The sequence below is a fragment of the Phyllostomus discolor genome, chromosome 3 (assembly GCF_004126475.2).
Source record: "Phyllostomus discolor isolate MPI-MPIP mPhyDis1 chromosome 3, mPhyDis1.pri.v3, whole genome shotgun sequence".
In the NCBI taxonomy this organism is placed as follows: Eukaryota; Metazoa; Chordata; class Mammalia; order Chiroptera; family Phyllostomidae; genus Phyllostomus; species Phyllostomus discolor.
The window spans coordinates 176,781,199-176,925,377 of record NC_040905.2 but is presented as its reverse complement, the minus strand read 5'-3'; the positions used below and the strand labels follow the sequence as shown (position 1 = coordinate 176,925,377).

The 144,179-nt window shown below is 42.2% G+C and overlaps 1 protein-coding gene across 3 annotated transcripts; it reads left to right on the top strand.

Moving 5' to 3' along the window:
- Nucleotides 1–29,551: 29,551 nt before the first annotated feature.
- Nucleotides 29,552–112,773, top strand: TLE1 (TLE family member 1, transcriptional corepressor). Of its 3 annotated transcripts, none has more exons than XM_028507105.2 (20): nucleotides 29,552–29,689; nucleotides 30,443–30,543; nucleotides 31,983–32,046; nucleotides 32,136–32,180; nucleotides 55,863–55,925; nucleotides 57,519–57,593; nucleotides 70,459–70,663; nucleotides 71,398–71,414; nucleotides 83,344–83,460; nucleotides 86,517–86,570; nucleotides 87,069–87,221; nucleotides 88,640–88,784; nucleotides 89,773–89,963; nucleotides 91,474–91,550; nucleotides 104,105–104,354; nucleotides 106,303–106,550; nucleotides 109,418–109,565; nucleotides 110,977–111,127; nucleotides 111,966–112,042; nucleotides 112,185–112,773. In XM_028507105.2, the coding sequence occupies exons 1-20, from the start codon at nucleotides 29,666–29,668 to the stop codon at nucleotides 112,290–112,292; spliced, it is 2,313 nt and encodes a 770-aa protein (XP_028362906.1). In that variant the 5' UTR covers nucleotides 29,552–29,665; the 3' UTR covers nucleotides 112,293–112,773. The 3 variants fall into 3 exon arrangements, with proteins under 3 accessions (XP_028362906.1, XP_028362891.1, XP_035877666.1); XM_028507090.2 differs by having other exon boundaries at nucleotides 57,519–57,623; XM_036021773.1 differs by lacking the exon at nucleotides 83,344–83,460 and having other exon boundaries at nucleotides 57,519–57,623.
- The last annotated feature ends 31,406 nt before the right edge of the window (nucleotides 112,774–144,179 follow it).

Genomic DNA, 144,179 nt, shown 5'->3' with positions numbered 1-144,179 from the left:
AGCTGGAAGCAACATTTCAGACGGTGTATCAACAGAATGCAAGTGGACCCCTAAGTCACACATGGAAGGCAGCAGTCCTGGAGAGCCATCAAACCACTCAGAGGAGTGGTTAAGCCCCTAATTTTTTGAGGTTTGTTTTTGCAGCACAATCTACCTTATCTTCACTAACACAGGACCAGTTTCTGGATTAGTTAGATTATGCTAGGTTTTGCCAAGGGAACAAATTAACCTGAAAGCTAAGTGGTTTAACATAACAAAGGTTTGTTTCTTATCTGTGGTATGTGATAGCTAATCTCTAAAGAAAGCTGCCAATGACTCTTACCTCCTGGTAGTCTCACCCTTGTATAGTCACCTCCCACTGTGTCTCTGCACTGATCCCATGATTCATGTACCCAGGAAAATGTCCCAGAGGTGACACTCTGATGGTTCTCAGCCTGAGCCTTAGGAAATCCTGAAAGCCTCTGCATTTGAAGTCACTCATGACATAAGTCTGACCATCCTATTGCAAAGCGAGGCCATGCATTGGTGCCTAGGGAATGAGACTCCATGTGGAAGAGTACTGGTTTGCCAGACCTGAGCAGAGACATCTTTAATTCAGTCAAGCTTTCCAGCACCACCTACCATCTAACTACAACCTCATGAAAGCCTAGGTGAGAAGACCAAGAGAATTGCCCCGTGGAGCCCAGCTAATTCACAGAATTGTGAGGTGCAGCAATAAATTGCTTTAAGCCATTCTGTATGGGATGGTTTGTTAGGCAACATCCAATCAACATTGGTGTATGGGGGCTGGGCTCCACACAGACATTCATGGAATCACATTGATTGATTCTGGGTCCACCGTCTTTTATCTGCACCACTGGGAGCTTGTGACTTCCTTTATTATAGTGGCAAGGGCAGTGAGGCCTAAGGGCTACATACCAACTTCTGAATGCATCTGCTTCTTCTCCCAGTCCACTGGCCAAGGAGAAATGTCCGAGAGTGAGTGAAGATCCAGTGAGCATTAAATGTCTCTGCCACAGAACCTGCAACCTAAAATCTGTCCTTTCCTCCCACTAGTATCATAACAAGCTTTATTCAAGAATCATCTGACTAGTTTTCCAACAGCTGTAAATAGTGGTGTGCAGGACTGGCATAGCTAGCTCACAAGAGCACACTGAGCATATCTCCTCCCAGTTCTGTATTCTGTGACACCATGTTGGTAGTGTGGAAGCAACTATGGTAGAGGTATTTACATCACATAATTTGGTAAGTTACAAGCTAGGGCTCTCCTTGCCCCTGCACCCCTCCTTGGAGATGGTTGTTAAATATTTACCAGGACCCAATAACAATTATTGAGGCTGCCCCTAGATTCATGCATAATCATTCATTATTATAGGTAGAATTTTTAAAACTCCATCAATGGTCTTATCTTTCTCTCCCATATTTCAAATAACAGGGTGAATTTTTGAATTGAAGATGTTTACACAAACTCGGGAACCTTTAATTTTAAAAAATGACAATTTGATGGATATTCTACATGGAATCAGAATGTGCATATTTTCAGTTAACTTCAGTTTAGTACAGTATTGGAAAAGTTGCTCTAATCTATAGAACACACCTATTTGCAGCCAGCATCAAAAAGGACTTCATCCTTCCAGTACTTAACTGCATCTAATAACACTACCTTAGCTACTGACTTATTTTGAAAGCTTCAGTATCTTTTAGGCTTGAGAGTTTACATGAGTAAACCTTTTTTTTAAGCCTTGTTGAAAGAGTTAATTCAGCTTCCTGTTCCAGTTCACAACTCTTCCCCTCCTAGCCTTTCCCCTCCACATACACACACTCAAGAGATAGGCCATCAATAAGGTCCACGCTTCTATTATGGGATATGAAGCAATAACATTTTAAATAGCACCTTGGAGGTCTGAAGGAGTTAATATGTCTTTCAGTAGTGCCTACTTTACAGCTATGGAGTATTTTGGACCCTGAAAATCTGGATCATTATTTATTAAAAGCATGAGAAGGATCCAGTTAGAGGGAAAACCTCATTCACCAAGCAAGAACGGATATGCTTACAAATGCCATTTGAAAATAAGATGGCCAGAACCCTTTCACTAGAAACAACATGGGATTTAAATTCATCTATTCCTAATTATATGGTAAAATAGAAATATAAGATGGTTCTGGAATCAAGGAGAAAAGTCATCTTTAAAATGCTGTTTCCTCGGTAGAACCCAGTGAGAGCACCTATGAGTAAATTTGATATTCATTAATTCAGAGCAGGAAGGGAAAGAAAGACTTCTCATTGTACCCACCAACCAGGACGTATTTCATCACAATGTTAATAATATTCTGGGAACTCTAATACCTTTTTGAGTTTTAGAGATTATTCCATGTGTTAATCAAAGTCTTGTTTATAAGTATGATCAATTCCATTTTCTGAAAGTGTCCAACACTAATACACATTCCAGCCACGTGTTCTCGTCACAATGTGGTGGCATTCCTTTGTTGATAGGCAGGGTCCCCTTGAACGTGGGTGGATCTCTGCAACTGCCTCCACGAATAGGATGAGGAGCAAATAAAACCACATGACATTGGAGGCTAGGCCACAAAAGGTGCATACAGCTTCCACCTGGCCCTCTTTCCTTGGGACCTGTGCTTTTGGAGCCCTGAGCCATCAGGTGAAAGTCCATCTAAACACGAAGCCATGGTGACAAAGAGACCACAAAGTGAGAGATTTCCACATAGCTCCATCTCTGCCAGGCCCCAGATGGGGTGCTTGAACCTTCTGCACCTAGATACCAGGTATATGTGAGTCAGAATTCAGGCAATCTCAGCCCCTGGCCTGCAAACTGCCCCAGCTGGAGCCGAGCTGGAGCAGAAACAAACCATCATGTTAAGCCCTGCTCAGTATGCAGATTTATAAGCAAAATAAGTGTTCTTACTTTAAGCCACTAAATTTTGGGGTGATAGGTTATACAGCCATTATAGCTAGAATAGCGAGTATCAGAAGCCCTTCAAGCTAGCATTATCAAAAGAGTGAAGGTGAGAGTACAGAAGTTGAAGAATATCTGATGGCACCCCAGGAGAAGAGGCAAAGCTGGGTCTCATGATGGCTTGAACAAGAACAAAATTAGAAACCCAGCAGAAGCCAATTAGCTCCTTTGCTCCCAGGTCATCTCTTTTTCTCTAATCTCACTCCACAGCCCTCACCTCTGTCTCTCAGCACATCTAATTCCTGTCTCTGCAGTCAGAGAATTTATGCGCCCTTGGTTTAAAAGACCACACTAGTAGCACCCTTTCATTCCAGTGATAAATTCCTGGGAGAGAGGATCTTATTGGTTAGCCTTGAGTCAGATGTCTGCTTGTGGTCCAGTCAGTCAACATGGGGAAGGGCCACACTGCCATGGCTGTTACTCCCACCCCCAGCTTCCTGTGGGAATTCTTACAACATGGGCTCAGAGGCTTCCAAATATGACAGTATGCCAATAATTCTCTTTTTAAATTTTTATTTATTGATTTGAGAGAGAGAGAGAGACACATCAGTCTGTTGTTCCACTTATTTATACATTCATTGGTTGATTTTTGCATGTGCCCTGATGGGGCTCAAACCCACAACCTTAGAAAATTGGGATGACACTCCATCCACCTGAGCTAACTGGCCACCTGACCAGGACCTATGCCTAATATAATTCTTCAACATTAGAATGCACTCTGGATGTTTTTATCTATACAGTACTATAGACCATAGACACCCCCCTTAATTTGCTTGTCATTTTGTTTACAAATACATTTAGAGAAGAGTATACTAACCTCATCCCCATTCCCATCCCATCCTTACAATTATTTGAAAGGGTGATTCTGGATTCTCTACAACAACAAAGGGATTGCAGCAGATTGATGTGCCCTCAAGTCACTGAACTAGATGATGAATCTTTTATACTTCATTTTTATTTTTTGAGGTCTAACTTCTAATGTGAACTTGACTTTATTTTAATTACCTTTTAGCTTTCAGAGCCTCTGAGTACCTGGGCTGACTAGGAATCACAGAGGCACTCAGAGAAACAGGATTCTTGATGAACTTTGAATTTCCTCACTATTAAAAATTCCCCTTTGGCCCTGGCTGGCGTAGCTCAGTGGATTGAGCGCGGGCTGGGAACCAAAGTGTCCCAGGTTCGATTCCCAGCCAGGGTACATTCCTGGGTTGCAGGCCATAACCCCCAGCAACCGCACATTTATGTTTCTCTCTCTATCTCCCTCCCTTCCCTCTCTAAAAATAAATAAATAAAATATTTAAAAAAAAAGAAAAAGAAAAAGAAAAAATAATTTTAAAAAAATTCCCCTTTGCTAACGAATCTATTTTGTTAGAAGTCAGGATAAGAGTTAATGTGTAATGTGTTTCTTGTTCTGGGAGGTGCATGCCTGAGTTTCTAGTTCATGAAAGTTCATGAGGCTGTACTCATGCTATGATGGTATGTACAGTTTTCCACGTGATGTTGTCCTTAAAAATGTTTCAAAATATTTCACTGATTATAAGACATTGTTCATTTGCCCTGGCTGGTGTGGCTCAATGGCTTGAGTGGTGGCCTGCGAACTAAGGTGTCTCTGGTTCAATTCCCAGTCGGGGCACATGCCTGTGTTGTGGGCTAGGTCCTCAGTAAGGGGCGTGTGAGAGGCAACCATACGTTTAACACAAAAAAAGGAAAAAACATTGTTCAAGCTAGCTTCACTGTATGTTGATCAATCTGAGGAAATATATATACAGAGTAGGACAAAAAGTAGGTTTACAGTTGTAAGTATGAGAAAGTATCTTCTATTTTTATGATTGTATTATTTTCCATACAAACAACTGCAGACCTACTTTTACCCCACTCTACAAATATATATATAATTTAGTGTTACAAATGCTATCATCTATAAATATACATGTGTATGTTAGAGCAGGAAATCCACTGTAACATTTCTTTAGGATGCTACATAGGTATACTTCTCATAGAATGTTAGGTTCCCAAATCACTCAATTTGTGGTGCAGTGCAGTGGTAAAGGGCTCAATCAGACGGTCCAGGTTCCCATCCTGCCACATGTACCTTTGTGACCTTGGAGACATTGTTGAACTTCAGCTTCTTTATCTGTAAAATAGAAATATCAAAAACGCCTATGGGGGGTGAAGACAGATGAACAGGCAGAGCACAGGATTTTTAGGGCAATGAAACCACTCTGTATGATACTGTAACTGTGGACACATGCCACTCTGCATTTGTCCAAACCCACAGAATTACACCACCAAGAAGGAACCGTAATGTAAACTGTGGATTGTGGGTGATTATGACATGTCAGCGCAGGTTCACCAGCTGTAATCTATGCGCCCCTTTGTGGGGGTGTGTTCATAATGCAGGAGGCTGTGCATACGTGGGGGGTAGGGTACAGAGAATCTCTATGCCTTCACCTCAATTTTGCTGTGAACCCGAAAGTGCTCTAAAAAAATCAAGTCCTAAAAAAAGAAAACAAAACAAAATAAAAACACCTACCTCAAAGGAATGTTGCAAGAATTTGAAAGGATTAACAAATGTAAAGTACATGAAACAGGGCCTGGCCTATAATAAACTCTTCCTATTAACTTTTCTTATGTTATCATGTTATTGTTATGATAAAGTGAAAGGAGAAAGCATCTCTATCCTACCTTTTACTATTCCATCCACTTTAACGCAGCAGAACCCATGGCAACTCAGCACACAATGATTAAATGTCTCTCTGTGCCAGGAACAGGAAGAACAGACACTTAAAGCATATTTCTGGCTGTTCTGAGTCCCCCACAGCAAGGACGCTGGGAGAATTTCTATGCAGGCAGCTTCTCCGAAAGGCTCTGTGGTTCATTGCTCCCCCAGTTCATTTCTAGTGCTGCTCAAAGTTTTACACATGTCAATCCTGAGCCAGTGCGGACTGGAGCAAACCCTCTGGTTGGGTTTTCCTAGAGGAACGTGGCAAGGCAGGAAGGAGAAGCAGGATGGATTTGCTGCTGCCTTGGATTTTGCTGCAGTGGTTGTGTTGTGTTTTGTTTCACCGCAGCACCAGTGGACTTTAGGACACAGCAGCACCCTGTGTAGGCTTTTGTAACACCAGTATTGTGTTAAGTAAGCCTAAGGAGGTGGAACTAAAGAAAATGACCTCATCAGAACTTTAGTCCCGAGCAGCACCCTTCACAATGAGGTGCCTTTAGAACCACCCAAGCTGAGCAGCTGTTTGGAGGTCACTGTGACCAAGAGATCTACAGTGGACATGAGCAAAAGTGATTAGTTGCCTCCTTCAGAGTTCAGTCACCGTCATCTCCAGTACCTCCTGCTTTACAGCTCACTGCAGCAACTGATGAGCTGAAGACCCACTGAAATGGAATTGGTGATAAATGCAAGGGAAATACTGCTTCTCATTAGGCAAGCCTGACTCACTAACAATTGTCAAAAACAAAAATGAAAACAAAACAAAAATGAAAACAGAACAGAAACCCAAATCCCTGAAGCAGCTTTTCCACTTATTTCCTAGCTCCCTTCCTAATGGGCAGCTTCCTGAGACCACCATGATCTATGTTTCTCTTCCCTTTCAGACACAGAACTGGGTGCTCACTGCAGGGTTTCTCTCCTGCTCTCGGCCAGGCAGGCACATGGCGAGTGAAGGCGGGAAGAGCTGGGGGAAAGAAGGGCCACACCTCAGCAGTAAGCAGTGGTTACTAGCCCATGCCCAGCTTAGGGAGCCCCACGCACTGCAGCCTTGGCGTGTGGAGGAATCTTACCCACTTGATTATTTTCAGGTGAGATCATCTTGTGCTTACGGGCTTGGGCTTATTGCCAAAATGCTTGGGTTTGAATTCTGATTCATCCACTTACCTTGTTGTTTAACCCTTCTGTGCTTCAGCTTTCCCATCTGTAAAATAGGTATGATAATAATATCTACCTTCTGGAGCTGCGGCGAGATTAAATGAGTTAATATCTATACAACTCTTAAAAAAGGGCTAGCGAATATTAACAATCTAATAAATGTGAGCTATTATTACTTTTAATCCTCACCCAAGGATATGTTTATTGATTTTAGACAGAGGGGAAGGGACAGAGACAGACAGACAGATGGACAGACATTGATTTGTTGCCTCCTGCACCCACCCTGAATGTGGATTGAACCGACAATTTAGGTATTTGTTCTGATAGGGAATTGAACCCACAACATTTTGGTGCATGGGACAATGCTCCAACAAACTGAACCACCCGGCCAGGGCAGCTACTGTTATTATCATCAACTTGGAATATTACCAAATCATAATTATGATGTGACACCATTATTTTATATCGTCCTCCAGTTGCTAACCATGAAACACTGTATAGGCAAAATTCAGTCAGTCCTTTTGCTATTTTGTCATGATGTCCAACATGAAACACCTTGGGCTGATGCAAGTCAGTGGTGACAAAAGTGAGGTTCCAGGTTTCTATTTTGCCTGTAATCCTATTTCTGCAGGAATTTTCAGATATGAAGGACGAGGTACTAAGATGCTCACTGCAGTTTTATTTACATGGTGAAAAACTGAAGATTATTGTAGCCTATGGGTGCAATAATCTTCAAGTGATTAAATAAATTAGGGCAATACCGCAAGTAGGATCCAGCCATTAAGGGAGTGTGATCTGAAACCTTTTTAATGACTCGGAAATGCTGGTGAAAGGAATGTAGGCTGAGAAGCAGGTTCGCAACTCTGTGTACACCAAGATCACATTTGGCAACTATGTACACACATTTGCAGAGAAAACAAAACTAGGGAAATATACCAAGATATTAACAGTGGGGTTGAAGGACTTCACCCCTGGATTGTGTTTACATTTCTTAATATTTTTTTGGTGTCTTCATGTTTTTACACGAGCACAACTTAACTTCATAATCAGGAGAAACATTAAGTCGTGAAACCAAAACATTTCATAAAGAATCTTTCGGAAGACACACAGTGGGCAGACAGGAACTGAAACCATGTGTCTCTACAAGCCTAGTTTCCTTTTTGGCCCCGAACAATGCCACGTAACAGACACATGTGTTACTGCTCTTCCTCTTGTCTTTGCTTTGGAAGAAACAGCTACAAGAAATCTCTGGTCTGAAAAAGAGAGAGGAAGAGAGATAGAGATGGGATAGGGGCATTGACTAACACAACCATTTGTTTTCACAACATTGGGCAGAAACATCCTCAGCCCACAGCAAAATGGAAGAGAGGTTTTTTTGGAAGGAGTTTAAAAACATTCTGTGGTTAGAAGAGAAGAAGACTAATGCAAACAGGACGTTATACAAGTCCAAATAGAGAAGTAACAGAGTTCCCAAATTCCCAGACCTCTGCCACAGAACCTTGTTAATAAACCTCCTGTCTGTGTCCTACAGCTAAGGAAAGATTACTGCTAAGAAGAGCCCAGATCGAAAGGGCCTGGAAAACATCAGAGATTGCCAGTGTAAATTGCAGGCCACCTAATGCCACTCAGGCGGAGTACCTTCCCCATTCAGCTGTGTGCTCACGAGGACAGGGGGCCTTGTGTTGGCCTAGAGGCAAGATTAATCAAATTAGGATTATTTATGATGCAGGAGTGATTTAATAATATTTTTCAAGAACCTGAAGGATTTATGTAGAGGAACTGCTGTTTTAGTAACTAAATCCTTTTGGATGGACTCCAAGATAAACCAGACTTGTCTGGCTTCTGCCCTGGCCCCTCTACCTCTTGCAGTTTCTCTTGGCAAATATCTTTTCTACTTACTGGAGGGTGATGGCCAAGGAGATGACCTTCCTGGCTGCCTTATCTACCCTCATGACCATCTCAAAATATTTCCTAGCTTCTCTCTTTGCTCAAATCTCGAAGAATCAAGAGGGGAGGGAAGTAACCTTTATGGAATGCCTTCTACAAGCCCTGAGTGGGCAGGTACATTACCTCATTTAATTCCCACAAACACCTTGTGAGGTAGGCATAATTATTCCTATTTTCCTTGTTTAAGGGATAGAGAAAATGTATTCTTTGAGCAGTTGGTAGGAGAATTCCTCCTGGGGACAGAACCGTCTTTGTGGGAAAATGCCCTGATCAGCCCTTTGGGCCATATGGGTGGGGGGACCGTGGGGAAACGTGTGGAGAATTCCTGAGTGTCCTCCTCACTCAGAAAGAAGAGACACAGAGGCAAGAAGAGAATAGGAGGTTTAGAAAAAGACAGTGTGGGGCACTATATGCCCCCAGTCTCAAAAGCGTAACTCTTCAAATGGCCAATAAATTTACTAAACTCATGAAATGCTTGCTGAAAGAATTTTCTGAATGGGCTTGTGGGCATAGGGTGAAACAAAAGCCCTGCGTGTTTCACCTGAGATGAACAGGTGGTTTCCCACACTTGTCCGGGTTACATAAAGGATGGGGGAGGGAGGGCTGAGGCTCTGAGAAGTTAATCAGCTTTACTAGGACCAAGCTGCAGGGATGCATACATGCATCACCAGCAGAGACAGACTGAACCCGGGGCTGTTTACCCCCGATGTCCATTGTTTTTACTGTTCCACATGCTGCACAGCAAGAATGCTTTCTCCCCTCTCTAAGGCCAGCTTTCCCAGTGGTGTGCTCCATATGACTGTACAATAAATAGTAGTTAAATGGTAGTCACTATTGATTGAGCGCCTACTATATGCCAAGCATTGTTGCATCCATCAGCTCAGCAGTCCTCCCAACATCACTACATTTGAGAGTGTAATTATGTAGATTTCAGAATATGGGAACTGTGGCTTAGAGAAGTTAAGACACTAGCTCAAGATCTTACTGCTGTAAGCAGTGAAATCAGCATTTGAACCAGACCATTGTATTTTCTCATCTCATCCCCTCCCACCCCCTTCAAGAATGATTCTCCTAATTAATCCATTTAATTAACCCTTCTCTCCCTGCAGCACTCTGGACCACATCCTGAGATGGGACCTGATGGGGTTTGTGGAGGTCATGCAACACTGAACACAGAAGATGCTCTGGGGGGCTCAGGTCAAAGTCACTGTCACAGCTGAGACTAACAGTATAACTGGGAGGGTTGGCCAACCTTTTCTCTAAGGGACCAGACAGTAAACGTTTTTGGCTTTATGGTCCGTATGCTCTCCGATACCAACTCTTAACTCTGCTGTTGTAACATGAAAGCAAACAGGCAAACATGAATGAGCACAGCTGTGTTCCAATAAGACTTTATTTATGGACATTGAAATTTCAATTTCTTATCATTTTTACATGTCACAAAATATTATTATTCTTTTGATTTCCCCCCAACTACTTAAAAGGTAAAAGCCATTCTTAGTGTGAGAGGGACATAAAACCAGAAGCAGGCTGGATCCGGCCCCTGGCGTTATTGAACCCTCCCTCCTTTCGGGGTCTACATCCGGCAGGGGCTGTGTCAGGCTGAACAGACTCTGGGCTGGGCTTTGAGCCCTCCTTCCTCTTGCCTGTGAAACCACACAGGCTCGGTTCCTGAGCCTCTGTTCTGTTCGCTGCTCTGCTCTCTCAGTAGGAGCTCTACTCCATTCCTACAGCTGCTCCTACTGAACCAGAGGAAAAGCAGTCATCTGCCATCCCTGAAAGGAGCAACTATAAGACAAAACTGCTGTCATTTAGATGACCTGGTGAACTAGTTTGCTGAACTAGTAGCAGAGACAAACATTAAGTAAATAATTACACAAAAAATCATGAAGTACTATCAAATAAAGTTCCTGATACTACAAAAGCCTCTAATAGGAGGGAGTTCACCTATTCAGGGAGATCAGAGATTTCCTAGAGGGAGCAGCCACAGATCTAAATTCCTAGAGACTATTTCATACAGAGGAATGGGTATGTGCAAAGGCCCTGGAGTCGAAGGGAGCATGACAAACACAAGTTTGAAAGCTTTATGTAGTTGGAGCAGAGTAAGAATTGGAGGATAAAAGATGAGGCTGAAAAAGGCTGGTAGGGGCTACTCTATCCAGAGGGTTGAGCCCCGCTGGAGAAAGTCACATGACCCTGAAAACTGATGAAACCTAACTGTGAGTCTCTGGCTTCATGGAACCATCAGAGGTTCCTACTTGCACATTTATCAGCTAACAAGGATGGACACACTCCTTAGGGACCCAGCCTAGTAATTCATGGAGATGACCTGCTCCATATGAGCAGGTGATGGTAACTCTGTGCCCAGCAAAACAGGGCAGTGGGGACTTCTGCTAAGTATCAGGTCGGTACCATATTGGCAAAACATAAGAACAATGGGGAAAAGCCCACATAAAGAAAACTAGCTGTCAGCCACCCCACCGGTCAACATACTCCATCCCTTTTTCATAATCAAAAGAGGAAGAGACCTGTAAAAACATACTATGTCCACAGAGGGCTGACAGGGAAACACAAATAAAAATGAGCATATGGGAACTCACAACACATTTCAGGAAAAAACAAAACATAAAGTAGTAGGAGTAATAAAGAAAACTAAAGGAAACTTTAGAAAACTTATAAATGGAGGCCCTGGCCAGGTAGCTCAGTTGGTGTACACCAAGGTAGCTGGTTCGATCCTCAGTCAGGGCACATACTAGAACGAAACAATGAATGCATAAATAGAACAACTTGATGTCTCTCTCCCTCTCTCCGGCACCCTGGTCTCTTCCTAAAAAAATCAATTCATAAATGTTTTTTAAAAAGAAAATGTATAAGTGGAGACAGTGAGGTCTCTCCACAGAGAGGTTCAAGATTTTGTATCCATCAAAAACTCAAAAGAAGCTGTACAACATTTAAATATTAATCATTAATTGAAAAATACTCCAGAGCTTGGGTAGAGTAAAACGAACAAAGCTGAAAGACAAATTAGTGAGTTAAAAGATCAAACTAAGGAATTTCTTCCCAAATGAATTCCAAAACATAAAACACAAAAGAAGGATAAGAACAGAAAACACTAAACACAAAAGAAGGATAAGGATAAGGATAAGGATAAGGGGTGTAGCATGGCCATCCAGAGGTTCCACAGGGAGTTGCAGAGGAAGACAGCACAGATAACAGATGGAGAGGATGGTATATCAAATAAATAAAAGAAAATAAAAGAGGAAAATACCCTAGAACTGAAAAAGCCTTGGTGTAACATTGCAAGAGCCTGCTTAAGTGCTAAGCAGAGAAGATTTAAAAGAAGTCACATACAAAGCTCCAACTTCAGTGCATGCAAAAGTAAAATATCAAAGCATCAAAGCATCAATGAAATCTTCTAAAATATTGGAGAAAGTAGAAAATGTTCCTTATAAAATAATAAGTATTATTTTTTCCATATGTGCTAAGATGAGTGTAGCTAACAAGAGATTCTGCTTATTTTTTAAAGAAGTATGCTGAAATATTAGGGGTAAAGAAAATAAAAAGAAGGCAGGTAGGGGCCAGCCCATGTAAGATCATGTGGCTATTGTTAGAGAATTACTGTATTCTGCTGTATATAATGCATACTTTCTGCCCAAATTTTTTAGGGAAAAATAAGGATGCGCTTTATATGTGCGTAGTACCTGAAACACCTTGTATCTGTTCTCGTGTTTTGTAATTATTTGTTACACAAATTTCTTGTGCCATATGTTAAAAAATGCTAAAATTCCTTCATAATACAAAAAACAAGTATCTAACTATAAATAAATAATTAAATTTAAAAGTTAAAATGAAAGATTTTATTCCTGAAAGTTCAGTCCAAAAACGTGGATGCGCATTATATGCAGCAAAATAGGGTAGGCCTCTGTTTAAATATAGAAGCTGTAGCACAGGCAAATAAGTAGCATGTTCCAGGCTGTATAGCTAGTAAAAGATGGAGCTAAAACCTGGCCTGTTTACTTCCAGACGCCACTTCTGCATTCTTTGTTTACTTTGGTTTTATGTTTGCCTAGTGTCTTTATAAATTTCCATTTAGGGAAATCCAAAATCTCTCAACTAAATTAAGAGGAAATTTTGTCTACACCTAGGCCCTGAGGCTAGCAAGGCCCGGACCTCAGCTGAAAACCAGAGGAAACGCATTAGAGGAGCTGTGGTTACCGAGAAGGAAGGGCAAGCACAGCTGTACTCTATTCTCTCTTCATCTCCAATGTCCCCTTTCATGAGACCGTATTAAATTGTTCTTTATAAAATAGAAAAGCAGAGAAATAAATTGTCCTCCCCTTCGGATACAAAAAAAATTGTTCTTTACACTCTGTCATGTAATGACCTTCAGAGTATTGCCCAACTCCTTACACCCACTCTGAGGTTCCTTGAAGATCCAGCCCCTCCTTGCAGACCCCTCAGCTCCATCGCCACCACTTTATTTGCCTGTCTCCCCTTTGGGAAAACTGGGTGATTTGCTGTTCCAAGAAAACTCCACATCCCCTCTTTAATTCCAAACTGTCCTTTCTGCTGGAAGAGCCCAGGCCTAACCCTGCCCCCTCGTCTGGATACCTTCCCTTCTTGCAGAAGCAACTCAGGAATCACTCCTCAGGCTTCCAGTTCTACGGGAAGCTTCCCAGGCCTCATCCCAGCCTAGCCTGAACACTGCCTTCCTCATGTGTACTCTCACAGTTCCCAGTGTTAACAGGCTAATATCCTAACCTACTGTTCACGCGGGTCAGCCTGCCCCAGTGGTCTCTGACCTGGTGAGCTCAGGGACAGTTTAACTCCATTTTCCAATAGAGGTTAACTTGTTTAGTTTATTGTTAATCTTCTCATTTCTGCCTCTTAATTATCCTCATAGTTCTCCTTTAGAGTTCCTAGATCGTCAGTTCTCAAAGTGAGGTCCCTGGTTCAACAGCATCTGCATCATATGGAAATTTGCTAGAAATGCAAATTCTCAAGCCTTCCTCCACCTCTGAAATCAGAAACCCTGGGCGTTGGGGTCCAGCAGTGTGATTCCCGTGTGTCCTGAAGTTGCAGGACCACAGCCACACAGGAGGTTCCCACTCATGAAATTGGTGATTCCCTGAGGATGGTACTTGTTTATTTTCCATCTGGAGAAGAAAAAGAGTAATTAAGGAAATAACAAAGATTTTATTAGGCTAAATCTTTAGAAAACAAATGTTCTGACATGACATTTCAAATACGTGACTCACTCAGAGAGGTTTGAAAACAGGACTGATTTTCCTCTCTCCGGCTTGGGTGTGGTCTTGCTGAAGGGCAGAGATTTGGACAAGATAACCTCACCAGGTGACTTCCAGTGCTCAGGTTACCTGCTTCTAGGATATTCTATACATTCTGAAGAAATACAAGTTAGGGAGTGGGTACTGTTGCTAGGGGACTTTGGGCGTTGAATGCACAAGGAAGTATATATAGGCTCCCCCCACCCCATAAAGTGAGTCTTTGCCAGACTACTCATAAAAAAAATGACCAGGACCTTTTGAGAATGGTAATTGTGCGTTTTTAGGTCATAAACATGAATCCTTGCTTTGTTTTCAAAGGAACTTGTTCTTCACGCAATCTATACAAACTGAATGACAAGTAGGTGAGGTCCAAGATTGGAAAGATAAAAACTTCATTTGTTGATTCTTGGCCTAGAGATGAAACAATGGAACAAAGGAGTAGCTTGTTGTTATAAGCTCTATAAAACACAATAATATTAGTCATGTAAACAGAAGAAAATAGGAGAGGCTTAATGAGATAAATTACACCAAGTCACCACATTAGGGATTAAAATACTCTGATAAAGCAAACACTAAAAGGTCCAACAGAAAAGATAAAGGGAAGAATGACAACCTCAGATTTAGAAAACAATGGGTCCTTCTATCTAGGGTGCTGTCTGACAAGAAGAGCTTTCAGAGGCTGCCTAAGCCAACTGTGGGCACCCATTAAAATCCTGCTTTTCATCCAAAAAAAAAAATCACCCTATACTCAAAGCATTATTCTTTTCTTCCCCTTTACATTTGTAAAGCAATTCACTTTGCAATATAAGTCTGGGGAAGGGAATAAAAGCTTCCACAGGTTTCTAACTCTATTTGCATTCTCTCTAGATTTGTTGGCCTGACTTCCCAAGTGGGAATCCGCAGCTGTTCCCAAGCTCAGGGGAAAACAGCCAACTAACTATTGCTTAAGATTGCCCCTGTACCTGTGAGAACAGCTACTTCTTCATGACTGTTTTCGTAAGAACACCGAACAACTGAAATATGTATAGTCCACGGATTTGTGCTATTTAAAACAATAAAGCTATCAGGTCTTGAGCCAATACTATATATTTATATAGTTCTCTTCATTCAAGTGTACATCTATAACTATGAGGAAACAAAACTTTTTTCAAAACTTAGAATGGCTAAACTTTTACTGGTTCACACTTCCCAAAACTTCTTGGTAATGCTGAGGAGTGCAAGGTTGTCAAAAGCAAGGAAACATTTAAAAAGCAATAGAATAATAAATAAATAAATAAATAAATAACCAACCAGACTACTAGGCCCAGCTCCAGGTCAAGAACTGATGGTACTATGGCTAGAAAGGCCTCTCCCTCTGTGTTTTTCAGGAACACCCTGGGTATCAAAACTGAGCCCAGGTGTTTTCAAAGTGTGAATAATAGTGTTCACAGAAGGAAGATTTTAGGCTCTTTCTGCACTGTTAAAAAAATTCCCAGCATTAACATCTTCCACACACAACCAACACCCCCTCCCTACCACCACCATCTCTCTCCTAAACCATCTTGGCTTCTATATTCAACCCCCAAATATGATGGTAAGGAGAATACTTCATTCCTAAAAAAGAATCTCCTAGCTCTAGCCCAGCCCAATGGTGAACTTTCCAGTCCACACTGGTTCTAATGCAGGGGTGTCAGACTCATTTTCGCTGGGGGCCACATCAGCCCTGTGGTTGCCTTCAAAGGGGCACCACCTGTGTAATGTCTGCTAATGTAGTACTATGTGAACACACTTACTGAAAAAGTGAGGTGTGTTTCTGAGGATTTGTTTGAAGACATTCCATAACAGCTGACAGACGCAAATTCTAGAGATGCTTTCCCATTGGACATGGAAGGAATTCTCATTGAGTGAAATTTAAGAACAAGAAGTACCATGTTCTCCTCTTCTCTCCTCCTCCAACCCTGGGAGCTCACTGTACTGTTCACAGCACAAACACAGGCTTTGTTCTAGCCTCCCAAATAGAACTTTTCTTTAAATGGTTGCAGTGGGGGAGGGAAATAATCTTGATATAAAAGCTGGTAGAATTGGTCTATGTATATGGAAGCTAAGCATACTATGCTTTATAATGGTGAGTTTTTGTTTTAAGCCTGATCTGAGCATCCAAGACTGTTTACCTGATAGTCTCATTTTTCCTTACTAGAAAAAGCCAGATCTAGAGAGACAAATCTTTTTTTCTCACTCCCACATGAAAATTTCAAATGAAGAAAGACACATGGAAGAGGTCCTAAAGAGTCTCTCAGCAGACAGAGAATTGTTGAATTTAAAGATAATTGAGTTTGACTTATACCACATAATAGCAACCCACAGCCATTAGGATTCTTATTTAGCCAGGCCTCATCAATTCTCACTAAACCTTATTCACAGATTTGAGACCTTGGCCATCGCTAATAAAACAGATGATGTGAAAGAAAAGTCTCTGAGAGGAGTGGAAGTTCCAGTTCAAAAATAATCCTAGACCAGATCACATTCCTCAAGAGTGCAGCTAATATCTAATTGACTTCCTAATTTCTATATGCGTTTCTCAAGGTCTTTCCAATGTACAACTTCATATTGAATGGGTGAGATGGCATGACATTCAAGAAGAGCATATTTGAGACCTAATTCCATTAACCTTTTGCTGTTTAGCCACACTTTTTTTTTCTTATTATATTATCTAAATGGGCAACTCAGGGCAGTTAGCCACCAAAAATAACTGATGTCCATGATTTTTTTTCATAGCCTTCCGCCCCAAATTGCATCTTTACTTCCAAAGACATATGTGTACTTGTGTTTTTTCATTAGTATCAAACAGCCTATGAATGGGCATGGGGTGGTAGGGCGTATATTCAAGGTCTCAAGGTCAGTGGCTCAGCTTTTCTCCGAGATCCATTTATCCTGCCACAGAGAAACACTATCGTGATGTAGTTCCTGGGCCTGCGTATTGGGCCATGACAGAACACACTTTTGGAATCTCACTGTAGTCGAGTCTGATTTTCCAGGATGCACAGTAGCTGGGGTGGCACTTTTCCAGCTCCTGGTAACCTAAGGCAAGGCCTTCCTCAAGCCCCAAGCAAAACACATAAAGAAAACAAGGTTGTCAGGGCCAACCATTGTGTTAAACACTATACTATGTAATCTCAGCTAATCTCTTTCAGTTCAGGCAGCCACCTTGAGAGGCTTGTACTATTACCAGGATTTTATAGGCGAAGAAACTGAGGCCCAGAGAGAAATGATTTGCACAAGGTAACATAGTAAGACAGAAATTCCACTCCAGGAACCCTGAGTGGGCCCTGGAGAGAGATGAATGAGGCATGCCATGGGGTGTGGGGGATGGGATGGGGATCTTGAGAGGGGAGGGGGGAAGGCAGAAAAGGGACCTCGGAGAAAGAAGTGACAAAATAATTATTCAGGAAACTCTCTGAAGAGCTCTGAATCCTACTGATCTGGAATTTAGACTAAAACTTTAAGGCAGGGGTTATGATTTATCATTGTAAAAATTAAATGTAAAGGAAAAAAAGAACAATCTCTCCCTAACATTATTGAGTAGACTGGTGTTGCCATTTTTCATGAACATGGTTTTGGGGTTAATGACTTCGCATAAGCTGGAGGTGTTAATACTCAAATTGAAAATCCCTATAGTTGCAATGGTTCATTTTATGTGTCAACCTGACAGGGCCAAGGGATGCTGGTAAAACCTTTACCAGAGAGCTGGTAAAACGTTTCTGAGTGTGTCTGTGAGGGTGTTTCTGGAGATCAGCATTTGATTCAGTACACTGAGGAAAATCACCCTCACCAGTGTGGGTGGGAGTCATCCAATCCATTAGGTGCACCCCCCAAATAGGGGAGAAGGGTAAACTCCTTTTGGGTGAACTCTTTTCTTTTCTTGAGCTGGGGCATCTAGCTCCTGATTTTCCTGGCTTCACACCACTCTGGGACTTATACAAGTGGCCCCTTGGACTTGGACTAAATCACACCACTGGCTTTCCTGGTTCTTCAGCTTGTAGATGACAGATTGTGAGACTCTGTGGCCTCCATAACCACGTGAGCCAACTCTTGTAATAAATGATAATAAATCTCTCTATATATATCTCCTGTTTGTTCTATTTCTCTGGAGAATCCTAACTAATACAACAGCATAATTTAAAGCAGTGCTTTTAAATTATGTGTTGCAACCTGTGGATGTGACCTGTGCATGTATAGGTAAAAGAGGGAGAGAACTGGACTGAGATTTTAAAAACGGGTTTCTTAGTAGCTTCACAAAGATATTTGAAAGCCATTGATTCTGAGAGGGTTTTGGGGGGCTAGAAACAAATCCATTTACATTCAGCAACTTGAATGTTTCCAAACATATTATCAGGACCCAAAGTATATGTCTACTATTCCCAAGACATCCCAAACCATTATTAATCACAGAACTATATATGGTCCCCTGGCTTTTTATTATATTTTTATATTTTTAATGTTATCACTGGTGAACTACTAGATAAGGACAGTTGCTTTGCTGTCCTAGATGAAATGAAGACTTGTAGTCAGTCTCCCTCAATCTTCTACTTTAGTGGACTACTGAGCCCGTCATTTTTTTTTTTGCTGCACCGCAATTTGGGGTATGGATTGGGTACTGCCAGAAAGTATACAAGTGAAGGTGGCAGCATTTCTCTGAGGGCAGACACAATTCTAGAACCCTGAGAGAGTTGTTAGCTCTGTTTACAGGTATCAGCCTCACCTCAAAAGTACCAAGAGAAATCCTACCAAGCTTGAGGGCAAAACACATATAGGAAAACACGTTTTCCTATCAGAAGATCAGGGAGGGACGTGATCTAGTGAGAGCAGAGTGACAAATGGCACTGTAACGTAGTATTCAGCTCTGGTTAGTGGCTGGTAGGGGGCTCTCTGGAGTGCCAGTACCAGCCACTCTGGGAAAGTGCTAGGCCTCAGGTTTCTTGTTGGTAAAACAGGGATGATAATAGTACTTGCCTAACAGAAGTGATGTGAGGATCAAATGAGGTAATACCAACAAGTAAAGCACTGAGAACCCTGTCTGACACAGTAAGTGCTCAACAAGCAAAGAGGAATAATGTTTTGCTTATTTGCTCAATGAGCTAATTCAGGAAATGAAAAGGAGGAGAATCCTCAGTAAAACTGGTGCAAGACAGAAAAAAATAAAAGACCCCTAGTTAACTTTAAAAATTTGTTAACATATGCATATACAATTTGTCATTTTAACCATTTTTAACTGTACAGTTCAGTTCAGTGTCATTAAGCACATTCACACTGTTGTGGTACCGCCATCACCACCCATGCACAGAACTCTTTCCATCTTGCAAAACTCACACTTGGCACCTGCTGAGCAATAATCACCATTCCTCCTCCTCCCCACCCCCTGGCGACCTCTATGCTTTCCCCTTCCATCTCTGAATTCGACCATTCTAGCTACCTCAATATAAATGGAATCACCAAGTATCTGCCCTTTTTTCTGGCCTATTTCACTTAGCACAATGTCCCTGAGGTTTGTCTATGTTGTAACAGGTCAGGATTTCCTTTCTTTTTAGGGCCCGTTGGCTTTTCAACGTATCACCTTTTTTTAATGTGTTTTTTTTTAATTTTCAGAAATCAAACATGCAGATATGATCACATACCCTCTCTCTGGCAAAGGCAAATAACTTCTGTGGAATTACCTGAAGATCCCTGTCTGTAAAAATGCGAACCTGGCCATGGCTGGTGTGGTACCATGGACTGAGTACCAGCCTTCGAACTGAAAGGTCACCAAAAGGTCACCGGTTTGATTCCCCAGTCAGGGCACTCAGGGCACAGGCCTGGGTTGCAGACTAGGCCCCCAGCTGGGGCTGTGTGAGAGGCAACCTATCTATGTTCCTCTCCTTGCCTTTCTCCCTCCCTTTCCCTTTCTCTAAAAGTAAATTAAGTACAATGTTTTTTTTTTTAAAAAGAAATGTTAATTAGAGAACTAGTTTTCTTAAGAAAGGTATTATTCCTTGAGGTGGGCTGTTTAAATTAATCAACATTTCTCTAATACTTGTCATGTTTTGTGTAACACTTTTTCAAGTGTCAATTGTAGCTTGCCAGTTCTGCTGAAGTGTGGAGGCTGCCAATAGGAGAAACCAGAACGGTTGCTGTCCCCGTGGGGCTTTTTCTGTCATGGTGAAACATTTATTTTTAACATTTTCATTTTATATAAGCATTGCTTATGTGGATGGTGGCTACAAATATTGGGCCCACTGATTAGTCACTGTTTGAAAAGTCCTGGTTTCCCTGTATTTTCAAATTTGTCTCTTTAAGGCAAGTTTTTCATTGGAAGTTGTGGATTTAAGCTGTTCACATGAAAACTAGAATCTGTTTACCACTGTCACAAGAAATTTTTCCTTTCAGTAAACATGATGGTGATAAGAAAAGCCAAAAAAAAAAGCTAAATAGGTACCATTAAAGAAAAAAATCATGGATGCCACATTCCAACTGTCACTTCTCAGATTATGCCTTGTCACTTTTCAGGACTTTTCTAGAAAACTATTAGCATATCATAAACATGTGTCTCCGTGATTACAGGTGAGCATAACATCATCTTCTACGACTCAGTGCTATTTTCATTTCTTTGCAAAATTAATTATTTAAAGCTTAGTACATGGAAATAATCTGTTTCAGCATTATGTTTCACAATATTAAGGAAATTTCCAAATCACACTTATAAATTTCCCTCTAGGCTCAAATGATGAAAAGGCTAGGAGAACAACTATTTAAAATGGGAATCAAGAAATTAAAATAAAATTTATTTGCTATTACCTTATTCTTAACATATAAATAGTCAATTTTATAGGATTTCTGGTGATTCTGAGCTTGATGGCCCACAAAATGATGCATTAAAGGACTGCTGATGTAATATTTTTCAAGATTTCCATATTATATTAATTGATAACTAATAGATATTTGAAATTGCAGAAAAAAGAAACAAAAATAAAATAGTATAAATAATAAAATAAAATAAAATAATTTAAAGATCCAGAGCAAAAACAGTAGGTAATACTTTGGTTATTAACACGACAGCTTTTCCATGATAAAAAAAAATAATGATCACTTTTTTTGGTATTTTTTAAAACTAGTAACATTGTAAATCAATCTTTTAACTCCAAAAGGAATTTCCATTTACTATATGAAGAAAAAGATGTAGAAAATGAAGCTGAAATTATTTTCCCAAACTTTTTATCATGAAACAATTCAAGTATACAGAAAAGTTGAAAGAACAGTAAAATGAATAGCTGCAGACTTTATCCCTAAATTCTATGACTGTAGTTTTTTTTGCTAAACTTGCTTTCTTTTACTCTATACACACTTAATTGTAGTTGCTGGTATGATGTGAAGTTGCATGTCTCACCATGCATCTTCTTAGAACAACATTACAGAACCACAGTATTCTCGTGTCAAAAATGTTAACAATAATTCTATATTACCTGAGACCCAATCTACATTAAAATTGTACAAGAGAGTCTTTCATAATTTCTGGGGGGTTTTGGGGACCAAGAGGCAATAAAAATTCAATTATTGCATTTTCATTATGTCTGTTTTTATGGAATTGTCCTCCCACTTTTTGCCCCCTCTTCTGACAGTGACTTTTTAAAGAGCCCAGGACAGTTGTCTTGTGGAATGTCCCAACATTCAGAATTTATGTCATTTGACTTGTTTGTCTAGGCCTCAACTTGCCATTCTAGAATCCATAGAGGTATCTGGAATATTTACTTGCCTTCTAGCCCTAACATTCTGTATTTATGTCATTGGACTTGTTTGTCCAGGCCTAGACTTGCTGCCATTCTAGAATCCATGGTGGTATCTGGAATATTTCCCTGACCTCTAGCCTCTTTTCCAACCCTAGAGCTCACCTGCCTTCAACCAAGAACACAGAGAGATCACAGATTAGCTGAACTCAAACTTTAACCCTTCAAAGATATTGCTGCTTTAAACGTTCCAACATCTGAATTATACGGGTACCAGGAAGGGAAGAGGAAGAGCAACAAGTGGAAAAGTTATTTGAACCAATAATAAAGGAGAACTTCCCCATTCTGGCAAAGGAAATAGACTTCCAGGAAGTCCAGGTAGCTCAGACAGTCTCAAAGAAGTTGGACCCAAGGAAGACACACCAAGACACATCATAATTACATTAGCCAAGGTGAAAATGAAGGAGAGAATCCTAGAAGCAGCAAGAGAGAAGACAGTAACCTACAACGGAGTTCCCATCAGACTGTCAGCTGATTTCTCAAAACAGACCTTGCAGGCAAGAAGGGCTTTGAAAGAAGTATTCCAAGTCATGAAAGGCAAGGACCTACATCCCAGATTGCTCTATCTAGCAAAGCTTTCATTTAGCATGGAAGGGCAGATAAAGTGCTTCTCAGATAAGGTCAAGTTGAAGGAGTTCATCATCACCAAGCCCTTGTTATATGAAATGTTTAAGGGACTTATCTAAGAAAAAGAAGATAAAAAACATGTATAGTAAAATGACAGCAAACTCACAATTATTAACAACCACACCTAAAACAAAAACAAAAAGAAACTAAGCAAACAACTAGAACAGGAATAGAACCACAGAAATGGAGATCACATGGAGGGTTAGCAACAGGGGAGTGGGAGGAGGAGAGAGGGGGAAAAGGTATAGAGAATAAGTAGCATAGATGGTAGGTAGAAAATAGACAGGGGGAGGGCAAGAATAGTATGGGAAATGTAGAAGCTAAAGAACTTATGACACATGGACATGAACTAAAGGGGGGGAATGTGGGTGGGAGAGGGTATGCAGGGTGGAGGGGAATGAAGGGGGGGTAATGGGACAACTGTAATAGCATAATCAATGAAATATATTAAAAAAAGATATTGCTGCTTCAAGAAGAGAGGCATTTAAATGGTACTGCCAAATAAAAAAATTTTAACATAAAAGGAAAGGTGTCTCAGTTTAATGTTGATTTCCTAGAGAGTGCAGGGCCAGTGACGGGTGGGTCAAGGCCAAGCGCAGAAAGAGGCTAACGTCTGCTCTTGTTATTCGAATGTGTAGGAAGGAGCATCAAAGGTGCTTCCTTTAACTACTTTTGTCCTTTGTCTACCAAATGCCTTTTAGCCTCTTTTGAGGTAAATGCTAAACCGAAAGAATTTTTATTCATAACTTTTATCAGACTTAGAATGGGTTAAGGGGGACAGGGGCAGTGGATAGTTAAGTTCACTGAGACCTATTATCATGGCCTGAGCTCCAGGCAGTATCCGATTTTGCTCCTCAAGTACTGTCCTTGCTTTTCAAGGGCATCTCCCAAAGTGACTTGGAAAACTCTGACAGAAAGGCCCCCTGCTTGACATATTTCAAGAAAAATTAATGAATCTATTCTACTGGTGTGAAAATCCCAAATTAATTAATCTACATTTAACAACACAGGAGTGTGTCATACATGTGCACCAGCTGCAAACAGGCTTGGAAAGGGCACCTAAGCGCAGAAGAACATGATACGATGGCATTTGTCTCTGCACTTCTATGATAGCTTATAAACACTGGCTATTTTGGCCTGATACCGCTCTAGAAATACAGACTTAAATAAACAGAAGTTTGACCCCAGTAGAGGTGGTGTTCTTGTGCAGGCCAAGTGTTTTTAAAAAATGTGATTGGCCAGCCAAGATGTTTATCTGCCTGGTGCCTCAAATTCTCAAACAGTTTATTTGAATGCTGTGTGAATGGTTAATCTCCTACAAGTTTGGGGGCTTTAACAAGGTAAACAAATGGATGGGCTGTGAAAGTAAACACTGCATTTCCTTCCAGGCTCATCCTCCACTCCAAATTCTGCTCCCTCACTCCTTTCACTAGCCCCAGCCCCTTCCTTCTCAAGCTTAGTCTCTTATACCCTGTTAAAGCACTGAAATTGCAAAGGAGACATTTTTAATTATAAGTACTACAGTAATGAATTCAAGTACACTCATTTATCATAAAGGGCTTTCCCATCTGTCTCTAAAGTATACTTAAAAAGGCTGTGTATTTGATAACATTAGCACCAAGCATCTTCCACATGTTAATGTTCAGTGTTTTAGATGTTCGCTCCCCCCATCCCCAAAGACAGCATGGTGGCTGTTCCAGAAAGAGTACATTTATCTCTGTGTTTGGGAGTGCCTGTGTGGTCCCTTCCTAATTTATTTGCACTCCAGTCCTCATGGATAGCAACGCAATCCCCGTAGGCAAAGGGGAGATTAGGGAATAGGATCGTCCGCTTCTCCCCACCCTGACAGAAAAGGGAAAACAACTTCCCAGAGTCCCACAAGTTCTTCTGGCCACTGTACAAATTGTTCTTGAGCATGGAGGGTTTCCAAAAGCCCTAATTAGCAACTCACAGCAAACATTTCTTTGCATTAGCTAATGATCCGGCTACACTTGTAAGCAAACAGAACCAACATATCTAATCAATGCTGAAAAACCAACTGAATGCCTATTAAACATCTGGATGTAATTTTCTAGTTAGAACAAAATGAAAACATATGCAGGTTCCTTTGATCTGCGTCTTAACAAAAAAATTGTTGATAAAAAAGCATACTGGTCAGTCAATGTGTCATTTTCATAAAGTCTGCTCATTTCTCTTCAAATGCTCCCAGTTTAATTTAGTTGGTTTCCTGCAATCTCTAATTTTACCATATTGTGTGAAACCACAAGAGATTCTTTGGATGTGATTTTATTTGAGGTTTTACTGCTGCATGGATCTGCTACTGATTTTTTTCGTCTCTGCTTTCTCCCCGCCACCCCCCTGCCCATCCTGTTCTTTTCTTTGGTAAAGGGTTGGGAAGAAAGGTTATAAAGCAATTGTAGGAAAACTTTTTCTGGACCCTACATTCTTAGGTTTAAGAAATTCCCAGTTTAAAAAATGTCAAATAAAATGTATACACAGTAACTCACAGTCAAAAGGAAGAGAAAATGATAAAACTGATGTTTTAAAAATTGACATAATTATTCTTTACTTAAAATTTAAAAAAATAGATTTAAAAGACACATAATTTCTATGACTAGCAGCCATAATTTTTCTTATTGCTACTATATATAGCATCTAGTTTTTATAATTACTTATGTCATTAGTGAGTTAACATATGATAATCAGCAACAAATGAATGTAAATATACCCATATATACATTAGTGATAAAATAAACTATATCTTTTTTATTTGCAGAGGATAAAAAAGGAAGCTTTTTCAGAGGCAATTTTTTCCTATGGAAGCTGAATACTTAGTATTATTTCATGTAAAAACATCGTCAACATATGAATATGTTAAAGGTAAAGAAGATTATGCTTAACAGACTTTAAATAGAAGATCAAAATTATAGATTTCATGAGGACTCAAACAGGCTGTAGGCAATCTGCACATATATTATTTATTTAAAACATAAGATTAAAGCTACTTGATTGTTTAAACACCATCATTTGTAATGCAGTTTGATGAGAGTTTTGTAGTATAATTATTACAGCATGACAATCATAGAGAAAGTATGACCTTGAAAAGGGGCCCAGCCTTCTCCCTCTCAAGAAGGATGCACTGCCTAAGAAACCATAGAAAAGCCACCATCTTTATGCACACAAGGCCTTCCAATTTTAAAATCATTTCTCTCCCCCCCCCGCCCCCCCCCCCCCCCCCAGTTACTACATTATAAGGAAATCAGAAGGTCTGGTTTCAAACTCTACCAGTAAGAAAGCACTGGTTAAAAGAGAACTTCCAATTTTTACCCATGGTGAACTGGGAAATACAGTGAGTAGACATGTTTGGTTTGAATAGCTGCACTAGAAAACATTTAAAGACACTGTGTTAGAAATGATTGTGAAGGGAATGGAAAGGGGGGAGTAGAAGTAGCCACACTTTTGCTTCTGTCTCAAAATACAGAGTTTTAATTTCTCCCTTTAAACTTAATTAACCAGACTATGCCAGTAAAGTCAAAGTCAAACTTAGGTAAGCCAGGGAGAAGTCTCAGCGGCCCCAGTTGTTCCAGCATACACGGGCATATGTATGACATCCAAGCACTTTCTACAATGTCCTGGAGCTGATCATGGGATGCACTGACCACAGCCTGGCACATGTGGCCCAATAACTAGATGGAGATGACAACGCACACAGGTTGCCAAAGGACAAACTTAGTTGCCCACGGATCATACGATTTTAAGAAGTCCTGTAAGTGGAGCAAGCCTGTTCTGGTCATCACCAAATTTAACCAAATAAAGAGGGGCAGAGCTTCCTTCCTTTGCGTTCTCCATTTTATCAAAATGAGTAATAAGACCCTGTCCTAATCCCACTTAATAAATTAATAAGAACACTGCAAAGCCACAATGCCAAACTTGTTTAAGAATTTACCATGGTCTTGTGAAGACGTGCTTAAATTGCTCCTTTAATTTTTTATTTATAATTGATATTTGGGATTGGTTCAATTATAGATTAATCAATATCATACATATTTAAAAACAACTCCAACAGTTAAAATGTATTATCTACAATAATGCTTTTAATATTTCAAGAAAAAAAGATCTCTGTAAAAGCAAATCTTGGAATAAAATGCATTTCTGTTTAAATAAATGTCTTTGCATAAGTTTCTTGAAAGTATAATAATTGGACCGCAGGGTTATTAGTACTAAAAACTTGGTAAGTACATTCCAATGTAAGATAAATGCTTGTCAAAGATGTCTCTTTCTCATGGAAGAATTCACCACCATTTGGCTAAAACAGCATTATTCACTTACTAATCATGTGGAAATAGCTCCACTGAACTGTTCTTTAAACAAAAGTACAAATGCAGCAGTATTGAAGGTTTTCTGCTTTGTGGTATATTCAGGGAAACAGGGGGAAAAAAACCCTGGAGATTTATACAGTATGTCCGTTTACTGAAAATCTCAAAACCCCTTTTAAGTTAAGTTCCACTTCTTAGTAATTTTTGCCACGTTATTTACCCAGCACTTCCCACTTAGCTCCTTACTAGGCTCAGCCCTGGGGTACCACCCAAATTGTGAGCAGGACTGGTTATTCAGGTCTCAATGCTGGTTTATCCCATTGTCTCCTTTTGTTTCCAGGAATTGGAAACAGACTCGCGGTCGTGTTGCTGAGGCCCTCAAAACTCTCAGTAGCCCCTTATCCCCCAACGGCGAAGTTGGGACTTTTAAGACAAGGACCCTAGATTTCGAGCCGCGGGGCAAAGCATCGTATTTGCGACTGGGATGCGCGTGCCTTACCCTGGTAGCACTTTGGGTACATTTGTCGCCAAACGAAGGCAGACCGACTGTTTTGCAAAGAGGCTGGAAACCCTCCGACAAAAACCAAATCCTATCAGCTGGGGTACAAAGCAGGCGTGGGCATTAAAAGCCCAGTCTTACGCGGCTGGCGTACGTGTGACAGCCAATGCTTTGCCCATTTATGCATTTTCCACCAAGTGCACAGTCCACTTCTTCTCGTTGCACCCGCGAAAAGGCAGCTTAAGGAAAAACAAACCTCAGAAAAATTTGTGAATGCGACCTCACTTTCAAAAGAGTAGCTTCAAACAAGGGGTCAGCACCCCAAAGATGCATTTGGTTCCGACTTACAAAAAGCCTACACCCCTCCCCTCCCTGCCCCCACCCCAGCGAAGAAACTACGCTGTTAGTCTCTGAGGTATTTTCACTGAGATGTCAGGATTTTAATTAAAAGGAAAAGTGAACAAGTGGCAGGATTTTTGCAAACTCGAGCCCCCAGCTTCCGCGGCTACACGCTTAAGGATTTGTCCCACTCGCGCGCACCCGCGCGCTCCCTCGCAGGCCCCACGTTACTTTGATTGACAGCCAGGCTCCGCCGCTCTCCTTCCCACCGACCTTCCCATCCACAGTGCCAATCTCCGCGTCTCGCCGCTTCCCATTGGCTGGCTTCGGCGTCCCGCGGTTCCTCCAGGAACTGTTCCTCTGCGAGCCGGGAGGACGCGGCTGGCTGAGAAGGGTTGGGAGGGATGGGAGGGGAGACAAGGGAGACGGCGGAGATGGAAGCGAGTGGGCTTGAAGAGGAGGGGGAACGAAGTGGGGGCGGCCCGTCCAGTGGTGCACCGCCATAGGCTCCCGAGAGGCGTCGCGTCTGCGCCCCACGTTGGGCGCGACGCACACTATTGGCTGACGCTGGACTTCTGCTCCCCCTCCCAACCATCCCGGCCGCGTAGCTGGCCGGCTCAGTGCTCGCGCCCCCCGCCAGCTAGGGGCTGGGCGGGGCTCGCGCGGGGCTGGGCGGAGCTCGCGCTGGTTAGCTCCGGAGTGTGAAACCGCGTGTTAATGTAACCGGCGCGAGAGACGCGGGCGGCGGCGGTAGGGTTAGGAGCGGCGGCTGCTGGAGCAGCAGCAGCAGCAGCAGCAGCGTCGGCGGGTTCCCTGTGCCCGGCGTCCCACAGGCAGCATACTATACCACCCCCACCCTTTCAAGGCCGGGCGGGACCCGTGCCACCAGCCCGGACCTCCGCCGGCCGGCGGCGACTTAACCCCCGCCGGCTGCGGCTTGTCGCGACTACTCCGCGCTCGCCCGCGGAGTTTGCCGGCCGGGAGGGAGGCAGGGAGGCGGGGCGGCGGAGCTCACTCCTGCTCTCCTCGCCACTGTCTCGTGGATGTCTTACCCCGGGTAGTGAGAGAACTTTGCAGCGGGCTGGAGGTCCTTTTACAGAAGGACAGACGAAGGGAAGGACAGAGGACCGAGGAAGGGGCTCGGAGGAAGGGTCCGAAGCAGCCGGGCCGGTTGTGCGGAGCGAGTGTTCACCGGGCACCGCTCCCGGATGCGCCTCAGCCTCGAGGAACAGTGGGTGGCCCCGGGACTGCTCTCCGCAGAGTAGCCTCGTCGGGTCTGGGAGGTTTGTGCAATCGCGGAGAACATCGAGTGCCGGCCGCACGGACCGATCGGAGCAGCCTCCGGACGCCCTCTCAGCACATTCCCCGCCTCGCTGTCATTCAGCGCTCCTCGGCCGGGATTGAGGCTGCAGAGCGCTGGGCGCGGAGCCTTCCACCGGGTTCCCTATCACTCACTTAAGTCTCTCGGGGTCCTGCGACCGTCCGGCCGAAGGCGCGACCCGGACCCGCGGGGTTCGGCCCTGAACGTCACCAGGTTTGTGTGGGGTTAGTCGGAGGCGCGGTACCACCTGCACCTCGCCCGCCGCCAGCGCCGCGGGGAAAACCCGGGGAGGAGGCAGACCGTCTGGATTTGTTTGCCCGGGACGGTTGCGGCGGACGCGAATCGCCTACGGGAGCGGGCTGAAATCACCGCGCTCTCACTTCTCCGCCGGAGCGGCCGAGGCCTGCGAGTTGCAGAACGGCGCATCGCCGCGGAGGTTTTTGGTGCAGCCGGGCCTGGAGTGCCTTGCGATGTGGCCCTGAACGGAGGATCCCGCACCGAAAGGAGCATCCCGGCGCCAAGTGGCCAGCCTGTCCCTCCGAGCGCGTCTGCGTGCGTGGCCAACGAGCCCTCAACGCGTCCCGCCTTTGCTTGGCTTCACAGCTTAATTTTACTCGGCGGGATTAAAGTTGGAAATTGAGCGAAGAATTGAGTTACCCGGGAACAGAGCCGCGGCCGCCGCCAGAGCGATGTTCCCGCAGAGCCGGCACCCGGTGAGGCGCGGCTGGCTGGGGGGCAGGGTTGTGGTGGGAGAGAAGACTCGCTTCCTCGCCGTAGGGGGGCGGGTGGCTGCTACATTTTGGCGGACCCCGCTTCCCTCTGGGAGTGTAAGGCTGGGAGGTCCGAGGCCCATGCCTCCTGGAGTGGATTGTGGGCTTAAACTCCCAATTTCCCCCCTTTTTCTCTGGGCCCCCTCCTACTTGACGTCTAGACTCGAGTAGGAGTAGGGCGGGGGAGCCCGCAGAGGCTGGGGTTTCGCTCCCGCAGCCACATCCTCCCTCTTCCCCGGGGCGGGTAGGGCGCCCCCCCTTTTGTTTCTTGTCTCGCCTATTTGCATGTCAATGAGGCCCCGTTCCGGCGTGCCTGGAGGTGGCCCCGACGACTCTGGGAACGGAGAGCGTTTGGGAGTTGTTTTTCTCCTCTGGTCCCCTGGGTCATTATCGCCCCCCGTGGGGGAGGGGGTGGCGTTATAGTCAGTCTGGCCAGGTTCTCAGCGGCTGCCGGGGAGCCCCTTTTCCTGGAGGCTGGAGGAGACTCTGGGCCTCTCTAGTTGCCGGGGGTTGGAGGAGGGTCCAGTTTCTCCCTCCCCAAGGGAAAGCTCAAACTCGAGTTCAGGACCCCGTTTTTTTTGCCGTTTCTAACTTTGTTTTGTTTATGTCCAACCCACTTCTATGTCTTCTGACTTACCGTTTTATCCATCCACCCGCATCCCCCCGACCCTCGGTCCCCCTCACGATCGCCCTCAGACGCCGCACCAGGCTGCAGGCCAGCCCTTCAAGTTCACTATTCCGGAGTCCCTGGACCGCATTAAAGAGGAATTCCAGTTTCTGCAGGCTCAGTATCACAGGTGCGTGTCCAGCCGTGCCAGGCGAATGGTCGCCCGGGCAGCCCGCTGCCCCTCGTTGTCTAGCCCGGTGGAAGCGGCGACGTCTGTACTTAGTACACGCGTCCAGGCGGTGGCGTGTGGAGTCACAGTAAAGACCTGTCATTCTTGTTACCCCCTTTCCTGGCTCTTCCAGGGCAGCCCCTTCTCTTGTCTTCTTCTCCCATTGTTTCCCTTTTACCCGTTTGCTGCTGTTCCAGGGAGTCTATTTAGGAGTTGCATGAGAACCATCAATATTTGCACTTCATTTATTTATTTTGCAACAGGCTGAGCTAAAACCTTGGTTCAGTCGGTGACCCAGCCCTGGAGTGCGAGTTCAGGGAGGCAAAGCCAGTGTTGAAATCACTGTTTGCCATGCTAGAGAATTGGGTGGTCTGAGGCAAAGTCCATTATTGAAAGCTAGATGCTTTTTAGCTGTGCCCAGCGTTGGTAGTGAGGGTGGGGGGAGGTGGATGTGTGTAAGGGAAAGCTCCCTTGCTTTGGTGTCATTCTGGGTTGGTTTGGATAGGAGAGGGATTGGAGTCACATTTATACCCATCTCAGCTTTAGTTTTTTATCTAGTGAGACCAACTTCATAAAGTTCATAAGTGAAAACTGTTAAAACAATCCATTCATAGTGGATTTCCAGAGATGTTAGTCTCTTCTCTTGTTTCTCTTAAGTCTTAACTGATTAGAGCTAAGAAGTAACTGTATAATGACAGTTTCTATTTTTGTCATGCTTGAGAAAAAGCACACAGATGCTTCAGTGTGAATTTTCTTATTTTGTCAGAGGCTCTCTGATTATTGACCTTTTGTGTACTTGAAGATAATAATCTCGAGCTTGAGGCATTCCTGCCCACAGTGCGTTTAACCAAGCAGGAGGGGACTGCAGCCCACTTTATTGCAGTACCTGCTTGAAATATTTTGGCATGGATTTAAAAAACAAAGGTTTTAAAAAGGGCCAACAATCGTAGAAGTAACTTTACAGTTATTTTCAAACCTAGAGACTGTTTGAGTTGGCAAAGAGTACAGCTTTTGCCTGAGACTGAAGATTGTGCAAAGGCCAGGTTTGGGTGGAGTCCAGAGAAGCAAACTTTGATGGAGGGCAGTGGGAGTGAACCGGTGACCATCAGGAGGAATCAGTCTTCTGGGTAGATCAGAGGTTTTGACAGATTTTTCCTTCTTGTCCTCTGACCAGGTATGCACCAAGAAGAAAAAGGATAGTAGCCGAATGGATGTTCTGTATACAAATACTGAATTTCTTTTCTCTGTAAATGCAAGGACAAAGTTTTTGGGTGTTTATCTAGATAGTTTATGGCTGTTCCAAATTGGTCTGTGTTTTTACTTGAAGTGCAAATATGTGAGGCAGATGTTAAAACAAGTGACATAATGTTTACATTAAGTTGCCTGTTTTGTTTTCGTAGCCTTAAATTGGAATGTGAGAAACTGGCGAGTGAGAAGACAGAAATGCAGAGGCACTATGTGATGGTAGGTATCCTTTTCATGTAATATGAGCAAATATGTGTTCTTAGAACTGTAAAACAGGAGTTAATGAAATGCTTGATTTTTTTTTACAGTATTATGAAATGTCATATGGATTAAACATAGAAATGCATAAACAGGTAAGCTTTGGTTAAATCTCAAGTTGAAATGACAAATGAGTCATGATTTTTTAACACTGGCTTTGTCCTCCAGTGGGGGGGAGGAGGGGGGTTGTGTGCCACTTTTCTGCCTTGGTTTCCCTTCCTGCAAATTGGTGGTAGTATTCTGCAGCAAGACAGTTACAAAACGTTTAAATGAATGGGTGAGAGGTGCTTTGGAAATGTAAACTAGCTTGTTTATAGGCAGTTAGGAATGGAGGCTCTTGAGTTGCCTTTCCACCTGGATAGATTATATTCTCCTTGAAAGATACGGGTATTCTGTAGAGTTGATGAAGTTGAGAAGAGCTAATGTCTTTGTTCAGGTTTGGAAAGAAGTGTGGACCTGTGAGACACTCCCATCTTCAAATCAGGTTAAACAAGGTGTATGACTAACTGTGGAATTTTCTTTATGCTTTGGGGCTGCATAAAGTGATACTCAGGATTAGTAGCTAATAGCATACATGTTCTTGAAAAATTTCTCAGTTGGTGCAGGTTTGGAGGTGAAGAAAAGCCTTCCTTTATGGCCACAGCATATGTTGGGAGTTGCTTCAGTTGTGGTGGTTTTAAAAGCATGAAAAGATTAGTGACTGGAAAGCTCTAGCTATGACTATGAGTTTGCAAGTTCCCATAAAATTCACACTTATGGCTACTATAATGGTGTATAAAAAGAGTATTGAGCTGGAACAAGGCACTAAGGACCTCATAAGAGAAGAAAAGCTAAATGATTGCTCAGCCCAAAGGACCCTCGATTGAGTAGTCATTGTCTGCCAAAGAAAGCATTAATGGCAGGGTGTAAGTATTCTGGAGATATGCTGACATTCACTTTTTCATCAAGACGCTGGTACAATAAGTCTTTTAGAAATCGATTGCCTCTTAAAAAATTATCATCAGATGAAGTTGCACAGTTGGACACATTTCAAAGTGCAACAATACAATTCTTACTTGATGTATATGTGCTATTTCATCTCAAACCCTTGTTTCATTAAATTAAAGAGCATGGCTGACCGGCTGGGGCACAGTGGAGAAATTGATTAGTTCAGCCTTCAGATCTTCCTTATATTCAAAGACTTTCATTAAGCAAGTGTGTTTCAGAGTTGAATTCTGCTTTTGTAACTCTGCACTCTTTGATTTTTAATTCATCATAGGTTTCATAATGTTAAGTTATCATCTTGTACATTAGATTCGTTCTCAAATATGTGTTTGGAAAGTGAAGTTCAGGGCCTTTCATCGATAATATAATTGGGCCTTTAAAAATGCTGATTTTATTCTGATTTGCAGAGTTGATAGCTTAGTTTATGTTGGGGTTGTGCCTTTGTTTTTGTGTGTTTAAATGGCTAGTGCCTGATGAGGCACCTTGTAACTTGTTGATCTTAATTGGCCTGGAAGATATATGGTCATTTAAGTACATTATGCAAATAAGCTTGGTCAAGAAGTTCTAACCTGCCCAACCCTAAGGCCTCCCCCACCCTTTTGGTTAACCAATATTCTGCAAGAGTAAGAGGTGACTAAGCTTTTTCTTAAATTCATAAACTCTCAAAGGATTTAATAACCTCAGCAACTCTTTTACAAGGGAATGCCAGTTGTGTGTAATATGTGCTGGTGCTAGACTGACTGGGGGAGCTAAGGAGGCGTGTCATTCTTTTGGGTTCCTGTAAGTTTCATGGTGGAGTTTTCTCTTTATCATTCAGGAAGAAAGAAAAAGGGGAGAAAAGAGCCAGGAATCCCCATGGTGCAAAAATAGTTTTCTAGTAAGTTTCTATACTCCATCAGGCAATTGATGGTCACAATTGGCTCAGTAGTTAGAAGAATGTGAAAAGCTGAGAGATGCTGTAGTCTTCATAGTAGGGTATTCAGCCCCCTGAAATTTAGTTTATATTGTAAATGCTGACAGACCCTAAACTAGAGTGGTATGCAAAGCAGTACTATAATTCAGTTTAAAGTGGCCTTACATTTAAAAAACATCCTTCTGAATGTCACACATTAATAATAAGTTCTGAGGAGACATTTGGTACAGCTAGTAATCATAATTCTTATTAAAACTGGTGACGTTTGGCCCCCAGGGTGTAGCCAGGCTCAAATTGATGCTTTTTGCCGCCTGATCACCAGCATGGCCTAAGTGCTCATTATATTGTAGAGAGGGCCTTTGGAGCTCTCATTAGATTTGACAGGAATTCTCTCTAGGGGGAAACTGGGCATTAGCGGGACTCCTGACAGGCTGAAATTAGTCCTGCTTTATGGCTTATAACCAAATGCTAGCAAGGCATCATCAGGGGACACAAAAAAATTGTCATTTCTGACAACATCTTTGTTACTGAAAAAAATGCAGTAATGGGGAAACTTCCTTGGTTAGAGCTTTAATGTTATTAAGATTTATCTCCAGTGTGACTACTGCTCCCCCTTCCCACCTTTCAGCAAGTTTGTTGAAGAAATGAGTTTTAGAGATTGCAGTGTCAAGTCTCACCAGACTTTTCTGTGTGGGAAAAAAAAGTGGAAGTGCGTCCAAGTCAAGAATGGTATAATTGTGGTTTCCTTACTTGGTTTGGTGCCCACGGTCTCTGTTTATGTTGTGTCAACACTTCCTGATAAGTCTTCCCCTTACTTGTTCTGCTCCCACTTGTGGCTGGTTCCTGAGAAGTCAATGGCATAGAGATGGTAATGGATACTTAAGTCTTTTGTTATAGCATTAAGACGATTTTTTTCCCCTTGAAACTTTTATTAATCTCTGCCTGTCCATCTCTCTCTGGGTAGATCTTAAAATTTTGGCTATCTATATAAGAGAGGTGGAGACTTCTCATGGAAAATTGAAGCAATTCTGATGCCACTGAAGTGTTAGGGTACAATTAAAACCAGCAGGTTAATGTGAGTCTGGTTGTTTTGAGGTTTGTGCCTGTTGTGTTTAGCAATGTGAATTTTAAAGGCTTTTTTCCCCCCTGTCATGTGGCATATTACCTCATTTGATATTTTCGGGAACAGTGTGCACTGTAAATGTATATATAAGCCTTATTTATTCCACTTGTGTATCATTTCAGCAGGCTGATGAAGCCGTGCCATAAGTAGTCATTAGTGGCCTGAATTTTTATAGCACTGAACAGTTTTCAAAAGTGATTTGCTTCATTCTGTGGAGTGGATTGGGGGTGGGTGTTTTGCTCTGCCTGCAGCTGTGGGCGCATGTTCAGAGTGTGAGCATTGTCAGGGCTGAGCACCTATTGAAGCTTGAGTTTGGGTACCTGGTCCTCAATTCAGTGTTTCTTTCCTGAGGGTGAGGCCAGTGGCAGAATCATCCTTTGGCCTCTGTGTAGTGACCCAAGTCTGCCTAGCTGCAGGTCTCACCCATTCTCACTCTTTGTGCTGACCAACTTCGTGATTTTACAAGACACGTTGGGGCTAGATATATGTTCTAAAAGTTAAGAAAATTAGCAGTACTGATTGATCTGTGGGGGCCACAGGTATGGGTATGTAGAAAGTTGTAATCAACCTGGCAACACTGTCTGCAGGTTAAAATAATGTCTAAAGATAAAAGAAAATTTGAAACCTGTGGCCAGGACTCCTGGTTGAGACCCAGTGATGCAGTGGGTTTGGTCAGTCACTTTGTCTCACTGGGCCTATATTCTGAAGAGCAGGCAGAGTGAGCACATGGGGTTTTCCAGGGTTGTAATGAATTTGAATGAAAGGACCAGCTCTGGAAGGGAGGGAAGAGTATTCTTCGATCCTGGTCTTAGGGTGGAAAGAGGAGAAAGAGGAAAAACCCGATGAGAGCTTAACGTTTCCAGGCTCCATTTCCAGGCAATATTTCAGCAAGCACAGTGTCTCAGACCATGTAAATTGTGAAGAACTGCTTTCACAGTTTTGATGTGCTTTGAAGTGTCTCAAAAAAATAAGTTGTTCTTTAGTAGTTTTTTAAGTGTTTAGGTGGAACTTTAGGGATTTACTACCTGTAGGTTAGTTCCATAGATGTGATTCTCTTAGTATTTGTCTGAAAGTTTTATCTTCCTTCCTGTTTTTTAACCCATTGTGTTCTCTGTCTGCAGTTTCTCACGTTGAGATTTTTTTCCCCCTAAGTCAGTGTCCTCTAAATGGAAAATGACTAGCTGGAGTGCAGGCACTTAGAGTTAAGCTTCACCAGGTGTTAATCTTGTAATACAAAGAGGGTAGCTGTCATCACGATTGGAGTGGTCCCCAACCTCATTTTCATTACCCAGGCCTGTCTTTTACAAGCATAAGTAAAAGATAAAGCTTCCTGTGCGTCGAGAGTCCAAATTCTGAGCTGAGTCCAAGATTCACCTTTGTTTTTATCGGCAAGCAGGGTGCGTCCTTACTAAGTTAACCTGCACCTACCCATCCTCTTCAGCAGTTGGGCTAGTTGCTGGTTTCTGTCCATGGCTGACTAGGGTGAGGTGAGTAAGGCATTTGCTTTGGGCACAGAATTTAAGGGAGATACTTAAAAAACTTAGTACTCAAGATAAAAAAAAATGCTATTTTTAAAATTCAAAGTTGGTGCCAAAACTCCCAGGGGAACAGAATATGTAAAGTCAGGACCTGGCAGGGTTGGGAATAGGGTGAGGCGAGGGAGGTAAGTTCAGACAGGGAGAGCAGAGAAGAGGTAGAATGCAGGGCCCATTGGGAGCTGTGGCGACCTGCAGGGTCCGCTTTGGTGTAAAATACTTGGAGTTGCCTTAATTAGGGAATTCGTTTAGTTACTGGCCAAGTCATGAACATGTTGCCTGGGCCTTGGTTTTCCTGTCTGAAAAAGGAGGGTTTAGACAAGGCAGGTTTAAAGTTTGGTTCATTTCATGATAGGGAGTCACACCACTCCCCCACTGGAACCCAGCACCGCATGTGTATCTGCGGAGGAGAGTTATTGGTTAGAGGATTTAAGGTGTTCCTCCAAATAGTGTTTGTTAAGAAACACTGGGAAAAAAAGCTGTTCCCTGAGCAAATATTTAAGTCATCTTGCATGGTAGTTAAATTGAAGATTTATGCATATTCAGTTACTGGCTCATGGAACCATTTAAAGTTTCCATAGATCTGAGTCTTTGTTCTTCAGTTATTAAACTGTTTTGGTCTCCAGAAGTGGATTAAATTGGAGGAAACTATGAAACTGACTGGGTTCTCTCTATTAAGGCTTTGATTAACTCGGTCCCCCCATTCCTTACAGTCCCTGTTGCTCACTGTTGCTTCAGATTATTTTAACGTTTAAATTCTCAGTACCTTTAATGTGAAATTTTGGGTATATAGTTTACAATTAAATTTTAGATAGCTGTTTTGGTTTGTCAGCTTATTTGACAAGATTAGCCATGTATACCTTCAACATAGTCCTCACTAGGCTGTAGTGAGAAATGTGCCATAGGACTTTTGTATGTATATGGTTTGGTGTTGTAAGTAGAGAGAGAGTGGGCGTAGGCACTTAGGTGTGGGAGAGATTTTTCTAATTTTCTGAGGCATGGTTTGACCCAAAAAGTGAAAAAAATTTACACTGAAATTTTGAAATAAATGAATATATTCATTTATTGCCATTCACTTGGTTTAAAAAAATGGTTTTTAAAACTGTTTGCAAAACTATTTTGCAAATAGTTGGTAGACCAGTCACCATAATGCTTCTTATGCAAGTCCAAGAAATGTTGACACAAAATATTATCAAATTACCTGTGATTGCCCTGGCTGGTGTTTTTCAGTGGGTTGAGCCCAGCTGGCCTGTGAACCCAAGGGTCAAAGGTTCGAGTCCCAGTCAGGGCACATGCTTGAGTTGCCCAACAGGTCCCTGGTTGGGGCATGAGAGAGGCAACCATTCGATGTTTTTCTCACACATTGATGTTTCTTTCTTTCTCCCTCCCTTCCCCTCTCTCTAAAAAATAAAGACAATCTTAAATTAAAAAATAAAAATTTAAAAAATCCTGTGATTTTGTACAGGTCTATATTTTATTATTTTATAATTTGGGTTTTAAAAAGTTTTTTTTTAAAGATTTTGTTTATTTTTAGAGATGGGGGACGGAGGGAGAAGAAGGGAGAGAAACATCGATGCGTGAGGAGACTTGGCCTACGACCTAGGCATGTGCCCTGACTGGGAATGGAAATGATGACCTTTCTGTTTGCAGGCCAGTGCTCAGTCTGCTGAGCTACACCAGCCAGGGCTATAATTCTGTTTTTAAATCATTTTTAAGTTTAATTCCATTTGCTTGCCTTTAAACAGATGAAATCATAACCATGAGTACATTGTTTGCCCTCTTTTCACACATGTACAGTCCTAGGCTAGGTTTGATATTAGCACCATTACCAATCTAACCATATTATTAGTCCGGTATTTTGTGCAGCCTGCCAGTAAAAAGTTTGAAAACATATCACCAGACTTCTTATACATTTATAAGCTATATAAATATACCTTTATAATGAAGAGGAAAATTAAGTGGAGAGGTTAAAATAAATTTCTCGTTCTCAGTGCACCACATTGGCTTGTCGTATGTGGCCCTAGGGTGTAGTGTGCTCACTCTACAGACTACTAGCCATGCATTCCAAACACTTCTGGAACTGTAGCCCTGAAAGGAGGGAGTATCTTTAAGATAATGAATGCAAAACACCTTTAGGGGCTTGGGTCTTTTGACCTTTTTGGTATGTCTATTCTTTCAAATTTTGACTTCCTACTCCAGTAATTGCCTCTGCCTATCACTCACAGCGGCTGTGTCTGCCCCTGATTAGTTAGTGTCCCTGCCAGTCTCACTTGGCCACCTGCTTCCCGTTCCCTCCAGGTCCTGTAATCCAGCCAAATGGGTCTCTTCTTCATGTCTAAAATGTGTTTTGTGTTTTCCTCGATATCCTTCAAGGTCCAGTTCCAGTAACAACACTGCCTGTTTACTTCGAGGCATTCCATGACTGCTCCAACAGGAGGCTGTCACACTGCCTACTTTTACTCTGATGTCTATAATAATACTTTGTTCATGTGCCTCTTTTGTTACTCCAGGTAGATAGGTTGCAGTCTGGTTAAAGCTTGAGTTTGAGACATCTACCCTTCCCAATGAGTCAGGCACAGTAGTCACTTGTTAAGTAGCATTTAATGTGCTCCTTCCGTAGGGTGGTATTTGGATCCTGAACCTGTATGACGATCAGGTGAAAGCTGCTTGGCAAAATTGCACACCATAGCTTTGCGTAACAGTTCTGGCTCTTTGCGGATATGTTAGGATTCCTCAGCAAGTCTATGGAACCCAGAGTAAAAATGAATCCAGAGTGTGGGCCCTTGTGCTAAAATTCAGAATGAACTCTGATTTCACTAGATGTTTTATAGGACTTTAGTTCTAATAATCTCATCTAACCGTGTTTGCTCAGTTGTTTTCCTTTTGGAAAAGTGATTTATAGTCAGAATATCCACTGAGGCTTCTTAATGAGGAGTTTAATTACAGTAACAGACTTGGGTTTGTACTCAAGAAAGAGAGGAAAGAGAAGCAGTATGTTGCTGAGGCATGTGAATTGAGTGTGTGCATCAGTGACTATCCCTGGAACCACTGCTTATTTCCTGAGGTGGACCACAGTCCTGATAGTGTTGAGGATAAGTTGAATTACAAGGTTTGCTCAAGGCATTAAACTTGAGTTGTTTCTTAATAGTAATGATTATACTCATTGATTATTTACTCACAGTCTTTACATAGCCCTTTCGCCCTCCAAACATTTTCTTATTAAGAATTTCAAATATACAGAAAAGGAGAAAGAAATATATAGCAAATACCCATGATGTACTCACTTACATGATACCAGAGTAAACATTTTGTAGTATCTGCTTGTCAGGGATCTTACATAGAGCTTTTGCTCCCCCACCTCCTTAATGTATAAAAGAATAATTCTGGAAAACTTAAGGGGTTTGTTAGATGGCTGGGCCTTTCTTTAGCTACCAACACTGTTTGAAACAGATAATAACACGGAAGAGGAATTTTCTCCAAGTGCATTTTAAGAGTTCTGTCTTAACAGGTGTTTTTCCTCCTGGATTTGCCCTTTGTGTTTTTGGGTGGTTGTATTAAGTGATCCACAATTATATGGTGTGAGGGTACTTTGTTTTTCACCAGGCAACCTGAAAGTGTGAATTGGTACTTAAATGAGAAAGCCAATTTCTCTTCCCCAGCCCTTCTGCCTTTTGGCCCTGTGTATTGCACCTTTAAGATGAAATCAGTATATTTCCTGGGGGAAATAGTTTTAGTGTTAATAGGTGGGAAACTGAGAAATAATCGTGCAAAAGGTCTCTGACCTTGGACTTTGTGTGGCTGGAAACTGTCCTAATGGAGAAGTTAAGTTGACCTGAGAAGCCTTGGGGTGGTAGAGAGGTGTGAAATACCAGAAAACAAAACCTCTTTGAGTAGCCCTGTATGTGGAGGAGCAGGGCAGGGGGTCTATGAGAGTGCAGCCTCTGTTCCCTCTTGATGCCTTGAGCAAACAGCGGTTCAGAGCCTCTTATGAGTAAGGTGACCAGCCAGTGTATTGACACGCACAGACACAATAGAAAACTGCATTAGGAGGCGAGCCGTTGGGATTTGCAGTAAATATATTATAGAACACAAGTGACTTGCCGATACTGCTTGTTTAGCAGTTTGCAAGGGCAATGACAGTATGGATTTTTGAATTAGAAGGGAAGGGCTGTTCTTTCTCTGTGCGGGAACATCTACTTGATGGCTGGGGAGAAAATTGATTTAGAGAACAAAATGCAGCCGCCTTTATTTGTGCCGTTTGAAAGGCTTCTATGGATTAGCGAGTGAAAATAAAAAGGTCGCTTTCTGTTTAGGAAAGGAGGCCTAAACATTGATCTGCATGTTGGTTTGGTATAGAGAGAATAAAGGATGGGCCACCGGGATGGAGGAAGGGCAGCCGGTCCCTGTTCAGCCTGCAGCTACAGGTGCCCTCTTGGTTCTCAGGAGTTGTCTTTTTCAGCTTTGGTTTTCAAAAATCAGCCTCGTAGGTTTATTATTGTCCAGTAAGCTTATTTGGTGCATTAGAGTGAGTAGTCATAGTCCCCATCCATTGAGCTCCCACATGCCCTAGGAATTGTGCTATAGGAGCTCCCTGTAAATCCTTCTAGTTCCCTGTCCCCTTTTGTGTGAGGGCTAATTATTCCTCCTTACAAAAGAATTAACAGGCTAGTAGGTTAGGGGATGAAGGCAGGACCCACCCCAGAGGGTAGTTAGCCAGGATTGAGTGAGTTTCTTTATACAGAAGCAATTACAATGGTGCCTGTTATGTGGGCACTATGAGGATAGCTGTTCTTGGAATCTGTTATTGATCCCTTTAAAACTGTACCCTGTTGTGGGAATTTTAGGCCACACTCTCATCTTGTTTTTCCAAGACTAGTTTCCTTCCTCCCTCGTTCTGAATTGTTCACTTTTCATTTTTTCCCCCTCAACGACTAAGTTTATTATTTGTTTCCTTCTTAAGATCAGAAGCATTTATCTTAAGGCTGAAAAGGAACTTTTTCTTTTTTAAATGAAGGCCCTACTGGCAGCCTGTTGTCTAAGGAATCTGGAGGAATTAAAGTGCCTTATTTAGGCCAAACAGTAAAATATGCCTTTGGAAGGCATCAGCCTTAAGTGGTTAATACTGCTAACAGTGAAAATAGAGTTGTGTTGAGTTTTTTCAAGAGAATAGATGAACAACAAAGAGGATTTGGTTCATTTTACTAAGTGAGTTTTGGCAGAGAAAAGGGTGGGGAGGTGCATTTCAGATTTTTTTTTTCAGTGTAGAAAATCCAACTTTTAATTTGAAGAGACTCTGTTGGTGAGGGGGACAGTAATGAATTACAAGACCAACTTGTTACTCAGAGAAAAAAGTCTCCCCCCTTGATGAGTGAGTACACCTTTTAGTGAGGTATGTCTTTTGGCTATGAAAATACCTAAGGTGCTGTGCAGAAGTTTGAAGAGGTAATTGTGTAATGTCCTCCAGTGTGCATCATGGGCTTGAGATTTTTGTGGACTGCCAGATGCACAGCTTCTGCTGTGTGCTGATATTTGGAGAGCAGGAGCAGAAACGCACGAGGGAGGAAAGGGCCATTAGGATCGGACACGCTGGAAGCTGCAGCTGTTGTCTCTTATTGCCCAGCAGGATGCTGTAGAAACCTCTTAGGTGTCTTTGTAAGTATTGGGGATAAAGGAGGGCACAGCTGAAACAAATTCTCACAATACGTGTTCTCACAATTGCTTAAAAGCTCAGCTGCCTTCTGACGTCTGTGTGCTGAGAAGCTACATGTTCTGTCTCTTTGTGTTTAGGCTGAGCAGGTCCTGAAGTCCTGAGTATCTGTAGGGAAAGTGCGAGGTTCTTGATACCCACCTCAGCCTGCCGGTTGGCCTAGGTTCTGGAGCCTTTTTCATTTGTAAGCTGGCTGGGTCTTTCACAGTGCCTGGATTGTGAGCTCCTGCAGAGCCTATCTTGTTGCAGGGCTACCAGGAAGATTGGACTTGGACCACGGAAACATATCCAAGGTCTGTACTTTTTAGCTGACCAAAGACCAGAATCCTGTCAGTCACTCAGGGGAATTGCTAATTTTGGGAAGTCTGTATTCCACGATAGACTACATCGGATGCTGTGATATCTGTGAGTTAAATGACGTATAAAGAGGTGTCACATTTTGACTGCTTGGATTTCTCTAAGGGTACAGGGGTTTTCGAACTGGTTGTTAAATCTGTATTCTTATTTCTTGACTAATGGATCAAATATGGCTTACCCATGTAAAGAGCCTCAGAAACATAAATGTCAGCATACACTGTGATCTTGTGCAGCCATTGTTTTGGTCATTATTTTATCACAAGGTCAAATACCAGAAAGCTGTGGTTTCTTTTTTAGTTTTTCTTATTAGCTACTGGAATTACTCTTGTCAGTTTCCCTCAAAGTACTGAACTTGCTCAGGGTTTATGCAGAATGAGTGAGTACCAAGTGTTGCTTCTCAAAACAGTATAAAAGGAAAGGGGCTTTTGAGTAGACTTTGCACTATGAGAATATTGGTATTGACACTGTTTACAATTTGGAGTATAGTTTGAAGACCAGATTCTACTGTTTGTCGCATACTGGTTAATATGGCTGTAAAGAGGAGATGAATGTGGCTACTTTTCCAAGTCTATTACTCAGGAGGACTGTAAATTTGATTGGCTGTTACAATTCTAGCAGAATCATTCGATTTGAGAGCAATAGAAAGATAAGATATCCAATTACCCAAATGATTTGCAGGGTTAGCCAACGTTGTCATGGAGACACGAGTTGGAACAAATTAAATTTTAAGCAATAAAATAATCTTAAAGCCCGTCTGGGAACAAGAAAATTTGGCAGTGGCACTTACCTGAATTGAATCTTAGCTTGACACGATGTTGTTTGACATTGATATACTGTGGGGGCCTAAACTTATATATGGCACAACGTTCCCTTAAAAAAGTAGCTTGGCCAAACAAGTACAGGGGAATATTAGTAAAAATCAGGATATACGTTGATTCCATGGCTTAAATGGTAATTAGGCTCTGGGTTCCCGGGAATATTTTGTATTCAAGGATTGAAATGCCTTAATAATGCTTAAGCACCATTAATTGGACACTTGAAAAAAGATTGACTTCTCAGCAGCGTGCAGTTTTTGGAACTGCTGCTCCCTTTGTGTGTGTTAACAGACGTAAAAGAAATCGTGGATGTCTTTTGGTGTGGGGGGTGGAGGTGTAAGTATGCATATATTTGCATGTACGAGTAAGGAGATTTTGGCACAGGCCCCTGCACTGCAGATGATTCTCTGTATTTGTTAAAATTTTGATTTAGCTGCAGGACTGCTTACAGACTGGAAGAAATTGCCTTCCAAACTTTAGCCGATGACCCAAAACATGAGTATGCGTCACCCCAGGGCTTAGAAGGTTATTTCCCCCTATTAACGCATTTATTGTTTAACTGGTTCCTGGCTTGTGCCACAGATTTGAAAACAGCCAAGTGGCCCAGAAGGAGGGAGGGCTTTTATCCACATGTCTATTAGACAGATGGAGATGAAAATTGGTCTGAGGTCAAGCCATTTGCAGCGTTCTCACAGCCTTCGATTTTCCTCTCATCCTCACCACAGATCATCTCAAATGATTCAGTAATGACCAAAAGTGCAACCTTGACCTTTATTCCCTGGTGGATTACTGTGTTTCACAGTCCAAATGGCAGGAAGTCTGTGCTGTTCTTCCAGAAGGAGCTCAGCATTATTGAACCAGCCCAGCCCTGTGGGAACCCTGTGAGGGCAGACCAGTGTAACAGGATATGTGGGTTAAATTTGGTTTCTACTGCTCTGGGAAACAAGAATTGACATGTCCTGAACCCACATAATTAATGGAAGAATATCTGGGATGCTTTCTAAAAACACACATGAGCACAGAAATTGATTTGTCTACTTGTAAAATAACTGGTGAATTATAGGAGTGGTAACTTCTGGTGGCCCATCCTTTATAAGTTGTTCTTATTTTCATAATTTAGTTGTTCTCTCTAATTTAATGCTTCCCCCGTATATCTTAGACAATACATCGTAACACTGTATCATATTTAAAATTATAAATTGACATGGCTGGGCATAAGAGAACCCAGGGCTTTTCTTTAGCATACTTTTAGTTGTATATATTTTTGGTCACTCCATGTAACCCTGAATAAATTTTCTCTCATACAGTATACTTTTCCCCCTGAAAAGTGGCTTGAATATTATCTTGGAGAAATGATGATTATTTTTCTCTTGCTTATTAGATTTCTCTGTGTATTGTATTGTGATGTGATGACCAGTGTTTTTAAAAGAATAACTTAATTTGTATTTAAAAGGATATTCCTGTTTGCCTCCACCTGCACAGCTGCATTAATATTCTCTGAATCTTTAATACACTAGTGAAGTCTGTCATCTAGGATCCTTGTACTTAGCATCTTCTTAAATACTTAAAAGCTTTTCCAAAAGGTTATGCTTTGAAAATTCATACCAGCATCCCAGATTTCATTTTAATGATGAGCTAAGATGCTTTTGAGAAAATATTTTTTTTTTAAATGTTGACTTTGCTGTGCACAGTGTTTTTCTACATCAATGGCCCCTAACCTGTGATTCCCTGCACTTGCCGGGTATTCACAGTGCACTGTTCTAAGGAAGAGGTGGTCGCCCAATTCGAAGCAGAAGCCCCTCCCTTAAAATCTGTCTTACAGCCACTCCGAGGGTAAATTTCATTCTGGAGCTTTGCAGGTTTCTTGGCACATGAGGTTGATTGAAAAGAGAATCTCAGGTTCCAACTGGAAAGGCCAAGAACCTTGTCTTCCTTCCCAAGGTACCACCTCTCCAGTAACAAAGCCTGTGGGGGAGTAAGGCCCTGGAGTGGGGCTTCCAGACTGAGACTGAGCTGGGGGCACAGTGGCTTTGCTCTGGGGCTTTTCTGTCACACACACACACACATATATATAAAACCTGTGGCCATTCTGCTGCTGGGTCACATGGCACTGGTGACGTAGGCCTCCTGGAGGAATAGTTGCTTTCCCTAAGAAGTCACTTTGGAAGAATAGTGGCAGTGTCATTCTTGGGTAGCATGCTTTTAAAATTAGGGAGCACCATTCCATGGTCACCTCAGGCAGGAAATTCTTCTCCTGCTCTCTGGATTGGCTAAAGATTCCAACCTGTTGGGGAAATATCCACACCAAACTGCTGATCCAGTGATCTCCAAACAAGATGTGGGGAGTGAGGATGGGAAATGCTCATCAGGGATCAGTAAGTAGTGTTTGATTGTAGTGCTTTGTCATCTTGGAAGGCATAGAGATAGTGATCGCAGACGGAAGGCAGAAAGGAAGTCAGTACCAACCAAAGACAGGTAACACAGGCCTAGAAGGTAGCTACAATGGAGAGTGTTTTCAATTTTACTGCAAAGAAAATCATGTTACACATTTTGAAGGAAGAACCTTCTCTAAAACCTGGTTTTCGGAGGTAACTTGATTTTGCACATTCCCGGGCAGCCTTTGTCTTTACATAGGTATATTTTATTTTCATAATTGTAATTTTAGTCTTCCTGTGACGATAATGATGCAGTTGGTTTTTCCTCCCACTAATTCTGCTGTTGTATGATATTATCTAATTTCTTACGAGCTCCTTCATGATTAAGACCTTTGAAGAGGGCAAAAGATGTATACTTGCTGGGGTGTATTTCAGGGGAGGCTTGCTTTCTTTCCCTTCCGAGAACAATAGGTGTTGACTTCACAGTAATGTTCTGTGATTCACCCTACAGAGTTTGTCTTCGAAACCTATGGTGCAATAGAGTGCATTTTCCTTTAAGGCCACCAAAAGCTGTCTATTTCCATCATGGGACAAGTCAGTGCCATTTCATGTGAACAGCACTCTCTGAACCCCATAACAAGGCGCTTCTGAATAATGGAAATCTGCCGGTTAGGCACTGAAACAGCTGCTATGCTTTTGTCAAGGACGCATCTTTACCAAAATGACAAATTAAAGCCCAAATGCTCTGCTTGGCAACAGTTGGGTCAAAACATTTAAGTCATTAATTAGAAGGAACTGAAGTGGGGGGAAAATTTACACAAATACACAGTGTTGCAGACTCAACTTCATTTTGGAAATGCAACTGAATTCTTTAAAAAAAAAAAAACAAAACAAAACAAAAATGAGGGCAACCCTCAAGTGGGGCCTGCCAAGCTTGTCATTTGCAAATAAATCAAAAGACCATCATTGTAGGAAGGAGAACCAATGAATAGAGTTGCTTTGTCATTCTTTGATGGGCCCCATACTCAAGCCTGCTATTAAAAATGAATGCATTCAAGAGACTTCTGCATTAAGAACATAAACAATTAAGGGCACTTGAGTTGCTCTGCTGAGAGCTGCCACGAAGAAGATACAAGTGCAAGAGCTTTCTCCGGAGATGCAGGCCCCTGCAATCTGTCTCCGGAGGAGCCAGAGAATGGGAGCAATTAGTGTTGCTATCTCCGCCCCAGCAGCCTTCAGCAGGTTTTTCCCCTCTTTCTTTTAACCCCTCCTTGTTTCCAGAGAAGCTGCAGTGAACGATGAGCAGGGGAAGGATGGAGTCTGCGCCTAGTTGGAAAGGACTCAGATTGAGAATGTTGTAAGAGCTGCCAAGTGAGGGGGAGATGGAACACAAAAGTTATTATCTGCCAGTAATTGGTGACTTATGTTCTGATTAATTGAGCCACTAAAGGGTTTCTGTCATCTGGTACTCTTTGTTTTGTTCTAATCATAGAGTTTAAGAACAGGCAAGATTACATTGCCATGGGTGGAATCATTTAAATGAATATTGTTTGAGGTTGTTTCCTACAGTAGGCAAATGTGTTCCGACACCCCCGGTTTGTATTCTTGCGTTGGCCTTGTTTTGTAAAAATGTGTGCAGAAGGCTGCCATGGCATTGTGGCAAGGCTGTGGAGAGAGGCAGGCCTGACTTCCCTGCCCACTTGTTTTTGACGCTCATTATAGGGGACCTGCTCAGATTGAAGAGTGGAGAGTAGGAGGTGGAAGAGGACCTGCTGTGTGCTAAGCAGGAGACTGCCACTGTTGTGGTTACGGATGGGATGACATGCGTCTCAAGCTGTGGTTCTTAGCCCAGTAACTGCAGGAATGCAGGAGCTGCGGCCACAGAAACTCTGGGCGGGGCCCAGACGTCACATTTTAGCAAGTCTTTCAGGTGATTCCAAAACGCTCTTGAGTTTGAGAATCACTCATGACCTCATCACAGCCTCAACTTAATGATACCGCAAGTCCTTTTCATTTGGATTTCTCCAAAATGTGATTAGTCATTTTATTGACACAATTCTATTTTAAACAGAAAGCTACTCTGGTGTACTAGAACTTAAGGTAAAATTAACCTTTTCATGAGGTGTTATGGTGGGAGGTAGTAATCCAGTGAATATTGGATGTTCTGAAGGAAGTCTCTAGGCCAAGGACCCTCACCCCCCAAAGGGGAGCAGTGTGTCACAAGGTTATTTGTAGTATTTTGCATATGTCATTTTGGGTATGTGATTTTTATCCAAACATCTTGAATTTTCTCTAGGTACATCAGACACCATCTTCAGGAAATAGGGATGTATTTGAAGATGTGTTTTGTGGATTTTGCTCTACTGGTGAGCCAGATTGGTGTTAGGGCTGATAACACTGACTCCCTCTGCCTGAGAAGAGGACTAAAGTGCAGTTTGGCTTCGACTTGCTTACCTGGGATTCACAATTTATAACTGAGGTCACTTGTAAAATGCCTGCTCTGCTTTGCAGAGCACTTATGCCAGGGCAGCAAGGGTGCAGTGCCTGTCATTGACAGACTGGAATAGCTTCTTGTGGCTGACTGAGGGATGATATGGCTTTGGCCTTATGCTCCTGCAGTCCTGTTTGGGCTGTACTGCTTTGCAAAACAAGGCTGAGTTTATTAGCTTTATTTCTGATCTCCAGTATTTCCCAGTTTTCCACTTTTGATTCCTGAAGAAAGGACTAAGCAAAGAGCATGGCTTCTAATCTTGCTTTATGACCCTGGGCAAATCATTTCCTTTAGGCGTTGGTTTCTCCATTGGTGATTTGAGGACTGTAAGAGGGCCAGGCGTCCAACTGGTTTTAGGGTTTGCCAGCATTGTTGTCACTCAGGTGCCACTGTCTATCACAGGTGTGGTGGGCTTGACCACCCTTTCCTCTCTTGCCAGTTTAATCATACATTTAGGCAGTAGATCAAGGTGGTGTTCACAAGGTCACTGAAAAAAAAAAAAGTCACCAGTAACCCTACCCCCCAGCATAATCTCCATTTTTATTTTGGGTATCAACAGTACTTGGCCACATGCATGTTGTGTTAAAACAAAAACAAAAGTCATACTGACATCACATCTTTGTTCTCCTGCTTTATCTGGTAAAATGTTGGTCATTTAAGCATCATTATCATAAATATGACCTCAGTGGTTACTTGTTCTGCCTTTAGGTTGATGCAGTGCATTTGACTGTTCTCCCAGTATTAGGCAACTGATTAGACAACTGATCTCTCAGGAAGACAAGTGTTAATTTTTTTCAGAAACTCTGCAAATGGTTGTGATGTGTTGATCTGTTACATCTTTACCTGTTTTTATCTTTTTTGCTTTGAAACTAGTGCTGCAGCAAACAGCTTTATGCATAGAATGCTTTTCATTTGAACTATTTCCTTAGGATAAATTCATAGCTGTGGGAAGCCTTACCAAAGAGTTTGAATAATTTCATGCTTTTAAAACACATTGGCCAGTTGCTTTCCAAGGCGACTACTAATTTACTCTGTCATCAGTAATACTATGATTGTTTCAGTTTCCCAGAGGACTCATTATTTGTCATATTTTATTAGTTTTTAAAAATAAACTAACAACTGGTGCAGATGACCCACCTTACAACAAAATTTGTGCTTGTTTGGTTGTTGGTGAAGTTGAACATTTTTCTGTCGTCATTTCACAGATGCAGAAACTTGTGGTCAGAAGGGATTTAGACATTATCTGTTTTCTTGGGTGTGCTTTGTTTTCATGTTCTTGCCCATCTATCTGTTGCCAGATACTTCTTACCAACACTCCACTGTGTTTTTCTCTGGGCTTCCTGCTTGGCTCTAGGAAACCAAAAATCAGTCTGCCAGCCCTTAGCATAAGCAGCACTTTTTATGATCCATCAATTTGCAATTTAATGGTGGTGGAGTTTCCCCTCCCTAATCTGACTTTGGGCAAGGTGCCATTGCATTGCTTTGAGACCATGGGCAATTACTCTTAAGCAGTCCTCACCCTGTTTTGAGCTTCAAACAGCATTCATTATACATTACTTTGTAGTGGAGAAGTGAGCAGACATGGGGGAGTGGCCTCTTCGGTCTTGTAATTAGACTAGGTATAAGCAGCATGAAAAGGTGGAGAGTTGAGCTTTTAGGAATTATAAATCCTAAAATTTAAGTTCAGATGCCCAGAACATGTCTTCAGTTTAAGAGCCCTGCAGAATAGACCAGGGTTTGCTTCAAAAGCTAGCCTTTGAGATATTTGACCATATTTAATGTAGTTAAAAATATGTGAATCTTATACCAACTAAGGGTCAAAAAGAAACAACAGGCCCAAAATGGAGTTGCTTGTGCTAAGCCTCACATTGCCAAACCAAGGCAAACTTTTCCTGAAACAGTACATTCTTTGCTAATAATTGGTTTTTTCTTTCTCCTTTGTGCCTTTAAACACCTTTCCTTTTGTCAGCTCTTTGGAGGTCCTTTCTGTTTACTAGATCATATGCTGTCTGACTCATGACTAGTTGAATAAAGCCAATTAGAGATCTTCAGATTTACCCAGTTGAATTTTGTTTTTTTAACATAGGATGTAACTTGTTATTGTAAACAGAGCCTTGTTCTCTAACACTGTTTGGTAGTAGTTTATCTTGGTACCTCTTGATCATTGGGTATGTGGAGATTATTAGTCAGTGAACCATTCCTTGAAACCACGTGAACTGTGTGCCCTGGGGGCAGTGTTAGTGGCCGAGGGGCAGTGAGGAGCTGCATCACAGTGTTTCGTAGGAGCCTTGTTCTCATGCTTCCCAGCTCATCCTGTGGGGAAGACTTCTGTGCTGGAAGCTGTTAAGAATCCGTATGGAAACTTTATGTTAGATGTGATTTTAAACCAAGACTTAGTGTACCCACTAAGACAGCAAATGCTGTGGAGGATCTTAAAGGGCCAAGAGAAGAATTTATTTTCTGGTTTTATGAGGGAAAGGCAGCTTCCAAGTGGATGTGAGGTAGGCCTTGAAGGATTGAGGTAAGAGAACAGCTCATTAAAGAAGTTCAGCTGTAGTTTATGTATTAGCTTATTTGATTTTGATGAAACACTGAAATAGATTGGTAGTAAGAGACCTGTGGCCAGCTGGTTGAAATGACTTAAGGACACCTAGTACTGGTTTGCTTAGATGCAAACCCAAGTTTTTTGGTTGTGAGAATTAACTCTATTATAAGCAAGTCAGTGAGGAAAGTTGGCGTTGGTTAGGAGAATAAAAGATAGTTCTGAACAGGTAATTTGATGCCTGCTTCCTATTGCCTCAATGGGTGGAGGTTATCCATGATGGTAAGGCTTGATGCTGGGGCCTTTACCCAGCTGGTTAAGTCTCTGGGCACAAAGGTTCCATGCAAATCTGATTTGGGCATAGTTCTTGAACACTGACTAAATGTGTTGCCTTACATGGTGTCAGAAATACAGGCACAAGGAAGGCTTATTTATAAGCATTTATGACTATTAGTAGGTACCAAGTACATCTTCAGCTTTCATCAGGAACATGATTTCCAGGTGGAGAGTACAGTTAGCCTGAAGTTTTGTTGTTGTTTTCCACTGTGCGGCCCACTTCAGTGCCTGCAGCCCACGGGCAGAGGCTGGGCAATGGCTCTGGGCCAGGGTGCTCTGGCACAGGGCACTATGGGGTACTATTGTTTTTTTAAATAGGTTTTAATTATTTACTTTTTAGAGAGAGGAGAAGGGAAGGAGAGGGAGAAAAACATCAGTGTGTGGTTGCCTCTCATGTGCCCAACTGGGAACCTGGCCTGCCACCCAGGCATGCGCCCTGACTGGGAATTGAACTGGTGACCCCTTGCTTCACAAGCCGGTGCTCAATCCACTGAGCCTCACCAGCTAGGGCAGCCTGAAGTTTTTCCACTGGAGTTGTTATCCTTTGGAAGAGGTAGAAGGCAGTCTGAAGAGCTTACAGACTTTCTTAATTCCTGCTTCAGCAGGGTCAAATATCCAGTTTAACTTGCTTGCAAACTATGGTTGGAATAGAAGCATGGGTGGAAAACACTACTTGTTAATTTGTGTTCAGTTAGAGGTCTTGCATTGAAACAAGAGATGATACTTAAGAATTAATGTTGGTTTTCATGCTGCTTTTCAGAGTTTTTTTAAGGGCTGGGAAAAACATTTATGAAACTCTCCTGGGGTGGCAGTGATGTTTTAGAACTCATAAAGAAAACACTGTCAGGGAAACAAGTCACATCCTCACTCATGCTGCCTGGAGCTAAGAAGTCTCCTTATGGAGAAGCTGGGGCAGCTCAGAGAGTTTCTGGGTGAACCGGAGGTGAGACTTGAATTTAGGCTTCCTTGCTCAGAATCAAGCTCACTTATCAGACCTGGCAGAGGGAGGAGACAGCTTGGATAAAGGCCCTCCTCTGTCATTATTTCTATTTCTTCTCCAGACCATTTATTTAGAATTCCCAGAACAGATGGTGTGGCTTTTGATGTTTCTTCATAAGTTTGAGCCTGTAACCTTCCTCCTGTTTCTGTCTTACGTACTGTAACCCAGTTTATATGAGCTATGCTTTAATATGTACTTTTTGTGTTTTTTCCTTTAAATAACTAATATTATTAAAGATTTACAAGTTCATTTCATTTAGACCAGGTCTTAAGGGTCTCCTGACAGTTAAAATCAGTTCTACCTTAAAGCCACATAGTATTATTAAATAAATCATCTTTTCTTGACCAAAATAAAGATCAAGTACTTAAGCATAGAAAGTACAACCATAGAAGAAAGTTAAGAATGGAATCTATAATTTTGGAGTGTTCTAATTCTGACCCAGTGAGCAGGAACATAGAAACATTATTCTTTAGTTTGACCACATAAAAACTTAGTAATGCATAGCAAAAAATCTATAGTAAGTAAAGCAGAAAGACAAATGGCAAGATGGATAAACTATGAAAGTCAATATTTGTCATATGGAAAGAACTACAAAAATACAGTGATGCATAAATACTAAAGAGAGAAAGGAAAAAATACAGTGGTCCAATAAATATATGAAAAGGTTTAGTTTTTGGAAGAATCTGAGTGATGGAAATAACAGTGAGGTTTTTTTTTAAAATCTATTAAATGGATAAAGATTTTTTTAAAAGGTCAACAAAACCCAATATTGACACTGTGGGAGAGCATACACCCTTATAGACTGGTGATAATATGAATTGGTAAGCTTTACTGCTGGGCAGTTTATCAGCATGCATTCCAGTTTAAAATATGCATACACTTTGACCTAGCAGTTTCTCTCCTAGGGGTTCCAAAGATCTGTGTAGAGGGTTATTTGACATAGAATTTGTAAACGTGGAAAAGTAGATGAAACATAAATGCCTGGGGTACTTAAACACTAGTAGGCTTGTCTTGTGGGATACATCAAGGATGTCCTCATTCATGTCATTTATTGATTGTGAGGGTATCCATGAGACATTTTATAGTGGAAATAACAAATTATAGGAAGGCAGTATGTGTAATGGGGCCTCTTGATATAAACATATCTTTCTCTACTCTTAGTTTGTGAGTACTCGAATGATGCTTCTCAGAATCACCAAAATGTTACTCACGGTTATCCTTTCATGATAGACCTGGATGTGTGCTTAAAGTGAGCATTAATCATTTTTAAGATTGGGAACCGTAAGTGTGAATTTTGGAGAACGGGAAAGTGTAGAATGTTGTTCAGCTCTGGCTGGTGTGGCTCAGTGGATTGACTGCTGGCCTGTGAACCAAAGGGTTACCAGTTCAATTCCTAGGTAGGGCACATACCTGGGTTGTGGGCCAGGTCCCCAGTGGGGGGCGCTTGAGAGGCAGCCACACATGGAGGTTCCCTCCCTCTCTTCCTTCGTCCCTTCCACTCTCTCTAAAAACAAATAAAATCTTTATAAGAAAGTGTTGTTGGTATATGTGATAGGTAGAAAGCTGGAGGGCAAGGGTCTGAGAGTTCACGAAGGGCATCCCTGCTCCTTTACATAAGGGGCAACCAAATCCCCCCTCCCTGGGATTTATTTATAAAAGAATTGTCTGTGAGTCTTTTTTCCACTGCTCAGAACAGTTTTTGAACTCATCCATTTTGATGCCTTTTAGTGCTTCTGATGTTTTTTTGTTTCACCTTTTCAACATTAGCAGAACGTTTCCCTTTAAAGCCCTTTTTTTATCCTGTGAAACAAAAAGAAGCCAGTCGGGGCAAGATCAGATGAATAGGGAGGGTGGGGCATGGAGGGTCACACAGTTTTTTGGTCAAAAACTGCTGAACACTCAGCATGGTGTGGGCAGGTGTGCTGGTAAATCATTCATCATGAAATGGGCAGTTGCGTTGAGAGCCTTCAAAAAAAATCTCTGAAGTCGAATAGTCTCTCACAGCACACCAGTTGGTACACTGACACAGATGGGTTCTTAGAACATTCACCTAGTTGGGGAAGCCTGTACTACAAGGAGCCCTCCCTCCAGAAGATAATTCTGGTTTCTTTTGGGTTCCCCCTCATAGAACCAAGTATATAGTACCAAAGCCTGTTGCAAAGGAAAAGGAAGCCTGCTGTTGCTTTAAAGGAGAGCTATGACCTTGAGTTAGGTTGAGTGAGTGGCTATAATCGGTTGAATTGGGTGGGGCTGCCCAGTTCTGTTTTTGCACCTGGTACAGCTGCATCCTTTTCCATATATGTTTGTCCTGCTGGTTAGAGCAAGGTCGTGAGTTGGCTCTCTATACCAGCCATTTCCCCTTCTAGTACTACATTTCTTCCAGGCTGGAACTCTATCTCTGGTGGTGGGGGAGAATTGAGTTTGGTTGGCCCATATGCAATCCCATCAAACCAAAGGCCTTGTTGCTCAGTTAAATGGAATCATCTTAGAGGACAAACGGCAGCTCTCTTTTATATACTTAAATATATGGTTTCTGAGGATTCTACTTTACCTTAGTTATTTTATTCTCTATTTCTCAAGGGCATGGCTGTGTGCTTCATAATTTTCTGTTTGTGATCCTTTTCATTACCAACTTCACTAACATTGACGGAAAACAATGAAATAATTAAGGTCAACGCTGGCGCTCCTTTTAGGTGGCTTGTTTTTTTTTTTTTCCTTTTAAGGCTGAGCTGGTTCTTCAGAGTTACAGAAAGGCAGAGCTGTTTTGCCTTGCTAGAGGTTGTTGGACGTGGGGCAGGGAGGTGGATCCTACCCTGTGCTGGAAGCAGGCACCTTTCTTCCTCTCCCTTTGCCAGTGTGTTCCTTGTACCAGAAGGATCTTGTGGATTTGGAGCTGAGCAGAGACGTTTCCTACTTTCTTTGGAACAGCCCACGCTGCGGACACTCAGGACATGTTTTGTTAATGTTCAGCTGGAACGTGGGCCCTGTCACTGAGGTCTTCACATTTGATGCTCTAAATTGTGGTGAAACTTTACCAGATATTCAGAATGTCTTGACTTGACTGTCTCTCTTTGAGTTCTGTTTTAGCATTATTTCTTGGCTTGTTTAGAGTTGGGACAGGTGGAAAGAGGTCCATGCCTTCTTTCTTCTGGACTCCCTCTAGACTGTACCTTGAAAGCTACACCGCTTTGATGGGGCTCCTGCTCCCCTGGTTTCTGACACCCGTTTGAATGAACTTGCTCTAACAACATAAACGTGCTATGGAACGCCATAATTGAATAAGTCTGTGAAGGGGTTTGCAATCACCAGGTTAAATGATTATATAGCCTTAAACCACGTAGATTTTCCAATTCAATTAAACTGCTCATTATCTCTTATTTAAGTGACCAATAAAGCGTGCAGTTATGTCTTACTTTGCAAGTGGGATTAATATCTACTGTTTATCTCAAGATAAATATTAGTAAGGTAGCCTGGGAAAGCAATTTCATGCCCTCAAGTGTGAGGCAAGTGGAAGGCTAAAGTGTTGGGTATGAAGTTTTATCTTTCTGAACTGATTATGGAGTGTATACTAAACATTTATATGGCTTTGTTCTTTATAGACTGAAATCGCCAAGAGATTGAATACGATTTGTGCACAAGTCATCCCATTTCTGTCTCAGGAAGTAAGTAAAACTGTTCAGCTGTTAAAGTGCAATTATGTTGCTTCTCTGTTTGCAAATTAGCTAGTTTTAAGATGTTAATTTTATCACAAGGAACAAGTGTGAAGAACATCTGTTACAGCTGTGGTGTGTAAACCCCCTGCTATTCCATCTAACAGATCTGAGGGCACACTGTAGAAATGGTGGCAATAGCTCAACCTCAAATTAATTTTTTCCTTTGGAAAACTGCAAAATGACTATATCAAACTTAAAGCTTTTCTTTTCTTTGAGGAGGAGTATAAGCTTAATAGCTGCTGATGATTCCAAGTGTTCTTTTCTCTAGAGAGCTTTTCTTACAATGAATTTTAAAAATGGTTCCATCAGGGTTGACTTGACCATGGAAGCAGGTTTTTATTTGTTCTCGTATAATGGTTGATTCAATGCTGTCCATGGAGGGAGAGGATGCTGATACTCTTACGGATGAACTAAGTGTTCATGTTATCTTAACTTACGGAGTTATATACATATATAAGCCATTTTATTAATTGACAAAGCCCCAGAGGTTTAACTTTAATATTTCAAGAGGGAAAAGCTCTTTATATCAGTAATCTATGAGATTGACTCAAAATCAGTATGTTTAATTCTGGCCTTAAATTTTACCTTGCTTTTGGATACAAGCTCATAAATGCTAAACTGTTTTTAAGTATGTACAGGATGTGTGTGTGTGTGTGTGTGTGTGTGTGTGTGTGTGTATTTATCTTGAGATGGAGTGGAAAACTTACTGAACTTGGAGCTGAAACACTGAGTGTCTGTTATTGGCATCTACTGCTCTGTGCTGCATAGGGCCATCTCTGCTATTATAGCAGCCTTGTTCAGCATAACTTTCACTTGATTCAGCACAACTTTTACTTGATGTTACAGTTTAGATTTGTTGGCCTTTTGAATCGTGGTGTTTGTTAGACTTTGGTAATCCTGGTCTCTGCTGCAATCTGTCTCATGCCCCGCAAAGCACCAGTGTGGCTTTCTTTTCTTCAATGGTGGGAGTTGGGAGGTGTGCAGAGCATTTCCAGTCTGTGGGCTAAGCGTGGGTGCCTTCCTTTCCTTTGTGTAGGGGGCGTGAAATATCTAAATGCTAACGGAGAGGATTTCCCAGAGTTTGCAAAAACTACTTGTGGGCTGAGATTTGTTGCCCAGAGAAGTGATAGAAGATTTAATGTTTAAATTTTAAGTATCGAAGTGGGCATTGTAAAACGGCTGTGAAGTTTACTTGCTCAAACTTATCAGAACCCCTTCTGCAAACCAGGGTCATCTTCCACATTCCATACTGTTTATTTTCTGAAGCTTCAGGTTACCATTTTAGATGTCCTTTTTGACTTTCTACTATTCCAAGTCTAATTTTGCCATCAGAAGTTTAGTGGTGACTGGTGTTAGTTAGAAACAAGGGAAGTACTGTTCTGTTTTTCTTTCCCTTTTCTACCTGTATGAAATGTGTGCTGGGGAAACTTTGCATATAAATCCATATACTACAATATGCATTGTATGTGGGATTTGTCTTTTTGTTGTTATGATTGGAAGGTACAGTGCCTTGCTAACACTTTCTTCTCATTGTTTTCAAAGCACCAACAACAGGTGGCGCAGGCTGTCGAACGTGCCAAACAGGTGACCATGGCAGAGTTGAATGCCATCATCGGGGTACGTGGCCTACCAGGTCTACCTCCTACAGTGTGTATAACCAGCTTTCATTTCTTACTAATTTGATGGCTTAATCTGTGTATCTAAAATATTGTATAGCTTAACATTCACCCATTTGATAAAGGCGGGAGGGAGAGGGGCTTCAGTTATGGCTGAGGTGTATAGGGGAAGAGAGATTAGTGTAAAGGAGATGATAGGAGAAACATTTATAGAAGGAGAAGAAAAATCAATCTACATTTTAATGGGAAAATAAATACCATTTATCCTGTGACATTTAACCATCTTTGCTCCAAAAGCCAGTTTTAAAAACAGGTTTAAATTAGATTTTTAAACTCTTGTTTATTCTGTGCTATAACTTTAGATCACAGTGAGGTCAAGACATGTCTCATGATGACCATTTCATTTTGCTGGTTTTGCTCTTGCCTTTTGCTTTCCTAGGGTATTGGAACCTATATAACTATTTGGTCTTTCTTTCTTGTGCCTCTTTCATGAAGTTTTAAGTGGTACCCCAATGAAAAGAACTCTCTGTCTTGCTGTTGAAGAAGTGATAATTGTCTGCCCTAGTGCCCTCTAGCCTTTCACCAGGTTTCTGCTCTCCGATGTTGAGTTCAGTTAGTGTTCCTTGCTGTCGACGGGTTGTCAATCACAAGTCATTTACTCAGCATTAATGAGCCTGGTGAACCCTGTGGTCCATCCCCTGCATGAGTTCACTCCCGCCCCCTCCCTTTAGTATCCAGGATGGTTCTCAGGTTTTCTGCCTTTCCAGACTAAGTGAAAGTAGCTGAAACAAGGGACAGTCCTTTCTGATTTTATTCATATGTGAGTGCCTTGAGCAGATTCAAATCACTCATTTATCAATTTATGTTAATTGCTTGTGAGAAGATGCCCTGCTGGTCTTTATAGTTCTCTCAGACACTTTGTAATGATAATTAGACATGCTGCTGTACGGATTAAGAGTGCTATAGTCCAATGACGGCCACAGACAATGGAACCAGTTAATCCATCAGGGTTTAAAATTACATCCCAACTGGAGATGGAGAAAAAACATAAGAGCCAAGGAGGATTAAAGAATGAGCCTCAGCTTGAAAACTCTCCTTTCATCAGTTTCTCAATTGCAGATCTGCAGTCGGGTTGCCTGTGGTAAGCTATTGGCAGTCAATTAGGTGAAATAAACTGGGAGGGTGACCTTCATTTCCTTTTAATAGCTTTTTCCTCCCTGAAATGGGGAGCTTCAGTGGATTTTCAGCTTAAATTTTATTCAAGCTGCTTTATTACACTTGACAGCTTAGCTCTGCATAAACAATTCTCCCCTTCTCCTACTCCCCCCAGGTCCAGGCTCTGCATTTCTCCCCCTTTAGTATCACATTTTTGACTGTTACTTAGTGGGCTCTCTAATCACATTCAACAAAAAACACAATTACATCTGCATTTGTCTGCTGCCTTCTGTACCCTTTTCTTGTGTAATGAATTGCTTTATTTCAGAGATCAAATCAAATATTCACTGGTACTTTTGCATGTACCGTGTTTGATTAGCAAAGACTAATAGCAAATTGTACTTGTAGCTTGAGCACAGAATTTTTTAACCCTAATGAATGAGGTTGGAAAAGCCTGTTTTGATTAAAAGAAAACATATGCAAAGCAGTTCTCAAGTACCCAGCTAAACTTTGTGGAACATGTTTGTTTTCTGATGGGTTCAAAATTTTTACATATTGTTTCTTGATGGCAAAACGTTTATTTTTAATTCTCAAAGGCACTGCCCAGTCGGACACATTTTAGAAAGGAGGAAATTGTATTGACCAGATGTTGATAGGTAATACTCATTTTGAGCAGAATCAGAAAACAAAAATAGCAGGTAGTTTTAGAAGGGCAGATGAATCGCTAATTTTATGAATGGCTTTAGTCCAGGAAACATGTTGTGGAGATTAGAAAGGCAGATTAGCTCTGCTAGCTAGCAACAATAACCCAAATCAGTGAATTGGGCCCAGCACAAGACTCAATGCCAATTGCATGTCTTCAGCATACTGGCATGTGTGGTTTTTATAATTGTAATTTTTGAATCAGTATATTAATTTGTGTCAGGCACTTTTAAAGTTCGTGGTGGTCAATAATTATCCCACACTATGAGTTTCATGCACTGGCATATGCTTGATTTTTGCTTGAAAGGAATTGCGTGCGTCCTGGAAAATCGAAGTAGCATAAAATTGGGTTGACAATTCAGTGGACCTTTGAACCCCTTCATTGAACATGCAGTGTGTCAACCTGTCTCCCCAGAGAGGAGGAGGTTCCAGGAGGCTGTCTGTTCCTACAAGCAGCAGCTGCGCGCAGAGTAAATGCAGCCCGGTTTGATAGCAGCTGTCAGTATTGTTCAGGGACCGATTTGGGGTAAAGAACAATGGGAGAGGCCACGCTCTTCATCTGCATCGACTTTCAGGCTAAGAAAAGAAATAGTAATTTAACGGTTTAGACATCTATTACAAGTGTGAAAGATCATGAAAGAGTACCCTTTAAAATGCAAATGAGCCGAAACATTCTCATTCCCTTTAAGGTACAATCAAGGAGCTCACTGCTTGCTTGACAGGGCTAAAGATATTTCTCTTTAGCAAACCTGGAGAAAGTTAAGTATTCCCAAGGACACCAAGCTTCTAGGCATATTTAGCTTGTGTCCTCCAACTATGGATGCTCTTTTAGGAGGAAGAGAGAGGATATATTTTTTCCATCCTTGTTGAGTGAATTAATGGTGCCCATTTCTCACCAGCATAGAAAAGTTGTTCTTCTAATGGAAAAACTGAATTTTAAATCTTTTCCACCAGTACCTGCCTTCAACTATGGTTTGTAAGAAAAATGAGTTCCTTAGATAGTTGATGCTTGGAGAAATTATTGAAATGCTTTTATTTAACATTTTAAAAAATAACTTCCACTAATAGCAAGTTGATAATCAACAGAATAGTAACTGCAGCCGTACTCTTTGAATTTTGCTTTTCATAAGCTCTTTGGCTATTAAGCATGTTATATACTTATAACAATAGAGTATTTAATAATGTAGAGATATTCATAGACACAGGGTTTATTTGTTTTGACACAGCTGACTTGTGCTTTAGAAACAAATTCATTGTGCAAAGGGAACATACTCATTTGAGACCTTGAAGTTTTTAAATTTACTGACTGATTTTAGAAGGAGGGGGGAGGGAGAGAGAGAAGAACATCGATTTGTTGTTCCATTTCTTTATGCATTCATTGGTTGCTTTTTGCATGTGCCCTGACCAGGGATTGAACCCACAACCTTGGTGTATGAGGATGATACTCTAGCCAACTGAGCTACTCAGGCAGAGATTATATCTATCTATCTATCTATCTATCTATCTATCTATCTATCTCAGGGTAATCTCTACAATTTAAGCAGCATCTCTCAAAGATTTTTTAGAAAAAATTCTAGAATTGTTAAAAATGCTTAAAATAGATGGCGAAATGATTTAACAATTTGTGGAATAGTTAATGACGACGTGAAGTCAGAGAAAAATTGACAGAAGGGCCCTTTGAGATCGCTCCCCACCGTTTTGGGGAGTTTAGGACTAAGAGCTCTCTTCTTCCTGCTCTGATCCTAAGTAATTAATTGAAGCTGAATTTGGGATTCCACCTATCTTTTTATCTGGTTTACATGTCATAATTAATAGATATCATATATAAATTTAGATGTGCATATATATGCACACACAGATTTTCTTTTTGAATTGAGGGGTAATTTGTGTGTAGTGAAATGCATAGATCTCACGTGTACAGTTTTGCCTCTTTGGGTGTATGCACACCCCTGCAACCACACTGCTCTCTGTGCAGTGTTTCCATCACCCAGGAGGTTTCCTGGTCCTTCTCAGCCAGTTCCCACCCCCCCCCACCCCCCTTAGGGAAAATGGTTGGGTTTTGATTAAAAAGTAAGTAGTGGAGTGCAATTTTCTTCTTTCAAGGTAACAGTTGCATGGTTGTATATTTGTTTCTAAACAAGTCTCTAGGACACTTGGTGCTTCAACTTTCTGGCTTTGTGACACCTTGTCTGGCCAGTTCACCTCTATCAGTGCCCCATCTGTAGAGGGATAGTATCATGTAGCTTGCATGATTTTTGTGGGGATAAGACCCTGGTGGGCAGCCTTCACCCAGCATGTGGTCCTGACATCTTGAACTGCAGTTTTGTCTGCTTGGTTTCTCTAAGTGTCTGGAGCAGATCTGTGTGTCTAGTTGGGCAAGCATCCTTTGAGGAACAACTGCTCCAAGCAGCGGGTCACTTCCTCCTTTGTCTTCTCTAGTGGTTACATGGAAGCTAGTGTTTGAGATTAGACCCAGCCAGATGCTCTGTTCCTGCCTTTATGTTGTCGTGCATGAATGTCCTTTAATAAAGATACAGCGATGGAAAGTCATCACCATTTAACTTCTGATGAACAAACTCAAAGTGCAAAACCAAAGATATAAAGTTAACTTTTGGAACAGATGTAGAGAGAATTGAGAAGCAAAAATGTGAGGAAAAGACATCATTGGCTTCCTTACCATAAAGAGGAGAGGAGGGAACAAGGCCTTTGTTGCCACTGGGTGGTGGCAGGGGTCACTGTGATGGAATTGGAAGGAAGAGGTGTCCGGATGACCAGTGGGGGTTTTCTTTCCCATACTGTGAAATGCCGGATTTCTGATAGCTGCCGCAGTGCTAACTGTGGATATAAGAAGTTGAACAGTTTCTTACAGCAATTGCCTGTGAGCTTCAGGAACTCAAGAAATTTGGGGTCGATGTGGGTAACTTTGTTTTTTTTCCTTTCTCACCTATTTGGATATAGTTTGACTTATTTTCCATGAATAAAACTTATGTCAAAGCCAATGGAGCTCAGGTTTGGGGCTCCATTTATTGGTCAGATTTGTATTGGGTTGATCAAAAAGTTTGTTAAGTTTTGTCTGTAAGATGGCTGTAGTAGTGCTTAGTTGCCTTTAACTTAATTGGAAATAATTTTGCTAGATTGTATTCTAACAGTTATTTCAGCATGCATTAAAAAAAAAACAGCAACAAAATTGGTGAATTTCTGTATAGCCACCCTAATATTGAAGATGGGAAAAAATATGCAACATTTTCAGCATAAAAGCACACCCGAAAGCAAAAAAAAAGATTTGTGCAGTATATGGAGAAGGTGCTGTGACTGATCGAATGTGTCAAAAGTGGTTTGTTAAGTGTCATGCTGGAGATTTCTTGCTGGGTGATGCTCTGTGGTAGGGTAGACCATTTGAAGTTGATACCAATCAAATTGAGACATTAATTGAGAACAGTCCATGTTAAACCACAGAGGAGATAGCTAACATACTCAAAATATCCAAATCAGTAGTTATTGGTGAAAATGAAAAATGTATCTTATATTTTACAGAAAAAACTAAACAAACTTTTTGGCCAGCCAGCCCAGTATATTTCTACTTCATAGGCAAATTTGTCATGCTCTTCATTTTAAAATAACTTAGCATGGAATAAGTGTAGGGTATTTTGCGATGTCTGGCCATGTTTGTTTGTGTAGAGGATGGCTGTGAGTATAAACGCCTGATGTGTCTGTAAGCAGGAGCCTTTCTCTCCTTAAGAGATTGAGTTGTAGACCTAAAGGGCTTCCATTGTTGCATGAGATGATTGGTTTAAGGATTAGCAAAATGTTGGATTATTTTTCTCCTCTGGCTGTAGCTGTCAGCTGTCTATAAGATTGCAGTGTGTGAAGTTTAAGAGGATGAGGTTAGCCTCTTATTCTTATGAGTATGCTGTTAATCCCTGGAAAGCCCATCAATAACCCAGCTGTAAGTTTCTTTATAAAACAAATTCGCCCTAGGAGCATAATGCATAGCCTGCTACCTAGAAGAGAAAACGAAATGGCTACAACAAACAAGGATCTTCTAGCTCCACTAACTTGTATTTGGTTACATGCTGTCCATTTAAATTCTAGTAGTCCAGCCCTTTTATTAATTTTCCAGAGGGTATGAGCAATATTGCAAAGAAATCTTTTTGTACACCTTACTTCTCCTTTGGTTTAAGTTAGATTTTACTGAGAGTACAGCTAGGTGTCTGACAATGCAAGGTTTGGCTTGAGTGCCTAGGTTCTTCTGAGTAGTCAGAGTGTTTTTTAGTTATTAGAGAATTTGTTGAAGCATTGTTTACTCTTAAATGTCCCCACACATTTTTTTATATGATTTATACTTGATTCCTTGGAGAAAGCATACTTTTTTCTCTCTTTAAGAAAGTATAGAGTACCCAATTTTATGAGTTATATCTATGTGTATTTTAAAAAAATTACTTATAATTTATATACTATAAAATTCACCCTTTTAAAGGCATATAGCTTCGTGTATTTTAGTATATTCTTGTACAACCATCATCACTACCTAATTCTAAAACATTTGTAACACTACAAAAAGAAATCCCATATCCCCACTATCAGTCAGTCTTCTTGCCCTGCTTCCTCTCAGTCTCTGCAGTCACTTGGTCATCCTGCCTCTGGATTTGTCTATTCTGAACATTTCATATAAATGCAATCATGTAACATGCGGCCTTTTGTGTCTGGCTTCTCTCACATGGCATAATGTTTTCAGAGCTTATTCATGTTGTAGCATGTACTTCAATCCTTTTTATAGATGAATGATATTCCATTGCATCAATATCTACTTTTTTATTATTATTTTTAACCTCACCTGAGGACACTGTTTCATTGCTTTTAGAGAGACAGGAAGGGAGAGAGTGAAACATTGATGCGAGAAAGAAGCATTGATTGGTTGCCTCCCATATACACCTGGACTAGGATTGTAGGCGCTGGGTTCAGGGATCAGATCTGCAACTTAGATATGTGCCCTGATCAGAAATTGAACCCGCAACTCTGGTTATGGGATGACGCTCCAACCAACTGAGCCACACCAGCTTAGGCAGTATATACCACATTTTTTGATCCACTCATCAGTTGGTGGATGTTGAGGTTTTTTTCCACCTTTTTGACTACTGCTACTAGTATTTGTGTACAAGTTTTTGTGTGGACACAATTTCTCTTGGATCTCTACCTAGGAGTGGAATTGTTGGGTCATATGGTAACTCTGTGTTTAACTTTTTGAACAATGGCCAGACTATTTTCCAAAGTAGTAGATGAGAACTCCAGTTTCTTTACATCTTCGTCAACACTTGTTACTGTCCATCTTTTTGATTCTAGCCATCCTAGTGGGCATATAGTGGTTTCCTATTTGTGGTTTTGATTTGCATGTCCTTGGTGGCTAATGATGTTGAAAATTTTTTCACTAAAACATGACGTGGTTTTGTAAGTGACTCTGCCTAAACAAACATGACTTTTTAAAACTTACTGTAATTCTGGCCTCTTAAGTCCCAGGGTTCTGGTCCCTGTCACACCTATAACAGTCATTTAGGGCAGGTGGGATGAGCAAGTGATGAGGGCTGAGTTGGCCTGTGTGGATTAGCCACAATGCAAAAGGAATGAAGATGAGGGCATTGCTTTGCAGAAGTTTAGGCCTTCATCCTGTTGCCTGCCTACACATAGGCCATCATTTTTTCTCTGTGTGTCATTCTCTGTGCACTACTGCTCTATTGAGATGGGGCCTCTCAAAGGATTGTTGTGGGTTGTTTTTTTTTTTAATTGTCTTCAAGTGTCTTGAGAATTCTTGGCCCCAGAAAGCAGTTTCTGCTTGTTTACCACCCTTGCCCCTCTTCACGCAAGAGGCCATTCACATAATGGGAGGTTTTCAGGTAACTCCTGCAGCAGTGTCCTTGATTTTCCTGCTGCCACACAGCTCTTCCCCACTCTCCCACTTGTTTACTGCGGCACAGCAATTTTCTTTTTCTGCACTCTCCCAAGATAAGAATTGAGTGTTTTAAAGAACAGGGAAATAGAAATCAAGTAAGAGTGATTTGGAGAGAACTGTCAACAAATACTACTTTTCACATTTTTTCCCCTTTAAAAGTGTTTAAATGCCAAGTGCTATAAATGCTACTTACTGTCACACTTTTAGCTTTAGAGATGTTATTTTGGGACAAAGTTTTAGTTCGGATTGGGTTCAGTTTGTGATCTCTGTGATGCAGTTTTTCCTGATATTATAAATGGGATTGAATTCAAGTCGATTCAGTGGTTGAACTTAGCCTCTAGTGAGGGCGAGGTTGGCATTGGCCTTCACTTGCATTCTGGTGTCTTTTCCAGCTGCATAGGCAGCTCTGATGATGAAGCAAGCATGTGCTACACCTGGCTGAGAACAAAAACATAGAAACACTACACTATCACATTGAAGCTCTGAGTGTAAACAGTAAAGTCAGTTTCACTATAGTAATGTAATTGACCCAGGCTGCTCTAGGTAGAAGGTGAATTAAAATTCTAAATGTGTGGCTGTTGTTTGACATGGATGAGGTTACTTTATTCCTTGTGGTTTTCAGTATCATTATAATACTCAGGGTTTGGTGTTTGTTTTGTTTCGCTCTCAGCCTGTTCAGATTGTTTGGGTGAGAAAAAGTACATTCATCACATTACCTCACCCCCAACCTAAACCTTTTGGTAATGCACCAGAAACACTAATATGTAAAAGTTACCTGTGTAGGTATTTTTTAAAATAGGAAGTTTTTTTGTTTGTTTTGTTTTGAAATTGTTAGTGGTATCAGCTCTAGGAAGTAAATGCTCTTTTTTTTTTTTCAGTTTTGGTAAGGTATTCAATGGTGATAAAAGGAAAGTGAACAATTGAATGTTGAAAGTGTTTTTATATTTTAAGCAACAATTTGGCAAGTTCCTGGGTGTTCGAGAACCTGGATTCTAATGTGATGGGACAGAATTCCGGCTTAGATCTAGCCCCAAATTTCTCAATCTCAGCATTATTAACATTTTGGGTTTGATAATTCTCTGTGGTATGGGGCTGCCCTGTGCATTATAGGATGTTTAACAGTATTCTTGGCCCTCTACCCATTGATTGCCAGTAGCACTCTATCCCCTGAGACCCCAGTTGTGACAGCCATGAATGTCTGTAGACGTTGGCAGATGTCCCTGGGATGGGGAAAGGGTAGTGTCCAAATTGCTCTGTTTGAGAACCCACTGGTCTAGCTTGATAGTCTCAGTTACCAACTGTATAGCTAAAAGCCACCATTGCTTATCAAAAACGCCTTTTCTAATGGACTTATTAACTGTTTTGCTTATATTCTGTGCTGGATAAATTTATAGGCATTAACTTGAGCAAAAGTTTACTAATTAGTGTAAACTATAATAAGTGGGTAGATGGTTAAGTTTTCCTACCCTAGCTGTCAGGTTGAGACACATTTTATAGTTTTCCCTGGTGATGAGCTCAGGTTTGGGTCTGTAGGAGACTGATGCATGCAAATTCTCCTAATTGGCAGAGCCATTGTTTTTTGTTTATTTGTTGTTGTTTTTCATTTTTAGGTTTTTTTTCTGGCCATATAGCAATGCCAGTAGTTCTTTGGTTTTAAAACATGCTTAAGCAGCATTCATGGTTTTTCTTTGGTAAAAGTGATAGGCACTGCGTTGCCTGTCTCAGTAAGCCTTGTTGAGAAAAAATGTTTTTCCAAGGACACATGGGACAGGTGGGCTGCCCTTCTGGACTTGTTTCACTCTCCAAGATGTGGGCCCTCTGTTCCTTTCAATAAATGTTTTACCTTAGAAACAACATTTCTTACCTCATAAGAACCTTATTCTGAGAGACTCGAGCCAGAGCTTTCTCTGTTTAGCCTTGATTCCCCTTTATAAGTTTCCTTGGAAGAATGGTGGAGCAAAAGATACCTTTTTCAGGTGTAGGGACAGGGTATTGGGAAGCAGGAACTGGAGAGTTGGCTCTCTTGAATCAGAAACCTAAGAACAAATTACCATCTGCCACTGCTAAGAATGCATGGTGCAGGTGCGTTTATCTCCCAGTAAGTGTCCAATGGTATGCCAGCAGTGTTGCACACCCTTAGGTTCTCATTACCTGGGAAAGGGAGAAACACGAGGTCTTTTGTGAACATGACTAGGCTGCTGTGGTCCCAGGAGAAATGCTGTTCTAGGGAACAAAAGCTTTGCATTCATCCTTCCGGCTGTGAGCCCCAAGGCAAGCCACTCTGTCATCTGTGAAATGGCACCACCCTCCCTGCCTCCCGTGTGTTCTGAGCTGAGGCCAGATACTGAAAACAAAAATACTATCTGGGACCTTTATTTGGCAGGATAAAGAAGTCAATGTGAGACACTGATGGATCCATGTTTCCTGGGTTTACAGTATCTTCAACAGTGGACCCATCTTTTTGCTACCTAGTACGCCTTCCATTTTGATGTGATTTTGCTTTTGAAAAAAAAAAAGAGAGAGAAGAAACTTTCAAGATGGCCAAGTTAAGGGTGTAGGAATCCAGTTTACTTTGATCATGGACAGTGAGCTATTTCTATAAGGGGAAAACCTTAGAGGGGTAGAAGTGGAGCTGCCCATGGCAAGCTAGGTTCTTGGATATCCCCGTTGAGTTGTTAGCCTAAATGTTGGGTGTGACCACACAGATCTGCTTCTCAGCTGCAGGGGCAAAGCCCCTTTATTATGTAAGGTAACCTTTCTTTTCAGTAACATATCAGAGAATACTTTCCAATTCATTTTTCTAAAAACTAACTTGGGTTTGGCAGGAAATCTGTTGTTTTCCTTGCATGTCCAAATTTTGCCTCTGCTCTGACGTAAAATTCCACCTCTGAAGTCATCTTTTGGTGACTCGATTCTGGATTTTCGGGGTAGTGGGGCTGTGCGGGGAGGGTGGTAGGGTGGTGTTCTCAACACTGTAGTTTCCTGCCATCCCCTATGCTTAGCCTTTCTCATCTTCTTTTAATCAGTGCTGTGCTTAATTACCCCGCTGCTCTTGCTTGTGTATGCATCACTGCATTTCCCCCCCAGAAGCCGGACATAGCTCTTACTCTCCAAGTAATGATAGTAATTGCTGGTAGGGCAGACCTGGTCCTCATCCTTCTGCAAGCGCATTTCTTATGGCAGGTGTCTAGTTCCTAATTAAGTGCTAATGAGCATGCCTAGTGGACCGCGACGCCACTGCCAGCTTCTTCAGTTTTATGTCTTGCTATTGCCGAGCTCTTAAAAGGTGACAGAGCAAGAATTAGTGTCTTTGGATGACAGGAAGGTGATTTTATGTGTAAAGAAATTGTTATTATGATCTCAAATGGCGAATGAGTAGTTTATAAATACTTTCCCAGAATGCTATTAATGCTGTCTGCTCGGACCTCGCCCCCTTTTCCATTTCCCTCTAATTAGAACTGTGCTCTTTTTGGAAGGAATGGAAGTTTAGAGAGAACATTGGCTCCTAAACATTTTTAAAAAGATGCTAGTAGTAGTTGAAGATTTACTATAAAATTATTTTGGACACTGATTTCTGCTTTTAAGATGCTGCTTTCTCTTGCTCTTGAGGGCAGGGAGCTTGTTTGGGATTCAATTAAAGATCAGTATTCTAGGTGGAAATTACTGAAGATCCTGGAGTGAAGATTTAATATATTCAGTACACGCAGGGGGGTAATAAATAAAACGGGCAACTGAGTCCCAGGGAAGTGAGCACAAATCAGAATCTTAAGAATTTCCTAACATTACACCTTAGAAATTGAGCTTTAATCGTTTTTAGTGTCTCATCAAAAGCAAGTTTTATGTTGGACAGCTGAAAAGCGGCCAGATTTATGGTACAAGGGCCATTTCTTGGATACTTTTCCATGTCTGCAACACACTCTTAAATATAATAGATGAGAGCAATAATACTTTTTAATATGAAGAGATTTATAATCTCTGGAATGGGTTAACCGGTAGAAGCAATGGCATTTGGGAATGGGGACTTGGGTCACCATGCCTGGTGTCCCACAGGACTGGTGAGACTGTTTTCCCATCAAAGTAGTTGGCTTCTCTGGGTCTCATTGTTTTCCTTATGACATTGAAGGACTGGGTTTGGGGCATGGAGCTCAGGAAAAGTAAGGGGTAAACAAGGCTTCTCCTTAGCTAAGATTCTTCCATATGTCACGTGCATGGCTCCCTGTGACCTCCCGTTGTATGCGGTAGCACAGTGACCATTGCAGCCATTAGAGCTGTTCCCATATTGACCCCACTCCCTTCCCACCTGCTGGGAGACCTCTGCAATTTCCTCATTGCTTTCAACCTTGGTCCCTTTTGTGAAATGGGAATGTCAGTACCTACTCAACAGTGAGGGCTTAATGAAATAAAGACATACAGTCCTTGGAGGTGGAGTACATAAGAAATGCTGGGTGTTCCTGCTTTTTGGGTTCTGTTAATGAGAGATAGTATTTTGGTTTTGTTTCATCATACCCTTGTGGTAAGTTAAAGCAAGAATGTTGGGGTAAAACGGAGTCTCTTAGTAACTGATGACTACTCAATTACTACATTGTAGGATGCATACCTGTGCTTCCCCAATTTTACCCTTTCTGAAATCAGGACGAGTCTTGAATCTGTGGCATCTGGGGTCCAATAACATACTGGATTTCATCCCTTGAGGCACATAGAGATAGAACTCTAATATGAGAGTTGCTTACAAACTTTGGCTTGCTGATGATAATGAACAGCTACATTCCCAGAGGTTGGTTATGCCAGAAAGGACAGTATAGATCTGAGGATTTTATTTTGGGAAGAGTACAACTCATCAGGTAAAAGCTTCTGATGAACTGAAAACACTAATCACATATTTTTCTCTTTTCCTCCCTCTGTCTCTCTCTTCACTCCCTTCGTGTGCATGTCATCCTCCTGTTCTGTTCCCCTCCATCCTGTCATGTCGTGTCTACTTTTCCCTGGATGCCGCCAACGCCGCCGCCACCACCACCCCCACCACTACCTTCTCCTCCTCCTCCTCCTCCCTCACCACCACCAACAGCAGCAGCAGTTGCAAGCTCAGCATCTTTCTCATGGCCACGGACCCCCAGTCCCCCTAACGCCTCACCCTTCGGGACTTCAGCCTCCTGGAATCCCGCCCTTGGGCGGCAGTGCTGGCCTTCTGGCACTGTCTAGTGCTCTGAGTGGGCAGTCTCACTTGGCAATAAAAGATGACAAGAAGCACCACGATGCAGAGCACCACAGAGGTGAGAGGCCGGGCAAGCCAGATTAGGACTTTGTCCCCACACTCATACAGTGCTGCAAAGTTGTGTGCACCGCTAAAGAAAGCCCCAACCTATTCAGAGAGCAAACAATGAGCTAAGAGGAACTGTCGCAAAGCTTGGCCACTGAAATACAGTTCACCCTGGAAGTTCTCAGGGTTTAACATGGGCATCTGTAGATTTCTCGATCTCGTTAGATTGCAGGCATCTTGACATCTTGGCAACTGCCTAGTTAATGCCAGTGGCCTGTACCATATTATGGAAAACTGTTAACTGCTTAATTGGGTAATTTTCAAAGAAAGTAATGTTGTTAAATGGGGCGAAATAAGAAGTTAAATTTGAAAGTGAATGTGTTCAAATGAGAGGTTTGATAATTGCATCTGTTACTACTTAGTTTCATAGGCTTTAATTCTAGTATGCGTTAAATATTGGGCAAAATTGCACTTGACTAATTTTTTGAAGAAAAGTAATTTATTCTGTCAAGAAATAAAAAAAATAGGCTTTGTGTATGGTTAAACTGTAAATCTTATGTTTACAAAATACTGTAATTTTCAGGAAATCACTGTATTAGGAATGTGCAATGACTTATATAAATAAAAGCCATTTTTAAAACTGTTTGGGGCTTGTGTTCTAATTATTCCCCCCTTTTTTTTATTTCTGTTCTTGCCTCTGTGTCTGAACTGGCATGTCTGTGCGTTTCTTGGTAACCTCGGGAGCAGACAGAGAACCGGGCACAGTAAGTACTCTAATGCCTGCTGCACATCAACACCTCCCCCACCCCCCTTCCTGCAATGCATCTCAAGCTGCCTTTCTTTAAACACAGGCACAGACGCACAAATTCTTCCCTGTCTCTCTCAGTACCAGGTTTTTTATTTTTATTTTTTTAAATAAGACTGTTCCTCTTCTCTCCTGCCCCCGTCTTTTTCATAAAACTTTTGTTAAATGAGAGCAATGTGATTTTTGGGCAGAGCTGTTTGCTGTGATCTGTGTGTGCCACAGACCCACGTAAAAAATGTTTCCTGTTACATTTCGAGTCTAGGTTGCCTGTAGTTTAAAAGAGTGTTCATTTTTATCTTAAATCAGTTTTACAGGCAAGAGGTCACAATCCATATGTGAAATTGGTTAGTAATGTGTTATTTCTACCTGAACCATTTATTATCCTCTGCAAATGCATCTTAGTTGCTAGGTTTCCATATCTAGTTTTCTTTTCATAATTGTCCTTGGAGAGTGAACTTGAACTTAAATTTATTTTAGACTAAAGAACTGAGAGTCTAAGTTCTTAAAAAAAAACAACAAATCTAGCAGACAGGTGTTCTGTGCTTGGAGAGTTCATCCTTTCACCAGCCTAAATCTTTCCCATTTTGCATAATGCATGTTTGATCTGTGCATATATGTGCCAGTTAGCTGCGGGGAGATCTGTATCTGAAATGCATCTCTCAGATATGATCAACTGGAGTGAGAAATTGGCCCCTTTTCAGTTGATAACGTATGGTTTTTGCCTTTCTTTTTGAATATGGCATTATTTTGACCATCTTAAATTTTAACTGTGGTCAGGAAAAAAATGAGATACTGAACTTTTAAATCATTCTGAAAAAAATTTTTTATGGGTTTGTAGGGAAGATGTGTAATTCTTTTCATTATGAAAAGTTTGTTTTTTTCCCCCTCCATTGTCTGTGTAGAATAGTAGTGACTTTAAAAATTCTTTTTGAAACAAATCTTGGAATACTTGATGCATCAGGCTGTGTTGGGGGAGAATGGATAATGGTGAAAGGAGAGGGTAGCTAGCTTAAAAATTTTGGTATTACAAGTTTTCTCTGGAAAATGTTGCGGAGAGAAAAAATACATAGCTAGGGAATAAAATATCCTCCTTGCAAAGTACACACCCAGGTAAACTGACTTTGATTTATGGAGGTGGCCTTTATATTTGATGTTTCAGTGTCCCTGTAGATTATCGTCTTTTCTGCCGTGTCCATTCAGTAGAGTATCAAATTGAAAACCAAATTCTGGACCAGAGAAGAGACTCGGGTGTTGAGAGAGCCCACCTGTGTCCTTTAGTCTGCTGTAGGTTTTAATTGATTGAATTTTTTATTTCACCATATATCACTGCATATGTATGTATTGAGCGTTTACTATACGTAAGGTGAATGGGAAGTGCACCTGTAGTTTGGGATTCATAGGCACACTTAGCATAAGGCCTTTCTCAAGGAACCAAGGAAAAGAGACTGAAGTGCTATAAAAAGTAGACTGTAGAAAGTTTCAGTAACAGTTCAGGCAGTCATGGAAGGCGTACCTTGGCATGTACCCCTCTGAAATGCCAGTGAGTGGCAAGAACAAGAGGAGGTTTGCATGCTTAAGCTAGTAGAGGCAGTGTTCAGACCTCCTTGTTTATTTTTGAATGTGTCTAATCTCCTGTTTGTATTTTTGACTGAAAAATGTACACAAGAACTTAATTTATTATGGAAGTGCGGGTGGGATGGAGGAAGGATGATGAGCTATGTCCTTAAAAAAGATCAAACTAGTTATTGAGTTTCAGGCAGCTGTAGTTTGCTTTTTTATGTTTTTTAAGATTTTACTTATTTATTTTTAGAGAGGGAAGAGAGAAAGAGGGAGAGAACATCAATGTGTGGTTGCCTCTCCGGTGCCCCCTTCTGGGAACCTGGCCTGTAACCCAGGCGTGTGCCCTGACTGGGAATTGAACCAGTGACCCTTTGATTCACAGGCCGGCACTCAGCCACTGAGCCACACCAGGCAGGGCTGTGGTTTGCTTTTAAGTCCACATGTTGAGTTAGTAGTCAGTGAATGTTCAAATCAAAATGTGGATATAGATATGTTGCATAAAGCAATCTGTAAAATAATATAAAATAAATGGTTACTTAATGTGTTATTTGAATGTTGCCTTTTTTCATATCAAATTTTTGACAATGATAATTTCAGAATATTTTATAATATTCAGAGTATTTTCAGAATATGTAATGTGTTTCCTGCCTAATTGTTACAGATAACTCTAGGTGATGACGATACAAAATGGGAAAACTACACTAATTTGTAACATAAACATTTAATTAGGTCTGTAGAGAGGAATTAAATTGTTTACTGTCCACATAAATGGCATTTTGCTGCAGTTATATAAATAAGTAGCTCTTAAGACTTTGTGTGAAATTGAACAGGGGCAGCAGTGGGTAGGTAATAAAATGATGTGTACTATTAGCCTAAAATGTTACAGAACTTACCTAAAGTGGTTTGAATTATGAAGTCGAATTTACTTGGCAGATAAAGTTAGTTGATTGCTCTTTAATGCTCTTGTTTTTTGTTGTTGTTTGTTTTTTCACCCAATGAGGGGTTAAGGTCAGTTGTACAGGGTAGAGGTGTTCAGTGCTTATGGTCTCAGAATCTTTATACCCGTAAATTAAAATTACTGATGATCCCAAAGAAGATTGGTTTATGTGGGTTATATATTTTGAAATTTTGCTGGGTTAGACATAAAACACATTTAAAATCACTTAAGCAGATAAAGAGCTACTTAATTTGTGTTAACATTATTTAACAAAATAACTATTTTCTAAAATAAAACAGTTGTAGTGGAAAGAGTGGTTTTATCTTATACGTTTGCAAATGTCTTTAGTGCCAGGTTTAAAAGAGGATAGCTGGATTCTCATCACCTTATGCATCCTTTTGGTTGTGAAACGTTGTATTATAGGAAGAAAGTTTGCCCTCAAAAGAGATGTGTAAGGGTCTTGGAACATCAGGCCAGTTCTTGGACCAGACTCTGAAAACCTCTGTCATAAGGCTGAGGGTCCTACTCTGAAAAATTCCAGACTGGCCTCTAGTCTTACATTTTTCTGTTCTTCTTTCTGTAGTGAACATACGTTTATATTAAGCGCAAAAACCAGAAACTTACATAGATCCAGAAAGAATGTGGATGTGTATGGATTTGTATCTGTAAGTCTGGAACTGGTTTATAGGACATGTTTGTTTATTTTTAGTGACAAAATAATTCCATTTGCTAGTTTAAGGTTTATGGTAAGAACACAGTCTTAACATAACCTGTTTTAATGTAAAACCCAAGAAATGAAAACACTAAGAGTAGAATGAAAACATGGAGACTCAAAATCTTAAGTTGCTTGTTTCTGAAAGGGATGAAGGATAAAGCCAGTAACCTTTAAGAGGTTTCTTTTGCTGTTTGAGTTGTTTATAAATTAAGATTTGACTAGTGTTTTTCTAATTTGCAAAACTTGGTAGTGGTGGTGGTTTTTCACATAAGCCTTCTGTCAGAATGCTGTTTACTGTTGAACAAAGAAATATGAAGTGACCTAGAAAGGTTATTTCGGTAGCTATGAACACATCAGATCTTTGAATTAGAGATGAGTTGCATTAAATTTTGGCCGAAGGGAATATCACTTAAGTCTACTTGAAAGACCTAGAATTAGAGACTTGACTACAAGTTGTATGGCTAGTAAGAAAATAGGATAGAATATGTGTTTAAACACTCATTAGTTTAAAAAAATACTTGCAGAGCACTTACTATGGGCCAAGCACTGTTTGGCTCACTTGTTGTCATTTTGCAGTGATATCTTTTAATGTTGCAGTCAAATATTTTTTGAATGAAAATACTGACGTTCCTGACCCATGTGATACTATTTGGAACATTTAGAAAAGGGAGGGGACTTGGAGGGGATATTTGGGAGAGATTCCAGAGCACAGAGGGTCTGTGGACTTAGGCAGAGTTCATGGATGGGCTTCAGAGGGTTCTTGAACCCTTAACAATTGCATGTAGTGTTCTGGGTCAGCATTCTTGTCACCAGATTCTGGGGAGAGGTCATAACTCTTCATTAAATTTTCAAAAGCGGTTCCTGGTCCAGAAAAGTCTGAAGTACTGTTCATCTATATTAGAGATCGTCATGGTACGGTTACCATTTTATCAGTAAGGCACCAAGCTGAAAGAGGGTTGGGTGCCTCTTATCACATATTTACTTAGTTAATGGCAGTTGAGAATTAGATCATGTCACTGAGGGACTGTGTTCTCACTCCTGTAACTGGCTTCGAAAATTATTGGTCTCGTATTTAGAACTTACTTAAAAGTAGTTACGTCAGCCATCTCTCTGTTTAACATAAGATGGTATATCTATTTTGTTTTTCTTCTCTACTTGTTCTGCTCACCTAGCTACTTGGCCGAGGTAGGGAAAGACCAGATCCTAGTTCAGGACCACCTGTTACTTCACTTTTTTGCTCAAAAGGACACTCAGCATGTTGGAGAGCACAGGAGAAAATAAAGTGTGAAGCTTTCTTTGGAGAAAACTTTGTGTTTTTCTGAAATTTTATTTTTGTACATCACATCATCTCCCAGTGGTTTCTTGGGCGCACGGCAGCGTGGGGGTGGGGTGTTAGACAGAACACCTGCTTGGACAAATGCACATGTCAGGGGAGTTCGGACCACACAGGCAGGCTTCCTCCACAAAGTGGTGATGGTGGCTGCCTCACAGGGCCAGGGTTGAGGAACCAGAAACACCACGTCATCAGTTGTAACATAGCAAGCCTTTGGGAACATCCCCCCACCCCCCGGCACCCTGAGTACCTGCTAGCAAAACAATAAATGCATTATTAGTCATGCTCAATGAAGTTACTTCTTTCCTTGCCTTTTTCAAATACAATGGGTGAGGCAGTTGTGGAAATTAGGGCCTGTGTGACACGGTGGCAGTTACCGGTGTTTCTTAGTGTGTTAGGACCATGAAACTGACATCAGCTTCTTATGAACTTGGTCAGTCTCGTGATAATCATCCATCAAACCGTCTCGTAAATGGGTCTTAGGAGAAGGTAGTTTTGTCTAAGTGTTTATGACTTTATCTTGACCTGGTGCATGTCAAGGAATTGCCTGGAAATAAGGGATGAAACTGAGGTGAGTCACCTAAAATTTCATTATTTAGGCACAGTAGAAAACACTAAAGTTTCCTTAAGCAGATTTCCCTTTTGATAGAATTTGAAGCCATGTGCTTTAAAGAAATGGATCCTGTGGGAAAACTGCCATCACTATCATGAGAAGGGTGGCCCCCTGAAGAAAGGAAAGCCCCGGTTGTTTCTAGGTTGGTGGTAGTGGTGTGTACCTGTAACAGGTGAGCTGTCTGTTTATTGTGGATGCTGTATCTCACCAGGTGGATATTGGAGCCTGTGTGGGACTGGAGAATGTTTAGGGTTTATCTCCTTGTGATTATACTGTATATAGGGCATCTTTAGTCTAAAAAACAAACAAGAGCAGGTAGAGACTATTTCTCCAAAACCTTTTTAGACTTGGTTTGTATTCTGTAATTAGATAACTTGATGCCCATCATTTGGAGCTGGTTTTCCTAAATTTTATTTTCATTTTGGCCCCACAATCTTTTCATTCCCTCTGGAATGCAGTAGGCAACAAACTCTCGATGTCCCATGTTTATCTCAGATAAGGAGAGCTGAGTGTAAGAGCCATTGGATGTCCAAATAAGTCGCAGTCAGGTCCTGACCCAGCGCTTTGTAGTTTCAGGGCCTGGTCTTGCAACAAACGTACCTCATTAGAGGCTGCAGAAAGAACAGTAACCCCTAAGTAGCCCTTCAAAAACATGCTTTTATAAAAAGGTTGAAGTATGGATTTGATTTTTGCTGTGACCAAGGCCCTGATTAGAGGAACGAAGGCATTCTGAGTTCATTTAAAAATTCCTTTAAAGTGATTATATTTATTGTCAGCTCCTAAGCTTTTATTTATTTTGCTTTCCCTGGAGAAGGGGAGTAGAGAGCAAGCTGGGGACATAAAAGGTGATGCCTAAGGCATCGTGTTATTACTTTGACATACTCTTCCAGTCCAAATACAGACTGGGTTTGTCTGTCTCCTGCATGGCTGCATCCCTTTGCAGGAATCCTCCTGACTGTCCCCCTTCTGCATCCGACAGCACTGAGTTCTTAGATCAAGATCAGGGACACATTGGTTCTTTCTGTAGTTTGCATTTTAACTATGAAAAATAGATGTATACCCTTCAGCGGACCGCTTCACCACCAGGGCTTGTGAGATGTGATGTGGTTGCCAAGTGGACACATTTCCACACCTCTCCACTTCCTTCCACTTTTTTGCCATTGACAAAGTGGGGGAATCTTGTTAGTTTTATAGGTAAATACATTTGTCGAAATGTCAGGCAGAATACGTGTATGACCAATTGGACTGCAACAAAAAGTACAGCATGGGGTGATGACTTAATTGGTACCAGGTGTTGGTTGAGAAGGCACACAGATGTGACGGGGTGCGTCGTCACCTAATTGTTTTAATGTTCGCCGAGAAGTTAATTGTCAGTGTAGAGTGTGCTGGCAAATTAGGTTCCCACTGCCTCAGTGTAACCGAGGATAAATGAGGTGTCATGAGTTTCCAATCTGTACCTCTGACACAAACACTTTTCCTGCAGGGAGGAGAAAGTTCCCTAGGGGAATCAGCATGGCAGCTAAAGAAATCTATTTGAATAATGTACATTATTTTCACGTTAGGGAAACCTGTCTAGCTTTGCTGTATCCATGGTGGTTTTTCCTTTCAGATTTGTGGCTGGTGGCTCCAAGGCTGAGATTTGGTAGGTAGGAGGGTTGCTTTGAGGTTTCAGAGTAGATGAGGGGTATATGAAGGCTTTGTAACAAGTGTTTTGATAGTACTGACAATGTAATGTTTCATTAAACTTCATTTCTTTCATATTTTCTGGAGTCTACCTTCCAAAATATCTCAGCATACATGAACAACTATTACTGTTAAATTGCTAAAAGAAAAGTAAAAATATTAAAATAAGTCTCTAAAGACTGGTTTTATGCATATTGAAGCAGCTGGGTCCTACCTTAGTCTTGAGTGGGTAATGAGAGCATGAAATAAAAACAGTATCCTGAGTGGTCTGAATAAAGGCACCAAACACTAAGTCCAAATCTTGACATTTCTTTTGTTTGACTGAAAGCTCTCTGAGGTTTAACAGACTCTTCTGCTTACACGGTAAGCTCTTTCATGAAGGTATGGTGTAATAATGCTTGCTTTTAGTTTATTTTAAGAGACTATATTGTCTACTTCTACCCACTAGGTTTGGACTCTCTACCAACTGTCTGGTTAATGTGATTCCATTGAACTGTAGCAGAGAATGTTGCTGGTGTGTGTTTTTACAAAACACGTTCAACCAATTGGGAAAATGTGCTCTGGATTTAACTACTCGAGGAGTGCACACTGGTTGTAATGTTGGAAGATCTGCTGCTACTTTTTCTTTTCTCTCTGAGTAGGTGCTTTGCTCTCATTAGTGATCTGCACCATCGTATCACTTGTAGTGCAAAACGTGACCCTCAGGAAGCACGTATTAGTCGTAGTGAACAATTTTCCTGTTCCCAGTGAAGAGGCCCACTGAGATTTTATGTTCTCACAGGTTATTCTGAAGAGGGAGAGGTCATCGCTTCTTGTGGAGCATGTTTTCTCTGTCCAAGCATCTCACGTATTCATTTCATGTATGGTTTCAGCATAAAACAGAGAAAGTTGTGCCAGTTGGGCAAGTAGGTCTTCTGAACTCTATTTATGTCTCTGCTACTGAGTATTCCAGGGTGTTCATTTTTCCTGAGCGATGGGTTGGATATGTATCTCCCTTTATCCTTCTCCTTGGCTGTATACCCACGCATGCAACACATAAGGCACAGAAAATCATCATGGTTTTAGAATTTTTGTTTTGAAATCATAATGTGTTTCCTGATCTTGATTTGCTCAGATTTAAATATCCCCCCTGGGCTGCATAAAACTCCAATTTTGAGTTCTTATAGAAGATCTAAGGTAAATAAGATGCTTTTGTTTTGTTCTTAACGGAATTTTAAAACAAAGGAAAACATATATATAGTCTGGAAATCCCAGCCCTGAGGACATTTTTTTGTAGAAGTCTGCCTGATCATTATAGTGTTTGAAAAATTCTGGCAGATATTTAAATTTTACCAGCTGCAAGGTGAACTAAAACATTGAGCTTCTTGGCCGGAATTAGAGTATGTCAGTCAAATGTGGTAACACTAGTTCTCATGCTGATCAAAAAAACTGATTCATGATTAAATATTTATTTGGCAAATAACTCTTGGAAAAAGGAATTGTACTTGATGAGTGCTGTTTGGGAGATTAAAATCTTTCAAAATATGGACTCTAGGAAGAGACTCGAGGAAAGAGAGGTCTGTGGTGGTAAATGGGTCTGTGGGATTACTATCAGCCGTGGTCACCACCACGTGAAACTGGCCCAGTGGGTCCCTGGACTGTTTTGTTCTCTGCTGAGTTGTGTGTGTGTGTGTGTAAATCTTGGGTTATAAATGGTAGGGCTCATGAAAGCAAATGTAGAAATTTGGGTCATTTTCAGGGTTATTTTAAAGTAGGCTGTGAAATGTTCATTTTTTATTTTATGTTCACATTTTTGATATTGTGGACAAATGACTGAGTGAATCGGGGTGTGTGTTGTGTGTTTAGAAGAGGGGAACAGAGAAGGCATACAGTATATATCACACATTATTAGAATAATAATAATTATTATTCTGCCCATTAGAATGTTAATTAAGCTTCATAGGCTAAATAGCTAGTGTGACTTGTAAGTGGTAAGTATTTGGGGCCAAGTATTTGGGTACAAGTATTCAAGTGCAGAAATTGAGCTTAGAAATCACTCTTATGGGGATAATCGTCCTTTGACTTAATGGGAAGAGCGTGTTGACTTTGGGCAGATCTGTGTTTACAATGCACGACTTTTTAAATAATGACAAAGTGAAGCAGCCTCAGTTTTTATTCTGTTGCCACAGCCTCTTCTTAAATGTTGATTAACTGTTAGTGTGAAATGTGATTTTACCTTTTTATCCTAGTCCAAATCTAACAAATCCAGATAGAGCCCTGAATTTGGAAGGGTCCAGAGGATAGTCAGTACCCAGGTATAATCCCTTCATACTTAAAGTATGTATGAAATAGCTCAGAATGACCATCAAAACAACTGCACTCCACCTCTGAGCCATTAGATGGTGCATGGGGAAAAACACAGCATGAGAGAAACAGATTTACCGTAATGTGAGACATCTAGTAAGTAATACCCATGAAATCACTTTTGGTTGTGTTCCTGGGGAGCAAATGTAGGAACCATGAAGCTTGGGGTCACTTAGGCAGTAGTTAACCAAAAGGTGGTTGTTGCTGTCGTGAAGTTCATTAGACTGGAACTATTCGCTTAAATCAAGAACAACAATGAAGGCAGCGTCATTGTTGGGAGGATGTCAGGGGCAATTACACACAGAAAACTGGGTTCATGGGGACAAGGGCAAAAGAAAATGGTCCGTTTTTGGTGGGGCTGCAGCGTGAGCCAGGAACCCCCTGGCTCCTAACTGTGGCTCTCCAGCCTTTCCAGCCCATACTCTTCACTGCCTTGTTTTGAATCAGTTTTACAGCACCAAGGGTACAATGAGACGTTTTGTTTCGTAACTTGTCTAAATCTGCCATTTGAGTGGGGCCAATTTTCATACAAGCAGGGGTGCTAATTGCTAGCCCTGTCCAAATTGAGAGGAACTTTTCAGAGCTTTCTCAAAAATGCATTCAGGTTGTAAGCATCATTGAAGCTGCTCAAGCAGGAATTAACAGTAGTAACTTCTAAAACATAGACGGGAAGGCCTCAAAACTTGACATGCTTCCAGTATAGGTCTAGATATAGGAATGCTATTATTTTTTTCTAACAAAAATTCTATTGTTCGTACCAGGAGTGTCATTTACTTTTATGTTCATAATACCATTTAATCATGATGTCACTTGACATCATGAAAAAAATAAGATGATTAAAAGCTGTCTTTGGATGGCTTAGTGGTTTGGTTGCCCTGTGCTAGGTACAGCAGAAGGGTAACAAAGGTGACACTCTGATGAGAGACTTTGAAGTTGCCAGTGGACACCAACTCTAGGCTTCTGGGTACGTGGGCAGACATACAATTGATATAGCCCAGTCCTTAAATGTATCTGCTCAAAGTCTGGAAGAGGAGACTTTGGGGTTGATACAGTCTATAACACAAGTGTATTTGTACACTTTTTATACTTAAGCACAAGCTGTTACTCCCCTCCTTGGCTCAGCTTTTCTGAGTGCATGTTAGCACTTTGCAAAACTTTTATTATGCCTCTGCATCTTGTCAGGGGGTGGGGGTCTGCCTTGGAAGGGTTTGTTTTTAGCATTTGCCAAGTAATTAGTTCTGGGATCCAGCTAGCTCACCTTTCAGCCCCCCATCCTGTGCTAAAGACATTACTCTGAGCTTCTTTATATTGAATTGCATAGGTCCTTCCCCCTGTTTTTCAGTAAGCCTCCTGGCATTTGTGTAGCTTGAGCAGTCATAAATGAAAAGCTCAGCTCATGTCAGAGTCATTCTCTGAAGTGGCAAAGAGGCTTCAGATTGCCTTCTGGTTCTCCAGGATGTGGTTGAGCTGTGTATGCCCCTGTGGTGAGGTCCACAGTTGTCACTGGAGAGTTTTGAGAGCCAGCCACCTGGCTGTTTACTGCAGGCTAGTTAGGAATGAATACTCATGGTTGTTAAAAATGTGAGCAAAAGATTTGCTTCTGGTACATACAGTGGTGTTAGAGGTGGTCTAATGTAAGGGTTTTCCTCAGACCCTTCTCTCTTAAATTTTGCTGGAGAAAGGTAACAATGGTCTGTTGGCCCGGGGCATCCCCTTCTTAGTTCTCCAACATCTTTCAGAAATGGGTTATCTGTGCTTTGTGAAAGGTTTTTGCACAGCTCGCTCAGCATTCAAGGCAGTAACACATCACTGAACAAATTGCCCCCTTGCATATGCTAATCCGGCACTTAAAATAACTCATTGTAACAAGTTCTGATGCTTTAGCTCCAGAGGAGATGGGAATTGACAGACTGTCAGATCATGCCATGTGACCCCCAAATAACTAAATACCTCTTTTCTTTGGGTCAACAGTTCATACTCAAGCACATGCGAATGAAAGTATCCTGTGTGGTTTGTGGAAAAGATTAGTCCTTGTTTCTGCTTTTATGTGTGGGAACTGGCCTGGCTGTTGATTCACTGGCTGAAATTCCCTCTTTGGGTCTTAAATTTCTGTGCTTTTGGCGAGGAACATCAACTCTTACTTTCAACAATAAATTAAAAGAATTCAAAGGAGTTTCTTCATTGTAGCTGTGGAAAGTGTTGATTTGTCTTTTAGGAAACCATGCTATTAATTCCACCCATTTTCTTTGCTTTTTTCCTTTTCTTTGCTTTTTTCTTTTTTCTTTTTTCTTTTTTTTTTTTTTTAAGAAATACACACTGACTCTTGCCGTCACAGAGTAGGTCTGATAGAATAACCTCAGATTTTACTCATAGACCATTCATGTTCCTGACCAGGAACTTGTGGTGGAAAAGAATAAAAACACATCCTCGAATAAGCAGCCAGCTCCCATTTCTCTAACAGTTAACAGTACATTTTAAGTGAGTAGGGCCTGAAGAATGGTTTGATTGCATAGCCAGGGTCTCTCTTCTGAGTGTTTAAAGTTCTGTAAGTGTTTGCCAGCCAAGTCTTCAGATGAGATGAATTAAATGGAATGAAAGGCTGTGTAGGTATCACCTTTCTAAAACAGCTATCACATTCAGGTTGGGTTTTCACGTGTACAAAGAGACCTGGGAAGAAATCTTTGATTAATTTTTTGTCTTGCAGAGTAATTCCCTCTTGGTCCCAGACAGTCTAAGAGGTACAGATAAACGCAGAAATGGGCCTGAATTTTCCAATGACATCAAAAAAAGAAAGGTGGATGATAAGGACTCCAGCCACTATGTAAGTGAATAAAGGACTTGAAATAATCTGTTGCTTACTTATTTTCTAAGTGAGTATACAAGCATACTGTATGATCTTAGGGATAATCCACATCCCTTAAAATAATACTATGAAGAGGATATATCCTTACATTACAGGATTTTATTTTCCTCTAACGCTGTAAATTACACTTCTGCCAGGCTCAATATTAAATTTTAGTCTTTCTGCCTTAGTTACTCAAGCTGGGATAGAAGGCAGGGATAGAAGAAGGCTTCACTGGCATGCGGTCTGTGCAGTTGCACAGGGCCCTGGTTGTAAGAGGACCCTGACTCTCCCTCGGTTTTAATGCTGTGCTCTAGCCATCTTCAAACTCTCATTTTTTTGAACAGGGGCCCGCATTATCGTTTCGTCTTGGGCTTTGCAAATTGGGCAATCTGTGCTGCTAACATGATCAGGGGAAGATTTGTGGTGTCACAAAACACCTTTCTGGATGCCATGCTGATAGTATATTCAAGTTTGCATTAGGTCTTGAGGCAGAGTTCGTTCTGTTCTACAGCAAGCAGTTAAGTGGAAAAAATGAAAGAAACACTGGACTGGAGCACACCAAGCCAAATGGCCGTTGGCTCTGTTCTTGACGTCATGAAGATTGCAGCCGACGGATAACTTGGAGTTTCCTTGTGTGTCCCTCAGTGTCTATTTCAGGACGAACACGCTCTCAGGAAGAGTATGAGAGTAGAAAGCTGAATTAGGCCACGCTCCTGGAGGAAGAAGGGTCTGCCTCTGACTGGCTGGTGTGCAGGCTGTGCAGAGGTTTCCACACCAGGCCTCTCTGCCTCTTGCTGACTGGCTCAAGCCTGTTGCTAACAATAGGTAACATTTCTTAAGCAACAGCTAAAGTTAGTATCAGCTACTGGGTGCTTTTATTGTACATAGATTGTTTCATTTAACTATTAAAACAACCCTGTAAGTTTGGTACTGTCACCTTCATTTTATAAAGAAACTGAAACACAGAGCTTGTAAGTGTGATTTGCCTAAGGTCAGAGTTAGTGGCTGAGCCTGGAACGCTCTGACTCAAGCATCCATCTCTTAATCATTATGCTAGGATTCCCAAACCAAGGGCTCAGGATGGATATTTTGTCAGAGGCCCTATAATAATATCCTAAGAACCTAGAGTTTTGGTCCTAATCAGCCCAAGCTGTTTAGCACTTGTTTGTCCCTTATCTTTTCCCCAGAGCCAGCAGCCTGTGCAGGTACTTCATTGTGTACAGCATTAACTGTTAATAAACTGGTGATATGGTCCATTATATGCAGAAATTTGGATACAGTTCCAAGTTGTTCCACTCATGTATGTAAGTTATTAATAGCGAGTGAGCTACAATCCGTATCTCTGCATGACTGTTTGTGACGTGTGTAGGTCTAGTTGTGGTTGAGGTGCTTGAGAGTGATGTATTCAGGTGATGTTGAAGAATCTGGGGCAGAGGCCTCAAACCTGTAACAGGCACATACTGCGCTGTGAAAGTTTATGTTTGCGGAGGTGTTCGATACAAAGCTAAGATTTAAATTACAGAATACTTAAGGACTCACTTCAGAGGTCTGTTGTAATAAGTTAATTGTTTGTGCCCTTTTGCCAGTTTGGTTTATATACTACATTAACCATTTCTATAAAATATTTTTTCTAAAAGGGAAACACTTTTAGCTTATATTTTTACTATGCCATCCTTGGGTTCTGCACACCTAAAAACATTTATGTGTTTCCATGGGCTTTGTTGAGCGAAAGAAAATTTTTTTTAGTATTAACTTTTCTTTTGTTACATGAAAATATTTCTTTTAGTGGACTATTTTGAATTACCTAGGCTTCCTCATTGGTTGTCATTTATGTTGTTGCTTGTGAATTGCCTAGTGCCTTTATAACAATGTCTCAAGGAAGACATTATTGAAGAAAGTATGTTAGGTCTCTCACATGTAATGCTGTAGGTACGGTGAGAAAAAAACATTTAAGACATAACTTTTAAGTTGAGGTTAACTTTTCTAGCCTGGATTTATATCCCACAGAAGGTCAATGTGGGTAATATTTGCACTGTACTAACAGTTCTCTAATATTTGTATATTCTTAATTGATAATTGACATCAGTAAAGGACTGTTTAGATCATAAACTATGAGTCTACTTCTTTTTAAGAATTAGGACCCGTTGTGATAGCCTACTTTTTCCAAATGCTCAGTTGTATTACTCTGCACTAAAGGACTTCAGCCCTTTTGGCTAAGGAAGTAAGTAGCCTTTTTCAGCCTGCCTCAAACTTGTAGGAGTGATCCCAACATCAAACTGGACAGTTTCTCTGAAGCTTTTTCAAACTCAATTCAACCTTGGAGTTTCCTCTGATGACCAAAATGTATGGCTTTATTAAGAGACAGTGAAAGCCCTACTGCAGGATGCCGGTGTCCTGTGATTACTGCCATCCTGTCTTCCTTCCAGCTCTCCAAAAATATTCCCAGCTGACTGCTAAAGAGATTTAATCTTAACATGAGGTCAGATCTTGGTATGTTGTTCAAGCCAGTAACTACCTTTGTTTTTTATTAGCCTTTTGCTTGCTTGATCTTATTTTTTGCAATAATTAGTGAACCCGCGGGAGTATGGTTTGTTTGTCTTTATAACTATGAATTGTCTGAACATTAGATTTGTTGGCCATCTTCGAGGTAAAAAGCAGTGACATGAAATTGTGTTTTTAATTTGACATCCAATGGGGAAAGACCTCTGATACAATGTGGATTTCAGATTATAAGGGACATTCAGCTTGCAAACATTTATTTATTGAGCCCTTCGGATGTGCCCAGCCTCATGCTCCGGCTATGATTGTATAAGTGGTGTGCTGTGGAAACAGAATTACTGCCTGGGGCTTTGTGTATCCTCAGGTCAGATAAGACGGGGAGAAGAAGATTCATTATGAGGGCTGGCAATCTGGGAGGGAGCTCTTAGGCATATCCCAGGCGGTGTTTTAGTCTGCCCGATGCCAAGAACTATAGAAATTTAACTGCGTCTCAAACCTTAAATAAATGGCATTAAAACTTTTTGTTTTTCCAGGACAGTGATGGTGACAAAAGTGATGACAATTTAGTTGTGGATGTGTCTAATGAGGTAACTGTTCTCTTTGTCAAACTTGATATTCAGAGTGACCTGTGAGGAAGGGTGGAGCCCGCGTTTGGTTTCTCGCACCCTTGTACATTAAGAACTTAATGGTGGTTGTTCATGGATAGAGCGGTAACGCTCTAGCTGACCCGAACTTCTGTTTCCTTAAAAACGTAAAGTCGGTTTCCCTAATCATTTTGGATTCCTAAGATGGGTGTCTGGTGCTCATTTTCTTCCCATGCCCTCTAGGCCAAGTATTTGAGCGTGAGGGGGGATATGATTGTTTCTAGAGGTTTTTTTTTCCCCCCTTTATGGTGTCTAATTGGGTGTACTTGCATACACCATCCTTTTAATTAAAACTGTTAATGCGCATACCCTCGGGTCTCCTAAATCTGAAGGACTATCAGCATTTCCTTTACTTTAGAGAATTAGTGTGGAGATAAGTGGGTAAGGGAAAGAACTGTCCGTGGTAAGCAAATCATGGAAACTTTGCTTGTGCTTGTTGAGGACCCTTCTTCTCCGAGAGCAAGCCCCGCCCACTCACCCAGGGAAAATGGGATCGACAAAAACCGCCTGCTGAAGAAAGATGCTTCCAGCAGCCCAGCGTCCACGGCCTCTTCGGGAAGTTCCACTTCTCTGAAATCCAAAGAAATGAGCTTGGTAGGTAATAAGAACTCTTACTTGCCTATACTTACCTACTTAGCAGTTCAGTTGTTTGTTTTTTTAATTTTTAATTTTTTTTCGTGGACCAGAGGACCCTGATGTATTTGAAATGTGGGTTTTTTGCTGATTGAGAGTTCTGTTTCTGAGCGTCAAAAGTGACACTCATTCTTCTGCTCTTTGTTCCTAGACAGTGTTACTTTTCCCTCTCAGTTGTCTCTCTTGGGCCATGACAAGGGAGAGAGAAGCAATGTCCATTGCCTTCTTATTTAGGGAATATTTTCCTAGCATGGGCTCTCTGAAACTTCCCAGTTAACATATAGCTCAAACCGCATATGTCCTGAGAAGTCCTTGTTTTCTTAAGGTGTCCATTTTTACCTGGTTTGAGACTTGAGTCATCCTGTCGGAGCATGTTGTGATTGGCTGGCTGGTCAGTTTGGTGATGTACACGAGGCGGCCCTGGGGGAAGCCTGGAGCTGGTGGCAGGGGCCGTGGCAGAGCCTGTCATGCTCACAGTCATTTAGCAAACACTGTGGAGTGTGTCATCTCTTAACTCACAATAACTGAGCCATAACAACAACTGTGCAGTTAATCCTTACACAGTGTCTGTCTTCATGCCATTTCACTGATGGGGAAGAAAGCCTGAGGAACTTGCCAGTTTATACAGCCCATCAGATCCAAAGCCAAACAGAGCTGGGGTCTCTATCTAGCCCACGTTCTTTGCTGCTGCGCCACAGCTCTTCTCAGACTGACTTAAAGGACAGGAGAGGTTGAGAGGCAAAAGAAGACGCTCTGTAGCCGTGTTATTGTCTTGACTCATGCACTAATGGTTCACACTGGTTTTGTAGGCAAGTTAAGCAATGATGCTTAATTCCAAAGGACTGTCCGTCCATTTTAGGCATACTTCTCAAACACTATGATGGGATTAGTGTAGGGCTTTTGCCTTTGGGATTGTTTTGTGTCTCACAAAATCAGCAACCCCGCTGTCTCCTACCATTACTCTCGCTCCCACTGCCGCTGAAGGCAAGATTAGAAACGGGGTCATCCCTCTGACATTCCTGGTGACCGGGCATTTGTTTCTTAGTGACCAGTAGCTTTCCTCTGGCTGGTCACCTTTCTGACTTGGCTCAGATCCAAAGTCTACCAGCCTGATTGAAAAATACTTTTTAAAATAAAATCTGCGGAGGAAGAAGTGTGATTGTGTTCTGTGTCTCTAGCTAGAGTTTTGCTTCTGGCAGGAAGAGGAAAGGTCAGCATTTCTCGCTCACAAGTTAATGCTGTCAACATTGTGTGGATTTATGAAAATTGGCTGAGGGAGTAGCTAGAAGGTGCCCAGTGTCCCAGCTGCTGTTGTGATAAATTGTGTAATATGGCTTGGATTAAAAATAATACTCATTTAATTTGTTTAATGATACCAGCATGAAAAAGCCAGCACGCCTGTTCTGAAATCCAGCACACCGACGCCTCGGAGCGACATGCCAACGCCGGGCACCAGCGCCACTCCAGGACTCCGTCCAGGCCTCGGCAAGCCTCCAGCCATGGACCCCCTCGTCAACCAAGCGGGTAGAGCATCGCCTCTGGTTGTGCTTTGTTTTGTTTTTCTTTCCCCAGCTTGATTCGTCATCTGCTCGTGTTGTGACGCAATTTCCCCTTGAACGTGGAATGCAGTTACTGCCTCCCTCCTCCTTCCTATCTCTGAAGAGCCATGATAAGAAACAGATGTTCATCCTTGGGTTTCAGCAGCTGTACCCTGTTCGATCTCCAACTGTTTACATTGGCTTTTCTTTTATTTCCAAATAATCCAAATCCTAGGGACTTCAATAACATTTCTGATAATTATTCTGAATGTAAGCTCCTTCCCAAACTGTCATTGTGTGTTTTGAGTTTGCTAATATTGACTGAAACGGCCTGTCTGGCCGGCTCCAGTGTGCATCTTGCTTACTTTTGTTGGCTGGTTTTCTGCCAGTCCATCAGAAATCAAGGACTGATCTTTCAGTAGGAATTGGGGGAGTTTCACTGGAACCCCAGCCTGTGAATAAACTCATAACTTTGAACTTGATCTTCCTCACTGGGAAAGGAAAAAAGTAACACCCAGGGCCCAAAGAAAAAGAGGCACCAGAATATTCCTTCTAAACCCATGCTTTGATTTACCTAAATCCAGGATCGGGTCTTCATTTGGAATTGGTCCCAGGGAATGAAAGGATCGGACAGAAATCTTGAATTTTATCAAGAACACCTTTTGAAATTAAGTCAGATAAGTAGGTAGTATCTGTGCCTTAGTTTGCCTTGTGCAGATTGGGTGCAGTAATGCTGCTTAATTCCTCCTGATTTCCCAGTGCTACCAAGGAGGAAGTGCTTGCTGCTACCATGTGGGCAGTGCTTCCCCTGGGGTCTGTTCTTTCCGGAGATGAATTCAGCTCTGGGGAAAAGGGGTGCTGTATAGAACTGGAGGTGATTAACTACCCCTACAGCATCCCCTCCTTTTCCTTTCCCCTAATGAATGGCACTAAAAGTGATCCTGCACTCACGTGCGGCTTGTGCTTCTTTGCAGCGGCCGGCCTGAGGACGCCCCTGGCAGTGCCTGGCCCGTACCCCGCCCCGTTCGGGATGGTCCCCCATGCTGGCATGAACGGCGAGCTGACCAGCCCCGGTGCCGCCTACGCCAGCCTCCACAACATGTCCCCGCAGATGAGTGCGGCTGCTGCTGCTGCGGCCGTGGTGGCCTACGGGCGCTCCCCCATGGTAGGTGACCACGGAGCATGGGGGGGCGGGGGAGCATGGGGTGGCAGCCCCCACGCCTCGGAAACAAAGACCCAGTGTCCTTTCCTGCCACCTTCGTCTTGTTCGCCTTCATCCACATGCCGCTTCATTCAGTTACAGCCAAATGTGTTTTGCTTTACTGTTTTTGTGGATGAAGAAAGGCAGTGTTTAGGAGCCGTGTTAGCGGTTCAGGGGACATCTGGTTTTTTCCCACCAAAGTAGACTCTTTTTTTGGGGGGGAGACGATGAAATGGCTCAAGTAGCTTACAGAAGCCTTTTCATTCGTTTTCTTGAAGGGTTTTTTTCTCCCTCTTTAATTCTTAGGGGAAAATATTTGAGAAGCCATAACTTTCTCTTTCCATGCCTATATTATCCTTTAAACCCAATAGCATGGCTTAGTTCTAAGACGTGATCTCAGTGCAGCAGGCAGAAACAGGAAGAAAGGAATGAAAATAAGGAAGAGGGGTTACATTATAACCCATAGCAAATAAAAGTCTGTAAATATTTTCTCTTGGTTGTTTGAAATATATCATGTGCATTTCTCTTCTCTCTCTTCAAATAACTTGGAGTGAGAGTCATGTTCATTGGTTCTTCCGTTCTGTTGCACTAGCAGGAAATGCTGTGCATGGGAGGGCAGGATAGTTCAAAGCAAAGTGGGCAGCTGAGGGACTAGGTATTGTCATTAAGGTGCACAGCATCATGTATGAATCCTTAAGGATTAACTTAGACCAGTGGTGTGAAATGGGGGCGGGGGGGATTCTTGCCTCCTAGGGACATTTGGTTATGCCTGGAGACTGGCACTAGAGGCAGGAGTCTAGGGATGCTGCTAAACATCCTGCCGTCTCCAGGATAGCTCCCAGCAAAAAACCATCAGGCCCAAAACATCGATAATGTCGAGGTTGAAAAATACTGACTGATACAACATACTGCTCGGTGTATTTGCTTGGGCAGGGCAGACCGTCCTGAGTCCACAGGAAGTACAGCCAAACCTCAGTTCCCCAGCGCCTCCTCCCATCTCAAGCAGTTAAGTTCTTGACCAAGTTGTTCATGATAAAAATGTCTTGGTTGTTGCATAAAACTTTGGTTGTCAAATAAAACGTCGGTTCTCAGCTGACAACCCTTTCCTGCTGATATCTGTGTGATCAGTCACGTGTTTCTCAGGCGATAAAGAAGATTTGGTTTTTGAACACACGCTTCTTGAGCACTTTTCCAGAATGAACTCAGTTCGAGAACTGAGACTCTATTGGCCATGGGAGTCTGGTGCCCAGTACCTTCCATTCCACCTCAGCAGAAAGAAGTATGTCTTGTAGTAGTTAGAGGTGATTGTATCACTTCTTCTGTTACAGTGTTTCCTTTGGAAAATGTCAGCACATGTTACTGATCCTGTTTATGTTGCTTTGGAGATCTATGAAGTTTCCAGTGAGAAGTGTTTAGAGATGTTCACAAGGTGCCTACCCCCGTATAAATTCAGTCTGCCTTATTTTGTTTCTAGGTTGGATTTGATCCTCCCCCTCACATGCGAGTACCTACAATCCCTCCCAACCTGGCAGGAATCCCTGGGGGAAAACCGTAAGTACCTCCAATGTTTTATTTTCAAGGCGGTTACTTAGTCATGGTTATTAGCAGACTAGAATTCCAAGGGGAGCACAGGCCTGGGTGTTTCCAAGGAGATTTCTAGTGTCTTTTCCTGAGGAGTGTTAACACTTTCTATAAATAGGCACCTTGTAGGTGTCATGCCTCTGTCTTCTCACTGTGGGTGAGCTCATGCATTTAGTTATTTCTGGAGAGAAACCGTTGGAGACAGTGAGGAGGGATGCATGAACCAGAGGCGGCTGGCCCTCCTCCCTTGACTCGTCTACAGAAAATTTCTCTGCTGGGCTGTGGGGTTAAAGGGCAGCTACAGGGGATTTCCAGCAGGGCTGTGTCATGGGCAGAAGCCATCAGGAACTCTCGAAATCTCAGGAATTTGAAATGTGTTGTCTCTTTACCCAGCTCAGTGCTACCTTTTCCTTATTTTGGTGGAGATGACAGTTGTGTCAGGGGTAGTTTGATCCCCAAGTAAAGATTTGTTGAGTGCCTTATTCTGAGAGGCGCAGAATTACAAAGAGCAGCATGGCTGTGTGGGGAAAGAGCAAGAAAGAGAGGTTAAGGGCAAGGAACATTCAGAATTTGAAAAACCCTGTTGATTATTCTTCCAGAGTCACTTGAAATCACTTGCTTTCCATAATGTTAGTAGTTTGAAATGTGATTTCAAAGAATTCCCAAAGTTTTCAATTTTTGTACAAAGCAAAATTGAAATATACCTTACTTCTCAGCAAGTACTTTGGATTGGAGTACTTCCCCTGGGATAGGAGAGGGCAGAAAGCCCGCTCCAGCTTTGTTGCTTTTTCTAAATAGAGGTGCGTGTCGTAGGCCTTCAGTTTGTTTTTGTTGTACCCTTTACCTTTGTCTGTTTGCAAGGGACACATGAAGTCGAAAGCAGACGTTATTATTGCGTTATTTTGAGTGGTCCGTTCAACTACCGGGTCATCCTTGTGTGGTTTTGATTGAAACCTTGTTTCAGCTAAACCAGGAGCATGAGGAAAAATAGAATTCTTTATCCTCATCACTACTTTTAGGCAAACAGATTCCCGTTGTTCCACTTTTCATGCATTATAATATCTGTCTGGTAGTGATTTGACTGATGATAATAGGAGGCTTTTCTCTACACTAAGAACCAGTAGAGGTGTTAAGAACTTAGGCGACATCAAGGCCCAGGGAAGAGCAGGACTGGGGAGTGGGGCACTGTTGCAAATGCTTACTTAGCTGGTAGATTCCTTCCGGTTAAATACCCATGAACTCCTGCGTCGTGTGTTTGCTTGGGTGTGCCACCTTTTGTCCAGTCTGCGACGTCCCAGAACACTTATGGTATTTTCAAATACATGTTTTTGACAGGGTAGCCGTTGTGTATCCTACTGACTGGTGAGTGGGTAAATGATGAGTAATGCTGTGATAAAAGGCAATAGTTAATAGTCATTGATAAATCTTTGGGGAAATAATGAGCAAATAAAGCCAGTTTAACCAACCATTAAGGAAAACCAGTTTCAAGAGTCATTGGTATGGAGGTGTGCCCCACTGCCAGGACCCCACCTTGAACATGGTATGTGAAGGGGGAGGTGGGCGGAGCTTCACTACCACACTGGTCTCAAAGACTGGAGATCCAGTTCTTTATAACAGTATTTGTGCATGGGTGTGTGTGTGTGTGTGTGTGTGCGCGTGCACGCATGCATGCATGCCTGCACAGCATTATATGTGTCAATGGCATGGTTAGACACAAAGTTTAAACCTTCAGTGAATGACACTACTGGTGTCATGCTTATTAGAGCCAAAATATTCATGCGCTTGGCTTGTGAGCACCTTGGATTTTGTTCCCAGCAGTGTAAACAGGATATGAGGTGCCCCAGACTTGGACATTGGGCACAGTGACAAAGCTGTGAGTTTCTCACATGTGAGGGTGCTCTTCTCCTCTTGGTCAAATGGACATTGGCTGTTGGTTTCTGGATCAGAGCAGTCATTGCTGTCTACAACAGTTAAAATATATTTTTTGCTTTGTATTTTCTGTGAGCAAGATGAAGTCAATATCAGAAGGCAAAATCAACTTCCCCATTGTCACCAGGATCAGCGCTCTACAGTCTTCCCTCCTGTGTCAGTCCATTAACTAGTAACTCTGCTTTCCGGTTAGTGGAGTCGCAGTGCCTGAGGAGGCGCTTCTCACCCGCCTGTGGTGACAGACCAGTTTTCTCCCAGTGCGGCAGATTGATACTCTTGTTGCACACATGATGAATGGGGCGGGGGGACAAAGTATTCCAACTCTTTAGTACCCGAGTCATGAACCGACTGTTACATAGAGGCTTCTTAATGAGTTCACAGTAGCAGCGGTCTGCAGACCACACTGTGAACAGCACTGGTTTAAGACACTTAAGAGAAAGGGTCACAGACCAGTATCTTCAGAGTTGGGTGAACAAGGTAGTAAAGGCTTTGGAAGTGTCATTCTTTGAGAAATACCAGTTGAAATATGCGGATGGCTATTCATGGATGTTTAAGCAAGAATTGTGTGTCAGGCTTTGTGCTAGATGCTGGACATGCCTCAGGCAAGAGAATGTTCTGCCTTCCCTGCCTGGGGGTGGAGGAGGTGGCTACTGATACGGTGGAGACATTATAGGAACAATGAATTCTTTAGTTTTGTTTGTGATTAATGATGAGTGCTGTGAAGACAGAGCAGTGGGTTATAGGCCAACATGGAAAGAATGACCGAAATTTGGAAGGGTGGAGCTTCCTTGGAATGAGGCTGACACACTGAAAGCTGAAGCACGTGCGGGAAGGAATAAACCCATGGGGCAAAGGGGACAGCGTGAGATAAGCTCCTTTAGCACTGGGAGCTTGAGGAATCTTGTGCAGATGGATCACCGCCTCTTAAAAGCGGCACAGCCAGAAGAGCTCCGTTGGTGCTGGAGGGACCTTGAAATGCCTCTAGCATAGTGAATGCTCATCGGGGGCTTAGGTCTCCTACAGTAGCCTCGCCGGGTGGCCAGTGCCTCTGACCAAGCATGTCTAGCGACGGGACTCGCTGCTGCCTAGAGCAGTCCATTTCTCCAGCTGTGTGAACACTCTCCCAGGCCTTAAGCTGAGATCTGTCTCCCTGGAACTTTTACCCATCAATCCTGGTTCTTTCCTACCCCCTGAGACCACACAGCACGCCACTCATCCATCATCCTCATGACAGCTCTTGAGATATGTGTGGAGACCACCATCTGCCACGACGAGTCTCTTCTGGCTAAATATGTCCATGCTTCAGCCCTATCTTGTAGGATGCGATTTCAGGTTCCTACACCATCTGCTCACTAAAATCTAGATAGTCACCTGCCTCCTCTCTTCTTCCACCGATTTCACCAAGACTTGCTGCATATGCATGGGGTACCCTTTGGGAGCTCACAGCCTAGTGATGGAGAGACAACATTAATCAAATAATCACAAAAATAGATGCCTAATTATAATTGAGATAAGAGCTATGACAGTGAGGAGCTCTTCTATGAAACCTATAACAGGCTGATCCCATCTGGGGGGAGGATCAAGGAAGAATTCTCAGAAGTGTTTTCCGAGCCGCATTAACCCCATAGGAGCAGGACAGAAACCTTTAGGTTTCTGCATATGGAGGAACCAACATATGCAAAAGGTCCTGTCCCTACACTCTTAGTGTCAAAGTGGACTAGATGACTCATGTTGCCACTATCCTGTACTTGTCTTTGGTGTTAAAGTCATCTAAGATCTCAGTAGGGTTTTTCAGTTAACATGGCCATGTTCCCTCTCCCACACCCGTCTCTCCTAACTTATCTTTGTTAAAAGCATATCCCCCAGTGTCTCCCAAACTTTAGGTTTTGATTCTTCCTTATTTAACTCCTGTTTTTACCCAGTCTTTTTATTTGTTAAAATCCTCACTTATTTTATACCTACTTTTGTCAATAGGATCCTAGATGAGTTTTATCCTTTGTACAGTATTTATCTGATCAGATCTGTTTCTTGTTCAGAAGTCTCCAGAAGTTGCATAGAAGTTCCTGATGTGGCATTCAAGGCCCCTCTGGTAATATTACCACCACAGCCTGCTCTTCCAGCCTCGTGTCTGTGTTTGTGTCCTGTGCTCTGCCTAGATGGGACAGCCACTTACTCCCTGAAGGTTCCTCCTTCTACGCCGAGCAACTTCCCTTCTTACCACCCTTCTCCTCTTCCTTTGGAAGTACTTTCTGTTCGAAGGCCACTTCAGTTGCTGCCTTCCCCACAAAGCCTTTGCTCGTGACTTTCCATACACAATCTCTCCAGTAGCACCTTGTGGCATTTTGTAACCCTTTTGCACACTTTGGCCTTGAGTAAATTTGTGTCGACGTGATATTTCTGTCTGCTTCTTCCCCACTAGACCTGAGGTGTCCGAGGTCCCCTTGTCCCCTTGAGCACAGATAGCCATAAACAAATGTTTGCTGCATTGACTGGGTGGGAAATGAGCCCAGGACCGTGGAAGACCCCCAGATTCATCCTTCCCAAAGGAGATTTGTAAGGGGTAACCCCGACTGTTTCTAGATCTTCGGGGTGAGATTTATCTGATACTGTTCGGTTGGCTCATCTTGAACTCATTTTCAGTTGTAAGGAAACATATTCCTCTGAGCTCCATGTAGATCACTGGTGAAAGAGATTTGGAAGTTTAGTCAGATTGATGTCTCTTAGTTGTGCTTCATGCGCACCCTCCACCCCACAAGACGTTTTTCTAGCTGAGGGGCTGTGCTTTCCTCCCGTGCTCTACCTGCCTCCTGTGGTAGCACCTAGAGGTCAGTAATAACTCAGACTAATAACAGTTTGGCTGAAGATTCCAGCTTAGTTCTAGGCTCCTTCACCCTGTGTTTTAATGCTAGACATGTAATTGAGAACTCTTCTACCCACTTGTTTAGTGTTTAAATAAATCTTTAAAGTACCTTTTGGAGTCGGAGCTGAAGGGAAAAGAAAATGTTAACTACGCTTGGGGTAAAATCACCTCTTAGGAAAACATGTTTTGCGGCAGTGAGGAGCGGCCACCCCCTGGCCTCCAGCCGAGGAGACGCTTCAGTGGCCCACACTCCACCCCGCTCCCTGCCCTTTTTTCCTCTGGAATTGCTTGTGATTCTTCTGTTGACCGTGTCTAGGTTCCACAGCTGGTTTATTTGGTGGATTTGAAAATTAATTCAGCCCCCTCCCCCCTTTATGTAACCTGTTATGGCATTTGGGTGTTTTCGGTCTGTTAAACACTAAAAGTAACATGCCTCTTTTGTGCTTTGCTATCACCATGTGGGTTTATTTTAACTTCTGCTTTTTCTGCCCTTTGATGATCTGGGAATGTGTAGCTAACTTCTTGAGATTATATTGACATCTGAGGACCCTTTTTTTGGATGTCGGATGTGTTTACCTGCTGGGGACAACTGTCTCTCCCTTTACTTCTCTACCTCTTCCCTTCTTCAGAAATGGCTTTTAGGTAATCAACGGTAAGTGTAGTCTGTACACTTCTTGTATAGATAGTGATACTTGCCTATAGTGGTTGGAATCTTGGCTAGAATTTCGAATTGAGCTTTGAAATAGCTGTACTTTAAGCTTCTGTTTATCTCACTTGTCCAGGAATCTCTTGGCTTGTATCTTTGTCCTGCATTGGAGCCTGTTGCTGCCTCAGCACATCAACAGATTTTGAAATGTTTAACTGAAGGAGGAAGAAGGGCCTAGAACTCAGAATCACAAAGGCTGATCTGGGCCAGAGAGCCTCCCAGTTTATCGACTAGGCCGTCTCCTCTCGTTTTCTTTGTGTAGTAGTTTACTGTTTTCCATGTCTCTTTACTTCTTCTGCATTTACTTTTTAAAAAATGAGAAGAGCAGTATAGTCAACTACATAAGGAAACAAAAAGTTTTCTATCTTAATGCTTTGAAGTCCTCAACTTGTAATTTGTTACTACAGCCCTCTGTCCTGTTGGAAGACACCAAACTGGAAAAATCCTGTGAAAGAAGTAAAGGATTTGATTGATGTTACAGTTTAGATGTGCAGACCCTTAAGAAGTGTTAAAGATAAAGCTTGTTATATTGGCAGAGAGGGGGATTTTAGCAGAGTAGGTGAATTAAATTTCTGAGGATCTATTTTCTTTTGCTGAAATCTTAGAATAACATAGCTCTTATCTTCTTATGACCTCTCCTCACACCCTCTCAGCCCCAGCCACCACCCTCACTGTTCTAGTTCCTGAGGCTATGGGTATCCTTCAGAGTCATAACTTACATTATTCTCATCTGCCTTAGGATGAGTCAGATGCCCCAGTCCTCAAAGCCTCCAGTGCCCAGGGCTCTGTACAGAAGGGCACTGATAGGTTGACATGCCTGATGTCTCTTTATGCAGAGTAGGTGTGTTCGTCCTGCGGGGCCCACATTATCCCTCTGGAGGTGAAAATGTCAAAGGTAGTGCTGATATGCACGTTAGGGTAAAGGCTAGAGCTCCACTTTTGTACCTGGCCTGCCCTGGACTTGAATCTTGGCTCTCCCACTTACTAGCAGGGTGGGCCGTCACCCTCTCCTGTACTGCTCGCCCTCCTCTGTTGGCATCCGCCCTGCCTGGTCTCAGGAAGCTGTAACTGTGGCCCCCCCCCCACCCCCAAGACTTAGGCTGAGTGAGAGACCTCTGAACCAGGAGCCACTAGGAGACAAAACTTATTTCCCTGGCATGAATGCTGGCTGCTCTGTGCCAGCCGCCAATGCTTGATCAGTTAGCCAATGACGGGTAAGATTTCCTAAGGGGGGAATCACCTAAGACAGGCATGATCACGTGGAGGCCTCAGGGAGGGACCTTGGGGGGCTGTGGAAATGAAGGGGTGATCGACATCAACCCCTGCCCCCTCAGCTTTGTCAAAACCTGAGTCCTTGTTCTTAGTTGTGAGAAATCCAAGTCTCCTGGCTGCCTTTGTCTCCTCTGCCCGACTCAGGCCTGTGGAAATAACAGGGGTGGTGCAGCCCAGACTAGAGTCGGCAGACCCTCCGGGGGAATCAGGCCTGGGACATAGGATATGCAAGAACCTGTGAGATCTGCTTGCTGGAGGATGCTATTGAATTAGAATATGAAGGCACAGGCAGGAAACGAAACTAGCCTTTTAGGTCCTGTAGTCTTTTTAAGTGATAAAACCCAAAATCTAAGCCCAGAATCCCAGCAGGAGTTCTGTTAGTCCCTTTGAAAACTACCTATTCCTTTTGATCTTCCCTGCCAGACTGTAATCCACAAACTGTATCTGTATTCTTAATAAAAGCATGCTTGGGCAGGAAAACGTAAGCTCTCCACTAGAGAGAGTGGCCGTTTTTGTCCCTATTTCCCCACCGGACTTGGCTGTCCATGTGGATGTTTTTCTCGTGTTGCGAAGAGCATCTGCAGCGATGGATACTGCTGGCTCAGTATCCGTCTCACTCCTCTCTAAGTGAGAAGGGAGAGTGAGCTACCTCCTGGGGCATGATAACCAAAGGTCGAATCTACATTTTACTTGATACCTGTTTTGGAAGTACTTCCCCACATAACTTCATTTACTCCACACCTCAGCAGTCAGGGTCATAGGGTAAGTTTTGTCATGGCACACTGTAAAAGTAGGGAAGTGATGCCCAAATAAGTTCTATTTGATCCCCTCATCTTACTAGTGACTAAGCTGAGCCTCTGTGTCTCCTCACTTGTTGTAGTTCACTGCATTCTTTTCAGTGACCAGCCGCAGGATTGAGCATGCTGTGCGTGACCTGTGGCTGCTCCTGCCTCAGCTTGCTTTGGAAGGCTCCCATGTCCACTGGGTTCTGCTGGCTGAGGTTCCACTCCTTTAGTATAGTTGCTTTCATTGCCTTTTGGTTCAACTCGGCTCTCAGGGAACTGCTTTTCACCCCTTTAGGAAAGTTGATAGCATCTCTTAGTGATACTGAGTGGAACTACTAGACATTCCTATTGAGAAAAGTTGGCTGGCGTAACCCAGGGGGTCAGAGGACTCCCCACGTTCTTGTCATGGCTGACTTTCCTTGCCAGAGCAACCTTTCATGCCTCAATTTATAAGTGATTAGGTAGCAGTAAGCAACTCGCGGTGTTTGGATTCATTTACCGAGTGCCAGCTATATGCTAGCTGGTGAAGTCATCCACCTGTCCCTGAAGAACTCCAGAATGAGAAAGACAGAAATGTAAACACGTGCAGTAAATAGTCCACAGTGTGAGCCCTGCCGTAGTCGAGATTGATAGCAAAAGAATCATCCTGCTGGGCGGTTGTGGCAGGCGAGGAAGGGGGCGGGGTGCACTTCAGAGGTGGCGGTGCTATTCTAGGCAGGAGGGAAGCGTTTGTGCACAATGTGGAGATGTGACAGCCTGTGGTGTTTGAGGGGACTGGCCTGTTCCACGCGGCTGGGAGTTTGGGATACAGGACAGTCGTATGAAATGAGGCTCGATTGTGAAGGACTTGGTCTCTAAAGAGCCTGAAGAGTGGGTGAGGGGATTTGACACGATCAGATTTTTGGTGCCTGTTAACACAGCAAGAAATCGCACGCCAAGCGTGCCAAGTCCACAGGCAGCGGAGCCTTGGCCACAGCCATTACCTCTGGGGTCCGTGGTCCTTCATTACTGTTTACTGGATTCTGCTGCTGCTGTTCCTGTCTATTTACAGCAAACCAATAACTCTGTAAACACCTGTTTTCCTTTGGCCACAGAACACAGCATAGTTTTATTAACAGGAGCCAGCCTGCCAGGAAAAAACAACCTGCTTCCCTGAATGCAGTCTTGTTTTCCAGTTTGCCACTGCCGCTGCAAGGAAGCCCTGGGGGGGCGGGGACAACTCTGAGTTCTTTCTCCTCTGCTGTGTTCCCAGCAAATGAAGAGTCTCCTGGTCCCAACATGTGTGATTTCATTCAGTTTTTAAGTCTGTGATGTCCATTGGGCTTTATTCTTTTCAGTTCTACAACCAGATTTCACACTAAGATCTGGATCTGTAGATGTTGGGTTCAGAAAACTGGGTGTGGGTCTGGGACTCCGTTCTCTGTCTTGGATACAGGTGGGTGGCCCTAGCAGAGTCGCCCTATGAGAGCTCCAGGGACTGTGCTTTCTGTCCTGCAGTTTGCCACAATCCTGTCCAACTGTTCTCCTCTTTGCCAAGTGCCACCCTCCCATGCCTTTGAATTTCCTGACTTTTCGTGCCTGTTCATTGTCATGTGCTTCCTGACCCTCACACTTGTCCGCTGGTTCAGATAAGAACCCTTGTTTCAACATATCCTCTTTCCTCTTTTAAAGTCACCGGTGTTTAATGTCGGCACTGTCATCGCCTCAAGGCCCCTGCAGGTGTCAAGCACTGTGTCAGTGTTCTGCAGTTTTGCAGCTGTTACCCCTTTTAATCCTTACAGCAACCCCTTCGACCCTTGTATTTTATTACTGTTTGTACCTTAGAGATGAGCAAAACAGACACATGACAGGTCTTAGGTAGGTGGGCTGACTAGGAAGACCCAGTTAGTGAGGCCAGTGAACCAGGGCTCCACGTCTCAGGTCCATTTAAACCCAAGTCTGGGATCTCGACTTGGCTGTGGACCTGGTCTAACATGCTCATCCATCGGGAGCCCTCGCCTCAACTGTTCTCGTGAATAAACAAGTGAACATAAGATTTTAATTATTGATATGAACACGGAGGAAAGTGCACGAACCGTATGTCTGTAGCTCAGTGGCTTTGCAGCAGAAGCACCCCGGAAGCCTGCCGTGTGTCCCTTCTGGTTGCCCAGGGTACCCAGCACTCAGACCTTGGGTTTTGCCTAGGATTGAACTTCTGTGCATGCAGTCACAGCATATGCATTCCTTTGTGATTGGCTTCATTCTGAATTCAAGTTTGGGAGGTATTTATAAATACACTGTTTGTAAATGCCCCTTCTTGGTTGATTTGACCTTTTTTAGTTTTTCAATCAGTAGCGAAGGAAGCTTCCTTCTGGATCTCTTTAATGTTGTTGTGGTGCACCATTTACTCGGCCTTTTCTCAAAGGAGGTCTTGTTCTACCTGTAGGAGAAAAACTAATTCCAAACCATCTCGTTTGCTCCCCTGGTTTCACTTCCAGTTTACTCCTCTTTTGAGACCCGTTCCCCCTTTGCGTAGTTCGGGTTGTCCATTTGATTAGGCTCCCAGCTCAGCGGGCAGTGCCAGCTCCCTCCAAGGCCCCGTAGGACTTACGTATTAACATCCACACGGGTCTCCCCTGGGGCGGACGAGTGCTCACAGCTTCTGGCAGCAGTTCTGCGCACTGTGAATCAATTTTAAATTGCCTCAGAGTGATGATCACAGACCTCCTGTGCAGTTTAAAGAGGAGGACACCTGGGAGACAGGTGGTGTCTCCCAGAGATGACAGTACAGCTCTCCATCTGTACCGTGTGCATCTATTTTGATCTGGAACATTGAACTCTAAAATAAGCAGGGTTCCATTGGAAGCAAGAAAAAATTCCCTTCCCTTGAAAATCTGGAATTGCTACAAGGGCTCCTGATGGAAATTTCACCTATGTGGAAGTTGATTTATGGCAAACAGAAACTAACCTTCACACCTGCCATTATTCTCACGGCACAGAGAGCTTGCAGAGGCAGCAGGTTCTCTCTCAGTGTCAACCACTCTTCTCCCAAAATACATTCAATTTCAATTTAAAAAAAAAAATCACAGCTCGTATGCAATATTATTTTGTATTAGTTTGAGATCAGACAGTCATATACTTAACAAAGTGCTCCCCCCGATGTTTCTAGTACCCAGCACCATACACAGTCGTTACCATATTATTAATTCTATTGGTCGTTTCTCCAGCTTCACCTGGTTATTTGTTGTTTTCAGACCCAGGTCAGGGTGCCTCATGTCTGAGTTACATAACTTGATATTGGACCTTGAATAACTCTCCTAGGACATGCCTTGAGTTAACCCCCAGTTCTTGTGGTCTCATCTTCAAGGGCAATAAAATGCTCTTTGATTTCAAATACAGTAAATGGCATAGGTTCAATTAACTATGTAATGTGCATGTATTGATATATCGTGTGGACTTGATATATTAACACCCATGGTCTTGAGATCTGTGAAGGGACTGCAAGGTGCCAAGGACAAGTTCCAGAGAGTGCCCGGATTTATCACAGAGGGTTATGGGAAAGAGGGAACTCTGTGTACGTCATTTATTGTTTATGCATGTGGACGCATAGAAAAGGTTTAATGTTGAACTTCTGGATCACCTAGGGACACTTCTGACAGGAAGAAAGTGAGAGTGGTCTTCAGTGCCACATGTACAGTTCCATCAGGTTGGATGTAGGGCCAAGATAAAGTTTATTTCTCTCTCTCATGGTGTCACCAAGGCCTCTGCATCCATCTTTCTGTTCTGCTTCCCTCAGCAATTGATTTCCATCTTTAGAGTTACCTTTTGGCCCCAAAAGGCTGCTGGAGCTCTAGTCATTTTGCTTGTATTTCAGGTTGGAAGAAAGAGAAAGAGAAAGGGGGCAGGCACATTCCCCTCCCCTTTTTAAAATTCTTTCTCTTTCTTTTGTGTCTTTAATTAATAAACTTATTTCTTAGAGCAGTTTTAGATTCATAGCAAAATTGAGTGGAAAGTACAGATAATTCTCATGTCTTCCAACAGGGTCTGCTTTATTTTAGGTTAAGAAGTTCCTCTAAATGCCAGCAGCTTCTGCTAGATCTCTTTGGTCAAAACAGAGCCTCACCTGGCTACAAAGCTGGGAGCTTTGCTGGAATTTGTGGTCAAGGTAGACGGGGAGAGTGTTGAGGAAGACACTTGAAATCTGTCACAAAGCCGTTTGACCTAATAGAATCTCTTTTATTTTCTCTTGGTTATGCAAAACAGAGCTTAAATTCAAGTCTTAAACTGGTACCTTTAGAAAACTGTTTCTGTTTGTAATTATTATGAGTTCTTGAGCTCTAGTCGTACGCATCAGTAATAATCATCTTGCCCTGACTGGTGTGCCTCAGTTGGTTGGATGTGATCCTGCAAACCGAAAGGTCGCTAATTCAATTCCCAGTCAGGGCACATGCCTGGGTTGAGTGTTCAGTCTCCGGCTGGGACACATGTGGGTGTGGGAGGCAGCTGATTGATATTTCTCTCTTGAATCAATGTTTTGCCCTCTCTCTTATTTCCTCCCTTCCCTTTCCCTAAAAATAAATAAATAAAATCTTTTTAAAGAAGTAATTATTTTAAGTTATACAAAGAAATGATGCAGTTATATAAGGTACTTGGAAGGAGGTATTATGTTAATTTGGAGACACATTTAGTTTTTTATCATGGGATTTGAAGGAAAGCTTTATGGAATGGATAAACATGATTTAAAAATTTTAAGTGCAATTCAATATATGTGTCTTTTGGTACACCTTAGGTTTCTATTACTCTTTTAAATTTGTTCCATCAGTAAATACTTCAACTTATATGTGATTTTAAAAGGAAATCCTAACAAGCGAATTTTTCCTTTTGTCTTTCTCATAGAAGCGTGCTGAGGTTGTGACTAATTGCTTTATGGTAAATGTTTTTTCTGTTTCCTCTCATGTCATTCTCTTCTCTCCAATCATTCCCTGTCCAAAAGTGCATACTCCTTCCACGTGACGGCCGACGGCCAGATGCAGCCGGTCCCTTTCCCCCCGGATGCCCTCATTGGACCCGGCATCCCCCGACACGCTCGCCAGATCAACACCCTGAACCACGGGGAGGTGGTGTGCGCGGTGACCATCAGCAACCCCACAAGACACGTGTACACGGGTGGGAAGGGCTGTGTCAAGGTCTGGGACATCAGCCACCCCGGCAATAAGAGCCCTGTCTCTCAGCTCGACTGTCTGGTGAGTGAGCAGGAACTGGTGCACAAGGGTAATTTCTCCCTGGAGACTCAATAAGGAAATAGCTGTCCGGGCCTGGGTTTTATTCCCATTATGAGGAAATGGAAGCCCGTTCTGTTTCCTGTGTTAGCTATTTAGCTCCCCCACCCTCTCCCTTAAATGTGAAGGTTTCATTTGTTGCTCTTTCTGTGGTTAAATCCCCTGATGGATTTCTTTAAAAAAAAAAAAAATACTTTAGAGTCGTTTACAGAAGCTGTCGTTGTTTGAGTATTCAAAAGGGGGTTTCCCATTTAATGGATGAAAGCTCAGCTAGCCCTGGACTCTGAGCCCAGCAATCCACTCAACTTTTAATTTCCCTGTAGTCTTCGGATAAATATTGAATAGTAAACATTTGATAACATGGCATTAAAACCATTCTGAACAGGGTCTGTGTTTTCAGAGAGGCCTAGGGGAGCTGGCTATGTTTTATTACCTTAACTTCAGGAAAGGGTTAATAGATCCCACTGCTGGAAATCGGGGCAGCCATCAGCAAAACAGGGATGGTGAGAATGCTTTCCCAAGGTACCCAGTCCACCTCCCGGAGGACGAGAATACCGCTGTGCATTTCTGAGGGTCATGGAACACACAGGGACACGTTTCGGTCTCTAAATCCAACCCCAGGATTTATAGACCATATGCCGTTGTTCTGAGGCAGATGCAGGGCCACCCTACCTGGGGTTGGTGTCCGCCTGCGTGTGGCAGTCGCAGATGGTGCAGTGCACTCACTGCCTACCTGGATTCTAAAGGGAGTGCTTCCAAAAAGAAGGGCAGTATTTTTGAGACTTGGGGGTATAATTATTGGCTTATGTTTTTCAATGTGGTTGGCATTTTATATATATATATATATATATATATATGACTTTATTTATTTATTTTTAGAGAGGGAAGGGAGGGGGAAGAGAGAGAGAGAGAAACATCAATGTGCGGTTGCTGGGGGCTGTGGCCTGCAACCCAGCCATATGCCCTGACTGAGAATCGAACCTACAATGCTTTTGTCTGCAGCCCGCACTCAATCCACTGAGCTACACCAGCCAGGGCTTATTTTTTTTAATAAAATAACTTAAAATTAGTTCCATTTATGCCTTAAACATTCTTACACGCAGCCCAGAATTCTGCAGTAGTATTCTTTTGTAACATTCATCACCTTTTTAAAAAAAATTACGTGCTTAAAGTTTCTCTAATCATTGAGTAATGGGACGTGGTTAAAGCATAGTAAAAAATTTCAGCTACATCTATTTGGGTTGAAGGATAGCAGTTACTTCTCTTGGTGTGGGGGGAGGCAGTCACTTTAGGTCTCACCTCCCTTTTTAAGATGTGTTGATGTGTAAAAAGAGGGAGAAATGCCCTCTTTTATCAGTGTATTTGGCTTTTGGATTGAGAAACGTAAATAATGACAGAAGCCGTATTACAGAGGAAGCAGCTCTATGAAATTCTTAGACAAGGATCCATCTAACTAATGAAGAGAGACTGTGTGCCAGCATTAGGTACAGTTAAGAGTATTGAAAACCAAAACAACATAGGCAGGGGTTCTACAGCTCCATATAGTAAGTAGGGGAGAATGATGAGATCAGAGATTTATAAACTAGCTTTGAAAAGTGGTTTCTTCAAAGAAGAAGTACGTGTATACACCTAACTTACATCTGCCAGGACTTTTGTTCTGTCTACTCAGGGAGAACTGGACAGGAGGTACAGTGATATCTAAGCATGCGATCCTACGAATTCATCTTGTTTACTATTTCAAAAGAGACAGCTGCAATAGGATCCTGATTTTTACTACAGAACTCTTGCTTGTTAGCATCTGTGAAATACCGCTTTTTCAAGTCAAAAACCAAGATAGCAGCAGTTAGAGGACATGGCATTGTTACTGCTTGGTGTAATGCATTACAGCAATTGAATTATGTTCATTTCACAGAATAGAGATAACTACATCCGTTCCTGCAAATTGCTCCCTGATGGCTGCACTCTGATAGTGGGAGGGGAAGCCAGCACTCTGTCCATTTGGGACCTGGCCGCTCCGACCCCGCGCATCAAGGCAGAGCTGACGTCCTCGGCCCCCGCCTGCTACGCCCTGGCCATCAGCCCCGACTCCAAGGTCTGCTTCTCCTGCTGCAGCGACGGCAACATCGCGGTGTGGGACCTGCACAACCAGACGCTGGTGAGGTGAGCACAGGTGGTTTTCTGTGGTGGGGGGTCAGAAGGCCTCCTGTCATCCCTGCTTCTCCAGCTGCCCCAGACACTCAGCCCACACATTAAGACCCTCCTTGTGTGCCAGGCTTGGAGCTGGGTGTTGGGAGTGCAAAGACAGAGTTGTGTCACTTCCCTTGAGGCGCTCACCATGTTGATTGAGTGCTCGGTGTCCCCCAGACCTTATATTTAACTCTCTTGGGTTCCCATGATCATTCTTCAGGCACAGGTAGATGCTAGACCTGTTTCAGAAATATTCCTGGCTTTTGCCAAGTGGCAGCACATTATCTATCACATAATAGTAGGAAGGGTCCCCAGTGCTAGATATTTTTGGCTTTGGCTAGAACCTTGCTTGTGCAAACAGGAGTCAACTAATGAAGGATAACAAAATCAAGAAAAAGAACATTAGAAGAGAAGGTTCCACGAATTTCACACACAATGGTTTTCAAGTATCCGTGTTTCTCAGTAACTAACTCAGGGCTCATTCACTCAGGAGTGAGCCCGGCTTCCCGGGGCCTGCCCCAGTAACCATGGGGAGAGATGCATTCTGCCACTTTTCTGTCTCTCCTTGGCTCCAGCAATTCGCTCCCTCGACACAATTCTGTGATGTTACAGAAGAGGTTTTGAGAATGTAAGCACTAAGGAAACATCTGAGGCAGAACTAGAATGTCTTTCGCCCTTTGGTTTCCCAGCGTCATTCAGAAACACTCTTTACGGTGTGACTTCAGTCTCACGGATTGTTTAGCAGGCCTCCTCCTAACGCTTTTGGGCCTGTGTGCCAGAGGAAGGGGCAGGCAGACTGTGGATGCTGTCATAGCAGCTCACTGTCCCTTCAGTCAGTGTCTCCGAGCCAGGCTCCGTTCCTGCGTGTACGTGACAGCATGGCGGTTGTTTTTCTCTTGCAGCTCAGATTGAGCAAAATGGATCACTTAATGACGCTGGAGCTGACGCCTACTTCAAACTTTTAACCTAGCAAGTGTTCATGATTTTTTTTTCATTCTTTATAACTTTGGAAATAGCACTTTCAATATACCAGTTCTCAGTGCTTTTCAGCTTTTAATCCTCATGATGTCTGCCTTGTTGTTCCTCTGGTTTTATGGATGAGGAGCCTGAGGTTCAGAGAGGTTCCGTTTACCTGCCGGGGTTGGGTGTGTTGGAGCTGGGATCAGGGTCCAGGCATTTTGTATCTGTGTTCTGAACTCCTGCTCTGGGCCAGCTCCCTGTAAGTGCATCCCTGTCAGATACAATGTAGGGTGTTTTATAAATTTCTTCCTCAGTTCGGACTGGCCACATGTGGATAGCAGCTACTCTGTGCGACAGGGCAGTATAGAGTCTGTCCGGTATCTTTGTATCTGCTGAGACCTGGCACATTCTGAACTGTCCTAGGGTCTGCCTTGTAGGAGCCTGAGAGTAGGGCAGAGATGTCTGGGCAGGGGGATGGAGGAATACCCATGGATCGCTGTAAGTCGGCAAAGTCATTTATAGTCAAAGAGTGAAAGTACTTCATGTTCTAGAAGTAAAAAGAGGTCAGAGGGTAAAAGGGAGAGGTGGTTGCTGGGTGTCAAGAATGTTGGGGGAAAGGAAAGCAGCCCCTCCAGCAGCTGGAGCAGGGTCTGCTCTCGGTCTGCGTGAGCTATGGGGAGGACTAGGACGCAGACAGGTGGTTGGGGTGCACCTGCACGGTGACAGAATTTGGAAGAACTGGGGTGTAGGGGGAGAGGACTAAGACAGAAGTTCAGATTAGCTTGCAGAGGAGAGTTTTTTAAAGAGGGGACAACAGTGGTGCTTTTTTCTTCTCTTACACACTCACTAAATTCCGAGCTCAGCCTAAAAGTGTGGAGATCTGTGGGAATAACAAGATGACTGGAAGGACAGGCATTAAAACTTTCCTCTTGGTGTTGAAATTCCCGAGCAGCTCTCCAATGGGCCCTGCCTGTTATCGTGGTGATCGGGTCTCTCGCCTGTTCTGGTTACTCTCCTGCCAGCTCCCTCTTGGCATGCAGAACCAGGTCCAGGACCCCTAGACTGCCAGCCTGCAGAGGCTTACACTGATCCCCTTCCTCAGCAGGACCCTCTTTTGCCTCGCAGAAAACCAGTGCTCATAAGATTGTATTTGATTGATTGTTCTTGGTGGTGGTTTGTGACTGAAGCTTAAGGTTTCCCTTTAAGAGAACAGTCTTGTGTTGGGATTCAAGGCAGGGTCTTGCGGAGGTGCTGTGGGTTGGCCTCAGCAGTTAGCTTTGTCTGTGCTCAGCACCTCTGAGTCAGAAGGTGGGCATGACCTGTTGTCTCCGGGGGTCCAGATTATCGAATGCAAGGCTCCTTCTAACCCAGACAGCAAGGTGGAGCGCCTGAGTGAGCTCATGCTGTTGCCACAAAGGCCACCGTTACGCTGACGCACTCGTGGAAACCTGAGTGCTTCTCGACCCCGAGTTTGTAATGTGGCGATACAGGCCTGTAGGGGTAAAGGCTGGGCCTCTGTTTTTCTTTAAGGAATACGGTTAGGATTTTGTGTGTTTGTCTCCTCCCCCCCCCCAACATAAACACTTTTCCAAATCTGGGAGAAATTTTACCTTCCAGATGGGTTTGTAAGGCCAGCTATAGGAGCATATTTAACTCCTGTGTAGTGACCTGAAATGGCATTCCATTTCTCTAGCACTTGGATCGTGAAAAAAGAAAAAGAAAATGCAGGTGCGCTCTTTTCCTCCTCGGGGAAAGGTTAGTTTGATCTTGCACATCAGCAGACACTGACACACACACCCCGAGTCCAAAACTAACAACACAACAGTGTTTACCTTGAGCTCTGGCAGGAAATCATTATTCAATCTGGTTTGTTTTATCAGGCAATTCCAGGGCCACACAGACGGGGCCAGCTGTATTGACATTTCTAATGATGGCACCAAGCTCTGGACGGGCGGCTTGGACAACACGGTCCGATCCTGGGACCTGCGTGAAGGGCGGCAGCTGCAGCAGCACGACTTCACGTCGCAGGTGCCTGGCTTCCTCCCACCCGGCGTCTGTGCGGGGGGGTGTGGTGTGTGCGTGCGTGTGTGCGTGGCGTCCTCTCCCTCCCTGCACACCCCCACAGTAGTGGCAGCTATACAAACAAACTGGGCTTAAATTTGAGATACTGAATTTTTTTTGAACCCCAAACAGACAAACAGAAAATCCCTGAAACCCTCCGAGTGGTGTCTCAACTCCTGTAGGTTAAGCCACGTTAAGCTCATGTTCATGTATGAGTTCGTGTAGGGAGTCGCTGCAGTCAGGACTGTGTCGTTTTCCTTCAGCAGCGCTGGGTCTTTTTTGCGTATTCTCCCCATCTGATGTGGGGGTGAGCAATGAGTATTGGACTCGCATATAAACAGAGCTCGAGAAACATGCAGGCATAACACAAGGAGTAGAGAAAAATCACAACAGCTCTGAAAGTTAATTCATTTTTCTTGCATCAGGGAGCATAAAAAAATGCAGCAGCATCTCAGTGGATGCGCATTTTATTACTCATCCTTTAGCAAATGGACTCATGGCTGACTACATTTATGGAGTTTTGAAATGATATAAAAATCTCAACTTTGTGGATTGTGAAGATTATTTAGATGAAGAATCTAGACCTGTTTGGGGAAAGCCTGCCATTTTTAAACGCTTTCTGATGACAGAATTGTTCCTTTCATCAATCCTTGTTTACTTATTTGTTTGTAATGGAAATAATTCCACTCAGAAAAAATAGGACAAAATGGAAAACAACTATACATACTACTAAATTTTGTGTCCCTGCTAAAATTTTGAGTTTTTTATAGTTTTCTCTGTTTTAACCCTTTCCCCAGTATGAGTAGAATACTATTTTTGGTCTGCCTTTTTTAGAAATAAAACTTCCTACGGAAATTCTCACGTGCATATGGGAGGAGTACAGAGAATGTTCAGGCACATACAAAAGCACAGGGGGTCGGGCAGTAAGCCCCACCTGCCTGTCACCCAGCTTTAACAGTGACACATGACCGGTCTGGTCTCGTCTGTCATTCCGCCCCCACACATGGGATCATTTTGTGGCAGACCCCAGACATTCTGTCATTTCAGCCGTAAGTCTCTCAGTATCTGTAAACGACAAGGATCCCTTTAAAACAAAGCACATGAATACCATTATATTAAGAATAACTTCTTAATGTCATCACATGCGTGTGTTCCAGTTTTTCTGGTTGTCTCATTACGATTTTTAACACTTGGCTCACCTGGGTTGGGTTGCTTGTCCTGTGGACTTGACCTCAGTCTGGAGTTTGCTGGTTCCAAACTTCTGTTCTTGCTGTTTCCCTGCCTTCTCCCCACCCCCCCACCCCGCCCTTTCTTATTGCCATTTTCCTTCCTAAGTTGACTAGGCAAAGTCATTAGCGAGCCTTTCTGCTTCTTGTAGATATTCTCCCTTGGGTACTGCCCAACCGGGGAGTGGCTAGCTGTGGGCATGGAGAGCAGCAACGTGGAAGTTCTCCACGTGAACAAGCCCGACAAGTACCAGCTGCATCTGCATGAGAGCTGCGTGCTGTCCCTCAAATTTGCTTATTGTGGTGAGTTCAGCTGAAAGGAAACCCGAGGACACCGATGGCCTAAATGGGAAAGACATCTAAAAAAATATAGTAGAGATCGTATCTGGAAAAAATGTTGTGCTCTGAGCAGCTGGATGCAATAATTCTCTTGTCTTAATATGTCCCTCAGAGCACAGTGTTGTCTGTTTTGGTCTGTTTTCCTAATTTGAGAAAAGTCAGCAGGTGGTGAAATTGCCTCATACAAAGTTTTGACGCATTTGTTTTTATTGGGGGGAGTCTGGGGTGGGGGTGGGGCTTTATTGAAGACTGGGGCAGGAGCAGAGGAAGTCCTTAGGGACTGTCAGTGGACTCTTTTGCTGCACCCGACTGTCATGCTGCCGTGAATCTAAAGAGAGAAGAAATTCACATGCAATCAAATGTTCACAGGGCCGGTGCTGGCCGGATGAGTAGCTTTTGCTTACTGACCACACTCTATGTGCCATATTATCGTGTCTGGTATTTTACTTAGTTTTGTCATTTAATCCTTCCTAGTCCCATTTTGTGATGGGGAGACTAACAAGGAGAACAATTTCATGATGCACTGTTTGAAGACCCACTGTGTGCTTGGGTGTGATGCTACCTGTTGCGGCTAAGTGGGCTGACATGGTCCCTGTTGCTGCTTTGATTAAACCCAGGGTTGCAGGTGGTTCACAGCAGAACCTGGATTTAAAACCTCCTTTCTCTACTTGTGTCATAGCCCATCCCTTGGACAAGATAGTTCATGATTGAAAATGGCTCTAAGTTTGATTAGGTCCACGTAACTAAAAGTATAGTAGGGGGTTTAATCTTGTTAAACTACATCTTCCTTGGATAATTCTAGGTAAATGGTTTGTGAGTACTGGAAAAGATAACCTCCTCAACGCTTGGCGGACCCCCTACGGAGCTAGCATATTCCAGGTAAGTCGGTGTTCCCTGCTGAGAATGACATGTTGACCTCGGTGTTGTAGCGGTGCCAGAGTGAGGGTACCCTGGAGGGAGCAGGGCCACTGAGTAACTCTGTCCCACATTAAATGTGCCCCCAACTTTTTTTCTCTTCCAGTCCAAAGAGTCCTCATCTGTGCTCAGCTGCGACATCTCTGTGGATGATAAGTACATAGTCACTGGCTCAGGGGACAAGAAGGCTACAGTCTATGAAGTCATCTACTGAAAACATTATGTGTTTTAATGTTTATAGTTGAATTGGGCCAAAATGTTTTGAATTTGTAGAAATAGAAAAGTCGTAACTTTAAAACCAAGAAAACCTGTTTTTAAACCTCGACACAAAACTACTTTGAGTCTACAAGGAGGAGGTGATGAGGCCATCAACAGAAGGTCACCTATCTGCCTAGACCAAATGGAGCACCGAGCGAGGTGGACAGAGGGGCCAAGGGCTGTGGGCTTGAGGAGCAGAGCCCGCCGACCCAGGCACAGCCGGCCTGTTCCTTCTGTGTGATCCGCCCACAGTACCTTCCTGTTCCTTGCAGCTCCCCTCACGTTCCACCCTTGGTAGCGCTGTGGTGTCTCCAATGAACTTGTTTCCTGGTTTTGCATCTTGTGAAATGTTTTTTTGTATTTTTGTTGAAGGTTAAACATTTGTATAAATTGTAAATATATTTGGTTTATTACAGTAAAGGCTTTAGTACCAATAAGTGGTTTTCCTTTTCATTCTTTTTTTGTTTTTCTCTACACTTTGGGATCATTGATGTGGGTTTGATAAGCAAAGCCCAAACATTTGTAGAGGGCTTTAAAATGCACTTCTGATTTTGTAAGTATGTTTGGTCACGGGCTTCCGCTGCACTAGAACCTAATTAACACTTGTGAGTTACTGGATGCTCAAGACTAGGAATTGTGGGTAAATTGAAGGTATATTAATAGCAGTTTTATTTGGAAAGCTAAAATAACTTGGTCCAAGTGCATTCTTTTGTTAGGGCACACTTGTAATTCGAGGTCTCAGAGTTAAGCTCTGCTTTCTCTTGGTGATCCATTGGGAGACAGAAGAGGCATAGCCTTCTCAGATCTGCACTGTCCTTCACAAGCTTCCCGCTTCAGGAACTGGAGGTAACTTGGGTCTAGTGAGGAGACTGATGATGTTCACAAAGCTGTAGAGTTTATTAACCTGTAAAAAGAAAGATGGTCTGTCATCCGGTTTTGTCTTCATTAGTACTTATTTAATCTATTATATTAATTTGCTGTACTTACGCCCGCCACACCCAGCACTTAGCCTCATTCTCCTCATTAGGGCTTCCCCTGGAGCTCCAGCCGCCCTCTCCTTCATTCATCTGGCCTGGTCTTCGTGGACAGGCTTTTACAATCTGATTAGATGAAATCTAACCCTGGGCTTTTAATAAGTTGCCGTGCATGTTTCCTCCTAAAGACTGCAAGGCTCATTCTTTATATACCTATTGTTTACTGTTATATTTTCAAAGATAATGAGTAATAATTTTAAGCCAAGTCTGGCTGTTTAAAAATAGTATCTAAGGGTTTTTTAATTTTCTTATGATCCAGTGAGCTGTTGGCAGTTTGTCTTAATATTTTCTCATTGGTTATCCAGACCTTATTTCTATACATTTAACAATATTATTTTGTTTTGCTTTTTGCCAAAATCATGCTTGCTTGTGTACAGAATTTGTTAAATATTTTCTCTTCTCATTAAGCGAATGGCATGGCCCTCATTACTAAAGCTGATTTCTCTCATCCTTTCCTTGTGTAATGAGGCAGGTTTCTGTACTACAGGCCCTGATGGCTTATTAACATAATGTTTACCTTTTCTGTTCTCCTTCCCGGCTTCCCTTTTTTCTGTGATAACATGGTAGAGGTTAGGTTATTGGAACAGAGACCCAACTGTGCAGCAGCTTAGAGACCACGAAGGTCTGTGTCTCTCCCACGAGAAACCCAGAGACCGAGGCCAGCAGCGCAGTTCCGTGCTTCCACGGTGGCTTCATTGTCCCCAGTCCCGTCCAGGCAGTGTTGGGGAAAGAGAGGAAGGGATGTGCTTTCACTCAGGTGACTGGGAATGTGTTCATCTCTCTCCTTCCCAGTGAATAGCAGGGACTTAGTCACTTCCCAGGCGGGAAAATGTGGCCTCTAGCTGGACGGTGATGTGTCTGTGAAGAGGGTGGAGACATTTGAAAGAATTCTAAGTTAAAGAAATAGTCCCATTTTTTGTTGTGCATTTTCTCCCTTCATGCTGTATAGGTTCTCAAGCTTCTGATACTCTTTCTGTAATGGGATTTTCTGAGGTCTAGGGCTAGACCTTCCTAATCAACTGACGGATTATATTGAGTCTGATGAAACCACTTCCATTTGCTTTTGGATGAGACACTAGTTTGGTCCTGGAAGAGGCATTCCAGAGCTAGTCCCTCAGCTCAGGGGGTTTGGAATCTTGGAGAATTGCCACTCATAAAATGAGAGTGATGAAATTACAGTGCCTGCCTTTCGGGGCCTTGAGGATCAGAAGTGGGTATGTGAACCAGGATTGTGAATGGAGGGGTATGAATGGGAGATTGCTTTTTTAAGCTGTGAATTTAGGGAGTAATTGAGTTTGCACTCTCCTCTGAGAGGTGGAAATCATAATCATTGAAAGCCAGGTAAGCAAAATGTTTGTATACCTCTTGCCTTGAATATGGATTACAAATTAGGGTTCAATAAATTCAGATGCAACTAGACATCACCAGTGTTGGCCAAGAGCCATGGTAGGCAGTTTCGCATATGAAAATGTGAGGTGGTTGTCATTATCCTTAACTAAGTAACCAGGGCTCCCGGGAACTGTCCCCATGGCCTCGTCGGAGGTGGAACCAAGTTCAGGTTTATTTACCATGCATCTTGCCTGTGTTCTTTCAAATCTCAGAGTGGGTTGTGACTTTTCCTAGCTAGCCCAAGTTCCTCTCCACTTCATTTACAACTCACACACTTCCTAGTCTGGTGCAATATTACAAGTGTAGACAGGTTTGTGCCTGCTAATTTATAACTTAATTGATGCAAATAATTGTTTTCTCCATTTCTCGTAGTAGATTTATATCTCTTTAATTTTTTGATCACTCAATCTTTACTTACACCTTGAATGTAGGTTTCTGCCATGTAGCTCTTCCATGGAATTGAAGTTCATTGGGTAAAAATTGAAGTTTTCTTCTGGTATGATATGCTTCTATAATGCCTTTTTCATAACTGTTTCTATCTCTTATAAAAACGACAAAATATTTCATCAGTATGACCGTTCACATTTATTAAGTTCCTGTGATTTACCAGAGGTGATAGGGAAGTGTTTGTCAAATTATAATAATCCTCACAATGTCTGAGAGGTGGGACTTCGGATGGGTTAATTATTTTAAGTTTTCGCAACTGGCAGGTAGCCGCTGGTTCCAAAGCTGTGGAGTGTTAATAACAGGGATTTTAAAAATTACACTTTTGCTGAAGGCGCACCGAGGCTGTGACTTTCCCAGAAGTTTTCTAACAGACCAGACCTAGGGATCCAGTTCCTAACTTCAGCACACTGTTTAATTCCATCAGGAGACTGCTGCCTCTGTCGTCAGCTGGCGCTCGCGTGATGGCATTTCCGCCCCGCCCCTCTGCTACGGGTTCATGGGTGGTTCGCTCCTCAAGGACGTCTTCTCTTCACTCTTCACTCAGCAATGAGATCGGCAGATCACCACAGTTTCAGGCTCCCCTGAGCACGACGAAGCATGGATTTAAGGGTCATTTTCTGCCCAGGGGAACGTACTCCCCAGACTTCTAACACTTAAACAGTTCAGTGATTTTAATTGGGTTCATGTTTCCAGAGGAGTTTCTCTCAAACTTTTCATCCGCATCCAGATCACCAGGAAGACTAGTTAAAAGTCAGAAATCTAGGTCCCATCTCGGTCTTGATCCGGTAGGTCAGGGTGGGAGCCAATTTGCATTTCTCAGCCCAATTCCCAGGTGGTCCTGAGGCTCCTGGTCCAGGGCGTTAGTGCGAGCTGCTGACCCCCTGGGGCAGTGATCCTGTCAGTAGGGCTCGGTGTCATCAGAAGGTGTTGGAGTGTATTCATATTAAATACAAGGCATACTGTTTTGAAGTTGCTGTTCTTATATTACTCTCTTGTTTCCATAACTTCTTTTAAATTAGATTTTTGGGGGTAATATTGGTTAACATTATGTAAATTTCGGGTGTACAGTTGTATCATATATCATCCGTTTATTGCCTTGTTTGCTTATCGCCCCAAGTCTAGTCTCCTGGCACCATGCACTTGACCCCTTTACCCTCTTCACCCTCCACCCTCACTCCCAGTAACCGCTATTCTGTTGTTTGTGTCTGTGAGTTTGTTTGTTTTGTCTGTTTGTTGCTTTTTGTTCTACATCCCCTATATGAATGAAACCATAGGGTTCTTGTACCCAAAACCAACTTTTAAAGCTGAATATTAGGTCTAAAACAAAATTTGAATTTTTTTAAAAAAATTCAAATGCTGCTTTTTAACTTCGCCATAATTTGGTGTGAGTTATGTGTCTTCTACAGCTTGGGAAACCTACAGTGATGCCCTAACGTGGTGGAAGACTTGAGAATAAACAGTGTTTAGTTGGAGTGATGGTGCATAATTAAAAGTAATCGTCCTTTGAAAAATTGGAATACTTACTGTGTATAGAACAATAAGCTGCTGACTTTTATAGAATGTTTTTTATTGACATTGTCATATAAGATTCTATCAGCCAGCATTTATGCAGGATGTGATCTCACTCGGCACGTGCCAAGGTGGCCGCTGGCGGGTGACTAAGGTGGAATTATTCCAGTGGTGGGGACTGGGGAAGAGTCTGCTCACAGTAATGGCAGGATGTGGGTGAGGCACTGCCCTGAGGAAGCCATCAGTAAGGGCAGGCAGCTCTCAGCAGTCTTGGGTGTGAGTGACTAATTCTGCATTAGCCAGATAGGACAACCAGCGATGCCATTCCAACAAGTGGCTGGAAGAGCAGTTGTGTGCCAGGCCCTCCGCCAAGGGCTTCCAGATGTTCTCTGTTGATTTTTTTTTTATTCCATAAAATGATTCTTTTATTACATGAAAGTCTCATATACCTCTTAATTCTCAGGGAAATAGGGCAAGGTATGAAGAAGAAAATAAAAACCCACAATTGTACCATCTAGGAAAAATATGTAGTTTATGCCGATTATGTCAAGTATAACACAGATGATTAATAATAACGAGCATTTGTTGAGTGTGACCATGTGCCAAGGACAGTTGAACTCTGTTATCCTACTCAATCTTTACAAGAGCCCAATGAGGCCATTACTGGTTTCGTACTCATTTCACAGATGAGAAAGTGAAGCACACAGAGATTCAATAACCAGCCTGAGATAACACAGCTGCCTGTTGGTGAAGTCCAATTTAACCCGGGTGGTCATGCTCCAAAGCTCGTCGTCTTAATTCTAATCTTCTACCTCATCTACATGGGTTTAGAACCTGCTTCTCACTCTCTTTTTCTTCTTTTATATTAGCTTGAGTTATAGTTGACACACAAAATCCTAAACTATTTAAAGTGAATACAGATAGCCCTGGCTTGTGTGGCTCAGTGGATTGAGTGCCGGCCTGCAAACCAAAGTGTTGCTGGTTCAATTCCCAGTCAGGGCACGTGCCTGGGTTGCAGGCCACATCCCCAGTAGGGGGCATGAAAGGCAACACATATTGATGTTTCCCTCCCTCCCTCCCCCTCTAAAAATAAATAAAATTTTTTAAAAAGTACATACAACATGATGATTTGATAATGTCAATACATTACCCTGTAAAAGGATTTCCTCCACAGAAATAAAATGTCATCTCATATTTATACCTTTTTGATGACAACACAAGTTCTACTTTAAACAAATTTCAGTTAAACAACTGAGATTTGCAGTATTAGACTCAGATCTTGCTCAACTAAGGTTGTACCTTCTTCCAGTGTCTCCCTGTCTCCCCTATCCCCAGCCCTGGTGATCCCCATTCTACTCTGTTTCTGAATTCAACTTTTTTTTTTTTAAATCCACTTACAAGTGACACCCTGTGGTAGTCTTTCCCTGTCTGGCTTTATCACTTAGCATACTGCCCTCTAAGTTTTCCATGTTGTCCCAAAAAGCAGGATTTCCTTTTTAAAGGCTGAATAATATTCCTGTGTGTGTATGTGAGGCACGTTCTTTACCTACGTGCCTGTTCAGGGACACAGGTTGTTTCCATACCTTGACTATTGTGAATAATGCTCAAATGAGTGTGGAAGTGCAGAGAGTTCTTTGAGATAATGACTTTGTTTCCTTAAACCCAGATAATGATTTTGTTTCCTTAAACCCAGAAGTGGTACTGCTGGGTCGTACGGTAGTTCTCTTTTTAATTCCTTGAGAACCCTTCATAGTGTTTCCATAGTGGCTGCAGCAATTTATATCTCCACCAGCAGTGGATGAGGGTTTCCTTTTCTTCACATCCTCGCCAGTATTTATCTCGTGTCTTCGTGGTAATAGATATTATTCTAAGGTATTAAGGTGGCATCTCCTTGAGATTTTGATTAGTGATGTTGAGCACCTTCTCATGTATCCATTTGCCATTTATATGTCTCCTTTGGAAAAATGTGTATTTAGGTCCCTTGCCAATTTTTAAATTGGATTGTTTGGCTTTTTATTTATTTTTTATTTTTATTTTTTGCTGCTATTGAGTTGACTTTATTTTCCTTTTTGTTTTTAAGATATTATTTATTTGTTTTTAGAGAGAGGGTAAGAGAGAGAGGGAGGGAAACATCAATGTGTGGTTGCCACTCACACTATCCCTACTGGGGACCTGGCCCACAACCCAGGCATGTGTCCTGACTGGGAACTGAACCAGTGACCTTTTGCTTCACAGTTCAGTGCTCAGTCTACTGAGCCACACCACCCAGGGCTATTTTTATTATTAAAATTTATTCACAAAAAACTTACAATGTTGGGCTTACTGTACTTTCCCCATTTCTCATTTGTTAGGAATATAGGCTATTTCAAACATTGAGATATTATAATCCTTGTAAAGAAAGTATTCATATGTTCTCTCCTTATTTCTGCTCCTTAGAATTAATTCCAAGAAATGGAATGACTGCATCAAAAGATAGAATGTTATTTTAGACCTTTGATTATTAGGCATTGCCAAATTGCTTTCCGGAGATGCTAGGTCCACCGATACTAGCCCCAGCCAAGCATGGCAGCACTAGCGCGTCCTGGACTGGTTGCATTGTTTGTACTCTAAAAACCGTCTGCTAATGACAGGCAATAAAGGATACCTTCTGATTCAGTTTTACTCTAACTTAGATCCATTCTTTGAAAGGGTCCTGGAGAGGTCAGCTCACTGATCATCTTTTCTCCATATTCAAGGGTGTGCCCTGTTAACGATTCCTAGAAAACCTTTCACAGGCCCTGGACACCTTTTAGACACTCAAATGGTATGTCTCATTTTTTCAAGATGAGTTTTTGTTGTGTCAACTTGAGTTTTATTTTTAATATTAAGGATTTATAGTTCTCAGGAATTGTGTGGTTTTCCCTCATTCCCCTTTGTGTGCCTCAACAAGTAATTGAGAAACCCCAATGATGGTAAACTTTAGTAATGAGTTAAAAGTAAGGAACTACATAACCCAGACATATCATTTTTGTGTTTAAAATAAGAGGTTCTTCTGTATTTGCATGAGCAATATTCCATGTGTAGTGAGAATGCCACGGGCAGTGTGGTGTGTTACAAGAATGCTGCGATTGGAATTGACTCCAGTGGGGCACAGCCCCCAGGGTGAGAGTTACCGTTTGTTCGTGGCCTTGAGTTCAAGCTCCTTCGCCCCTCAGCATCTCTATTCAAGGGGAAACTTGAAATAAAAATGCCTACCTCTCAGGGTTGTTAGAGGGATTAAATGAGATACCATTCTTTTTTAAGAATTCAACAATTAAATCTGACAATTTTTTAAACATTTTAAGAACATCAATTTTTTTGAAACTTCAACAGTTTTGAAAATTTAACATGGTGCTGGTCACGCTTTTCTTTGAGAAGTTGCCCCTTTGAGGCCAGTGTGGCTGCCCACTGTTACCCGTGAATGCCCGGGGCAGCGAGGGGTGGTCCCAGGGTGGACTTGAAGCAGAGCTTGTACATCGGGAACTGGCACTGTCAGCAACTCCAGCTTAGCCTGTTCACGCGCACCTGTGGATCGTGAAAGGTCAGGCTTCTGCGTCCAGGACCCTCCAAATTGGCATCTTTACCTAGAAATAGCCAAATTGAAATGTCACCATCCAAAAAGGCAATTTCTAAAAAGACTTGGACTCTCTTTGCAGCACGCCCAGATTGTAGGGGTGCCACGGGCATGTTTGGGTCCTGACACCATCTGCGGACGACTGGGCTTTGCCTACTCTGTGCACAGCATCTCTCGGCTTTGGAAGAAGATACTAGCAGTGTCAATAAATGGATTTTAACTTAAAAGGTTATGTTGGGAAGGGCGCCCTTCATTTCTTAGAGCACTGATCATTCAGACTACTCTCTCCAGGAGGAAAATGTGTGTTTCAATACCCTTGATAGTTTGAGTGGCATATATCTGTTGCTATTTTAAAGACAGTGCTATGCATTTTACTCAAAAGCCTTGAGCTGTGCGGCTTGCACCGTTTTCACCCGTTCCATTGTCAGGTGTCAACGTTTTTTGATGTATGTGGGCATTGCCCTTGCTGACAGCAGGGCATGCTACTGTTTCTTTATTTTCTTCACTCTACGTCTAGTTAGAGAAGTAACTGGCTTAATGACCCAGATTTTTGCTACGAAACTGATGCAGTTAAGTGACAGTCAAGCAAAGCCACTTGCACAAATGAGGCAAGGAAGGGTCCAAAAATGAAATTACGTATCACTGAAGGAAGATGTTACAAAGTGTAAAAGAAGGAAAAGCAAAAACAAAAGCACCAAATTTCTTCATCTTAATATTTCTGTGTTTGTATTTCTGATTTTTTGATATATTTCCCTGTTTGTACATGCATCCGTATGTAAGTGTAGTACTCATCTCGTTTTGTATTCTGCTCTTCACTTTAAGCTATCAGACGCCCTTCCCCCCATATTTCTGCGCCATCTTCAGTTCTTTTTATTGGTTCCATCAAGTGATACACCGCCATTTGTCAGACTACTGCTATGTTGCGTGGTTAAAATAACCACATTTTAACTCCGATAACCAACACTGCATTAAGAATCTTCAAGTACAGAACTATTTTCTTGTTTTGAACTATTTCCTTGGAATAATCTCAAGAATGGGATTGCTAGGGCATAGGATGTGAATGCATCATAAGCCTGTTTTCCATTTCTGCAGCTGGCTTTCTTGTTTGCATAAAAGTGAAATCTCTTACCTCTACCCAAAACACCAGCATCTTCGTCAAGAGTTTTATTTTCAGCAAGCATTTTGGGTGTTTTATTTCTTGGGAATGTTTAAATGGCAAAATTAAAGAAAGGCATACACTGATTCCCTTTCTGTAATACAAAGCATCAGACCTCAAGTGAGGTCCGTAGGGCCGAAACCCATGCCCTTCTGGTTTTCTTTCTGATATTGTATGAAGTGACCCGTATCCTGCTTCTGCATAAAGGACAGTTGATGAGAAAGACAAAGCTCTTGTTCTTTGGGTGAGTGATTCATTGGTTGATCGCCTAGCGTTTTCCACTTGGGAGCAAATTCCTTCTGTGATTTCCAGAGCTTGAAGAGACATTAGTTTGCTTTTCAATTTACATGGCCATTCTACTGAATCCAGCACACAGCGCTCTGAGACTGTAATAGCCCCGATACATAACTTCACATTTGGAATGTAAAGCACAGCCATTCTTAATAGTTCCGTTTAATGGCCAATGTTTTTCCCCCTATGGTTTCTTGTATATTATTATTTTTTTAAGCAGACAGCCATTTTAGTGCCACCACATTCTCCATGCACTATTTTCTCTGCAGTGAAAATCCTTTTAAAAACATCTAGAGTCCCTTGGAAAGCAAATTACTCAGGATGAGAGAACATTGATCTCCGGCCAGGGCAGGGTGGGGTGGGGAATGACCCAGCGAACCCTCGTCTGGAATGTTCCTTTCTGTCTTAACCCTCTAAGAAAAGTAAGTGTGATGTGTGAGAAAATGAGTAAGTAGGTGGTCTGAGCCTCGGGCAGAGGAGCTGTGTAGACCAGTGACATTAGGTAGCTGAAGGATAGCAGTTCTTAAGGCCTGTGGCAGACCATCACCGCCTGTATATTTGTTGTACTTGAACGACTAGGATGTTGAATTAAAAACTTGTATTTTGTAAAAAACCTTAGGAAGTTTTAGGTCACTTCCAATTTCTTCCTCGCGCCCTTTCGGCTAATCCCAGGACTCGCTGACTCGCCCCTTCAGTGCTGTCTTCTGAGATCAGCAGACGAAGAGTTCCTGCTGTCAGCAATTGAGGGGTGGCATCCCTGATTCCGTTACCAGGGAAACCAGGTTCAGACGGGTGCAAAGAAGGTAAAAGGTTCAAACTTCTTATTTGAAGTAATGAAATAAGAGCGCAACCCATAACTTCCCTCTCCCCTCACCTAGCTAATGTCAATTTCCATGGAAACAGGATCAGAAAGGCCGATGACAGCCAGCAACTGACAGTAAACCCCACCGTCTCTCTCGGTGGCAGGCATCCTTTTGATATCTGCAAATGCCAATTTGTACAATCCCACGACCTATCATTGGGCTGAAAGACTCTCTTACATGAAGAGTGAACAAAATAGAATCTACCCAGCCAAGAATCTGTCCTTTTGTGTTTTATCAAACAAATAATCATTCAGGAGTGTGGTCCAGTTTATTATTATTACTTTCCATGATAGATACTTTGTCAATATGCAAACTTCCTTGTGTTGCACATTTGTCTTTCTAATTTCAGGACTGATACTTAGCAGCACAGTAACCATCTCTTCTGGGCTGTAATTTATTATACCAGATATTTTGACATTCAGATTTTCCATATCTTTAATACATAGAAGTGTGAATGTTAGTGTTGTTTTTAATTTCTGCAGGAGTGCCTGAATAGGTGATCACATTGTCTGCTAATTTATAGCCGTTTTAGATCTTTAGCCTTCTAGAAGACATGGACCCTCAGGATGAAATAGTTGGAAATCCTTTTTTCCTTTTTATTGAACTTACTGGGGTGACACTGGTTAACAAAATTACACAGGTTTCAGGTACACAATTCCACAACACATCATCTGTACACTGCACTGTGTGTTCACCACCCCAAGTCAAGTCTCCTTCCATCACCATGTATCCACCCCACACCCTCCTCCACACCCCTCCCCTCAGCAATCCCTGCATTGTTGTTTGTGTTCATGGGTTTTTCTCTCTTTTGTTTTCTTTTGTTTTCTCAGTCCCTGCACCCCTCCCTTCTCCTCGACAGCTGTCAGCCTGTGTGGACTCTCAGAATGCAATAGTTGGAAATCTTAACATTCACATTTAAATAATTGAAGAACTCTAGGTAGTCCCTAACATCTGCAGAGCGAATCCCCCACAGGTAAACGAGATACTGTTAAAACATGCCGTCACAGCTGTAATTCAATCGAACATTTCAACATGGGATGAATGCGGAAAACTTAGTAGCAGAAGGGACTACAGAAAGGAGCAGGCTGCTTTAAAGTGATTTCCATCCTTGCTGTTGCTAGAGATGCTCAATCACTCATGAGTGTTTGTCTTTCTAGTCAGCTTTTGTTAAAATATAATTCAGCATGCCAACTACTCTGGGCTCCTCTATTAATGTTAGACTTAAATTATTTATATTAAATAGAGTAGACATTTATTTACTGTTTAAGTTTTAAACCTCAACCAATTATTTGCACATAGTAAATACCAATTGCTATCAATGGTGGTATGAAATATGTAAGCTCTTAATTTTTTTAGCACAAACCTACTCTCTGATAAAACACATTTACAAGACAACACCCATGTAGGATGAGCTCAGCCCCGAGTCCACACCGCCCTTTTTTTTTATCGGCCATGTTCCTCTGAGCATCCACGGCCAGGAGACGCCTTCTCATGAGCCATAACTTACCGCATTTTCTAAGGGTGAGATGATGAAGAGTTGGTTGAATGACTCAAGAAAAATGCTGAAATGGATTTTGCCTCTGGCCTTTACCCCTCTCGTGGGGGCAGAGAAACATTAAGATAAATCACCAGTTAGATAATATTATCACATGCTAAAAAGCATTAAACCTACCACTTCCTCTTCTCTATATTTCCTCGTATTGACTATGAAATGGGCAAGGCTGACATTCCACCTGGGCTGCACCGGAGTCATGCACAAGTGATTTCTTTGACTTCAGTTGGGGGATACAGAGATGTGCATAAATGAGACCTTGATTTGATTTGAACAGAAATTTCACCGTAGGCAGTGTGTAGTTCCTTATGCTGGCAACTGACAGCTGTTCAAACGCAGATGATTAAATGGCTTGCCTTGCATAATTGTGAGAACTTTTGGAATAGCTTCCAAGCACAGTCACAAAAGTACCCGCGACTCTCCCCTTAGGATGGGAAATGTTTCCTCCCAGCATTTCCATAGGCTGTTTCCCAAGATTCTCTTGTTGTCATTGTCTATATTCTGAGTTAGTCTGTCTTGTGGCTATTTCAATTTTAGGGATTACAATTCTGTGATTTGCCAGCAATTGAAATATTCTAAGTCATTTGGATCAACATTTCAATGATTCTAGAATGTGAAGAAAACCACAGAAGAAATAAATGCCAATCAAATAAAGCAAGTTGATAAAAACATGAGCAAACTTTAAAGTCAGTACTGAATTACACCTAAATTTTTGAACTTTCGAATAGAAAATAACCTCATTGACATGCAGTCATGTGGAAGCAATACTGCCTGGAGCACTCTCATTGAACCATGATGTTATCGTGCCCATCGGGAGAATCCCAGAGCAAATGCGTATCTTCATCACGCTCCATAAATGAGGCAAAGGGAACCCAGTTCTTTCCAGCCTGAAGAGAAAACCTTTTTTCCATCCAGGACTCAGTGGAAACATTTGCTACCTGAAAGCATTTGACTTGACTTTTTAAAATGCAACCTTTGAAATGTTAGAGGTGAACATAAAGATAAGGGCAGGCCCCAAATACCAGATTCGTTCAGTCTGACAAAACAGGCAATTATGTGCTTCTGAAATAGGTGAAAGGTAAGAGGATACGTCAGTTGTATAACAAGCTATTACTTCATTTAACAAACATGTACCTTGTGCAGGTAACTCTGGTAGATGCTATTTGAAAGATATAATGGTAATTACTATGGTTAACATTTATATTTAGCACTTACCGTGTGTCAGGCACTTTACTAAGTACTCTGCTTGCCACCTTTCATTTAAAAATGATAATAAGACCTCGTTTCTGCACTGAAGGACCTGAGACCAGGGCCAGGACTAGGGTAAGTTGAGGGAGGCACTCCTCTTTGGCTCAGAGTTCAAGATGATGACAAAAAACTCAGCAATCAAAATAAATAATGTTTTACTGTAATATTTAAAACATTGAAATTATGCAAAAATCTGTGATGATGTGGAGCAACAGAAAGGCATTCATTGCTGGTGGAATTGCAAAATGGTACAGCCGCTGTGGCAGACAGTTTGGCAGCTTCTTACAGAACTAAACACACCATCCAGCAAACCTGTTCCTTGGTATCTACACAAGAAGTCAAGAACTGAGGTCCACACAAAAACCTGGACAAGGATGTTTGTGGCTGCTGTGTTCATAACTGTTAATTTGGGAGCAATCAAGGTGTCCTTCAGTAGCTGAGTGGATGTGTGGTTCGGGGTGCCCAGATCTTAGACTAAACTTTATTCTAGGTGGGTCTATGAGAGTGTTTCTGGATAAGATTAACATTTGAATAGGTAGGCTGAGTAAAGCAGTCTCCCTTCCCTGCTGAGGGTGGACCTCATTGAATCATTGAGGCCTAAATAGAACAAAAAGACTGAGTAAGAGAGAATTTACTCTTTCTAATTCTTTATAATAAATATCACCTCTTTCTCTCTCTGTTTATATAAATATATATATATTTGTAATACTATATAATATATATAAGGGTGGGCCAAAGTTTACATTTATTTGTATGGAAAATATTATAAATGAATAATAATATAAGAATAAAGTCTGTTTTGCATACTGACAACTGTAAGCTTACTTTTGTCTACCCATGTGTATATATATATATATTATATTATCTATCCATCTATCTATTCTAATCTATTGGTTCTTTTTCCCTGGAAAGCCCATATTAATACAGTGGATAAATAAGCTGTGATACACCCAGATAAAGAAATATTATTCACCACTAAAAAGAAATGAACTTTCAAGCCACGAAAAGACATGGAAGAAATTTGAAAGCATACTACTAAGTAAAAGAAGCAAATCTGAAAAAGCTACATACTATATGATTTCAACCCTATAAACATATGAACCAGGGAGGGGTTGTATCATTAAAACTGCTTTTAAATATTAGCAAGCCTTGTTTTATTATTTAGATTGTAAATACATGTGTATATACATACATAAATATAAATTAGGGGTGGTTAGTCACACAGCAACAGGTAACTGACACAGGTGGTCTGTTAAAAGTGGAAGCTGACTTGAACAATAATTAAAATAATTTAAAAAATAAGAGCTTTTTCTTAAAAAAAACATGAAAGCTGGTTTCAGAATACACCAACTTTTGTAAGAAAACACCATCCAACCTTTCCTGTAGGCTTGGTGCAACCCCTCTCCTCTTTCCTCATGAGCTTTCTGACCAGCACCCTGCAGGTCTGCTCGGGACCACATGGCGTTTGGAACAGGGGCTGCTCTGGAGCTGCTGGGCTGCGGGCTTCCAGGGTGCTTATTGCACTATCCCTGTAGGCTGATGGCACATGCATAATCGTTCTAGCTAACCATATAGTTTGAAAACACATTTTTTCCCAGTGAAAATCGTAAATGTAACATTCCTGTGCTAATTAAGGAACCCTTGACGCTAATTTAGATAATGACCTTTGCAGCATTTGCACAATTTGGAGTATGAAGTTTGGATTAGGGGTCTTGACTTCCTAATTAACTGCCCCTAGAGTAGGGATGCGTGACTAGAGATGTGCTAACTCCAGTCACTAGGAACACTGACATTAACCTGCACATCCCATGGGTCCCTGATTTTATTGAATCTTTTCCTTCTTCCCTTTCTCCAGGCAGAAACCTGGAGAAGTAAACAATTCATAAGTTTTAAATTGCATGCCATTCTGAGTAGCGTGCTGAAATTTCATGCTCTTCTGCTGGTTCAGTCCAGGACGGAAACATCCTTGTCCGGTGTGTCCATGGGTGTCCAAACCACAGCCTGCAGGCTGTGTGTGGCCCAGGATGGCTACGAGTGCGGCCCAACACAAAGTCGTAAATTTACTTAAAATGTTATGAGGTTTTTTTGTGTGTGATTATGTGTTGCAATGTATTTAATCTGTGGCCAAAGGCAACTCATCTTCTTCCAGTGTGGCCCAGAGATGCCAAAATGTGTACACCCCTGCTGGGACAGTCCCTGCCCATAAGTCACTTAGTGGTTCGCTCAGTGACCAGGTCAGCCAATGGGTTATTGCAGTATCTATGTTCAAGTCACCCTTATTTTCCCTAGTAGTGGCCCCAAAGCTCAAGGGTAGTGAGGCTGACTATTTGAATTCGTCAAAGAGAAGCCATAAAGTGCTTCCTTGAAGTGACAATTGAAAGTTTTTAACTTAATAAAGAAAACATTGTACATCGAGTTTGTTAAGATATATATATAATAAGAACGAATCTTCCATCTGTAAAATTGTGAAGGATGAAAAATAAACTTGTGCTGGTTGTGATCTTCCTTCTGAGAACGCCTGTGTCCTTCCGCTCACTGTGTCCCTCGTGCAGGCGTTTGGTCGTCTCCCGTCGTCACAGGAAGGAGGCCGAGGACGGCGCTGTAAGACGTTTTCAGAGAGACCACATTCACGTAACTTTTCAGTATATTACAGTTGTTCTATATTATTATTAGTTACTGTCAGTCTCTTATTGTGCCTAATTTATACATTAAACTATCATAGGTGTGTATGTATAGGAAAAAGCAACAGTACATACAGAGTTTGTTACTATCTGCCCTTCCAGGCATCCACTGGGAGTCTTGGGATACATCCCCTGTGGATAAGGGGGCAGGGTGGGGCAAAAGTAGGTTGACAGTTGTTCGTATTGGAAATAATACAATAACTAATAAATAATAATACAAGAATAAACTCTGCATTTTGCATACTCACAACTGTAAACCTACCTTTGCCCCTCCCCATATATATATATAACACGCCCTGTGCAAGGCTGCCAGAGGAACTCCTCCAGGGAGCAGGGCAGGGCTGACAGCAGAGGTTGGAGGGACGCTCAGGGGCCCATCCGGGAGGAATTGGGGAGAAAACAAGAAGCCCTGGTCTGACTCTTGACCTCCTACTCAGTGTCTTGAGGTCCGTATTTCTCCACCTCCTTCAGGTCAGGGCACATACGCAAAAGGAAAATATTCCTAAGATACAATGTGAGAACTTGGAGGCTGCTGGTTGGTGCTGACTTTCCCAAACCCTCAGGGCAACAATGGGAAGTTCTTCTATTTATTTAAAAAATACACAAAAGCCTTCCATGATGTCACATGTATGTAATTAAAGTAAATAAAAGTTGACTATTTCAGTGATCTGTAGGAAAATTCACTACCCCTTCATGTCACTGAGGGGACCCCAGGCAGAACACAGCTGGGGCTGTGAGTCTTTGCACCCGCCCACTCTCTGTCACAAAACTCAGTAGACAAGTCCAAATTGATGGGAGGTTAAAATTGTATATTGTAGAAAAAAAGTGTCACTTTATTACTTTCATGAACTCTACAAATGAGACACTAAAGTCTAAATATCTACTCATGGGTTAAATGAGAAGAGCTAATAAAAGAACTACAATTCCCAATTAAATCAAAAACAAAAATGTCCCAGGCTGCCAAATTAGCTATCTTGAATTAGCTGGGTCTAATTAAAACCCGGTGACAAGTGATGGCTGTCTGTACCCCAGACGTCTGTGTCCTGCCTCATTCCTTTCTGCAAACCTTAGCCCCTGCAGGCTGTCCAATCTCCCATCTTAGAACCAAAAACCAAAGCCAAACATCAAAACAAAAGAGTTTCCTTAACTCCATGCCCCGAGGTACTATTCCATTTTCCGCCTTATCAGGTTGGTTCTTCTCAGAATAATTCCATTCCAGAGCCTCCATTTCTTCACCTCCTGCCTCCATTCAGCACACTCAAAGGCTTTGAATCCCATCCACCCCAGAAACTGCTCTTGACAAGGTCTCCAGCGCTCTCCTTGCCAAACCCACTGGACAATTCCTTACGTTTGTCTTGTTTGAACTCTCAGCAGTTTTTAAAACTATTGACTACTTTGTTCTAGAAATTCCCTCTTTGCTTTGGAGACACCAAACTCTACCAGCCTCTTCTGCCTCACTGGAGGCTCACCTTTCCTCCAGGTACTCCCTATTTCTGTATAACCCTCCACCACCAGCACTTTCTTTCTGACTCTGAGATATGCCAAGCTCATTCAGCTTGGTCCAGTGCCTTTGCACAAACAGTTCCTTCTGCCTGGGTTCCGCATGGAGATCCCTTCTCATCATTCAGCTCAAATATCGTAACCTTGGAGAGTCCCTGACCTCATTATCTACAGGCACCCTCCCACCTCATTCCCTCGTTATTGTTTTACTTTTCTCAAGCCTGTATTTCTATTGTAAATCCATATTTGTGAATGTGTTCACTATTTCACTTCCTCTCCAAGACTGTGAAAGAAAACTCCATCCTGTGGCAACCTGAAATACACATTATGATAGCCGGGCACCTATGTGGCCTCTGGTGACCCCTGCCTGCTGGTATTCAGGCCCTGTGTAGTTAGTCCTTTCCTACCGAATCAGGGCCAACCTGTGTGACCAACAGAACACTAAGAAAATGACAGCTTGGGACTTTTGCCTTGCTTGCTTGGATTGCTGCCTTTGGGAGAAGCCAGCCGCCATGTTGTGAGGCCACTCAGGTAGCCCCCTGAAGAGGAACTGAGGTCTCTTCTAACAACCAGCACCAGTTTGCCAGCCATGCGAGTGAGCCGGCAGGTCCTTCAGGCCCAGGGAAGCTGTCAGTTGACTTGAGCCTGCCAGTGCCTGACTGCAACCTCATGAGAGAGTCCCAGGGCTAGCCAGAACTGCCACGCCAAGCTGGACTCACATTCCTGATCCACAGAAACCATAAGTGATAATAAGTAAGCATTGGGGTATGTCCCCTGTGGATAAGGGGGCAGGGTGGGGCAAAAGTAGGTTTACAGTTGTTTAAATCAGAGGGGTTTCTTTTTTGTGGTTTGTTATGCAGCATTACATAATTAATATAAACACCTATATTTTATCCACTTGAAAAGGCTAACTGGCAACTGAATTCCTGCCCTTCACTGAACCATACTTGGCTTCACTGTGAATCCACACATCATCAGCCTGTGGACAAGTGTCTTGATGACACGCTATATGGCAAACACTACTAAGCCAGATATACACAGATGAACAAGGTATGGCCTGAGCTCTCAAGTAGCTCCTGATAGAGTTTAAAAACCAAGACAATCACTCTTGATGGAATTTAGGAGACAAATAAGAGCATGTGGAAAGTTAACACAAACTAGAAATTTAAGGACGATGCTTTTAGAGGGCAGCAAGAGATTTTAAAGTTTGCTTACCATGAGAAGTTTTCATGGTAGAGATGATTATGGACCTACATGAGAAAACATGGTCTAGATCTAGAATATTTACGGTTTTCAAACTTCAGAGTGCATCAGAATCACTTGGAGAGCTTGTTAAAACTCAGATTTGTAGGCCTTAACCCCAAAGTTCCTGCTTCAGTCTGGGGTGGGGGTCCCAGAATTTGCATTTCTATCAAGTTCCCAAATGATGCTGATGCTTCTGGACCAGGGATGACACAGTTTGCTGCCTGCCAATCAAAGTGTGGTCCGCATACCAGCAGCAGCATCAGTATCTCCTGAAAGCTTGTTCGAAATGTAGATTCTTGAGCCCTGCCCCATACCTACTGGATCAGAATCTTCATGTTAACAAGATCCCTAGGTAACTCATGCACACATTAAAGTTTGAGAAGCTCTGCTGTGGGGGAAGACAGATGAGGCTCTCCTCAGCAAACTGGCAAGTGCTGGACTGGCTGAGCACATCTGAGGTCAGGCGTGGCCTGCGTATATGAGAGAATTCCTTTCTATGGTCAGCCCATTTGGATTCATTGATTTTTCTCGAGCAGATCATTTTTTTCACTCATTGATTCTTGCTGCAGCTTGAGTCTTCCTCATCAGTTCTCTGCAGGTTAATTTCAATTCATTTTGATTCATTTCCTCACCAGCTTGGCAGTTCTCCCCTGGCACCAGGCAGTGCAACTAATTGTGCTCGCCTGCAAGTGACTAGATATGGCACAACCGTGGAAAACTGTGAAAGGTCAAAGGGATCCTGGCCTGTGCAAAAGCAGAGAGGCCTGGATGCCTTCTGGAAAGCCAAGGAATTAGAGCCAGGGCCAGGCTTGCGGACTCAGTGATATCTGTGCTATTTGCTGAGAAGCAGGTGACAAAATGAGCATGGCTGTGGCAGTGCTTCGAACACAATGAAAAATTCTATGCTAACTGAAGGAAGAATGGGCGGTTTTCCACTGGTGATTATGAGATAGATGTGGTGACATCAGCGCTCTGATGTTCAGCCTTGTGCCTTTCATCTTGCGCCCTTAGTTGCTCTCCAAAAGGCCAGGCCATTCCCAGAACAGAGGGAGCCCTTGTGTCTGTGTTGTCACTTTAAAACTCAGGAAAATAAAACCCCAGTCCTCAAATGTACTGATCCAAAATTTTACTTTCTTCTCTCTTTTTTGTGGGTTTTCATATTTTATTCCATCGATTGAAGTCACATTTTGCTATATTCTTCTAGGAGCCACAAACTCCTTTTTTCCCCCAAAAGATTGTATTTATTTATTTTTAGAGAGAAGGAAAAGGAAGGTGAAAGAGAAGGAGAGAAACATTGATGTGAGAGAGAAATATTAATTGATTGCCTTTCTCAGGCCCCTAACCAGGAACCTGTCCCATAATTCAGGCATGTGCCCTGACAGGGAACCGAACCCCAAACTTTTCGGTCCATAGGCAGGTGCTCAGTCCACAGAGCCACACCAACCAGGGCCAAGCCCCGTTTTTAAAAAGCTTTCTTTTCCCTCTTTTTTCTTCGTGGTGGTGATGTTTTCACAGATTCTAAATTCATCAAATTGTGTACATTAAAAATGTACAGCTTTTTTGTATGACAATAACATCTTAACAATAAGTGGCTTTAAAAACAAATAAATACAGAATTAGATAAATGAATAAATAAAGAAGTAAATAAAAAGGTATTTTTCACCCTTCATTCAAAAGTCATGTAGAGAACATTCCTTGTCTTTGGGCAAACAAACTTAATTTCAAAAACTGTAAAATCGTGTGATAAATACGATTTAAATCCTATAAATATTGCTGAACTCACACAATCATTCCATTCTCTTGAGCCAAGGTTCCCAAGCTTTCTCTGCTCATGGCACCCAGGTCATAAAACGATATCGAACATTTGAGCTTATTAACTACTTAGGTCCAAATAACATGATAATTTAATTTGCGTCCTATAAACTTAGCAGCCTTTGAAACAAATACATATAAATGAAAAGAAAAGACATTTTCTTTTAAAAATGACCACACTTACTCCTGGATGTTATCACCAGTTGGGAACTTCACAGTTTCTCAAAACTTGGAAACACATTGAACATCATCGCCCCTCACTTCCTGCTCTATGTTGATTTTTATGAGCCAGTGCTAATGCTGTAAACTAGCTCAGGCTAGTAGTTGGTACCAGGTCTGGCAGTTCTTTCCTTGAAAATATGAACTATCTCATGGTGTTGCTGGGAGGCCCCAGGGAGGCCATGAAGTCTCATGTAACTGTGGAAGAAATAAGCAACTCAAAAGTTCCTGGAGCTCCCTGTTGCCCACTCTTCTCATGGACTCTTTGGAAAGCACATTCTAATGACCAAAAATAGTTAAAAATGGAGCTCGTTTTTTTCTTATCATTTTGTTGAGAGGCATCATCCAATTTAATTCAAATATCTACATATTTCAAAGTGCCTAATATTGCAGAGTAGATCATTTTGTTGGTCTTGAATTTTTTGGCCATAACTTTATTGTGATAGTCATGCAACACAAAGAACATATCAAGGGTTAGCTGCTGAATTTTTACATAGATGAACGCTGGACATTTGGGCTGGACAATTCTTAGCTGTGGGAGCTGTTATGTGCAGTGCAGGACAGTGAGCAGGGTCCCTGGCCTCTGCTCTCGATGCCAGTAGCATGCCCACCCACGTGATGACCACCAAAAATGTTCCCTCAAATGTTGCCCAGTTCAAAGCACTGGTCTATACCCCATGTGTCCTTATACAGGGCTGGGTCTGCACCTGGATTGCCGGATTTAGTTAAATTTGAATTTCAGATAAACAACAAATACATTTTTTGTATTAGTTTTTTTCTGTTTTTTTTTTTTTTTTTTTTTAAATCTGGCAAGCCTACACCACCCATATCAAGATAGGTATATGGAGTATATCCTGGATACATTACCATAACATAATGTTGTTATGCTATGATGCATAACAATATTTTGGCTAAGGAGGGACCGCTTATAGCATGGTGGCCTCATAACTTTACTATGGAGCTGAAAAACACCTATCACTTAGTAACATTGTAATCATCGTAATGTCATAGCTCAACCCATTACTCCTGTGTTTATAAGTAAAGTGGTATAAACAAACCTACTGCACTTCCAGTTGTATAAAAGTATACCACATATAATTATGTATAGCACATAACACTGGATAGTGATAATAAATGACTGTATTACTGGTTTATGTATTTACTATACTATACTTTTTATTATTTTAGAGCGTACTGTCTACTTATTTAAAAAGTTTGCTCTAAAACAGTATGCAATGTTACCTTGCAGAAGTCTCATCCATGTCTCATTTGCTACATCTCTTGATTGCATCATTTTCTATTGTGCTTGATTGCATCTCATGCTGTTTTGTACAGTAACAGACTGTATGGGCTTGTAGTCTGGGAGAAATAGGCTATACGACGTAGCCTAGGTACATAGTAGGCCATATCATTTCATTTGTGTAAGTGCACTCTACGATGTTTGCCCAAGGTCAAAATCATCTAAAGACTACTTCTCAGAGTGAGAAGTGGCACAGGACGGACTCACACACCAAAGCAAGCACCACTGAAGTTAATCTTTAGGCTCTCGCAAGATCCACAGCAGCGTGACTCCACGAAGCCTTCTCTGTTGTGGAATTTCTTTCTCCCCAGGTGGTCTCAAAGTCTCTCACTTGTTTAACTTCAAGGATCTCCTAGATGCAACCCATGTTCCTTTTTAGTTTCCCTCCTCCTCACTCTCAGGTAACTTCTGACTCCTTGTGAACTCTCTTTCTGCCCTGCTCTCTCCTCCACGTCAGGCCAGGAGAGGAAACGAGACATTGAGAACTGATCCAGATTCGCAAGCAGGTGGCTTCCCCCTTCTTGTCACCTCTCTGGTGCTGTACCTGCTACCTGACTGGATTCTGCAGCTCCACAAAACCCAAAACTAGGCTGATAAAGAGAGACTTCTCAGGAGCGAAGAAGGCTTTGGAGGGCATGTTTGGGAGATGAGGAAGACAGGTGATCCTCACCAGCTCATCAATGGCTATGGGCTGCATTGTTAGAAACTTGGCAGCTTCCACTGACCTCAGGCCCATATGGGCCCTTCTCCTTGTGCGCAACTCTGAGATGAGACTTGGTGTCCCTCTTCTGGGAACAAGGACAAGCTACAAGCCTCTTCCTTGTGTTGGTTACTTTCTACCACGCACTCAATTTTTATGATATTTATTTACACACTGGATTATTTTGCTTTTCTGTGCTTAATACAAAAATGTCACATCCATCACATTTTGTAGCTGATTGATGGACAAATTTGGATACATTTGAGCTTTCAGAAATCAAGCAAACACTGCTGAGTTGCCATCACAAACTAGGTAAGATTTTGACACCAAGAAGGAGACGAGACCGTTGCTGGGTGGTTGTGAGTCAGGAGAGTTTCCAGAGAAAGTGATGCTTGAGCTAAGATTTTGAACACAGATTTTACCAAACACTTGTGACAGAAGAAGTGAGTCCTAAATGACTTAAGAGAGTTCAGAGGAAAGGTGTAAATTTCAGTATCATTCTGTGCCAGGAAGAGAGAGGAGCAATGTTTAATCCTGGGCAGTAACAGTGGACATTTGGGTTGGGTGGGGATGCAGATGCAGTGAGGATGGGGGTTTCCTTGTTTTCTGTGGGTCACAGGGAATCATCACATCCTGGTCAGCTCTTCGCTTCAGACAGATCGCTCTAGATGCTCTGTGAAGGGAGACTAGAAGGAAGGGTCAGTTAGGGGACTTATAATTTTTTTTAATTTTAATCGTTTTTTCTCCCTTTTACTCCCAATCCAGCCCAGCCACCAAACCCTCTCCACTTCCCTCCCATTACCACCCTCCCCCTAGTTTTGTGTCCTTTAAATTTGTTCCTGTAAACCCTTCCCATTCTCCCCTGAAATTCCCTCTTCTCTCCCAGGACTTATAATTTAAGTTAAAAGAGCCAGTCCTTCACCTCTTAGTATGAATTTATATAGACCCATTATTTCCCTCCAAAGCTCTAGTTAACATTGGCAGTAAGGAGATGGAGTTTTACTGAAGTAGTGAGAAGACAGTAGGATATTTTGAGGTTGTGGATACAGCCAGGGAGTTCCGGTTGGTAGAGGGGTGTGCCTCAGTGCACAGGGACCACCTCTGACAGCTTTCAGCATTTGAACCCAGGAAGTTGGGGCAGGGAGGCAGGGATGGGATTAAAACAACTGTGGAAGGGACAAAGATGATCCATGCCATGAATCAGCCTGAGGCTGGCATCAGCCACATTGATGGGTATGCCAGCATGGGACTGTGGAATACTCTCAGAGTCCCGAGTTTCAAAGGTGTGGCGTCTCCCGAACATTTGTTTCTGTGTTTATGAGTGTCTAGGAACGAGTCTGAGATTAAAAGAGCAAATAGTTTGGAGATTAACTAATCAAACATTCTGTTGTGTCAGTCCCTGTGGTGCCTCGTTTGACCAGTTTAGTGGAAGCAAGAGACGGTAGTTTGTAGTCCCAAAGCGCAGAGCTGCTCTCCCAGAAAGGCCCGCGTTCCTGGCAGGGGAAACATGAGCTAGCAGGCTGGAAAGGTCGCTAAGGGAAGTTCACCCACAGCATGGAAAACTGAAAAATGACTTGTTACATCCCTTGTCATGGGTCTAATTTGTTTAAAATCAAATCCATCTGTTCATTTCACACTCTTTGTTCCACTTCCTTGCTGCAATCCACAGTGGATTACTCCATGACTTGAAAAACTGGCTGCACTTACAATAAGCTAATCACTTATTTTGTGGTTAACTGCGTCAAGATATTCTGGAACACAACCAGCATTTATTCTCTATCTATCCTCTGTCGCTCTCTCTCTCAAGAACAGACTTTTTAGTGTTGCACATTGACCAGGAAAATCCTTTAAGTTTCCTTCACAAAACACACTGTTTGCAGGCTCTGAAGTGACACAGGTGGGGGAAACGGTTTCTGTCGCTCCACAAGGCCTTCCTCTCCCTCCCCAAGTCATCTGCAAGTGCTCATTTGCCTCCCATGCACTGTACATCACAAAAGACTTCTTGGCTCAGTTGATTCCATTTATGATTTTCAAATCTTAATTTCAAATGAAGCTTGCTCCTTTTCAGGAAAGAATTATCTTCTATGCAATAAACCAAAGTCCCCTGAGGCATTCATTTGAGATGCATTGATTCCCTTAAGGTCTCCTAACCCATTAAAATATGTACAGTATTTCTGGTTAACTAATGGATCATTGGAAAAATGGGATTGAATACAAGATATAATTCAAAGAAATGTGCTTGGGGTTGCTGGCCAATCCATTCATAGAAACATTTGCTGATTGGGAAAATATTTTATTTTTTTGGCTTAATCTTTTGCCAGACCACACAAACTAGTGAAGGTCATTATTTTTGATTTCTTGTACCTAATTCTGAAGACAGAGCAGCAATGAAATTTGTGATTTTTGTCACTGCTCCCGATTAAGAAATAACTGGCTGGCATTTAAACTCAGCTGGATCTGTACAGTCTGTGAATATTACCATTTTTTTCCTTGTTGAGTGCAAGTTATTGCTAGATGTTATCTTGCATTCATTCCTGTCTTCTAAAGGGCCAACCATTTTGGAAATATAATATTTATGAAATTGGATATTAAAATAGCAAGTGGTTTAAAGCTGAGGAATAGATGTTGAAAGATCCCAGCACATGCACTCGCAGTAATTTTACATTTTTCATTACTGAGGTAATTAAAAAATTCCTTAGGGCTGAATTATAGTAAAATTTTATGTATCCTTCTACTAAGCATAAACTAATTTTCTTTCCCACTGGACAGTGTTAATTTAAGTAGGAAACATATTTAATTCTATCTCATTTATTCATATTATGAAAAATTGCAAGCTTTACTAATTTTATTCAACATCATTTATTTCTAAATATTCTTAGGTTCAGTAACTAATATGCATTTAGTATTCAAGGTTAATTGGAAATGAAAGATGGAATTTTTTTGTCTTACCAGTGACCTTTCTTCATTCATTCCTAATTCTTGGGTGCCTCCAGGAAAGTTATAGGGTCTGAACCATTTGTATCTAAGTCCACGAAGGTCATAAAGATTTGTTTATAAATTTATGTTTTGAGTTTTGAACTTGAAGAACATATGAAATGCTGTGTGATCTTGGACAAAGAATTTTACTGAGCTGCATTCAATTTTTACTAATCTTTTAAGATCAGGTGCTTCCTAATTTTTAGGAAGTAGTAGCTTTCCTGGAATCTTTTTTTTTTTTCAGTTAAAAAATTTTTTAACCATTATAGGTTTCCCTTACCTAATTCTTGAAGTAGCAAATGAAATGCTCAATGAAGCCCTTGGACTCTTTCAGACCACAGGATGCCATTTTGAGCCACATGGTTCTGGCAGCATTAACGTCAAGGTTCCCTTTTCTGACACCTATGGAAAGACAGAAGTGAATGTAGCATGCAAGATGTGGCACAGATCTGATTAAAAACCATTATGTCTAGCAATGACAAGAAGGAACTGAGGGCACCCAGTCATGGAGCAATAATGTGCTATGATGTCTCACCCATTTGGAAGTTATGCCCAAGAGAAATGCAATGACAGAGGAAAGCAAGAGGGAGGATGAAGAGAGAACACGTACCCAGTGCTTGTGCTGAATCCATGTGGAAACCTCGGAGAGGCTTTGCGCTTCATGAGTTAGGGATGGCTTGGGCAGGGGGGAAGACCCATTGCTGACCTGGGAGAAGAAGGAGGAGGAGTGGGGAAAGGAGGAGGAACAGCTACCATTTCTTATAAGCCTCCTCTGTGCAAGGTGCTCTGCCAGTGCTGACCATAATGGAATGGGGATCGCAGGCATTACCTCCTGTGAGCCTCACACACCACCTGCACTGTAACAGATAAGGAAATTAAATGTTCTAATTAGGTCACTTGACTAAGTTCCCATAATGCCTAAAATTGAAAGTGCAGCTTTGAATTGTGGGCCCCATTCCTGTGCTTTTCCCACATTGTGTCCTTGCTGTCTTTAGAGACTCCTTATGGGTATACATTTCATGTCCGTTCCACTCCTCTCACCCCTTGTCTATGCCGGGGGTTTCCAAAAGTAGCTCTGCAGGAGAATCAAGCAGCTACTGAGGCCTTTGCTCAGATGCATTTAATGGGAACCTGCTTGGTTGAAGCACATGGATAATGATTGGTGTCTATCAGAGGTATTTGTGTATTGATGAAGGGACTCTTCATTCTATTCAATTCAGCCAAAGTATATGGTGGATTATTATGGGCGATTCAACTTGGTGATTCAAAACACACTCTGAACACTTGGCGATTCAAAACACACTCTGTCTTTAAGGCTCATACTCGTCTAAATAGGCCTTCAGGACAGGAACAAATATGGATGATGAAGTTTCAGATTTCACAACTGGCAAATGGAAGAGATCAGTTAGTGCAGACATCTTGGCTACAACCCTTCACATTTATTGCTTGGGTGAACCTGTCCTCAAAAGCAGCAGGCCAGGATGATCCACTTAAATCAACCTGGCAAACCCTAAGGTTTAACAAGTTCCACCCCATGCCTTGTTACTCTTCCCTTTGAGGAGATCCTTTTTCCTTATCTTTAGGCAGACCTGGTATGATAATGAGCTGAAAAAGAAACCATCATAACAGTACTCTTCAGGAAGGTGTTGGCAAATTCAGCAGAGACTACACAACCCTTCCAGCAGCCACCTGATCTAGCCCAGAGAAATTGGGGGTGGGGGGTGGTATTTCTGCTTCAGTTTTTACTAATCTGTTAAGATCAGGTGCTTCCTAATTTTTAGGAAGTAGTAGCTTTCCTGGAATCTTTTTTTTTTCAGTTCAAAATTTTTTTAACCATTATAGGTTTCTCTTAAGTTCTTGGAGATAGACATCATTTAGGAATAAGGTTTTTAAGATTGGCTAGAATTTCTGCATTTCTTTCTAGCACATTCTCTGCCAACACCTTTTCCCATGGTGGGCCCCAGTGACCATAAGGCTCTCTCTAGCCTTCTTATACTCTAACATTAGTGCAGTCATTACAACATGGAGTGTTCTCCAAGCTGTTTATAGACTTTTCAAGTGACGGTCTCTGGGTGCAAATAATAACAGAGTGCAATGATTACTATTTCCATATTGATCCTCTCAACTAGAATCATTTGAGGAAAGCAAAGCTCACTCTGAACCTTTGCTGTTTACTTACTTACCTGTACCATTTAATGCCATTTGACCTGTTCTGCTCCTCATCTCAGTGTACTTCAACAGGCAGTCTGCTCCCCTGTTCTTCAAAAGTGGCATTCAGACGACTGGGATACAATGTCCTAGAGTTTATCTGTTTGTGTGACTGTCTCCTCCACTCAGCTGAAATCCCCAGCAGCTGGGGCTTGTCTTATTTATTTTTGTGCTTTTTTAATTCAGGCAATTAAAACAAAATGCTTGTGCCCCAGCTGGTGTAGCTCAGTGGGTTGAGCATGGGCCTGTGAACCAAAGGGTCACTGACTCAGTTCCCAGTCGGGGCACACGCTTGGGTTGCAGGCTGGGTCCTGGGTAGGGGGCGCACAAGAGGCAACCACACACTGGTGTTTCTCTTCCTCTCTTTCTCCCTCCCTTCCCCTCTCTCTAAAAATAAGTAAGATCTTAAAAAAGTGCTTGAGTTGAACAATGACTAGGTGCTTCTTTTTAAAAATTCTTCATTATATTTTTTCCATCACCATTTAGTCCCCCTATTCCCACCAACCCCCTGCAATCACCACACTGTTATCCATGTCCATGAGTCTTTTTCCTTTTGCTCAGTCCCTCCACCCTCACTAATAGGTACTTCTTTAGTGAGACTTATTTTTCTTCCCTTGTCTCACTTATCCTGATTAAATCTTTTAGATTGAAAATATATTACTTCTGTAATGTTAAAAACATATTTAAATAAAAGTAGGGGTGTCTCTGTTTAATTCTATGAAAACATTTTCTCTGTTATATTAAACTTATTTTTTACCTTTAAAAATTTTAAATTTTTCAATTACAGTTGATATTCAATACAATAGTTTCAGATGCACAGCGTAGTGATTAGATATTTATACAACTTAATAAAGTGATCCCTCAATAAGTCTAGTGCCCCCGATACCAAACATAGTTATTAACATATTTTTTACTATATTTTCTTTTTTTCAGTGTTTATAGTGAGTTTTTATTTATTTTTTATCTTTTAAAACACAATCTAGACAAAGCATATATCGATGTTACCAGCATGTTTTGCAAATGTTTGTTATTTCTGAAGTGCATTTGACTGTCCACAAGCACAGGGACCTACCAGGCAGAAGAAACAGTCTCTGCGTGTTCGCCGAAGGGCTGCAACCTGTTGCACAGCACCTCCTTCGCTCCTTTTTGCTCTTCTTCCCAACCCTCCCATGCCATCGCTTAAAACGTGCCAGCTTAGCCCTAAGTCTGTACACAGAAATTACTGAATGCTAATCATTTCTGGGAAGCAATTTAGGAGACATTTAAGTCTCTAATAATATATGTGATCCCCCATTTTACTATAGTTTCCAGGGAAAGTGCTACAGAGTGATATGTGGCAATAACAAATTCAGAAGGAAGGGAATATGAAATTCAGCGAGCAGCGTGAATGATTTGCTGTTAGCATGGGGCCCAATAACACTACAAAGCTATAAACTCTGTCGATCTAGATTGCCCAGTTAGGTGGCAGAGATGCAATTTGTCTTTTCTGAAGCCGCCTGCTACTTGCTAGCTCCATCTCCTGTCACAGCCTATTAGCTCCCCAAGAAAATTGGTGGGAAATTGCCTGCAGATTGGAGGAAATTGCATCTCCAGGCCCTGGAAAAAATGTAGGATAGCACAACACTGACCCTCCCAGAGCAGCTATTAATACAGCAAAAAGTGACCTTTGACTTGCGAGGAAACGACTTTGCTATTTGCTGCATAAAGACTGTATTATGTGTGGCTGAAGGAGGGTGCAAATGATTATCCTAGCCAGGCTTGCGGCCAACCTGCTTTTGAAAGCCTAAATATTAGGAGCTGTTTTTGTTTGTTTGTTTGTTTGTTTTAGGTGCAGAGAGTTTGAGTGTTGGCTTTGCAGGGAGGAAACTCCCCTGTGCCCCCACCCTGAGTTAAAAAGAGAATAGTGGATTGTCTCCAGAAAATGCTACAAATCTCTCAGGCAAAACTCCAGGAAAGTAAATCTTTCAAAGATGAGCTTAAAAAACAAAGACGAGCACATTGAAGCACTACTTTGTTTCTCCCTCCTTCGTTCTGCTGAATATTCTTCTGGGGCTTCCCCTGCCCCCTCCCTAATTGTGTTTTACAATGCTGTCTATTTCCACTCACCTCTGAATTATTTATTTTTTTTATAGACCATCCCCAGAAGTTCAGACATCAAGATAATTGAGTGTTCCACAGGGGTACATATTGTGCATATTTTAAGCATCATTAACTTTATGTTACAAAAAAAATAAAGATCCTGACATGGTATTTACAGGCCTACATTTCTACCTAGCAGGATCTGAGCTCCCATTTACAAAGGATATCTTTGGAGAGGGAGAATGGCAGTGTAGCTGCTCTCACCGCCTTTGAACCCTAAACACTGTCCCCAGTCCCTACCTCCTTCCCCATTACGAGGTCATTCATTTTCAGTGCCCCTGGGAGAAAATCCAAAATGGGACAGTGGGATGCAGCTCACACTTGCTATCATAATAGAAGATATAAACCCTGTTGACAAGGAGAACTCCCTGCAGGGAAAAATAACTCCAATCAATGATCGCTCCAAATTTATACATGATAGAAAACATTGCCCATTCATTTATACGCTCATAATTTAAGATCAAAATTGGTCTCAGTCTCGATACACCAGCTTTTCTTTCCTTGTGAACTGCAGTGTTAACCAACCGCCTTATTATTTGCACAGATGACAAAAATAGTCAAATGGGACTCTTCTCAGTTTTTCCAGGGGTGAGAGGTATTCTTTAGACCTGCTGCCTTCTTGCATTTGGTTCTCACTCCTAGAGGAAAACTACTGGAAACCATGTCATATCAGAGCGCTGGGTTTAGCCAGAGAATTTCTGAGCTTTCATATGGGCTCTGTGCTCTACCTGTGTAATCACGGGTAATTATGTTTAAGCTTCTAGGGCCTCAGTTTAATTGCCTAAGAAAACAGATTATCTAAAAAATGGGTGTTCTCGAAGAACTCTTCCAGATTTAAAATCCTGGGGTAAAAAGCAGGGAGCAAGGGACAGGGTTGAAGGCTGAGCTGCCACCCACTGCCTGTTCTCTTCCTGGGCTTACCTTGAGGGACTGTCCCTGGAGAAGGAGTTCTGTTTGGTCAAATAATTTACTTTGGACCCTCCAAGTACCCAATATACAACTAGCTAGTTTACCAATGATTACATTATCAAGTGAATACTTGCTCATGAGTACAGAAGAGCCCAGGGGAGTTCTTGATGCATGACCCCTGGAGACATGCTGACTAGCAGGGTCAGTGGACAGGAGGTGGTAGAAAGCCCAGCGCAGGAGTGCTGCTAGGTCCACTTTATGTAGCCCCACATTGTAGAATATTGAAAGGACTATTAAAAGAGGTCCAGTTAACCTGAAAATACAGTATTATGTTAAGTGAAAACGTGCAGAATGAATGAATCCATAGAGACAGAAAACATTAGGAGGTGGAAGATGCGTGGGGGATGGGGTAATGGAGGGAGTGATTGCTTAATGGGCACACAGATTTTCCTTTTGGGGAGATGAGAATGTTTTGGAACTCAACTGAGGTGATGATTGAACAATGTTAGGAAAGCACTTGAATGCCACTGAATCGTATACTTTCATAGGGTTGATTTTATGTTTTTATAATTTTACCTCAATAAAAAAGAGGTCTAGTTAAATTGCCACATAAAGGAACAAATGCAAAATGATACAATTATTTAAAATTTAAAATGGAGACTTGAGCCCAGACAGCATGGCTCTTGCACAACACAAACTGCTCTGTAACCTTTCTTATCTGCCTTTACTTCCTCTGTAATCCTTGATGACGGTCTGAGAAATGATGGGAAGGTCTCAGGTATCAGAACTTGAAAACATTCCACAGCTCTGAAAGCCAGTGCTAGGGCTCTTCTTAAGAGGGTGGGGAGGGGGTGTGAAGCTGATATTTCAATTTTATGATAATTTATGAATACCATTTTTCCTGCAGACACCTTCAAAATCTAGTTCAGGTGCCATGTCTTTTCTGAACAAGTTTATAATCCTTCCAGCTGAAAGAGATCTCTGCCTTCTCTGAACAAATGGCATTTATCGACCTTTCCAGGGCTTTGCTTATGTCCGATCTGGGATTATGGTTGTTTATTTTTCAGACATGT

Bases quoted from the DNA above. Each gene is read 5' to 3' on its own strand.
- TLE1 (XM_028507090.2), top strand. From the start codon at position 29,666: ATGTTCCCGCAGAGCCGGCACCCG. The intron at 30,544-31,982 runs GTGCGTGTCCAG...TTGTTTTCGTAG, and splicing joins CTGCAGGCTCAGTATCACAG to CCTTAAATTGGAATGTGAGA. The intron at 32,181-55,862 runs GTAAGCTTTGGT...TGTTCTTTATAG, and splicing joins ACATAGAAATGCATAAACAG to ACTGAAATCGCCAAGAGATT.